The 143,568-nt window shown below is 46.8% G+C and overlaps 2 protein-coding genes across 7 annotated transcripts; one reads left to right on the top strand and one right to left on the bottom strand.

Moving 5' to 3' along the window:
* POLR3A (RNA polymerase III subunit A) lies at positions 32,001–76,395 on the bottom strand. Its single transcript, XM_005699247.3, has 31 exons — positions 76,216–76,395; positions 72,789–72,924; positions 72,381–72,518; positions 71,680–71,851; positions 71,392–71,546; positions 65,312–65,551; positions 65,035–65,197; positions 64,721–64,857; positions 63,190–63,293; positions 62,241–62,382; positions 60,150–60,290; positions 59,099–59,168; positions 58,607–58,734; positions 58,300–58,438; positions 56,281–56,445; positions 53,125–53,297; positions 50,798–50,909; positions 49,638–49,756; positions 47,906–48,043; positions 45,924–46,094; positions 44,913–45,026; positions 40,532–40,618; positions 40,365–40,447; positions 39,026–39,196; positions 37,851–37,944; positions 37,565–37,657; positions 36,746–36,910; positions 36,100–36,264; positions 35,763–35,894; positions 34,426–34,558; positions 32,001–32,660 (listed from the first exon to the last, which is right to left on the bottom strand). The coding sequence occupies exons 1-31, from the start codon at positions 76,257–76,259 to the stop codon at positions 32,512–32,514; spliced, it is 4,173 nt and encodes a 1,390-aa protein (XP_005699304.2). The 5' UTR covers positions 76,260–76,395; the 3' UTR covers positions 32,001–32,511.
* On the top strand, positions 77,828–83,186 carry RPS24 (ribosomal protein S24). 6 transcript variants are annotated; one of them, XM_005699249.3, is made up of 8 exons: positions 77,830–77,923; positions 79,355–79,420; positions 79,509–79,718; positions 80,398–80,508; positions 80,631–80,633; positions 81,129–81,146; positions 82,709–82,730; positions 83,086–83,184. In XM_005699249.3, the coding sequence occupies exons 1-6, from the start codon at positions 77,921–77,923 to the stop codon at positions 81,132–81,134; spliced, it is 399 nt and encodes a 132-aa protein (XP_005699306.2). In that variant the 5' UTR covers positions 77,830–77,920; the 3' UTR covers positions 81,135–81,146; positions 82,709–82,730; positions 83,086–83,184. The 6 variants fall into 6 exon arrangements, 5 of the variants coding, with proteins under 5 accessions (XP_005699306.2, XP_005699308.2, XP_005699305.2 ...); XR_311186.3 differs by having other exon boundaries at positions 77,828–77,923; positions 80,631–81,146; XM_005699251.3 differs by lacking the exon at positions 80,631–80,633.

The raw sequence follows: 143,568 nt of genomic DNA, 5'->3' as shown, positions 1-143,568 counted from the left end.
GCCTTGCAACGCAGGGGCCATGGGTTTGATCCCTGGTCAGGGAACTAAGATCCCACATGGTGCAGAGCAATGAAGCCCATGCACCACACTCCCGTCAATGTGTCACAATGAAAGATCCCACGTGACACAGCAGAGCTCCCCCGACTAAGGCCCGACACAGTCAAATAAATATTTTTTAAATGACATTATATTGGATTGTTGTTTAGGCACTCAGTCGTGTCCAACTCTTTTGTGACCCCATAGACTGTAGCCCACCAGGCTCCTCTGTCCCTGGGATTTCCCAAGTAAGAATACAGGAGTGGGCGGCTCGATTAGGGGGCCCTAATCCAGAGTCTAATGTTCTTAGAGAAGAGGGAAATTTGGGCACAGACGCACACAAGACCATGTGAAGACAGAGGCAGAGGTTGGAGTGCTATATCTACACGGCAAGAAACGCCAAGGATTGCCAGCAATCTCCAGAAGCTGCGGAAAGAGGCCTGAAATAGACTCTCCTGCAGAACTTCCCAGTAGGAACCAATTCTGCCAGCACCCCTATTTCTGACCTTCAGCTTCCAGAACTGTGAGCTAGTAAGCATCTGTCATTTTAAGCTCCCCCGACAGTTTGTGGTAACCCACTCCAGTATTCTTGCCTGGAGAATCCCACTGACAGAGGAGCCTGGTGGGTCCATGGGGTAGAACAGAGTCAAGCACGACTGAGCGACTGAACAACCACAACAGTTTGTGGTAACCTCGTACAGCAGTCCCAGGAAGCTAACACAGTCTCGTTACAGTGGACAAAGACGGCTGTCCCCGTTTTCCACATCTCCTGGTCTCCTCACTGTTCTTCTGCCTAAGAATTTCTCTATGGATTTGCAGACCTTTCCTCCTTCTGATCTTAGAGGAAGAGGGCCGCTCCTCCTTGACAACAGCCCTCCAGACTCTGGAGAGAATCTTTGCACGCCCTCCCTGCACACAGACACACACACAAATGGCCTCCCTTTCCCTTTGTCAACAAACAGGCCTGGGTCTCCCCATTCTCAAAGGGGCCCTTCCCTCTCTTGTGTCCTCAGGAAAGAACCAGTACCTGACAACAGAACCTCCACATGCTCATGGACCTCATATCCCTCGGTTGGCGCTTTGCAAACTGACTGCTGAGAATAATTCCCCCTAGAGAACTGCTCCCCCCACTTAGGTCTCCTGACACCACCCCAAGGCCTTTCCTTCACTCTGGAGCAGGACAGACTTGAACTCAGATCCCAGCGCTGACACTCACTCCCTAGATAACCCTGGGCTAGTTAACATTTCTGAGCCTCCATTTCTGCCTCTCAGCCTTGGGACTGAACATTCCCCTTTGGTGGAGTTACTAGGAGTATTCAGTGATAGGACTTATAAGAAGCCCTCAGTATGTAGCAGGCATATGAACCGCGTAACGCAGTGCTTGATCAGGCAACTACAGCAGTGAGCCTGCCTGATTTATTTACTTTTTAAATATTTACTTGGCTGCACCAGGTTTTAGCTGTGGCATGCAAATTCTTAGTTGTGGTATGTGGGATCTAGTTCCCTGACCAGGGATCAAACCTGGGCCCTCTGCATTGGGAACATGGAGTCTTAGGCATTGGGCCACCAGGGAAGTCCCTGCCTTGTAGAATGGCTTTGCACCTTGTTAGCTGGGTGGTTGTTGTTTAGTTACTAAGTCATGTCTGAGTCTTTTGAGAACCCTGTAGCCTGCCAGGCTTTTTTGTCAATGGAATTTCCCAGGTAAGAATACTGGAATGGGCTGCCATTTCCTCCTCCAGGCGAATCTTCCCAACCCAGGGATCGAACCTGGGTCTCCTGCATTGCTGATAGAGTCTTTACCACCGAGCCACCTGGGAATCCTATCAGCTGGATGACACTGGATAAACCTCTTTGTGCCTCAATCTCTTCATCGATTGATGAGGGATAGTGTCAAGCATTATATCAAAGGAGTTAATGCTCAATCAATAGCAGGCTTCCACCATCTCATCTGTCTGTCTGAAAGGAAAGGCTCCCTGTAGCAAGTAGCAACAGGTTTTCAGCAGTTGTTTTTAGGCTTCTGAAAGCATGGTGTGGGCTCCAGCAGAAAGACGTCTATTTCACTTCTAGTCAGAGGACAGGTGAGGACAGGGGCCCTTTCTCTGCTGTTCTCTGCTGTACCTGCCTCCCATAACGCCTGGCATGTGGTGGTGGGTGCTCAGCTGATACTTTTTAATTAACAAGTGAACAGAATGAATGAATGAATGAATGAAAGAGTTGTGCACTAAGGCCCTGCTTCAAAAAATTATATGTGCTTCAAAAAAATGGAAAGATGAGGAAAGAGAGCCTCTGAAAAAGGAGCAGCATCAGAAACATCGTAAGAGAGGTTGTATTCTTGCTTGGAAGTTTCCACAGGCAGAGGAGCCTGGCAGGCTATAGAAGGTGGGGCCGCAAAGAGTTGGACATGACTGAGTGACTGAGCACTGAGAGGGAGCCACATCTGCAGGCAGGGGGCAGGCTGGGGGCTCCAGGCAGAGTCACCACCCCTGGAGGGCTAAGCGCCAGGACCCCATCCTCTCCTGCACTGTCCTGCCCTGTCCTGCATACATCCTTGGCTCACAAGACCCCACTAAAGATGCATCTCCACAGAAATCCATTCCCCAGCTTAGTGTAAGCCCTGAGGGTGGGCATGGCCCACTCCAGGTTTCTGCAAGCAGACTCTTACTGAGAATTTTAACCCTTTGATTCAGAGTTGATTCTTCACATTTCAACTTAGATGTTACCAGCTTTAGGAAGGTAGCATGCTTTACGTGCCTTCCTGACTTCCTCTAGAAAGGGCTAGATGTTTCTGCTTCTAGCTAGACTGCAACTTTTTACCTCCCCTTTATTAACATTTATCAACACTCATCCTAAAAATTGCTTCCCAGATGACTCAGTGGTAAAGAATCTGCCTGCCAGTGCAGAAGATACAGGTTCAAGCCCTGGATCAGGCAGATCCCCTGGAGGAGGAAATGGAAACCCACTCCAGTATTCCTGCCTGGGCAATCGCATGGACAGAGGAGCCTGGCAGGCTACAGTCCATGGGGTCACAAAGAGTCAGACGTGACTAAGTGCGCAAGCATGTTTGTGCATCCTCAGAACTGCCCGTTTACTTCTCTCTATCCCCTTGGTACACAGAATGCACCCTCACAAAGATGTCCATGCCCTAGTTCTCAGAGCCTCTAAATATGAAATATATTATGTTCCACAACTGAAGGGACTGAGCAGGTGTGACTAAAATGACAAACTTTGAAAGCGAGAGCACAGCCTAAATTATCCAGGTGGGCCCGATCTAATCAAAGCAGGGGATTTTCTCAGGCTGGAGCCAATAGAAGGGGAAATTGGAGAGATTCCAAGCATAAGAAGGATGTGACATGCCTTTGCCAGCTGAGCTATAGGAGTCCACACACAAAGGGGGCAGAGAGAGGGTCTAGGAAAGAAAGGTGGTCCCCAGCTGGCAAAATAATAGGGATAGCAGTCTTGCGACAGCAAGAACCTAGGTTCTGCCCACAATCGGAATGAGCCTGGAAGTGGATTCTTCCCATGACCGACCAATTAGAGCCCACCTGGACAGCACCTTGGCTTTTACCCTGGCGAGACCCTGGGTGGAGAAAACCAGCCCAGCTGTCTGGACCTTGGACCCACAAAGCTGTGAGATCTTAGATGTAGGTTGTTGTAAAGTCTGTAGCGATGTTGTTATGGCAACAGAAGACTAATGATCCTCAGACTGTGAGCTCTTCTGGGACAGAAACAACATCCACTGGAGAATCCCCAGTCGCTGCCAGAGTGCCTGCCCCCTGGTAGGCCCTCAAAAAACAGTTATATGTACCAACGGCAACCTGCTCCTCCACCAGGACTTACTTTGGGGGTAATTTTTTATGGTGTCTTTGGAAAACAGAACCCAGTCCTCCAACAGCTATTGGTGGGGAAGTTTTCAAAGGAAGATCCCTAGAAACCGGGCCTTCTCTGCAGGCTGAGTGAGCTGGAGCCCCAGGGGCCTCTTGACCCTGGACTTTCCCAGTGGGTGAAAGACAGCTGTTCCCTGGAGAAGAAACAGATCCTCGTGTCTGCTCCCTGGATGCAGCCCCCTCAGAGGTAAGCAAGGCTGCCTTCGAGAGGGAGTATGTGCGCGTGTGCGCACATGCACAAGAGGAAGGGCGTTGTGGGCAGGAATGGGGCTGTTCCAGTGTGAGTGTGGTATGAGCGGAGAAGCAAGACTTCCCAGGATCCTTTTATCGTTATACCCTGGAAAATGCAGGTGGCGCAACATCTGAGATATGACATTTCAAAGGATTTCCTTGAGGAATTCCTTAAAAGAATGAACTCTCCTGGGATGCCAAAAGTGGAATTCTATTTATGAAAACACCACGTTTCACATAGCTCTTTAGGAATGCTATGATGATGAAGTGAACTACACCTGTTCAGGAAAACACTGGCTTCAGCTTGGCTCTTGGTAGCATCTCAGATTGTGGAGACATTTTTCTTCCAGACTGTTTTTGCTCTTAGTTCAGGAAAACTCCGAGGCAAATGCTCTAAGATTTTAAAACAAGTAATCAGAGAGTGGCTCATACCTAGTGATGAAGCTTGCCTGGAGTGCAAGGACAGGGTGAAATTCTGAGTGAGATCAGAGATTCAAAGCACTTAAGAACCTTAGAAAGGAGCCCACCTGCTCCTGGTGCCCATCACCATGCTCAGGAATGCCCTAATGGAGCACTTCCATCTTTCTGGTCTAAGCCAAGGACTGACGCTAGTCTGAGAGGTCCACTGTCTCAAAGAGCAAAGGATGACAGTTCTCCTTTCCTGAGTGCTAAGTACACACTGGGCACTGTACCAAAGGCTTTCCCTACCGTCCAAATTCATCTCCCTTCACCCACGGGCCATAAAAACTACGATCAGCTCCATGTCACAGAGGAGGGACCCAAGGCCGCTCCCAGCCCTCCTAGCTGTGTCTCCCATCTTGCAGGAGAGAGAAAATCCCTACGGTAAGAGAGTGGCTGAGAACCCTCAGGAGAGCTTTTTTTAAAAATAATCATTTCTTTATTTTTGGCTACACTGGGTCTTGGTTGCGGTGTGCAGGCTTTCTCTAGCTGCGTGAGTGGGAGCCACTCTTCATTGTGGCGCGTGGCTTTCTCATGGTGGTGGCTTCTCTTGCTGCAGGGCACAGACTCTGGGTAACACACAGGTTCAGAGTCGCAGCGGGCAGGCTCCAGAGCCCGGGCTCAGTAGCTGGGGGCGTGTGGGCTTTAGTGGCTCCGCGGTGTGTGGAGTCTTCCTGGACCAGGGATTGAACCCATGCCCCCTGCATCGGTAGGCAGATTCGTATCCCCTGCACCACTGGGGAAGCCCTCAGAAGAGCTTTGGACAGTGCGTCAGTACTACCCCTGCCAGAATGTATAATAAACTGGCATAGCCACTATGGAAAATAACATGGAGTTTCCTCAAAAAACTGAAAACACAGTTGCCATATGATCCTACAGTCCCGCTCCTGGGCATATACCCAGACAAAACTACAATTCAAAGAGACATGCGCACCTGTATGTTCATTGCAGCGCTATTTGCAATAACCAAGACACGGAAGCAACCTGAGTGTTCATCGGCAGATGAGAGGATAAAGAAGGTGTGATACACGTACACAATGGAATACCACTCATCCCTAAAAAAGAATGAAGTAATGCCATGGGCAGCGACTCGGATTGCTGGAGATTAGCATACTAAGTGAAGTAAGTCCGAAAGACAAGTACCGTATGATATCATTTGCATATGGAATATGAAATACCAGACAAATGAACATATCTACGGAACACAAATAGTCACAGACATAGGAAACAGGCCTGTGGTTGCCAAGCGGAGGGAAGGATTGGGAGTCTGACATTAGCAGATCCAAACTATTACATACAGGATGAATAAATAACAGAGTCCTAATGTATAGCATTCTATAGGAACTCTATTTAATGTCCTGTGGTAAGCCATAATGGAGGAGAAGATATATAATTGAATCACTTTACTGTACAGCAGAAATTAAACACAACACTGTAAATAAACCATACTTCAATTAATTAAAAAAAAAAAAAAAAACTACTCTTGCTTTCAGAGGAATGGAATCCAGCCACTACAAAACAAGCTAGAAATCAATAGCTGTCCTGTCTGCAGACACATGTAAATCAGATGCAAATGGACCCAAGACCTAGTAAGACTCTTGGAGGTGGTGAGAATGAACCCGAGTCAGAAACAGCGTGTTAGAAGGGATGGAACACTGGCTTTCAGTTGCCAGCCGGGAACCGCCAGCGCTGTGCCGTTTTACTGGAGTTGTTCCTGGGTGGGAAAGCCCCTCTGTGGGAGTCCTTGTTTAGGCAAGCACAGACACACAAGGTGTTCCTGCATCAGTGGCCACAGGTGACGGCACAGGTAGTGGCTTCAGTGGAAGGCCGTGGAGACCTCTGAGAGACTGAATGTGCGAATGGACGATGGCCAGACCACATACAAAAATAGAACTCTGACCCACAGTCTGAAGCAACCAGTTTAGAAAACCAGCTGATCTGTCTGCAGAAACCAAACAACCCCGCTAGCAATCAGCCTCAAAGAGCCAGGATTTAATAACTGACTACTTCCCTAATTTTGTATCTTCTTATAACTTCGCACCAACAAGAGAAAGCCAAATATGCTCCCCTAACCAATTACATAGGATGTGTGTGTGTGTGAAGTCACTTCAGTTGTGTCCAACCCTTTGCCACCCTATGGGCCATAGCCCGTCAGGCTCCTCTGTCCATGGGACTTTCCAGGCAAGAATACTGGAGTGGGTTGCCATGTCCTCCTCCGGGGGATCTTCCCGACCCAGGAACTGAACCCGCATCTCTTACAGCTCCTGCATTGGCGGGCAGGTTCTTTACCTCTAGTAAAGAAGAAGCCCTACACAGGCTGTCTACTAGTTAATGCACCCCATGCCAACAGCCTCCAATCAGAGGATACCTGAAGTCTTCCCCTTTTTCCACGAAAAAACTTTATCCCTTCTCTGCATACCAAAAGCAAGCGATGTTGGCTGACTCACTTGCTATAGCAAACTCAGAGTATATAGCCTTTGCTTATTCTCATCTGAGTTATCTTTGTGTCTTTCCACACTTCCTAATTGTTGAATTTCTTAGTGACTCTGTTTTCTTACTTGTAAACCTAGGATACTAGTTTGGGGCATGAATCTTGGGGGATGAAACTGCCTAGATTGTTGGGGAGCCTCCTGATAAGCCCCCTACTCCTTGGGTCACCTCTGGTCTCCATGCAGCAGCCACATACCCCACTCCCTTCTTGTTCTCTGCACATGGAGGTGCATCCACACGTCCAGTTCCTTCACTGTTCTCAAGGGAAGAGCCCGAAACCCAGGTGCGAAAGCTGCCTGCTTACCCAAGCTCCTCTCCTCTGGAGGTCTCTGAGAAACCAGTCCTCGGTCTTCAGTTTCTCCCCTCTGACTCCCAGACTCTGAAAGCAAGCACGGGAGCCCTTTTAGGAGTTCCACAGGTGTCAGCTTATGCCTCTGGTGAAACTGAAGCTGACAAAAGAGGGCAAAAGTCCACGCAGCACCGAGCTGCCGGGAGCCATAGGAACTTCCCAACCAGGGAAGGCCAGTCATGGCCTGTACACAGCGCTCTGCTCTCTGGAGGGAGTTTTCCTCTGGTTTCAGGGTGCCCCACCCAGCTTCTCTGAGTCTCTTTTATTCGGGGAGGCCAGTTGACTCCTGAGGAATTCCTTCTTTCCTGAGGTTGGCTCCACCCAAGGCTGGCCCCACCTTCTCACCGCAAGACAAAAGCCAGAAAAACACAATAGTAACAGTTACCATTCTTGTTAGCATGGTGCCATGTGTGGACTGTGTTCATCCTCAGAAAAACCCTGTGAAGTAGATACTATAAATGGAGTCACAGAGAAGTCAAAGGATGTGCTCAAGGTCACACAGTAAGTAGGAGAAGAGCAATGAGGGCCCAGGTCTGGAGGTAAATCCTGCGCCCCTTCACTTGACTGCTCCTGGATGTCTTCAAATGAACCCAGGTGCTAAGAGAAGAATCTTTAGGGTGCTCTAAAGTCGGGAGCAAGATTTATTTACGTTTCAAAGAAAGGCTAGTTTCTCTCTTGTTTACTAATGTTGGTTCCACAAACATTTGTCAACCCAAGAGAAATACCAAGAGAACTGAAATGAAGACCTTCTCCACCTCACTTTTCTAAGAATGAGGAGGTCTCCCTGCTAATCCCCCACCAGTCACTTCATGGCCTCCCAAAGAGGGAAACACATCATCCCTTCCAAAGAGGGAAGAATGTACATCTCACCAGACAATACATGTGACACCAGAGCGGTGATTTGACATCCAGGTTCCTGGGCCCCAGCCCAGAACCCGCAAAGCCAGATCCTCCAGGGCAGAGGCCTAAGGACCTGAGTTTTTAACCAGCACCCCAGGTGAATCCCGTCTATAGTCTAGGAAACAGTGAACCCAAAGCTGGGCCTCTCTGAACTCCCTTCCTACTTGACACAGCTTGTGTTTTAGCCTGAAGAGCTTCATGCTAACTTGCATACCCACCCTACCAACATCCCCTGAGCACTGTGCTAGGCGGGTGGAGAGACTGCAGAGATGCAGGCAGGGCACCCGCCCCCTCCACGCACACACACCCTCCTCTGCTCCAGTGCTGCCATTTTTATCAGAACCCAGGCCCTGGAGGCACAGGACCAAATGAGACCGCATTGTTGGGGATCTGTCTTTCTCCCTGATGAGGTTCTACGCTATGGGAGGAAAGAAGCCCGGTTCCCTCATTTTTATTGGTTAACTCCCTCCTGTCACCCCCTCCCTCTGGCTGACACTTTGGAGACTTTCAGTAATTGTCAGCTGAATGAATAAATTGATGACAAAGGGAGACAGACGTGTTAACAGCTAACAGTAATTTGAGCAGAATGGCGTAAGTGCTAAATGGTGGTGGAATGAGTCATTATTGCTGACGGGGAAGGAAGAGGGGGAGAGATATTCATACTCTCTCCCCTGTACTGTCAAAACAGAATCTTAACTCTTCCTCCCTTCCCGTCTCTCCTGCACAGAGAAGACAGCAGAATGCGCACGTGTATGGTTTAACTGATTCCAAAGCACACACCAGCATCGTCACCCCCTCTCCAGCTCCCCAGACTAATTATGAAATAGAACCTTGCTAGAATCCCAGAAGTTTGAATGCAGAAGCTTGAGCTCCTGTGTTCCTCTCATGGCAGCCCATCACCCCTCTCTCTTCCCCCTCATCCAAACTCTGTCCTGAATCTGGTGTGAACCATTTTCTTGCTTTTATCATTGAACTGTGAATGCATATACATGCCCACTCAGTTGCTAAGGCATGCCCAACTCTTTGGGATCCCATGGACTGTGGCCCGCCAGGTTCCTCTTGTCCAAGGCATTCTCTGGGCAAGAATACTAGAGTGAGTTGCCACGTTCTCCTCCAGGGGATCTTCCCAACCCAGGGATTGAACCCGTGTCTCCTGCATTGGCAGGCAGATTCTTTACCGCTGAGGCACCTGGGAAGCCCATATGAATGCATATACCACTAGACCACACACTGTCTAGAGTTACCTGGCTTTCAGTGTTCCACACTGGCACATTTTCTTTTGTGGCGTGCCCATTTTCTGCAGTTTTGCCCACGCCATCACGGTTCATTCCTTCCCTCTGCTGTGTGGTCCATTTTATTGTATAAACACAGCCCCCTGTTTCCTTGGCTTTCTTCTAGTGATGGTCACTAGGACTGTGTCAAGTCTTTGGTGATGCTAGCAATGCTGGTGTATGCAACTCCTATGGTATCAAGGCACATGCGCCCATCTCTTCTATATTTACGAGGAATTGCTGAGCCATGGGGTATGCAATGTTTAACTTTACCAGGTGATGCCTGTTTTCTGAAGTGGTTGCAGCCAAAAAAAGGTGCATTCTTTTCCCACATAAATGAAGACAGTAAGTCAGCTGGTTTGGTACCCCATGGTATAGGATCCTTCCACTGGGCTTCATTCTCCTCTGCACAGGGCTTGAGCTGCTTAAACTCCCAGAAGACTGCTTGAGCTCCAGCCATTACATCTAAATTCCAGCCAACAAAAAGGAGGAAGAAAAAAGTTTCACCCTTTTTGTTTGAATATACTTTCAGAAATTCACGCAAGCCACTTCTTCTTATTTCCCAGTGGCCAGACTTAATCTTATGGACACAATAAACTGCAAGTGATTGATTGTAGGAAATGTAGTCTTTATTCTCGGTACCAACACGCCCAGCTAAAAGTTGAGAGTTCCATCATTAAGGAAGAAGAGAGAATAGATTTGTAGGACAATGAACAATGTCTGCCATAGACTGGCCTAGCCCAGAAGAGTACTTGTAAGCAGATCTGCCTAATTGCTTCCCCGGGTAAACATACACGCTGACATATCCCACGACACAAAATACTGGAGGGTAAAATACGTCTTTAACAAGGTGACATTCTTAAGAGTTGCAAGTTATACTATCTGTTCGCCTAGAAACCTAGGTAGTGCCCACATGGTCAATTTTACAGTAAATGTTTTTCTTTCGGCTATAGTGTTGCCATCCTTCTCTCTGGGTCCTCTACTCCTGATTTTCTAAAGTTAGGGCTTTTCTCCCAGACCTCTCCTAATTAACTGGTATTTAATGTCCCTTTGAAACATGAACACTGCATTGAAACCAAATGGGATGGACCCAGAAGCCCATCCATCCAGCCTAGGTAAAGAAGGTAAACATATAAAATTAACTGCATGTAAATACATTTTTAACAACCCAGAAATTCTCCATATCAAAAGTCTTCCAAGGCTTCTGGCTAGAAAAATATGACCAAACTTTTGGCTCCCCAGGCCCTTTGTAATCTGACCCTGACCTATCTTTTTAGCTTTAACTTACCACTGTCCAAATGGGCTTCCCAGGTGGCACAGTGGTAAAGAATCTGCCTGCCAATTCAGGAGACACAAGAGCCACAGGTTTGATCCCTGGGTAGGGAAGATCCCCTGGAGAAGAGAATGACTACCTCCTCCAGTGTTCTTGCCTGTAAAATTCCATGGACAGAGGAGCCTGACGGGCTAGAGTCTATGGGGTCGCAGAGTCGGACACGACTGAGCAACTGAGCACACACCCATTGTCAAAAATGGGCCAAAATATAATAATGACAATGATGACGATGATGATGATAACAATAGCAACGATACTGGAAGTTACCATTAAACAAGTGTGTATTATGCGCCAGTTAGTCTTAGCCTATTGACATACATTTCCTCATTTAATCTATGGTGTTGGTATTTTTGCTTTTTTACATATGAGGAAACTGAGGCTCAAAGGGAGTTTCCCCAAAGTCCTAAAACTGATGTGGTAACCAGAATTCTCTGGTTTGGTCAAACCCACTGTTTGAGAATATGGCTCAGATGACCTTTTCTCCATAACCCACCCCTCTTCACCCCTGAGCAAAATGCCTCTGTGCATCCCTGTAACAGCTCCCTTCTTGTTTGTAGTCCTCTCCACCAAGTGTTCAACAAATCGTCACTGGGCACCTATTATATGTCAGGTGTTGTGTTGTGTGGCCATCCTCCTGTCTCTCTGCCCAGCTAGATCTGGGAATGTTGGTGGAGGAATTGTGTCTCTTCTAAATAAATAAAAGTCAAATTATGATTATTATAATTACGCTTAAAATATCTGTAACAAAAATTATCATCTGAATCATTTTAAAAAGCATGCATTTATTTACTTTTGACGGTGTTGGGTCTTCGTTGCTCTGCACAGGCTTCAGCTGGTTGCAGTGAGTGGGGGCTACTCTTCCTCGTGGTGCGTGGACTTCTCACTGCAGTGGCGTCTCAGGGCTTCAGCAGCTGTGGCACTTAGTTGCACCGTGGCAGGTGCAGTCTTGCTGGACCAGGGATGGAACCCATGTCCCTTGCATTGACAGGTAGATTCTTATATCTAGTGCGCCACTAGGGAAGTGGGAAGTCCCTTCTTAATCACTTCTAAGTATACAGGTCAGTAGTGTTAAGTATATTCACACTGGTGTGCAAGCGATCTCCAGAACTTTTTTCATCTTGCAAAACTGAAACTCTATATGCATTAGAGAACAGCTTCCTAATCCCCTCTTCCCTCTGCCCTTGGCAACCCCCATTCTACTTTCTGTGTCTGTGACTCTGACTACTCTAGGTATATGACATCATATAGGTGGAATCATACAATATTTGTCCCCTTGTAACTGGCCTGTTCTACTTAGCATAAGGTCCCCATGGTTCATCCATGTTGTAGCATGTGACAGGATTGCCTTTCTTTATAACCCAGGATAATATTCTGCTGCATGTATTTACCACATTTTGTTTATCCAGTCATCTATTCACTGACACTTGGGTTGCTTCCACCTCTTGATTATTGCAAATAATGTTGCTATGAACATGGGCGTACAAATACTTCCATGAGATACCACTTTCAATCCTTTCGGATGTATACCCAGAAGCAGAATTGCTGGATCAATATGGTAATTCTCTGTGTAATATTTTCAGGAACCATGATACTGTTTTCCACAGTGACTACATCATTTTCCATTCCCACCATCAGTGAAAAAGGGATCCCCTATTTGCACATCCTCACCACTGCTTGTTATTTTCTGGGTTTTTCTTTTTATACTTTCTTATTGAAGCGAAGTGACCCATGAACAAGGCAGGATTAATCCTTGTATAATTTATAGTCAGCTCTCCATACCTTCGGTTCCTCCGAATCCTTAGATTCATCCAACCATGGACCGTGATAGTAACTGTAGTATTTACTATTGAAAAGTTTTGTGTCTAAGTGGACCTGTGCAGTTCAAATCCATGTTGTTCAAGGGTCAATTGTATAGTTGACATGCTTTTTGAGTAGTAGCTATCCTAATGGGTGTGAGGTGGTTTTGTTTTTAAATTCTCGCTAAATAATCCCTGATTTTGGCATACAGAATGTTTGTGGAGTGACTGAATGATTTCACCACAAACGGATGGGATAGTTGTGTTTCCCAGGGTTTTTTCCATGAAGAAATAGTCAAGAACCTGAATTGAATTAACCGTGAGACCGCACACCCTCTACAGAACAGTGGCTTTCTTCTGAGCCCCAAGGGGTTTATCCTTGCCTATCAGATGCCAACAACCCACCCTCAGTCCCCTTGGTGGGCAGCTCCTTAGGGGTAAGCAAGAGGTGGCCAGTCCCTAGGGCGACCTCTCCAACCTGGCCTCACTCTGCATAAAGCAAGCAAATCTAGGAGAAAGAAACTCACAGGCAATGCCAAGTCCAAGGACTCCCAAGCCCATCCCTGCCTCCCACTCTCCCCTGCTGGTCCCACCAGAGATGCTCTGGGAGTGGAGGAGGGGAGCAGGAGCCCAGCCAACTTTCCCCTCCACCCTCTGTGCTCAGTGGAGCAGAGCGAGTCACATTTCAGCAACGCTCCCAGGCCAACTTGAAAGCCGAAACAAGCGGCCACACTGCCTTGTGAGAGCTCCTCCGGATGCCTGCAGGCTTATGCTGGGCTGAGTCACTTCCTCACCTTAATTCTCCCCTAATTCCTTCCCTTTCTCTGCAGCTTCACTCCCGGCACCACTGTCTGGGTGTGGAATGTCTGGGGAAGCTGCACAGGTGGGTCGGCTGGGCTGTCTGCCTAGATACTGCAAACATGACCATGACTGGGGATAGAGGACGTGGGGGGGCAGGAGTGGGGTGCAAATCCAAGCCAGGTTTGTCTGCTGGCTCTGAGGAGCATCCTAATCCCTGAAGCCAATTTGATCTCTGCAAGTCTGAGCGCAGAGTTGTCACCTCCTGGCAGGATTCCTGAGGGGCCCTGAGCAGGGGCTGCTGGAGGAATGGGCAGACGATGGAGGGGAGCCGAGGAAAGGGTCGGGAGTCGTGACTGCTTTTGCATTCCAGGGACCTCCATCCCACAGTGCCTGCCCTGGAGAACAGGGCTGCCTCCTGGAAGGTCAAGTTCAAAGGTGATCTTCTATGTGCCAGTTTCCTGGAGGTCACAATAGTCAGCTTGGGCCAGCCTGTTTCTGGAAGCGCAGCTGCTCCTCTTACCGTGCGTGTACTGTTTCTTCCCCTGTCCACAACGAGAGCTTCCTTTTTGGATCCTGGATTCTATGTCTGTATCTCTTTTGCACTGTTTCCTGTGTCTGCCTGCCTCAGCTTGTATATCCTAAGATAGAAATCAGAGCATAGTTTTAATTTTCATTAAAGTTATTCATTCACATTGCTCCAAGAGGCAAATAGTGGTGCAGAACTTATGAAAAAGCTCTCTCCCTCCTGAGAGCTCTCCTTCAATTTCTATGACTCATTCTTTAGGCATTTGCCATAATTTCCTAACTAATATTGTTTTATTACTACTTCAGTGATTTTTTCAGCTTTAGGCACTACTTATTATTGTCTTCTCCATTCCAACAACCCACTATCCCTTCCTGGCCTCCATCCTCCCAATATAACCGTATATTGATTTGACTAGAACAACAGTTGGTGTTTATATTATTACCATTTGGTGAACACTATTCCCATGTGTTTATGCTAAAAGCCATGGCATGGATTATGATTACCTCTCTTTTCATGCATAAGCTTTTATTTTCCCTGCAGTTACTAATCATCCCCCTGACCCCGATTCACTTAGTTTTCTTTGTACTCAATGTCAAACTCTTCCAGTTACTGAAATCTCCCCTCATTACCTTTAGATGATGTTCTATCAGGTTCATTTTCTTGAAGCAATCTCTCCTGGAGCTTCCTGACCTAATCAGATTTAGGCTAGGTGTTGCCTGGGCCTGCTGTACTATTTTTATCTAGCGATCTTTCTTCACTAACATCTTCTGAGTTAGATTCCTGCTGTCTTTTTATTGCTTTACAAACTTATTTTGGTGAAACATATCTTCCAATAGCCTCTTGAATACATGAAAAAAAATTTTTTTTCTAATCATTTAACAGCATTTCAATCACAGGAAATGTCCTTTTTTTTTTTTAATTTCAAACTTGATCGATAGTTTGGTTGGATATAAAATTTTAAGTTGTGGGTAATTTTCCTGGAGACTTTTGAAAGCATTGCTAAGGGGTCTTCTCACTTTGGGTGCTTCTGTTGAGACTCTTCCAGCCATTCCAATTTCTGACCTGATCTTCCGTTCCTTTGGAGAGATCTCTTTGCTTTCTGTGTTCTGAATTATAATAATTTGTCTTGGTATGGGTTGTCTATTTTCATTCATTACATCAGGTACTCAATGGGCCCTTTTAATCTGGAAATGCATGTCCTTCAGTTTGGGGAAAAAAAAGTTTAAAAATATTTATTTACGTGTTTATTTTTGGCTGTGTGGGGCTTTAGCTGCAGCGCACAGGATCTTTCGTTGTGCTTCTCAGACTTAGGTGCTCTGTGGCGTGTAGGATCTTAGTTCCCTGACCAGGGACTGATCCACATCTCCTGCATTGGAAGGTGGTTTTTAATCACTGGGCCACTAGCGAAGTCCCTGGAAAATTTTCTTCAAGGATTTCTTTGATCATTTTCTCCACTCCATTTTCTCTGTTGTTGTTGTTTTTGCTAGAACTTGGCTTTCTCGTTTACAAAACAGCAAGAGTAATACCAGCCTCAGAGGATCGTTGTAAGCATCAACAGTCACAGCATTGAGTAGGTTTAGCAGGGTGCTGCGTACATGGCAAAACTACAGAAAATGGAGACTGCTGATCATTATTTTTATGGACATGATGCTTTGTACACTGTTAAGTACTTGGTGGGCATCACCTTTTCAACAGTCCAGCATCTAAATCCCCCCTTTCTCCATTGAGTGAGGGCCTCCCATTGACTCCCATTCCCCAGGACAGAAATGACAGCCCCTCACTACCTCTGTCCCCTGGTCCCTGCTGGCATCATGACCGATTGCATGCTCCTGTAAAGAGAACGGAGAGCCTTATTTTGGCAGCAGGGACTAAGGCAGCACCAGGCCCACTGGCACAGTGCCTCGGGTCCCTACCAGATCCAGCTGCTTCTCTGTCACCATTCACCCTTGGGTTTTGCCCATTTTCTCATTGTGGGTTTCCAGTCTTCACAATGATTCTCGAAGCTGCCTGATAAGTTTCCAAAGACAAAACAAGACTTTTCCACGTCATTGGCAGGATTTGGTTTCTGTTTCTTGTTACCAGGAACTCTGGTTACAAAGGCAAAGGAAATTATCAAAACTAGGGCAATGATGTTTGAAACACCAATGGGGCTAGGAAAAAAGTGCTCCCACCTGCTCTCCTGGATAATCCTGTGTCATTAAGAACAGGCAGCTTGTGAAAAATGAAAACAAATGGTCAATAAAAAGTTGAGTCTTGGGAGAAGACAAAGAAATCCCAATTAAAATAGACACCATTTTCTACTGTCCTATTAGCAAATGCACCCATACGTGTGTGTGTGTATGTGTGTAATTAAAGTATAATCACTGGTGTGGGCAAAGCGTCTCACCCATGTCATAGAGTGCTCAGCCTGCCAGTCCCAAGGAAGTCTAAACAAGTGTTGTGACCTCACCAGTGTGGAAACAGTTTAAAGATCACTTCCCACTGCCTTGAACAGTTTTGCTATAGGACAAGGTGGCGAACAGTAATTATTGCCACATGCATGGATTTGTTGGGAAGTATGACTTGGCTATAGTTTCAAAAAACTTGTGATAAAATATACATAACATAAATTTACCATTTTAAAGGGTATAGTTCAGTGGCATCCAGTACATTCTCTTTGTTGAACAGTCGATCTCCACGACTTTTTCATCTTGCAAAACTGCAACTGCATCCTTAGACAATAACTCCTCCTTCCCGCCTCTCCTCAAGCCCTGACAACCACATCCGCTATCTCTGAATTTGACTGCTCTAAGTACATCCTGTAAGCGAAAATCGTATAGTGTTGTCTTATTGCTACGACTCTTTTCACTTAGCATAATCTTCTCAATGTTCACCCCTGTTGTAGAATATGTCAAAATTTCCTTCCTTTTTTCTTTCTTTTTTTCCTTCCCACTTTATTGATTTAATTGACATACAGCACTGTTTAAGTTCAAGGTGGACAGAATAATGATTTGACTTGAAATGATGAAATGATTACCTCTATAAGTTTAGTAAACATCCTTCATCTCATACGGACATAGCACTAAAGAAATAGAAAGTTTTTGCCTTGGGATGAGAACTCAGGATTTACTCTTAATAACTTTCGTATACAGCATACAGCAGTGTTGATTAGAGTTATGTTGTACATTACATCCCTAATACTTATTTATCTGATAACTAGAAGTTTGTATCTTTTGATCACCAAGTCCCTCTCCTCCTACCTTCTGTCTATGATAACCACAAATCCGATCTCGTTCTCTATGAGTTTGTTTGTTTTTGAATATAATTGACCTACAATGCTGTTAGTTCCTGGTACACAAAATAGTGATTCCAGATTTCTATACATTTCAAAATGATCACCATGATAAGTCTAATTGTCCTCTGTTGCCATACAAAGTGATAACATTGTTATTGACTGTATTTTCTATTCTGTACACTTCATACTCATGACTCATGTATTTTGTAACTAAGAATTTCTGTCTCTTCATTTTCCTCACCTATTTCTCTCCTGCATCCCTTCTCCTCTGGCAGCCACCTATTGGTTCTCTGTATCTGTGATTCCATTTCTGTTTGGTTACACTTGTTCATTTGTTTCTGTTTTTAGATTCTATTTATACGTGAAATCATACAGTATTTGTCTTTTTATTTATTTTGGGCTGTGTTGAAATCATATAATATCTGTCTTTCTCTCTTTTTGTTTGTTTATTCCTGGCTGTGCCGGGTCTTTGTTGCTGCGTGCGGGCTTTCTCTAGTTGCAGGGAGCAGGGAATACTCTTTGTTGTGGAGAACGGGCTAGAAGGGCACAGGCTTCAGTAGTTGGGACTCTCAGCCTCTAGAGTGCAGCCTCAGTAGTTGAGGCACTGAGCCCAGCTGCCCTGCAGCATGTGGGATCTTCCCGGACTGGGATTGAACCTGTGTCCCCTGCGTTGGCAGGTGGATTCTTAACCAGTGGACCACCAGGGAAGACCAGTATTTGTCTTTCTTTGTCTGACTTATTTTACTTAGCATAATACGCTCTAGGTTCTTCCATGTTCTTGCAATGGCAAGATTTCATTCTTTTTAGAGATGAGTAGTATTGCATTGTATAGAAACACATCTTCATCCGTTCATCCATCAGTGGGCTCTTGGGTTCCTTCCGCTTAGTAATGGGAATAAAGCTGCTATGAATGTGAGCATTCAAATCGTACAGATATCTGTTCATTCATAGCCTGGGTGTTAACTCAGGTCATCTTCCTTTGAGTCAAATAAAATCAGCTTGAGGTATGCCTACAGCCCCCATCCCTAAAAGTAAAAAATGGAAGCCTTCCTTGATGTCGTCACAGTAGCTGGAGCCCCCTCCTGCCTTCCAGAGACCACAGTGACACTGCTTCTGCAGCGCTAGGTGCTGTCCTAGGTGCTCCACTTCTTTTCCCCCTTTTAATCCTGATGGCAGCCCCAGGAGGTGAGCCAGGACCATTGCTGACCCATTTGGGTCTTTTTAAAAAGTAGGATGAGATGCTCATTCCTCCTGGCAGATCCATAACTTGGCAAGCAGAGCAGGGTCTGGATGGGAGTGTCCACTTGGGCCTTTGGCACAGCCCCCCTGTGCAAGCCACAGAGAGTTATATACATACAACACAATAATATATGAGGGCCCTTAGGCAGGCTCAGCAGATAATTGGGTAACCGGGTTTATGGATGAAGAAAGTGAAGCATGGAGGTGAAGGAGTTTGCCTGAGGTCATAAGCAGCCAAGGCAAGCTTAGAGCAGAATGAAGCCTGCTTTATTTTATTTTTAAAATGTTGAGGTCTGCTTTAAAAATTGTAGACCTTATTTAGATATGATGAGGCCAGCAGATCAGGAGATGATCATCATTGAGAAGATAGTATGTGTACAGCATGTTGACTACTCTTAATACTGCACTGCGTATTTAAAAATTTAAAAATTGCTAAGAGGGAATTCCCTGGTGGTCCAGTGGTTAGTACTCCATGCTTCTTCCACTGCTGGGGGCCCAGGGTCCCATCCCTGGTGAAGGAATTAAGATCTCACAAGCCGTGGGGTTCAGCAAAAAAAAAAAAAAAGTTGCTAAGAAAATAGACCCTAAAAATCCTCATCACACACACAAAAAAATCCTCATCACAAGAAAAAACATTTTTTTGGTATGGTGACACACATTAACTAGACTTATTGTGGTGATCATTTTGCAGTCGTAGTCACCTGTTGGTATTTTCTCTGGATTGGCTCCAGGACCTCTGAGAATATCTGGGTCAAGTCCCTTATATAAAATGGTGTAGTATTAGCATATAACATATGCACATCCTCCCATATACTTTAAATCATCTCCAGATTATTTATAATATCTAATTCAGTGTAAATACCATGTAAATAGTTATAAATATAATGTAAATAATTGTTGGTTCAACAAATTCAAGTTCTGCTTTCCAGACCTTTCTAGAATTGTGTGTGTGTGTGTATGTTTGAATATTTTTGTCCATGGTTGGTTGAATCCATGGATGCTGAACCCTTAGATATAGGGGGCAGACTGTATGCAAATACTGAATCACTATGTTATACAACTGAAATTAATATAATGTTATATGTGTGAGAGTTGGACTGTGAAGAAGGCTGAGCGCTGAAGAATTGATGCTTTTGAACTGTGGTGTTGGAGAAGACTCTTGAGAGTCCCTTGGACTGCAAGGAGATCCAACCAGTCCATTCTTAAGGAGATCAGCCCTGGGATTTCTTTGGAAGGACTGATGCTAAAGCTGAAACTCCAGTACTTTGGCCACCTCATGAGAAGAGTTGACTCATTGGAAAAGACTCTGATGCTGGGAGGGACTGGGGGCAGGAGGAGAAGGGGATGACAAAGGATGAGATGGCTGGATGGCATCATGGACTCAATGGACGTGAGTCTGAGTGAACTCCAGGAGTTGGTGATGGACAGGGAGGCCTGGCGTGCTGCGATTCATGGGGTCGCAAAGAGTCGGACATGACTGAGCGACTGAACTAAAATGATGTTAGTTCAACCTCACTTTAAAACAAGGAAAGAAAGAAAAGATAGTATTTTACTCACCATGCAGGGTTGCACCAGCAAGCACTGGGGTCAGTCAGGAGGCAGAAGGGGAGAGAGAACATGAGCAAGAGCCTTTACTGTGGTTTCCACAGGAGCACAGGGGAGACAAGAAAGCAGGCATAAGACTGACTAGTTTGAAAACTTTCAGTGGGCTCTGGGGCATAGGGCCCTCCACTTGTCTGATCCTGGGCTCTGGACTGATTAGGGCAGGGAAATAGCTGCCTAGACTGAGAGAGCTTTGTAAGGACTTGATGAAGAGAATGCTTGGGGTATGGGATCTGAATTGATTGGTTTGTGTGTAAAAGCTGTGCTCACTGGAGAGCCCTTGACTACCTGTGCAAACTGGCTAATTCTGGGAGGCACAGTCTCTCCAGGGTCAGCAAGGCTCCAAGATGTCAAAGCATCAGAATCAGAAGAGATGCTTCTTACAAGGCCCATGCTCAGGTTCTTAATCACTTTGCTTTCCTCCTTAAAAATACTGTCTCTGGTCTATGGCTTTCAAACTTTTTTCTTTCTTTTTGGCGGTGGAACTCTTTCTCCAAATGAGATCTTGAGGCTGCCCAGTTTACTAAAGAATGCTGCTCTGATGCTAACAGATGATAATTAGATTTATTGTGATAGTTTCATGATACATAATATATAAAATATTGACTCACTAGGTTGTACACCTGAAATGAATACATTGTAAGTCAAATATATATATTTCAATTAAAGAAAAAAAGAATGCTGCTGTGGCTGGGGGCAGGGGGTGGGGGGTCACAATCTGAAGCCCTCAGTAGTTTGCACCTGCTTATTTTGGAAGCAGACATAGAGGCCCTTCTGGACACCCTTATAGAGCACAGGAAGAGTGGGAGGAGGCTGCCTGGGAGGTAGGTCTTAGCTCCCTGGCTGCTAAGGCTGTGTAACCTTGAGCAAGTACATTCCCTCTCACTCCCTATCCCTTTTTGTTTGCTTGTTTTTGGCTGCACCACATAGCTTATGAGATCTTAGTTTCCTGGCCAGGTCCTTGGCAGTGAGAGCTCAGAATCCCAACAACTGGATCTCCGGGGAATTCCCTCACTCTTTTAAAAATAGCTTTATTGAGATATCATTCACACACCATACAATTTAGCCATTTAAAGTAAACAGTTTAGTGGCTTTTAGAAGGCAGTGCCAGTGGTAAAGAATCCACCTGCCAATGCAGGAGCTATGAGACAAGGGTTCGTTCCCTGGGTCAAGAAGGTCCCTTGGAGGAAAGCATGGCAACCCACTCCAGTATTCTTGCCATGATAATCCCATGGGCAGGGGAGCCTGGTAAGCTACAGTTCATAGAGTTATATGACAAAGAGTCAGACATGACTGAAGCAACTGAGCATGCACGCAGAATATTTAAAGTTGTGCCTCAGTCACCACAATCGATTTTAGAACATTTACCCCCAAAAGAAACCTCATACTCATTAACAGTCACCATCCAATCTTCCTGTCCACCCAGGCCCAGGCAACTACTGATGTCTTTTCTGTCTTCATAGATTTTCCTGTTCTAAACATTTATTGGTCATGTGTGGTCCCTTGTCAGAGGCTTCTTTCATGAAGTAGAGTTCTAAACATTTATTGGTCATGTGTGGTCCCTTGTCAGAGGCTTCTTTCATGAAGTAGAGTGCTTTTGAGGATCATCCCCATTGTAGCATGTGTCAGTACTTCTTTCATTTTTGTGGCTGAATATATCGTTTTTATGATATACTCATCGTATTTCACATTTTGTTTATCTGTTCATCCACTGATGGGGATCTGGGTTGCTTCCACTTCTTGCCTATTATGGATAATGCTGCCGTGAGCATTCGTGCACAAGCTTTCGTGTTACAATGTTTTGCATTCTCTTGGGGACGTACCTAGGAGTGGCATTGCTGCATCACGTGGTAAACCTATGTTTAACCTTTTGTGCAACTACCAGACTGTTTTCCCAAAGTAGCTTGTTACAGACTAAGTGTTTGCCTGCCCCGCTCGCTTTAATTCATACGTGAAGCCTTAACCTCCAATGTAATGGCATGAGAAGGTAGGGCTTTGGGGACATAAATAGGTTTAGATGAGGTCATGAGGGTGGAGGCCACATGATGGGATTAGTGTCCTTTTAAGAAGAATAGACACCAGAGCTTTCTCTCTCCACCCTGGATCCAGCAAGAAACTAGCTATCTGCACATCAGCAAGACGACCCTCATGAGGAACCGAGCAGGCTAGGACCTTGATCTAGGACTCCAATTCAGTTGCTCAGTCGAGTCTGACTGTGCAATCCCATGGACTGCAGCATGCCAGGCTTCCCTGTCCATCACCAACTCCCAGAGCTTGCTCAAACTCACGTCCATCACGTCAGTGATGCCATCCAACCATCTCATCCTTTGTCATCCCCTTCTCCTCTTGCCTTCAATCTTTCCCAGCATCTGGATCTTTTCCAATGAGTCAGTTCTTCATATCAGGTGGCCAAAGTATTGGAGTTTCAGCTTCAGCATCAGTCCTTCCAATGAATATTCAGGACTGATTTCCTTTAGGATTGGCTGGTTTGATCTCCTTGCAGTCCAGGGACTCTCAAGAGTCTTCTCCAACACCACAGTTCAAAAGCATCAATTCTGGGACTTTCCTGGTGGTTGAGTAGTTAAGACTCCCTGCTTCCCCTGCAGGAGGCATGGGTTCCATTCCTGGTCAGGGAACTAAGATCCCACATACCATGCTGTGTGGCCAATAAATAAATAATGTAACATTAACAAATAAAAATACATAAAAAAAAATTTTTAAAGCATCAATTCTTTGGTGCTCAGCTTTCTTTATGGTCCAAATCTCACATACATACATACATACATACATGACTACTGTAAAAACCATAGCTTTGACTAGACGGACCTTAGTCGGCAAAGTGATGTCTCTGCTTTTTAATATGCTGTCTAGATTGGTCATAGTTTCTTCAAGGAGCAAGCATCTTTTAATTTCATGGCTGCAGTCACCATCTGCAGTGATTTTGGAGCCCAAGAAAATAAAGTCTGTCACTGTCCAAAACTGAGAGATGACTGTCTGTAGCTTAAGCCACACAGTCTGTGGGGTTTTGCTGTGGCAGCTCAGACACAGCTGAACCATTTTACAGCTGTGTATGAAGTTTCTGATTTCCCCACCAGCAGTGCATGAATGTCTCAGCTTCGCAAACACTTGTTACCGTTTGTCTTTTTAGATTGTAGCCATCTTAATGGGTGTGTGGAGGGATCTTAGGGTTTCCCTGGTGGCTTACCTTTCATCCTGTCCAAAGTGCCAAGCTATTTTATAGGTGAGGAAATTGAGCTCCAGGGGCCAAGGTCACCTAAAGTGCTCAGTGTGGCACTGGCAGATCAGAGGATCCAGACTCGCTTAGGGGTGCTGGAGAAACTTGGGTTTGATTCCCACTCATCTGTGTGGCTGTGGGCCTTTCTGAACCACCATTTCCCCATCTCTGTAACAGACATAATACCTACCTTATGGTGCTGCTCTGAGGATGTAAAACATCTAAGGTAGTAAATGCTTTGTAAATAACTTTTAAAATTTTGGAATATTTAATACCTACATACCTCTGATAAAAGAAATTAAAATAGTACACAAAGGACCATATGGTGAAAAATCTCTCTCCTCTTCTCCCTTCTGGAGGGCCACCAATTTTACCAGTCTCCTGTCTTTTCCTTCAGATATATTCTGTGCACACAACAGAAGTTATTTATCACATGGGCCCCTAGACTTGGTGGAGATCATTAACTTGCCTGCCTTTTTAAGCTGGTCTTTCCCATTCTGCCCCTTCACCCCCTCCGCCTGCCAGCACACAGAACCGTGGGGCTCCCTTCTTTGTCCAGCTCCCCCTTCCCAAGCCCCATCCACCTGGTAATGATTTCCTAGAGAGTCTCCCAGGGGTCTCCATGGGGACGTTTCCTGCTCCGATCTCCATGGCAACTCTCCAGGTTGCCATGGTGACACTTAAGTGATTATTTGGAGACCCTTAAATAAATCACCCACGGTGGTATATGCTAGAAGCATTTGGCTCTGGCTCTTATGTTTGGGGCCAGGGTTGGGGCCCGAGCCTGTAGGCAGAAGTGGGAGGAGGGGAGGCGGCAGTGGTCGGGGCCCCTCACCCTTGGTTCTAGCCCTGCAAGGGGGCCTCTCTGGGCAAAGGTGGAATTGAGCCTTTGGGAAGCGATGTGAGGACAAGCAGCAGTCAGGCTCCTGCAGTCCTTGATCAGATCCAGCAGTCAGCAGGAGACCCTCCACGGAGTTGGGGCTCAGGACTAGGGGTGGCTAGCTGCGAGGAAGCTGGAAAGCGATGGGGCAGGGATTCAAATCCACGCCTCCGAGGCTCCAAGGCCCTCACTCCTAGATTCCAGCTGCTGAGAGGGGGTTCCAGGCAGAATCCACTCCTTCACTCGAGATAATATTTTTAAAGTCTTTAGTACATACCGTGCTAAGCACTGAGGTTACAGCAGAGAGAAGAACAAATACCTGTCTCTCTGGAACTTAAATTCTGCTGGGGGAGATAAAAGAATGAACTCTGTAGGCTAAAGGGTGGTTTAAGTACAGTATTAGGGAAGGGGGCTCAGGAGTGCCAGGATAAGCAGTGGCATACGCTGCCACAAAGGGCCAGGACCCCTGGGACTCAGCTTCTGGGACAGTGGTCTTGGGACCATTCCCCCAAGGGACGAGAGTGAGGCATGAGAACTGGTGGAGATTGGAGGCTCCATCAGCAGTGACTGGTTCCTTTCAATGCTCTGGCAGCATGGCTAAGGCTTTAGTCTTCCAGCTTCCTGGATGCCTCATAAGAAGCATTATAGCAGACATGCATGGCTGAGGGTTTAATCTGTACCGACTGGGAAACTGAGACCAAAAGCAGGAGGCGGTGTGCGTGAGGCAGTGCTGCTAATGGCAGGCAGAGTGAGGACGACAGTTTGAGTCTTGGAAAGTCCAGGGCCGTTTCTGCTGGACCCATGGATTTATCAGCAAATCTGCAAATTTGTGCCCACACTGAGCACTATTTTACAAAAGGCTGAAGATACTGCTTGTCTTGAGTACCTGGGAGACTGCTGGAGTCGATCCAGGGAGTCTGGTTTTGTTTACTTCTGTCAAGCTCCGGTGTATGACGGCCTGTGCTCTGGTGGTGGTGCAGAGGAAGGGCATGGCGGGGTGATTCTTCTAATTCCTGGCTTCCCCTGGATGCGATCTCCCTTCCAGGAAATGCAGAAGTTTGGAAGCCCAGGTCCAAGTGCACACAGTGTATACAAAGTGTGTACTCTGTGCCAGAGAGCTTCCTGAGGCAGCAAGAACGAGGCTTTCAGTGCTAGGCTCTGACTTCCGAGTATAGGTTGCTGCTGCTGCTGCTGCTGCTAAGTTGCTTCAGTTGTGTCCGACTCTGTGCAACCCCATAGACGGCAGCCCACCAGGCTCCCCTGTCCCTGGGATTCTCCAGGCAAGAAGACTGGAGTGGGTTACCATGTCCTTATCCACCTTTAAACAGGTCTTGGGTTTGGGGCCAGGTTCAGAGGCAACAGAAAATTATTTGGGGCCAGTTTAAGCCTTGAGAGATGTTCACTGATAGTTCCTTGGACAGTGAATGGAGGAGCTGAGTGGGCAGCTTCAGGATGGACAGGAGACTGTGGGCATTCTTGGGGGCCCGGCCTCGGCTCACTCCGAGGTCAGATCTCTAGTAGAGCATGGGGCTGGTCTCCCGCCAGCAGCCCTCCGGGGACCAGCTCCCTCCTCCCATAAGCCTTCTTGCCTGGCGGACCCTTCCGCTTGCTCTGCTCATCCTTCAGGCACCAGCTCGGGCCCTGCTTGCAGCGGCTGCCCCTTCCTCCTCACTGCAGCTGTCTCCTGATTCTTAGTGCCATTCGTAATTGTCCATTTGTTTGCTGCCTCTTTCAGACTATGCTTTTCTTTCTTCTTCTTTTTAAAAAATTTTTGGCTGTGTGGCTTGTGAGATCTTAGTTCCCCGACCAGGGTTTGAACCTGGCTCCTCAGCAGTGAAAGTGCAGAGTCCTAACCACTGGACTCCCCCACACCCAGGGAAGTCCCCAGACTGTGTTTTTTGGACTGAATATAGTATATCCTAGCCACATCTGGCTGCTGAGAACCTGAAACTTGTTGTACTCTTAAAACATGCACTGGATTTTGAAAACTTAGTATATGGAGTGTAAAATATCTCATCCATGATTTTTATATTGGTTACATATTGGTATATTGTAGATATGTTGTTAATTAAAATAGATTACTAAAATTAAGTTCACTATTTTAAAAAATGCAGATACTAGAAAATGGGAACTTACATATATTGTTTGTATTATATTTCTGTGGATAGTGCTGTGACTACATTAATTTGCTAAAAAGAGGGGTCACGGAAATTCTGTTCACCACTCAATACCTGGCACTGGGGTTGGGACATAGTAGGTGAGCAATGAACAGTGTTATTTATGGAATGAATGTTTGACAGCTACATTTTCCATAAGCCCAGAAACGTTTTGAACATCTTGCTAAGGAAATGAGATCTAATTTAAATGTCAGGTTAGTAAACAACAACAAAAACTCAGGCATGAAATCTGCAAGAAAGGGAAAAGAAGGAGGAGAGTGAAGGGCTTGGGGGTCGGGGAGGGGGCGCTCTTAATCCTTCTGAAGAGGAAGAGGTCCCATGGTTGTACCCACCCCAGAAATATTCCAGTCCCAAGAGGCTTAGGGGAATTTTCTGAACTTTATCAAGAAACCCCCCGCCCCCGCCAAAACAAACAAACAAAACCCCACAACGCATCCTTATACGCTGCAGGCGGACATGGTCATAGCCCACTTCTGTACCTTCCCGTGCTGTTTACTAACAGAAGCCCCTTCACGGCCACCTGGAACCCAGATGGCATCCTCCAGCCTCCTTTGGAATTGTGTTTGGCTAATTCTGGCTGAGGGGATGTGAACAGAGATGCCAAGTTAGCTTTTGGGAACTCTCCTTAAAGCGAAGTGCTGTGGCTCTTTCTTCATTTCTTCTGGCTGTAAGGCCCGGAGTTCAAGTAGCCGCCTTGGACCATGAGGAACGAGGGCTGGGCCACATGCTAGGGTGGAAAGGGAGGTTGGGAGAAGCCTGGTTCTCCCACAACTTTGTGAAACTGCTGTTATTAATCCTGCAATACCATCTATGGTCTTTTTAAGTAAGAACAAAAAACCACCTTAGGTATTTAAGGCTATTAACTTAGATTTTTTGTTAACTTATGCTGATAAGTGTCCTGCTCCCTGAATATTTGGTGCCTACTTGTTTTGTTTATGTAACTGGAAATGACCACTCTACTATGTTCAGGGCAGAACACTCAGCACTTTCCAGAGCAGTTTGGTCCAAGATGATGTGATTTCTTTACCATCAGACTTTAAAAAAAAAAGGGCAATACCTTCAGAAGGTACAACATAACAGAGTGGGAAGTAAGGTGGCTAAGATTACCAATTTCTTATTGGTAATATTTTTTGCTGATGATTTTCCAATGGCAACCTCTCTGAGTGGGACGTGTGTGCGTGCTACGTCACTGCAGTTGTGTCCGACTCTTTGTGACCCTATGGACTGTAGCCCGCCAGGCTCCTCTGTCCATGGCATTCTCCAGGAAAGAATGATAGAGTGGGTGGCCATGCCCTCCTCCAGGGGATCTTCACAACCCAGGGATGGAACCCGCGTCTCCTGCACTACAGGCGGATTCTTTACTGCTGAGCCACCAGGGAAGCCTGAAGAGAGGAACACCCTATCATAAACACATCTATATAAATAAGTGTATTAATACCTACATCTCTCCGTAAAGAGCCTCTGAGTTAGCTGGTATTACTACCCACAATTCTTAAAACGAGATCACATTTACTTTATGGCCTAAATGAAAATGTTCAAGCTCTGATCCACACAACTGCTAAGTGTCAGTCCCCGTCCTGAGCCTTCTTTGTCCCTGGTGCGAAGTACTTCCTGGGATCTACTGACTGAGCAGAGAGGGAGGCAGGAGTTATATCCAGGGAGGCCCGATTTCCAAAGCCACAGATAGGTCCATCCGAGTGAATTAAAAAGCGTCAAAGGATTGGGTTTTCCTTGTGAATTCACAGAGCATGTTTTTCAGTCAAAATAGTGATAGTCATCACAACTGCAACGTAATGAGCACATACTCTGTGTGCCAAGCTGTACTAAGACCTTATATGCACAATCATGTTGAAACTCACAATGGCCCTATGACTTAGATACCAATAAATGGCATTTCTATCTTACAAATGAGTAGAGGCAGAAAGGCTAGGTCATTAGGTCAAGGGCACCAGATAAAAAGGGGAAACTGGGATTTGAATTTGGACAGCCTGATCACAGAACCCAGGCTCTTAACCATAAGATGACCCCAAACAGATGGTAAACCCCATGCAAGCAGGGACTTCCTCTGAGGGTCCAGCACACCACCTGGGCCAGAACAAAAGCGTAATACTGCTTATTAACACTGCATGTTGATGGTGGGGAAAGGAGACAGCATCCCTCCCCACTGACCAAAGGCAGGTGTCCTCTGCCCAGGGCACATCCTCCAGAACTCAAGTCCAGGAGGAGGAGGCCCTGTAAGGCTGGAACCTGGGGAGTGTGCTGGCTCAGAGCGACCTTCCTCTTCTGATGAGGCCTCATGTGCTGAGCCTGCCCACAGGAGCCAGGCCCTCAATTCTGAAGCTTCAACCCTAGACTGTGTTGGACACATTTTTGCCGCCCCACCCACTTCTGCCAAAGAATTGTTTCTAGATGCGTTAGTATCTGGTTCACCTGTTTGGTTTACTGTTGTACTTTCAGTACCTAGAACAGGACTTTGGACACAGCAGGTCTTTACTAATTGAATGAATGAAGTCAAGCTAAATACCTGATCTTGGCCAGGCGGCACCTCCAGAGGATGGGCGTGGGGGACGCTGCCCCACAACTCACTGGATTTGAATTAGCCATATGGGGTGGGAGGGGGCTGGACGCTTACCTTTAGAGGTGGGCCTACAGCAGGAACGTTCATCATTTTAGGAGTTGAAGCCCACCCGTAACCCAATTACCCTGTTTCACAACCCTCAGGGCTGAACCGCTACACTTTTTTGTATAGCACGTTTCCTTCTTTTGAGTTTTGATAGAAAAATGAATTCTGCCAAGAGACAACAAAAATTTAAGAGAAAATCACCACCACATAGTGTCAGATTGAATCAGACATTCATCAGTGTGAACACATGTGGACAGACCCTGAAGTAGAAACGTACCTCTGTGTTTAACTCTGATCTGACACAGACCCTGAAAAACTCCAGAATGTCTCTCCCGCCCCCAAAGTGATGAACAAAGTGGGGCTGGGCTATAACTGAGTCAGTCACTATTTTGATCCCTGTGTACAAAGGAGGGTAAAAGGGTCAAGGACTGGACAGATCACCAGTCAGAAATACGTGTCTAATTGATGAGGCAGAATTTAAACATTTTCCTTATTTCCTCCAAATAGGCCAGAATAACATCCTAACCTGTTGAGCTTGCCTTCTGTATACACCGCTATTTGAGTGTTGTGTTTGTGTGTTGAGTTGTGTTTGCACAAAGCCCGAGGCCAGGGCAGATGATCAGATTAGGGGGAATTTTAATTCCCACCCCTGGGATGTGCAGTGGGGAGCCCCGAGTAGGGTTTACCAGTCAACACCGCCTATGGAGGCAGGGCTGGTGGTGAGGGTACCTCACTGTCGCTGGGGGTGTGCCCCTTCCCAGAACCACGTGCTGGTCTGAATCCAACCCAGAACCTGTGTCCACTGCAGCCACGCCTCACCCAGGGAGTCAGAGTGCCCGCCAGAGACCAGGCCAGGCTCCGAGAGGTGCCACCTGTCACTCACAGCAGCTGTGGCCATGGCCTCTCCGCTTCTGTGTTACAGAGCGAGGTGGGCACTGTGGTCCCTTCCATCACCCAATTCCACCCTCCTTGGCCCTCACGTGTAGTCCAGCAGTCCTGGATCTGATCAGGCCCACAAGTTACTTCTCAGATTTTACGAGGCCAGTCTTGTGGCTCCTGGAAGGTTGGGGGAGTGAAGCAGAGTCCACGGTGAGGCTTCATGGGGCAAACCTGCATAAGCATTATTAACAGACTCAACCATTTGTCTTAAACTAGGCCAGATCAGTTCAAAGGTAAAGGGGGAGCTGGATGTGAAAAACGGCATTTTTTTTTTCATATCACTGGCACCCTAAGAGAAGTTTGTAAGTTAACCTCATAGGTGTGGGGCCAAACTAATTTTACGCTCAGTTGCGTTCGACTCTCTGTGACCCTACAGGCTGTAGCCTGCCAGGCTTCTCTGTCCATGGAATTCTCCAGGCAAGAATACTGGAGTCGGTTGCCATGACCTCCAGGGTATCTTCCTGACCCAGGGATCAAACACCCGTCTCTTGTGTCTCCTGCACTGACAGGCAGATTCTTTACCACTGTGCCACCTGGGAAGCCCGGACTCACTTTGGTAGAATTGAAACCTGAGCATTGACAAAAAATAACTCAGGTCAAAAATTCCTAACTTACGGCAGTATGGGGATAAAAGCACTCGTTCCAAACACGCATCCAAGAACCTAGGGCTTTGCAGAGTACCTTAGCAGCATTAACTCGGAAGGTGGGAAATCAACTAGGGAATGACCAAAGAATGTAATTCTATAAAATACCGGTTGAATTCTTTGAGCCTCCCATTTTTCTTTTATCACACCCTCTTTAATCATCCAAACCATCTTCTCACTCAAAAAGAGATGCTCATCTCATTTGGCCTGCACTATTGCGTCTTCCAGTAGCTTAATACACCGAGATGCACCAGTTATCATTTCTGAGGTTGACCTTCTTCCCAAGAGCAGGGTGCCAGAAAATAGGGTCAAAGCTCCACTTTTCCTATCATCTCACTTCTGACCAAGCAGCCTAGGTTTTCCAAGGCCCCCAGGGAGGGAAGGACAGGCTCCAAGGAACATTCTTGGAGGAGAGCTGTGGCCACCACAGTTCCTTCTCTGTGGCCTCAGGCCAATCCCAAGGAGCAAATTCGGCACAAAGAACCACCATCTCTGTGAGCAAACCCTTGTGCTTGCTAGAAGACAAGCTATGTACGTTTCTTTCTGGTGTTTCACAAAACCCCCTTGTAAGCCTCGAAAACCCCACCAGTGATGGATGGCACAGTCACTGGCAGAAGCCCAAGCAGGCAGTGAAACACGGGTCTTCCTGGGACACCCTTCCAGGTCCTTCCTCACAGCCTCAAGTGTGTTATCATCACAGATGTCCTCTGAGAAACCTGCTGCAGCCATCTGGGGAACGTCAACTCCAGTGGGTGCCCACCTCCGTGTGGGCCCCACCCTTCCTGTCTGGGTGGCCACTTCACCCCTGAGCGCTGGCGCCTGCCTGCACCCAGAGGGCCCTCTCACACCACCCAGAGGGCCCTCTCACACGAGGCCCCGGGGCACTCGCGAGGCCTCCAGCTCTGCAGCTGCCTCGTGTGCTCCCTGGCTGCGGGAGGCGGGCACCCGTGTGGATTCCTCAGGAGGAGTGTGGATGCCCCCAGGCAGGGCAGGGGGTCTGGGCCAGCCCCACTCCTCATCTACATGTACACCGGGGGTCCCCACCCCAGCCGGCTCTAAACTCTGGAGAGGCTTCTACAGGCCACAAAGATTGAGTTTGACTCATGTGCCCCCATGGGCATTGGAAACAGACAAAAAGGGGGTGGCAGGGGAGTCTGCAAAAGGTGTTTCAGAGCAGCTTGGCTTCATGACAGTTTCAACGCAGTTTCAAATCCTAGACAGCCCCATTTGCTTAACTAGTTTTTCCAGTGATGCTTCAAAGCTGGCTCTCTTGGTTTCCACAGCTTCTTGGTTTCAACAGGAAAACTAAAATAACAATAAAAACTCCAAATTCTTCAGTGAACAAATAAATACTACGAACAATATTTACATTAGTATGTCACATTGGGAGATTCCAGCGTGACCAGGGAACGGAAGAACTGAGGATGTGCCCTGGCTTTGGGGCTCAGAACTGGCTCCTGGTCAGCCTGGGACCCCTGTGAGCGGATGGAGGGACAGGGGAGGTCGAAATGAGCAGAGATGCTTGGCTCTCCTCACAAGTCCAGGGAGGTGGTGTGGGCAGGAGGTGCAGAGCTGTCCCCAGATTAAGCAGGTTTCAAACAGACAGAAAAATCCTGGTTTACCCCACCAAGCACTGTGCTATGGCTGGGGTCATGGGATGAGCAGCTCCCAGGACTCCGGGAACCTTCTCCAACAGCCAGCATGGTGGGGGCAGCAGGGCCTCGGTCCTGGAGAGCACAAAGCTCATGAGTTGGCTGCTGGCCTCCAGCCCTTTTCCAGGTGACAAGGAGCCAAGGTCAGGAACAGCCCCCTCTTCCTTGGACTAGGTGACAAGGGGGATGTGGAATTCGTTTGTGTCGAAGATGAGGGGCCTCCTGGGAGGGCTGGGGTCCCTGTGGGCCTTGTGGAGCAGCTTGAAGAGTCCAGTTCCAATGTTCATGGGGATCCCCATGATGATGCATTCAGACACCCCTGAAACCAACCAGAAAGGAGGTGAGAGAGCTTCTCCACGCTTGGGAAAGTCTTCAAGCAGGAAAGAAAGACTGCTGACTTGGAGCCCCAGCCCCAACGTGCTGGACCTGGGCTGCTCACTTTACTCCTCATCTGTGGATGCTGAAGGCATGGCCTGGTGCTCCTGGGCAGGCTAGGGGAGTTCCTGCATCTGGTTGAAGGGAAGTGCTTGCTCACAGCCCCGCTGCTGGCTCAGCAGCCTTTCTGCCTGAGCTAAAGCATTGTGTGGCCTCACCTTTGAGCACTAAACTCAAACAGCAAGGATACACTGAATGATGCTCAGGAAACCCCAAGTCTGCCACCCAGCATGTCCTTAGCTTAGGGCCCAGGGAACAAGCAAATGGGACCGCAGTGAGCAGATGCCAATCCCCATGGAAACAGCAGCACAGATTTGTTCTGTGCCCAGGGGTCAGGGGTGGGCCAGGGTTAACAGCACCCCAACCTCGGAGTCCACAGCTTGAATCAGAAACACTAAGAAGGCAGGGCCCCTCATGGAGTGACAGGAGTCAGGCGACAGTATAGATTCTTTCTCCAAGCTCCCTTTCAGCTTTCTAAGATCTAAATGTTGGGCTCTGCGTGAGGCCTCTGGTTCTATAACAAGCAAGTGTCCATCTGCTATGTTCTGGGCTTTGTGCTATCAGGGGCCAGAGAGGCAATCAAACTAAAGCCCAGCACAGAGTGAGGGCTGACACCGGGTTGCAACATGCAGAGGACCAGGAGACTTTAGAGCTGGGGCAGGGCGACCACGCCAGGCCTCTAAGGTGGAGCGGGGTGCTGGGTCTCAGGCCTGCAAGCAGGCTTGCTCTCTTTCGGCTGGGCCTTGCCCTTCTCCTGCCCCCATCTCTGCCTTTTCTTTCCTTTCACCCTTCGTTATAGTAAAGAACCGTGTAATTTCTCTTTCCCTCTATTTGCAACCTGTGACCCTAATCTTGGAAGCAAAATCTAGGCATACACTGCCTGGTCCCATCCGACCATCACCTTGGGTGGTGAGTCCACAAAGGAGGTGAGAGGGGAAATGGCCACTAGGAAGCAGAGCTCTGGTGGCAGCGTCAGGGGCCAGGCGTGGCGTCGCTGTTGGAACCCCAGACCAACTCCCACCTCAGGCCACAGGGTCTTGCTGAGGCATGAGAAAGGCTGGAGCAAAGCAGGCACTCTGGGGCAGGGGGAGCCGAGCTCCGCTATGACAGCCATCCCTCTCCCCTAGGCCCGCCAGACAGGCTCTGTGTGGGGAGAGCAGGCCCACGCAGGGCGAGACTCTGATAACGAGTTAGTGCCCTTGGTCTTCTCCCTGTGAAAGGGCTGATATCCATGCCTCAGCAATGTGCTGAGATGGCATACGAGGCACCTGGCGGAAGCGTGCCAGCTGCCTTGTTTAGGGAGTTGGGACAGCAGGAGCGCCTGGGGCAGGACCAGAGTGGCTGACTCTCATTCTGAGGGCTAGAAAATTCCTACCTGCCCAGGGGTGACCTTTCCTCTGTCCTGACTGAGCAGGCTGCTAAAGGATGGGGGGATACAGGCCGCCATGGTCAGGCTTTGGAGACAAAAGATCGTTAGCTCCAATTCTGTGAGCTGCGGCTTTACTCTTAAACAAGGCAAAGCTCTGCATGCTCAGTTTCTCCACCTCTTGAGAAGCCCTGGCCATGGTTTAAAATGTAAAAAACAAAACAAAAAACCAGCAAAAACCCACAAAGGCCTCTGGCGAGGCTGCTGGAAGCACCAAACCTACCACACACAGAGTCCTTCTGGCCAAAGTAGGCAGCGTCAAAGAGGTGGTCGGCCGTCTTCTCAAACGAGGCCAGCATCAGCACGCTCTCCTTCATCTTGGCCAGGCCAAACCTTGTGATGCCCAGGACTTCACCCTGTGCCGAGGGAGAGAGCCAGAGTGGGGACTCCTGCCAGGTACAGAACGCACCCCTGCGCCCCTCAACAGAAGAAGCAAAAAGCAGCCAGGCTGCTGTTCAAGTCACAATCCAGGTTTGAGAAGGACCCCAGTGACCATCTGTCCCACCTGTGGCCCTCTGAGGTCACTGGCACGGACAGCACAGATCCTGACACTCACAGCCAGGGGCCACTGGAACAAAGAATTGAGAACTGGAAACTACAGTGTGGATATGTGTGTATGCGTAACTGATTCACTTTGCTGTACAACAGAAACTAACACAACATTGTAAAGCAACTATACGCCAATGAAAATGAACTAAACAAAAGCTGAAAAGCAGCGAATTCTCTACTGGTCCAGTGATTAGGACCCTGCACTTTCACTGCTGAGGGTCTGGGTTCAAATCCTGGTCGGGGAACTAAACTGCACCCCTCCCCCCAAAAAGAAAAAAAAATACTTCTGAAGAGGTTTCTTATGGCTCAAAGAAATAAAAACCCAAATAATTTAAAAACCTCAAAGTAGGGAAACAAGTAAATTTAGGTACTTTCATTCAAAGGAATATTAAACCATCATTAAAAATGTATCTTTATAAAACTACATAGCAATGTGGAAAATGACATGCTAATTTTTACTGTTAACCTGTAGTAATCTAATATATGTGTATAGAACAAAAATGGAAAGGAAGACTTTACAATGACTGTCTTTACTACCGGGTGGCAGGAAATGGGTCACTTCTCCCACCCAGTTTCTGAATTTGCTGCAATACAGCACAAGTTTGTCTGTGGAGGCATCGTGCCTTATGGCACTGAAGAGGAAAGATTTTTGGTACAAGAGACAAAAACAAAAACCAACCAACCAACCAAACTCAGTGCCCTACTCAGACTTTCACCTAGAAACGGCTATAGACGTATGAGAAATGGGTTCGACAGGATATAAACCTCAGTCTGTCACGGAATCCTTAGGCTTCTGGCAATGGCTAATTTTCTTTTAGGACAGAAACCATGCCCTGCCTCCTGCCATGCGGCTGCAATTCCCACACTGGAATTTTACCAGCACGCCCAGCTGGACCCCTGTACTCTGGGTCTGGGGTCACGGTGGCCGTCACAGCCAGGCACTGTGTGCGTCCTCCAGGTCTCGTGCCCTGAGGTCGGGTGTGCGATGGCAGCCGCGAGGCCCCCGCGCACCTTGTAGGTCATGAGGTCGGAGAGCAGCATCACGTGCCGCCGGTCGATGCTCATGCCGTGGTTGACCATCGTATACTGGATCTCGTTGATGATAGTTGTCCGGGCAGCTTCGATGCCCAGGGTCTTCTCCACCTGCGGAGGGCAGGGATGAAGGGAGGCAGCTGCGTCCAGGGCTCCCCAGCCTCCCCTCCTATCCTCCTCTGCCCTGCAGGTTCCCAGCACCGTGTCCCTCCCCAGAGAGGCAGTGTGGGGTAGTCTTCGGTGCAGAGCCGCAGTGAACGGCAGGGTCAGAGGAACGTGCTGGGACGACTGCAGGAGCCCCGTCCGTGAGCGCTACCTCGTACGTGTTGTTGGAGGTGGTCCGGGTGCCCTTCACGCCGTGGGTGGCCATGACGGCCCGCAGGTTATCCCCCTCCACCAGGAGCTTGTACTTCTCCTTCCCGCTCTGCTCGTCGATGTGGATGACGGCTCGGGACACCTCCGGGATGCCCTGCACCACCACCTGCACTCAGAGACACGGAGGGCTCGAGACCCCGCAGTGCGTGCGGCCCCACCCACCCAGCAGCCTGGGAAACCACCGCGGCTGCGAGAACTGGGGGTGCCACAGCCTGAGTCTGCGGTGTTGATCACCCCATCTCAGGGATGACTGCCAGGGACGCGCCAAAGTGGGGAGCGCCTGCGTGCTGCCTGAGCCGCTGGGGGGTGGGGAGGCGGGGAAGCAGAAGCTCAGGGGGTCGTGCCCTCTTCCACCACCCATTTCATGAGAGAAGAGGGAAAAGCTGAATAGGCAGAATGGTGAGGCAGTGCCAAGAAGGCAACCTGAACCTGCCCGACTCCTCAGGGATGTGGCAAAGAAACGAAGGAACAGGGCGCCACCCGCAGTCTCAGCAGCCCTTACGCGCCCGATGCCTGGCTCTGCAGCTTAGAGATAGCGTGCTCCCCGCGTTAGGCCTGACCACCTGGGGAGGTGGCCTGCCACTCACCTTGGGGAGATCCTCCTTCAGGAACTGCAGCACGTAGTACATGGAGCTCTTGCTATTCTCTCGGGGGGTGACACACAGCACTGCCTCGCCATGCACGGCCACGTCGCCAGGTTTCACACGCAGCCTGGACATGCAGATGGAGTATCTCACCGTCTCCGCGTTCACCTGTGAGGGGTCGCATGCCCAGGAGGTTACCGGCAGGGTTTGGAGGCTGTGGTTTCTGTTTCTTGGCCTTTCAGCATCCTGCCCCTCTAAGGAGCCTTTTAAATTATTCCCCCCTCACCAGTCTCTCTCCTCGTCATGTCTTTTTTGGTACTGTGATATCTTAATACCACAGATGTATGTATATATATGTACTGTATATACACCTCTGCTTTCTTCACTAAAAAAGTAGATCCCACCACCCGCCCCTCCTAAATCCATTTTGCCACCGTTACCCGTTTATAAATGCCAATAAGAAGAAGCCAGGTCAACCCACATATCCTGAGCCAGCCGTTGCTGCGCTGGGCGCCCACGGGTGGGTAAGACACGGCTGGCACTATGGCCCTTCCGACTGCTGGCATGCTGTGCCACAGCAAAAGGGCACTGTGGTCTGCACACCACCTCCACTAATTTCCTGTGTGCCTCTAGGTGGTCATATCTGTGCAGGGGTCAGGGGTAGACAGAACGTGAAGGTACAACAGATCCAGAGGGCAGACACCAAGTGGAAGCCTCTCCGGGGCTTCCTGTGCTACGCGTAGCTCTTGCCCTAGTTCATCAGCACCTGTCCTGGGACTGAAAGGGGATGACTTCCTTCACGCCTTTAATTACGGGACTCACCTCCAGCCTCAGAAGTCTGATCCGTTCTAGGGAGAGCTTGACGAGAATGAAGCAATCATCAGGAAGAAACACTTCTTCAATATACTCTGAAATCTGCGGTGTCAAAAGATCAGAACATCCGTCAGTCACTTCCCCGTCCTTCAGAGCATACGAGGCTCCCTCTCAGCTTTAAGGACACAGAGCAGCGTGGACACCCGGATTGGTAAACCCACTGCAGGCGGTTCTCCCACGTTCTGGTGAAGCTGCTGGCTTAGTTCTCTTATTGTTGAGAGGGATTCCTTCTCACCTCTCCCAGGAGGGTTTTCTCAATCCTCCCTTTCACCAGACGAGCATAGTCGGCATCGTCGTCCTTGTCCAGCTGTGCTGTGATGATGGGAGTGCTGTGGGGAGGGAGGGCAAAGGATTACGAGGCTGCTTGAAGGCCACACTGCGTTAAGCCCGGGTGAGTTTGGAACCTTAACAGCAAGTGCAATTTACTGTACTGAGCATTCACTCGAGTCAGGCGCGGTCCTGAGGGCTGCACACACCCGTGCTCAGGAGGCAAGCCACTCCATCAGTGAGTGAGTGGCTTTCGGAACAGTCTCCCTGGCCACGCAATCCTGCCTGCTCCTCTTTGGTCCTAATACGTAGTTACTTCAGTTCTGCTCCCTGAGTAAACTGACCCTTTGTGTACTACAGGTTTGTATACTATGGCGTGCACAGTGACAAGATCAAGTCTCTTACAGCTTACCCCACTGCACCCCCACAACCTCCCCTCCAGGACACCTCTGGCTCCTCCAACTACTAGCTAGTTGCTTCCACCCTTGCCATCCTGGATGGCATCCCCTGAACGCACACTCCTGGGTGATCTGACTGACCTAGAGGTGGGCAGAGCTCCTGCCACCCGGGACACGGACAGCTGCTGTTCCAGAACCAAGTACAGCGCTCTCTCCTTTAATGCTATGTTGTCATTTCGTCACACTCAGATCATAGGTAAGACATGACTTTGTCACTGAACGTGCTATAAAGTATTTCTGTCTTTCCCAGTTTCAGAACACCTACAAATTCTACCATGAAATCACCAGGGGGTGGGATTTGGGCTGGGGGAGTGTTGTCACAGAATACAGCCCCAAATCGAGTCGCAGACACATCATCAGTGAAGCTGGGAATAACAACATCAAATGGATGAAGTCTACAATGACACATGGTTCCAATTTTTTCCAGGCATTTTTTAGGTTTCTCTCTTTCATGGACTTGTGGTCACAAAGAACCGTTGCTTCAGTTCTGACTCTCTCCAGTTTGGACATTTTGTCTTGGATTTTTTGTAAGAGCCACAATATGATTAACACCAGCACGGGTCACTCCAGAGTCTGAGATACTGTCCTAGCATTTATCAGACACCCCCCTCATGACAAGAGAAACGCTGTTTCTCCAGGACATGACAGACGAGTGTGAGAACAAGAGGGAAATGGATGAGGGCACCTGATGGCCTTGGAGGCGTTGATGATCTCTTTGATGCGGGGCACGCCCAGGGTGATGTTCATGGAGGCCACGCCCGCAAAGTGGAAAGTCTTCAGGGTCATCTGGGTGCCCGGCTCGCCAATGCTCTGGGCACAGAGCGCGCCCACCGCGGAACCTGGCTCCATCTGTGCCCTGAAAAGACAAGACAGGATGAAATGTACAGCCTGGGGACTACAGTTAATGATGATGCAACATCTTTGCACGGCGGCAGATGGTAACCAGATGTATCGTGGTGATCTTTTTGCAATTACAGAAATATTGAATTGCTGTGTTTGCACCTGAAACTTGCATAATGTTGTAGGTCAACTATCTGTTGTTTGTTTAGTTGGCCAAGTTGTGTCCGACTCTGTGATCCCACGGACTGCAGCACACCAGGCTCCTCTTTCCATGGAATTTTCCCAAGCAGGAATACTGGAATGGGTGGCCATTTCCTTCTCTATGGGGATCTTCTTGACCCAGGGATTGAACCCGAGTCTCCTGGTTAGCAGGAGGATTCTTTACGACTAAGCCACCTGGGAAGCCCCTACTCCATTAATACAATTAAACAAAAGAGATGCAACAATCTTATATAAAGCCCATTTAAATATACCCATTTTATATACTTTTACATATAGGTCAACTATACCTCAATTAAAAGACAAAACCAGGGAATTCCCTGGCATTCCAGTGATTAGGACTTTGTACTTTCACTGCCAGGGACCAGGTTCAACCCCCAGGGACTAAGATCCTGCAAGCTTTGTGCCATGGCCAAAAAAAAAGAGACAAAACTAAACCCCCCGAACTGCTGGGGAGGTTTCTGATTATCTTTCAACAGAAAAAATACATATGCCGTCAGGGTCAGGAAGGAATTGGCAAGGACCCAGGTTGGGCTTGTGACAGAGGAAAACCGGACACAGATCAGTTACAGGTACAGATGAGGGGGAGTAATGCTCGGAGGGGTCCAACGATGACAGTGAGCAGTGTGTGGCTACTTGCGGTCAGCGTGGGATGACTGCAGAAGACCTAAGAGCTCTGCTCACACATGGTACTGCAGGCGGACAAAGCAGCCAGCCCTTGCCCAATATGTTGGTAGTTTCCCTATGAAAAGACGATGCTCGGAAACTTCTCTGCACTTCCTACCACATGTTGGAGCACTCGGCCTGTCTACCCACTGGAGCCCCTAGAGAGGAGGCGACAGAACCTGCTTGAGGCTGGCAGTTGGTAAGTGATGTGGGCACAGGATTCTGTTTCCTGGGGAAATAGGAAAGACGCAAGGGACCCACTGGACTGCCCGACCGCCTGAGACAATTAGCACCCTCACCTCATGTACTTGTCCCTACACGTCTCCAGAAACTTCTCTATTTGGGTGGGGGTGATCCGGTCCAACTGGTACAGCACACGGGGCTAGAGGAACAAAAGCCGAGTGCAGGGTCAGGGCCGGCAGTGGGAAACCCCCTGCACTGCCTGGCCCCTGGGGAGGGCCACTACCTCCGTCGTGCCATTGTCGTTGATGCCGTATTTGTCTCTGGTCTTCTTGATCTTCTCAGAGACCTCCTGGATGAACTTTTTCATCTCCTGAAAGAGTACACAACAGACATCAGATCTATGTTTCTCAGTGATCTGCACGACCTGATTCATTTTTAAGTAAACTTAGTCATGTGATGAATCCTTCCTACTTTAGTGGTAGCTAAATAAGACACTGTAAGGGATATGACACGGATACGGGTTCTATTACAACATGCTTTTCTAAGGAGCACACCACATTACCCATACCCTGGACACGTCCATCCGTGCAGCGCTTCTCAGGTCTTTTTACTGTGATGACGCTTCCTATGGAGTGGTAGTGCTAACCCAGCATGTGAGAGTGACAGAGGATGACCCTTTCCACCTGCCGCCTTCTCCCCTGCCCTCCTGGAACACCTCGCTGCCACGCTCATGCGGCCCAGAGGAAGTACTGTTGCACCACTTGTACTTCTAAGCCTTTAGACTGATACATTTTTGAGGGTTTCTTCTGCAATTGTTCTGCTCAACTTAAATACTACAGAGCTTAGCTTTGTAGATGCTATGCACATTTCAAGCACATGCCTTCAGCTTGCCTTCATTTCAAAGGAAACACGCCCAGGTCCCAGCTCTATCTCTGACCCTCACCTCTGCCTTGCTCCCCTGTCTCATGCTCAGAACTTTGTAAGGCCTCCAGGAAATCACCCTCAAAGCTGGAAATGAAACATCAGCCTATCTGTAGCTCCCGCTGTATTTTAAGAATAGGGCTCTAAGCCCCGGGATGATGACAAAATGGAGCAAGAAAGAAGGTGAAGAGAATTTACATTGTATGGAAGATCCATAGGGCATGGCTAGAAATGACAGGCCTAGGTTTTCTGGTAACTATTCCAAGGGAAGCCCCATATGCTTTATACTTTGGTATGTGTCTGTGAAATAGGCTTGCGGTTGCTCCTAGAACCAGGAGCAGCCAGGATCTCCTTTTGAGGAGTTTTCACAGGGGGTGTGGTGTGTTTAACGGGCCACACACATCTGTGCCCTGTTGCCAGCACACACCACGCACCGTGGGACTGACTCCTAGAGCACCTTGCAGGTGCGCTGAGGACACATGCAATCCAGCAGCTGCATCCTTCAGAGAAAGCACAGCAGCCACTCTGGTTTGATCCTGGGGTGTTTCTGACAGTAAGGGAAAAGGTGGATAGACTGTGGTTCCTCTCAGCGACCCTCAGGGAAATATGATTTCCCTCAATGATTCTGGACAAATTGGGGGTTGAGGGGCACTCTGGCCAAGTGCAGGCATCCAGCTGCTTTGTGCGGCTGGCTGAGGTCAGATCCACATATGTGGACAAATCCCTGGGCAGGCCTGAGGGTGGACAACTGTTCTGATGGCTGCAAAGCCTCACTAGGTCTTGTTTCTCAATTGAGGATAACTGTAGGAGAAGACCAGCATGCCTGCCCCGTGTCTACTCAATCTGTATCACAGCTGAAAGTATCTAAAGTTTCGTCTGAAATAAATGTTTCCAAGGGCAGACTGGACCAAAACTTTCGCAAAAACAGAATTCTATAAGGCACTTCCAGACAGCTTGAGACTTAACTAGCTGGGTACTGTCCTAACACTGCAAAAACAAATCTCTCTAGCCTCCCACAGACTAATGAGCAATTTCTAGTTACTATCTTTTCTGAAAGCAAAAAACTCAAACTTCTGGGGTCCACAGGGTCTGTGACCACAAACTCCTCTTAGTCACTTGCTGTCCAGCGTGGTGCGCTCTCCCTGTGGGGTGGCAGGATACTGGCTCCATCACTCTAAAGCGGAGGCCATTTGGGCTGAATAAGGTCAGGGCTTGGCCAAGTGAACAGGCCCCTCTACAAAGTCAAATGTTTCTGCACAGTCTATACTCAGGGGAGGGGTTTTCTGCAAAGCTGTCTTGGCCTGCTGGACACTTCAGACTGGCTCTCAGGAGCCCAGGTGATTGGGAGGCTATAAGGGTGGACTCCATCACAGCTGGGCTGTCCGCTGTTCATGAACACAGACTTCTCACGACTGTCCTTGTTGATCAACTCCCCTCACTGACAAAGAGTGGAAAGTTACCATGCCACTCGGCCATCATTCTATGCAGAAAGACTTCTATTTAAGAAAGAACTTAAACTAATTTAAAAGAACTTGAAAATTCTCAAGAGACTCTTTTTAAAGAGAGACTCGACAGGCTTACTTGTTAATTACAGGTTCGAGGCCACATTTTTCAGATATAGTTAGTTGTTACAAATCAGAGGTAGAACTTAGCTGGAGAAGGTGGTGGGACAATCTCCCTTGAGGAGGCTCTGCCTTCAAGTGGGATCCTCATCAGCAATAAAAGCCGCAGCCACCTAGTGTCTCCTCTGTATCATTCAGTATTGAGAGCTTCCTCCAATGGGTGACTTCCTCCCTGAGCCTACTTATCTAGCTGTGGTCATGTCCTTTAGGGAGAGCCTCTGAAAGCCCTCCTGACCCAGATGTTGCCATTTGCCTGCTAGGTGTTCAAGGCTGCCCCACCTGTTGGCACAGGGAAACCGGGGCCAGAACCCAAGGCCAAGCCGATCCAGGGGTTTTTCATCTGTTGAGGAAGTCGGTACATATGAGCAGTCAAGCGCACACACCTCACACCATTCCCCTGTTCTGGTGCAAAGGACAGCGTTCAGCTGCCACCCACGTGGACATGCTTCTGGGAGCGGCTTTGCTAAAAGGAATGAGCTCCCTCACCCACGAGTTATGGCAGGTATTTTGGAAGTTAGGTTAAAAGGAAAAAAGCTCCCTTTTTGGAAGGGGAAACTGAGATAAGATACTAAGAACTCAGCAGGATCAACCCATGCATACCAAGGGCACTCAGAACACGGCAACTGGCAGGCTGTTAATCACACGGCTGACCAGCAGCTACTGCTCGCACTCAGCCCGCAGCGTGTGTGTGAACCTGGCTCTCGGCTTCTGGCAGGGCTAGGGCTCAGCGCCACCCGGGAGTTCTCTCTGCCTCCCCAGCTCTGACACCACAGCAGGACAAGGTTTTCTCGGCTCAGATGAATCTGTTCTGGTCAGTGAATTTTGGAATCCCTCAGCAAACCTGATCTCAGACTGACTGACTGGAGGGTGAGGACGTGTTCCGCCACCTCTGGGGCCCTGGATCTGTGGGGCATGTGACAGACGGGGACGGGATGCATGAACAAGTGCTCACTGAACCCACAAGGGCTGCTGGTCAGGGGACCACTGTCAAACCACATCTAAGACAAGAAAGGGCCTGGGCCAAGTGACGAAGGGGAAGCCCTGCTAGTCGGACTGGACAGCGCCCTGCAGCGCCTGGGGCTGGCAGACTGCACAGCACAGCCATGCCCCCTGCTCGGTAGCCACAGCACGGAAGCACGTTACCTCGTTGTATTTCTCATAGCCTGTCTCAGTTAAGGTCTTTGAGGAGAAACAGAAACATAAATAAGTGAATACAGTCATGGAGAAAAACCAAATCATATCTCTCATTTGTTACTTAAAAAAAAAAAAAAATTGTGAAGCAGAAAAAAAAATGAAGGCACTCAGCTTAGCCAGGCTCTTAATTTTAAATGTGTTAAAATCTGGAAGAATCTCTTTTTCACCTTTTCTATCTTACCAAGTCAAAGAGTGAAGAGCTTTTACCTAAAATATCTTTATTTAACTATCTTACTCTTTATCTTTTATATACTTCAAGGGATATATTTTGTGCTATATCTGAATCATAATCAGTGCACACAGGGAACCATGTATTCCTGCATTCCTTTGCTTTTGATCATAAACATGATTATCAACAGAAAGGAGGAGGTCTGTGAAATAAAAACAAACTAAAAAACCAACAGGATGTCAAGGTAACAGGTCCCTGGAAGAAAAAGGAAGGATGACTGTACATTTCTAACCCATATTGTGGCAAGAAAAAAAGCAATTTAAAATAATGATGGTATTAAAAAAACCCCACTGCATCATTTACTGTATAAAACACAATAAATGGCATTAAAACAATGCTCTTACTATTACAAATTACTGGGTTTCAAAACCACGGAGGGAGGAGTTGGCCTACAGAATGCGAGACTGGGTGGCAGGGGGTGATAGGGACAGGGTTAAAAAAAAAAAAATCAGTTCTCGTAACTAGGGCACTTGTCTTCTACCAGAGAAACACTTGTGCAAAAGACAAACTAAAAAAGACATGAGATAAATTCTTTATGCTGACTGCTGAGATTCTACTGCCTGGGCCGCTCTTAAATCTTCTAACAAGAAACACTCTTACATAAACACCCCCAGCTTATACACTACTTCACTGTCGGCACCTGGAGAATGATTCCTTGGTGACGGCCAAGCTGGGTGCGCAGCCCCCGCAGAGCTCACCTGCAGGAAGCTGTCCTGGCAGCAGAGAAACTCGTTCTTCTTCATGATGGACTCGGCCCTCAGGAGCAGCTCGTTCTTACTGAGAGCAGGCTCGCTCGGGCATGGGAAGACTGCCTCGAATATCAAAAGAAAACAGTGTGATTTGGAGGCGGGCAGGGGGCAGTATTCAGTGAAGGAGTTTATAAGAGACAATACAACCTCACCCAGAGCTTTCAGCAACCTGTGATGTTTTTGTCTTTCAAAACACATACCTTTAATACAAAGGTGAAAACAGCATAAACTGATACTCCACCTTACCTAACAGCTTGTGGGCTATTCAGTGGGTATTGTGTCATTCCTTCCCAACCTTCACCCCGCCCCAGATTTGCACTAAAACCATAAACTGCTGTTATGAAAAAAGAAAAAAAAATTTCAAGTGTGAAAATACCTCTCCGCCCCCAAGCTCATAGGTTTTCCCTCAAAGTTTTAATGGTTACACTGCAGCCTAACATGTGGACAGACCATTCCATGTTTGACCTGTCCTCCACAGATGGCCTGTATCTGCTATAAACAATGCTGGAAGAACATTCTTGGCACATTTAGATCATTTCTGTAGGGCGAATTCCTATAAGTGAAATTTAAGTATAGCTCAAGGGCACCCAGACTTAAATTCAGATCAACACTGTCCAGCTACCTCTCAGAAAGCTTATATCCCGTTAAAACTATGAGAAACAGGCCTGCTTCTCCCCACCCACGACTTTTACATGGTCTCTATAGCACTCGACTAGACACTGGCAAGAAGACCAAGGCCTCTTCCACTGGCACTGGTTCACTACCAAGAACTTGACTTTGAACTTGAGAAACTCTCTTTCCTTAATACCTGGGGAAAATTATGCAAAGCGAATAAAAAAGACTAACACCATCGCAGTGGTTGGGTAGATATGACAGCGTTAGCTGTATGCTATGCCAAAGGCACACCCACTCGAAGGAAACGTCCTTGAAAACGCTCACAGATATGATGCTCAACCTTACTTTGATGTTGTCCAGAACCCTTTTAAACTCTAAGGGCTCATCTTTTCCCTCCATGGCTGCAGGATCTAAGCCGTCTCCCCCGTAAATGAACTGGATGATATCGCCCGTAGAGCTGCGGACTGTCAGGTCATACTGTGAACAAAGATCTTCCAGGGACTTGACGAGCCTTCTCTAAGGAAGAGAAGGAGAGGAGATAAAAGTTCAGGTGCTTTGAGAGCACTAGTCACGTGCATGAAGGTTGATATTTGCAAGTGAGTTTCAAGGCTACCAGTGCTTTTAATCACATAAAAACATTTTATTAGAAATCCCTTAAAAGAGTTCCTGACCTCAAGAATAGCCCCACAAGTGCCTCACTAGCCTGTGCAGTGGGATTTAGAATATGCTCCACGCTCCAGTATGTTTTAGAATACATGCAATTTAAACCCCATCAGCCCTGAAGGACTCTGCAAACACTGTTTTCCTAGGCTGCTTTGCCTTCCCTCTCTGTCTCCCTAAGGTTTAAACTAATGCAATTGCTTTGCATTTCTAAACACAACTTAATCTGGGACCCCTGTGGACTTCAATATGAATTACAGAGGATCCGGTGCAGGCCCTCTTCTGGGACTGATGGGTAAGAAGAGAGAATAGGAGTAGTGTGTTTGAACCAGCAGGCAGCAGGCATTTCTCAAACCTGCTTAGGGAGAACCTTGCACCAGCAGAACCCTCCAGCCAGCGGGGTGAAGGGGTTCAATGAGTTAAAGGGAAAGATATCTTCCTCCAGGCAACTTCAAAACAAAAATCCCTCATGCCAGAAGTAATTTGTTCCAGGTTAACAAGCCACTCTGGGAAAGTCATACTCTCGACTTCAGAAAGGTACAGGACAAAAAATAAAGTCAACAGACATTCAGGCAAGAGTGTTAAAAGCATTTCAGAGTCTGTTAGGTTTCTGACAAAAGCACACTCTGAAGCTAAAGGGCGATTTCCCGTTAAAAGATGATTAAGAGGGAAGCACTCCCAGCAATGCTGCACAGGGGACATGAGAGGGTGTGGAAATAGGTCCATTCTGCGCTCATCAACCTTGTGTATTCTGGCTTACTCATTCACTCATTACTCATCTCTGGTTTATCAGTCCTCATTTCCCTGCTTGTCCAGGGCTGCGCTTCTCAGTCCATGGTGGGGAGAAAAGGGACACAAAACCACAGCAGTTCATGGCCTAGCAACTTGGAGTGTTAACCTCAGCATGTACTGTAAGCAGATAAAATCATCAAAAACACAAACCAAAACCAAAACCAACCGCAAACCGAAAAACAAAATGTAGGTTATGGAGTACAAGGTAGAAATGAGAATTAGAGACTGGAGAGAGATCCTTCGCTTGTGGTCTTATGGAAGCACAAAGCAGGATGTGTTCTCACCTCTCTGCTGTCTAGGATGTACCTTTGTGGCAGTCTCAGAAACACAGGCATAAAAAGCATGTAGCTCAGCCCTATCCCCGAAGACTACTCTCTTACAGCTGTACACACAATGGAGAACGAGTCAGCCCTCCAAGTGCCCACGCCCTCCTGCGGGCAGTGGAACAGGTTCTCTGAGTCCCTTAGAGTGACATTAATGACAGATTCCATAGACCGCTGCACAGTGAGCACAGGCCTCTCAGTGTGGAATCGGGAGGTGGGTACTGTCAGCCTATCTCCGTGTGCTAGCAAGTAGTGGCTCAGTGAGATGGCGTGCCGGGGGACTTCTGGCCCATGTTCTCCTCCAGCGGGGCTTTGGTACACGTGCTTCCAGCCTGGTTTGCACCATTCGAAGGAGACACTGATTCTGAACTTTTTTAATATCTTACTTTTTTGTGTTGTTTATTTTTAGGGCATCTACATCTCTCAGTTATTCCTTTTAAATGCCAAGACTTAATAAATCAGAAGTCAGGTAGAAAAGAAGCAAACACTCAGCAGTCAAGATCCGCAGACCTGTCCGGCTCCACTGCTAATGGGCTACATTTCTCAGGTTACCTGCATATATCCTGTTTCAGCTGTCTTCACGGCTGTGTCGACCAGACCTTCCCGGCCAGCCATCGTGTGGAAGAAAAACTCGGTTGGTGTCAAACCAGAATAAAAGCTATTAGCCACAAAGCCTTTGGCAGCTGGGAGCTAAAGAGAGGTAGGAAAAAAGAGAAAAATCTAACAAATAAAAGTTTAAGGTCCCCAATTCCAAGACCCATTCAAATCAGGAAATACCTCACCTTTAGACTATAAATACCTGGCCAATGCACTGCCATGTTTTAGGCCCTTTCCTAAAGAAGAAATAATTTAGTTCAAACCATCCTTCCCAGAGAAAAGGAGAGGGAGTCCCCAGCCAGGAGGCTCAGGACAGGGACACCGAAGCTTGGGCTGCTACTCCTAGAGCAGGCAGGCAGTCATGGATCCCAGTTTAGGGGGCACCCTGGCCTTCTCCCAGGAAACGACTATTCCCAGGATACCTGCCAGCAGGCCGGACCTGTCCACTTCCAAAACATAGCCGTGTGCTGCTACAGTTTATGGGGATTCATTTTTGGGCTGTTGAAAATATCCTAAGATTTAGATTATGATGATGATCACACAACTCTGTGAACACACGAAGGTGGTGGAATTCTACACTTTAAATGGGTGAATATTAAGATAAAGAAAAAAAAAACCTGTAAAAAACCAAAAAACCCACATATAAAAAACACCCTATGAAATGCCCAATGGCCTTTGATCTGGACAGGTTCGTGTTCCTTGGAGAACAACTCAGATGAATAGGCTAAAATCCTTTTGCCCCATTTCACTTAAGGGGCAACTGGCATACTCAAAAGCACTTCTAGGCAAGTACCATCCTCCCCAAAGTCTGGCACTAGATGTCCTTGGCATTTCTTCTAAATTGGTCAGGCTTTGACTCCGACCCATAGAAGCACAGTCAGGTACCACTCCAGTGACTTGCTGGCTGCCTGACCTCTAGTAAATTCTGATCTTGGGCAGGGAGCCCAGGTTGTTCCTGGGGCCACCTGATACAGACAGTGTCTGTCAATTTCAGTACAGCAGGCTCCTCTCCCCAGGAGGGGCTGGCCATAAGTCCTACAGCTCCTCAGGCCAGGAGCAGCTGGGGCATCTGTGTTTTAGTGTGAATAACAGTTGACTCCATCCAGAATTACTAAGTGACCAAATCAGCTCTAAGTTCCTCAACTGTTCATTTAATAGCTATCTACCCCAGAATCTCAGAAAACCCCAATACAGGCCTGTCTGTCTCACTCTGCTGACAGTAGTGCCCAGACCACGAGGGCCAACAGAACTCGGAAGTCATTTACAGGCAGTTTAGGAATTCCAGAGAGAGCCTGGAATTTCCTGGTTGTTTCACTGTGGTTCACATGTTCACTGTTTAAAGATCTTTATACTTTTACGTAAAATAAGTATACAGGTTGAATGCACACAAATGGTAACAACACATTCAGATTACTTAGGATAAAGTTGGGTAGGAAACTGACATCCTCCCCCTTAAAAGGGAAAGGGCACAAAAGGGCACTGGCCCAAGTCTTACAGCTCCGGGTTTCATGAGGCTCCTTCCACAGGACTCAATCAAGTTTGGGCTGCAGAGGGAATAACCCTGAGTGGTCCTCACCCTCTATACCAGCTTCAGGAGTCACCTAATTTGCAGCCCCAGAGCTTCAGTCATTCTTTTGTGCTGCTGAAGCTTGTCCTTCAAAGTTGTATTTGATCCACTCCTGCTTACCTTTGAGTGTTTTTCAAAGTGAGGCAGGGACCTGTTTTCAAAGCCATCTGGCACTCGAGAGCCACTGATAGCTTGCTGTCCCACACAGGCAATCATCTGTGATATGTTAATGAAGGAACCTGGGGAAGCAGGTCAGAAATGGAACATTCATTTACCAAAATCACAGTAACTGAAGTACAAGCAGATCTGTTGGTACGACAGGAATACAACACGGCACAGCCCCCATCCTCAACAAGTTCATACTCCAGGGACAGTAAAGGACAGAACCGGGACAGCAAGGACAGAACCAGAACAGCAAGGACAGAACCAGAACAGCAAGGACAGAGCTGTCAGTAACACAAGGAAGGCCAGGCAGGGCTGGAGCTCAGGGGCGGATGAGCACTCTGGAGCTGGAGGAGAGACTTCCAGGGGAGTATTCGAGAAGGCAGCATTAACCAGCTGGACTCTTGGAGAAGATTATGACTTCCACATAGAGGACACGGGGGAGGAGTTCCAAAGTGGGTCAGAGAGCAGGAAGCAGAGACACAGGACAGGAGTGTGGGGTATGCACCAGGGGCAGGGAGGAGACTATGGGGTGAAGGACAGCAAGGCTAAAGAGACTGGACTTTATTCTGTCGAAAATTTGTTAAAACAGGAAGTTTGCAAAGCTCGGGGTTCTGAATTTGAGTGCAGTATCATGAAACCTAACACTTTCAGGTCCTGGCTAACTATAAAATTTAAGTGTATTTAATTATCATCTAACATAATCCCTGGCTCTTCTTTCTTTCTTCAAAAAAAATGAGACCAAGTTTACTCAAAGCACCCTCAAACTCAGAAATCCACACACATGATAAACAAGTTTCTCCAAAGGAGTTAGACTTTTTAAAAATGCCAAGAACCATCTCCTTCTCTAAGCATTATTTGAAAAGATACACCCTTATAAACAAAAGGCCTGAAGCTCTTTTTTTAGGGGGGTGCTGGAGGGGGGTTGCCAGCTTGTGGGATCTTAGTTCCCTGACCAGGGATTGAACCTGGGCCTGGGCAGTGAAAGCACTGAGTCCTAACCACTGGACAAACGACCAGGGAATTCTAGGCCTGAAGATCGGATGCACATTTTCCAGAGCACACCCAGCCAGCCTGCACGGAAGGCAGAGGCAGCAGTGGCCAGAGGAGGTGCTCACCTTTGGAGCCACACAGAGCCATGGTGAGGGGGCTGTTGCTCTTATCCAGCTCCCGGAGGCAGGCACTACCTGCGTGGTCACGGATCACAGACAGCTCCTTCAGGATCAAAGCCTGGCGGGAGAGAGAGAGATGCATGGTGCCTATGTGATTACGGACGCTCAACGTGACATTTAAGAGAATGTGAGGAATTCGAGCGAGATGTCAGAATTCCAGCAGATAAAAGGTTTCAGACCTTAGAAGACCAAGATGTCCTATCTCTGCAGACTGACATTTTCAACGTGCTAAGTCACTTCAGTTGTGTCCTACTCTTACCAGCCCTATGGACTGTAGCCTGCCAGGTTCCTCTGGCCATGGGATTCTCCAGGCAAGAATACTGGAGGGGGTTGCCATGGCTTTCTCCAGGGGATCTTCCTGACCCAGGGATAGAACTCATGTCTCTTATGTCTCCTGCATTGGCAGGCAGATTCTTTACCACTAGCGCCCCCTGGGAAGTCCCACGGGTTTCATAATCAGTGTGTAAGGAAAAAATGCTGCTGCTAAGTCGCTTCAGTCGTGTCCAACTCTATGCGACCCCACTGACGGCAGCCAACCAGGCTCCCCAGTTCCTGGGATTCTCCAGGAAAGAACACTGGAGTGGGTTGCCATTTCCTTTGCCAATGAGTGAAAGTGAAAAGTGAAAGGGAAATTGCTCAGTCGTGTCTGACTCTTAGCGACCCCATGAACTGCAGCCCACCAAGCTCCTCTGTCCGTGGGATTTTCCAGGCAAGAGTACTGGAGTGGGGTGCCATTGCCTTCTCCGTGTAAGGAAAAAATGGTTATTAACAAAACCTCAGAAAAACATTTAAATGGCAAATGAGGTAGAATATACGCAGCTTTGTGTATATACCCTACATAGCGGGGTCTCTGTATGTATATTATATATATTACTGTATATACCTATGCTTGTGTATACTGTATACACATGTATAACATTTTGTACCTTATATGACATTATGTAATACATACTAAAAGAGGGTGGCATGTACTGTTTCTAAAATTTGTCTCTGCCAAGCACACACTTGAATTCCCACCACCTGGGCATGTGATTAGGGGACTCAGTAGAAATACTCTAGTCCATGGGCTCATCTAGATTGCCATCCCTCAACCCACAACCTATGATGCTCAGTCAGCTGGGAATCACGCTTCCACTAAAGAGGGGTGCAGCTGAGGCCTCAAGTGATCGTCTAGGTGAGAAACACTCGATTTCTCTCTCTTTCTGTTTTTCTTCAAGACTTACATTAAGAATGAGCTAACTGTGAATGCCTCACACAACTCTGCTTTCTTTTTGCTTTAAAAAGTTCATCAGAAAATTTCTTATTGGGTTTTCCCTGGTGGCTCAGTAGTAAAGCATCTGCCTGCCAATGCAGAAAGACACGGGTTTGGTCCCTGGTCTGGGAAGATCCCACATGCCTGGGAACAACTAAGCCCGTGTCCCCCACTATTGGGCCCGTGCTCTCGAGCCCAGGAGCCACAACTCCTGAGTCCACGTGCTACAGTTACTGAAGCCCGCGTGCCCTGGAGCCCTGTGCTCTGCGACGAGAAGCCACTGCAGTGAGAAGCTCGTGCACCACAGTGAAGAGCAGCCCTTGCTCACTGCAACTAGAGAAAGCCCACACGCAACCACCAAGGACCAGCGCAGCCAAGAGATACACAAATAAAATTAGAACAAATTTTTTTTATTGTTCAAAAATCCTTTCTTCCTTGCTTAGTTGAGTTGAAGCCCTGAGCGCCAGGCTACTGGGAGGCAGAAGAGAGTCAAACAGGGCCCTGGTGCAGTCAGACTGCTAAGGCAGGCTGCTTTAGGGAAAACGCGGGACTCTCAGGCGGTTCTGACTCTGACCCCTGCAGATCCAGCTCTCAGCTAACTTAGCTCCAGACTGGAACGTGACTGGACTGTGCAACAGACTGGACTGTGACTCTCAAACGCGACTTAACCACGTCTCTTTCAAAGACCATCCTTTCACAGCTGTGGTGTCAGTCTGGTCACAGGATGCTGGTAATAGGGCAAAAGCATTGAAGTACTAGCGACAGAAGGGGCCCAAGTGTGACGACGGAACAAGAGCAGCCCCATGTGGCCAAATGGACAGATAGCTGTTCACCGCCTGGAACACGAAAGCTGGAAGGGATGAACAGATTTGATGGAGGCCCCCCATCATTAGAACACACACGAGCTGCGCAGTTCAGAGACGGGCTGAAGCCACTGCCTTTCCTCTCCACTCACCTGTCGCTTCTCTTCAGGGCCTACAGTGCCACTGGCTGCTAACCTGACCCAGAGAGCCAGACTCACCTCCAGAGTCTCCTCGGCGGTGCAGCCGGGCTGCTGCTGCAGCTTGCCTGTGTTCAGGGCTTCGATGTACTCATCGCATTTTTTGTAGCCAGCGTTCAGTAACTCATGCTTGGCCTTCAGCAGCCCTTGGCCAGGTGTGACGTCACCAATCCCGATTGAGAATCCACGGTTAGCTGCAGAAGGGTTGGCAGGGAGAGCCGGAAGAGAGAACCATTGATGTTAGTCAACCTGTTATGCAGAAACAAGTTTATACCTTCAGAGAACTTGCTGCAGGCCAGTTAAACAAAAACTTACTGTACCAGTCCCTGGGTTGTTACACAAAGATGACCAAGACTCACTAACTCCTCTCAGAGAGCTCACAACCTGGTATGGGGCACAGGGATGTCCCAACTATGTTATAAAGCAGACAGCCACTGAACAGGAAACAGAGACTGAGAGAGCCAGTTGTAGGAAGTGGGCTACCGGACGGATGGCACTCAGCATCCCAGACACCTCTCTGCTCCAATTCTTTTTCAGAAATCATTCCAAAATAGAGGAAAAGAAGCAAATGTGAACTCTACCTTTGATGGAACTATATACCATCAATAATCCTAACCCTAACACCTGTAGCAAGTGGGCAGGTGAGGAGCAACTGGATTAACAGGGTGGGGAAGGGGATGCTGGTAAGTGGCAGTGGAATGGAGGGACACCGAGTCTGAAAGTCTCAGAAACAAATCTTCATTTTCTGCTGGAGGTAATGTACAAGCTGCAAATGGAGAAAGCCGGGTGGAAAGTTTGTATAGGTACACCTTTTTTTACTGTGCTTCACAGATAGTGTATTTTTTTAAAATCAGAAGGTTTGTGGCAACCTTCTATTTGAACAAGTCTAAAAGCACAATTTTTCCAATGGTATTTGCTCACTTTGTGTCTCTATATTGAATTTCAGTAATTCTCACAATATTTTAAACACTTTCATTATTATATTTTTATGATGCTCTGGGCTGTTGTTATTATGATTCACTGAAGGCTCAAACGATTAGCATTTTTCAGCAATAAAGTCTTTTTTTTATTAAGGTGTGTACATGTAAGACACTAAGATCATTGCATCTGATCCCATCACTTCATGGCAAATAGATGGGGAAAAGTGAAAACAGTGACAGATTTTATTTTCTTGGATCCAAAATCACTGTGGATGGCGACTGTAGCCATGAAATTAAGACACCTGCTCCTTGCAAGAAAAGCTATGACAAACCTAGACAACATATTAAAAAGCAAAGACATCACTTTGCTGACAAATGTCTGTATAATCAAAATGATGGATTTTCTAGTAGTCATGTATGGATGTGAGTGTTGGATCATAAAGAAGGCTGAGCACTGTAGAACTGATGCCTTCAAACTGGTGTTGGAGAAGACTCTTCAGAGTCCGGTGGACTGCAAGGAGATCAAACGAGTCAGGCCTAAGGGAAATCAATCCTGACCATTCACTGGAAGGATTGATACTAAAGCTGAAGCTCCAATACTTTGGTCACCTGATATGAAGAGCCGACTCATTGGAAGAGACCCTGATGTTGGGAAAAACTGAAGGCAAAAGAAGAAGAGGGTGGCAGAGGATGAGATAGTTAGTATCACCGATTCAATAGACAAGAATCTGAGTAAACTCTGGGAAACACAGGGAAGCCTGGCGTGCCACAGTCCACGAGTCACAAAGAGCCAGACACAGCTTAGCGGCTGAACAACAACATGTTAACACACAATTCTATTGCACACTTAATAAGACTATAGTGCAAACAAGTTTTTATGCACTGGGAAGCCAACACATTCATCAGTTGCTTGATTATCTGTTATATATGCTTCATCACGGTGGTCTAAAACCAAACCTGCAATGTCTCTGAGGTCTGTCTACAAAAAAAGAGGCCTGAAGCCCTTGCCCCTATGGGAAACAGAGTGCTGTACAAGAGCTATTTGAGCATCAAGAATGGGAAGTCTTAAAAAGAGAAGAAAGAAAAGAAGGAAACAGAGAGAAAAGAACTATGGCTGGAAATTAAATATATGATACTGAAAAATTGAAAAAAAAAAAAAACAAAAAAAACAAAAACAACAACAACAACAAAAAAGAAACAGAGACTGTTAAGAAGAAAACTGAATCCAGAAACAAATACATGGACAACAGGGAAAAAGAGGAAATTAGAGAATCACTCCAAGAACCCTACCAGACGATTAACAGAAATTCCAAAAAGCAAGAACAGAGAAAGTAAAAGAGAGGCTATGATCAGAAAAAGTACAAGAAAATTTCCAGAACCGAAGGACACGTGTTGCAGACAGAGAGAGCCTGCAGAGCGCTCAGCACAATGAACGATAAACATTCCAAGGCTGCATCACTGTGAACTTCCAGAACGCCAGAAACAAAGACGATTCTCAAAGCTTCCAGAATAAAAAGACAATTCAGGATAAACAAGGTCCTAAAGTACAGCTCAGGGACTTATATTCAATATCCTGTAAAAAAACCACAATGGAAAAGAATATTTTAAAAAAAGAATGCATACATGTATATAACTAGGTAAACTAAACTGGATTACCCAAAAACTGGATACTGCAATTAAAAAAAAGACAATTCAAATATAAAAAGTTGGGAATAAGAAGGGAAATACATTTTACAGCAACCCTGAAAGAACAAAGTAGAGTAATATCTTCAAAATTCTCAGGGAAATAATATTCAGTATAGAATTCTACACTCAGCCAAAGAGTCAAGTACAAGAGTAGACTAAAGATATTCTGGGGCATGCAAAGAAAATCTCCTGGCCTAGTGTACAAGGACAGTAGGGAATTACTGAGTCAGCTGGTAGGGCTGAACTGTGGAAGAACCAGAGGGTGACAGTTCTGCACAGCCTACCTTGGAAGCAGCCCATGAAGGCCCTTTATGTAACAACCCATGTATGCCATGGGCATTAGGGAGCTACTGTAGCTTTTGAGAAGAGAACTGAAAAGCAAATTCGAATCTGCAGTCACTCTTGTCAGCATCAGGTTGATTTCATTAAGAAAAGCATAAATGGTTTAGCCTGGAACAAGTATCCTTTTCTTTGCATTTCTATGTGTTTGGGGAAGAGGGATGAAATAGAAAAGAACCCCCTAAAACATCAATAACCTACAGCAATAAAACAAGGACGCTAAGACACTCACACAAGTAGACAGGAGCCAGCCTGGCAAGCCGTGACATCGCATCGGCAGCTTCATTCTGCCCCCAGTCTCGAAGCAAAATGTAAAAAATGTTGTTCTTGGATCCTGATCCCAGCGTTCCTTTGTCCATGCTGCCACTCATCAGCTCGCTGTTCTGGATTGTGACGTCTGGAAGGAAAAGATTATGGACTCACACAATTGATTATCTGTTACTTTGTTTCATTCCAAAATGAACTTAAGGCAGTCGAGAAAATTTGCTTTTTTTTTAAGGTTGCTGCTACTGCTAAGTCACTTGAGTCGTGTCCGACTCTGTGCGACCCCATAGACGGCAGCCCACCAGGCTCCCCCCGTCCCTGGGATTCTCCAGGCAAGAACACTGGAGTGTTTTTTTTTTAAGGTTAGAGCAGAGCAAAATAGAAATGCTCTCTAAAAAATTTCTTTTTGATGGGGGAAAAGGAGAAATCTAGGAACTTTTGAAAAGCAGGAAAGATCTAGTTCGTTACCCTATAGTCCTGACTCTGAAAGGTATTAGTTGACTCTCATCATCTTTATCTGTGATCTGTGGATGACAGTATCAAGCTCTTGCCATCTTTATGTCATGGCGACGTTTTGAGCACCAATTCAATCATGTACAACAAAGTGTTGTTTATAAAGCACTTTGTTATTCACTAAGACATTGAAAACTAGCAGTGGCACCATTGTGAAAAGCCTCAACAACAAAATGAAATTTGTATCTAGAAACAAAAACACAATATAAAACAAGAACCCAAAATACAGTAAAGACCAGGGAGTACATTTATGAAAGAATGGTTGTAAACCTGGGGTGGGGGGTGAAGAAAAAAAATCAGTGCTCTTCAAAATATTTATTCATCATGAGACAGCAAAGAATCCTTGACCTTCAGAGAGTCTTTGCGGTTCAGTCATCAGTATAGAGGCCTGCAGATCCACCTCTCATCACAAAGCCTTGCTAGCAAAGGCCGTTTTAAATCAGTGTTACTCAAAGCAGTCTGCTGGGGAACCGTCTGTTAGCAGCCTGAGACCCAGAAAGTAAATGCTGCCTGAATGGCATAGGTCTGGGGAACACACTCTTGGGCTCATCAGTCTAGGGGACTCAGAGACTCATATTTAAATGTTCTCACTGTTACACCTGGGGCTTCCCAGGTGGCGTTAGTGGTAAAGAGCTTGCCTGCCAATGCAGGCGGCTAGAGCCACAGGTTCGGTCCCTGGGTCAGGAAGACTCCTTGGAGAAGGAAATGTATTCTTGCCAGGAGAATCCCATGGACAGGGGAGCCTGATGGGCTATAGTCCACAGGGTCACAAAGTCAGACATGACTGAATGACTTAGCACAACACAGCACTCTTACACCTGATCTACATGTGACCAAAACACCCACTGACCAGGTGAGGCAGGTAAAAACATTAGCCTTTTCAGTATACTTTATAGCCATGGATGTGTGCTCCGTCGCTCACGTGTGTTCGACTCCAGGCGACCCAATGAACCAAGCCCACCAGGCTCCTCTGGCCATGGGATTTTCCAGGCAAGAATACTGAGTGGGTTGCCATTTCTTCCTCCTGGAGATCTTTCTGACCCAGAAATTCAACCTGTTTCCTGTGTCTCCTGAATTGGCAAGCAGATTCTTTACTACTGAGCCACTTGGGAAACCCACTTACTTATACTTTTAGTCATACTTTTAGACAATGAACACATTTTGGGACATAAAATAATAAATAATAAGCCTTAAGTAATGAGACCCTTGTATAGCAAAACACACACACACACAAACCAGTAACAGAAAAAGAAAAGAATTTGCATTAATTGGTAGAAACAAGTCACCTGAGAAAACATGTGGAGAACACTCTAACTGCTGGGCTGGTCATGTCTCCACATGACCTCTACCTTTAGGAGAAACACCAGCTGCATTTCCCTGAAGAACAAGCTTCCTGCCTAAGGCCTTAGAGAAACATGGGAGTTACTGGCAAAGTGAAGGGAGCTGCTGGCCCCAACCTGCCGCTCTCACTCACAGGAGTCATTGACGCAGAGGTCCTCTCCTCTGCCACAGTACTGCTTGCCCTTGGTTCGGAGGTTGGCCCTCACTGGATTGTCATCGCTGGGTCTGAGGATGACACTGAAGATCTGCTTTCCCGTCCACAGGGTGACAGGCTGGAGGAGGAGAGAAGCCAGAGCATCAGGCGGCCCAGCCTGGTCTCACCTGCCCTTCCCACCAATGAGGCAAGATGGTACAGCGGTCACAAGCCTACTCGGGGCCAGCGGGTGTACACCAGACCACCGGTGCATCCACACAGACACAGCCACAGCTCCTGCACAAACCTTTAGTATTGTAGGGGGTGGGAGACGAACTTTAATTTTCTCATCCTTGCCCACCAGTATTGAAGCGATGATCTGACAAGCTTTGGCTCGGTCAAAGAAAGTGTCCTTAAGAGTGAGGAGATAGGCACCTGAGGATGTTAAGAAAGAACACAAAACGAAGGAAAGGAATGAAATTGTGAGAAAAATCACGAGGTTTCAACTTTAAAAATACAGATGGACTATCACTAAAAGAGTGAGGTAAAACACAGCTGCTTCTTGGTTTTCTCTTCCAACGAGAATCCATGCTCCACAAGGAAAGGGACTTTGTTTTACTTGTTGCCATGTCCCAAGCACTTAGAAAAGTAAAAAATATCTCGTGTGTGGTTCATTAACTTAATCCCACTCAGTAAACAAACAACAGAATCACACAGCTTTTCAAGTGGTCATGTGAACATGTGAAAGAGAATCCTCATGTTCCAAAGTCTCTTTTCAAGTAAATTCCACAAAACCCACCTGTCAGAAAATCCTGAATAGCAGCAATTAGCGGTTCTCCATTTCTTGGTGTAACAAGGTTTGCTTTAGTCTGCAGGAAAAAGGAACACAGTGAGTTAGCCATGCCTGGATGCATGATGCGGCCCCAAGATTCTTCACCGCAAACACTCTTAATGGTTATGGATAAATGCAGAGCAGCAGGAAGGCGAGGCTGTGAACTGGAAGCTGGGGTTCTTAACTGCAGCTTTGTCACTAACATCTAGCGCCTTCATCCGTCAAAGGGAGAGGAAAAAAAAACCAGCAAGACTGACCTCAGAGGTCCCTATGTTTAAATACTGTGTGGAGCTGTTCTGCATTCTTATAAAGAACTCTTTGGGCAAAAGATGTTAGTGTAATTATAATGCTTTCCTCCAAAGAAAATTTCCTTCTATGAATGATGAGTAGCACAGTGTTATCTTTGAAGTCTATCAATTCCACACTAGTTACAATAATGGCAGGATGGTCAAGTTTCTCTTGGTTGAGACACTAAGTTCGAACAACAGCATTTATTAATCATCAAAATGTAATGAGTGCCTACACTGGCAAAAACAGGCGCTGGTTGTTCACTGCATAAGCACTCAATTTAAAGAAGGTTCTGTACATCAAGGTGCATTTGCTCGGGAACTCCCTAGTGGTCCAGTGGTTAGCACTCTGTGCTTTCACTGCTGAGGGTGTGGGTTCAATCCCTGGTCGGGGAACTAAGATCCTGTAAGCAGCTGCTTGGCACAGCCAAAAGGGGGAAAAAAAAGGTGCATCTGCTCGAATCCTTTATCTGAAGTATAATGGACCATGATATCCAACAGTCAAGCTTCTGACACACCCGTCTTAGCTTTTCATAACTAGTGCTCATGTGTATATATTCTCCTAGGAACCGACATTACAGGTCAGCAGATACCCAGTCCATTCAACTCCCCACCTATGAGAGAAAATAACTCCCTTATATACCATGGGGTGCTTTCAAACAAGACTTGTTTCCCTTCTCCTCCTTTTAAGGAGCTTTTTCTCAGGAGCTGGGCTGCACCACCCTACTTACCCCCATGAGAACAAGGGCTTCTGCTTTAGCTTCTTCTGTTTGAGGAAGATGAAGGTTCATTTCATCTCCATCAAAATCCGCATTGTAGGGTGTACAGACACACTCATTAAATCTGAAAGTCCGGTGGGGCTTGACCCTGGCCTGTGGAATACAAAACAAAGCAAATCAGGAAAAGGACATAAGTCATTTATTCAAAAGCTTCTGAGTCGCATTATTTTTAAAAAAAGGCTTCCTGCAGAACTGGACACTTTACATTAAGGAAGAAAATTCCTAGTATGTTCTGGTATGGATGAGGTCATTAGTTCAGTTCAGTTCAGTTGCTCAGTTGTGTCCGACTCTTTGCAACCCCATGGACTATAGCATGTCAGGCTTCCCTGTCCATCACCAACTCCTAGAGCTTGCTCAAACTCATGTCCATTGAATCAGTGATAGCATCCAACCATCTCATCCTCTTCTGCCTTTAATCTTTCCCAGCATCAGGGTCTTTTCCAATGAGTTAGTTCTTCGCATCAGGTAGCCAAAGTATTGCATCAGTTCCTCCAATAAATATTCAGGACTGATTTCTTTTAGGATTGACTGGTTTGACCTCTTTGCAGTCCCAGGGATTATCAAGAGTCTTTGATAAGGAACTTTGCAAGGAAGGCACCACGCCGAGGCATCTGACTCCCTCACCTTCTTCACATGGCTAAGACAGCCAGCCAGCCAGCCAGCGTATACCTCCTGAAATACGGCAAGAGGAAGTAGCCAGCACTACCTATGAGTTATCATTGCCAAAGAAGTTCTATTTGAGTCTGATTATGCTGTGAGAGTTTATTTTTAGTGTACAGGAAAACAATGAAGCATGAAGGAACCCTTACTGCCACACAGAGGCAGACAAATAACGAATGTGCAGCGTCCTTTAGGACTAATGACCTGTTTTTTCAAACATGACACGGAAATTAAGAGGAGGAGGGAGGACAACACTAGATTAATAGGGGCTTAAGACAGGGATCAATTAAATGTGTAGATTTTAGATCTCACTTTGAACAAACTAGCTGCAAAAAGATTTTTGAGACACATGGGGCAATCTGACTATGGCCGGGTACTAGACAACACCAGGGAATGACTTCATTTTGATGAGCTGTGATAATGGCAGTGTAGCTATGTGTGTTTTGCAGAAGTAGGCTGAATATACATGGAAAAAAAGACATGGCATCTGGTTTCATCAAAGGAAAAAGGGAGAGAGAAAACCAGGGTGGCAAAATCTTGAAAATTACTGAATATAAAGGATGGGAATATGTGAGTTCATCACAGTACTCTTTCTACTTTTGTACATAATTGAAAGTTTTCAAATAAAAATATTTCTATGTTAAATGGGCCAAGTTTCCAGAAAGGGAAGGCTCTTTGTTCACCTCCTAGAGCTCCATAATCATAAAATGTATCTTTGGTATTTCTGCCATTGAGCAAAAAGATTGATGTAATGTTTCCATAAACTACTGGAAAAAAAAAAAAATCAACCTAGAAAAACACTACCTTAGGAGCCTGTTTGCAAATGCTCAGGGATTTAATGGTTTTTTCATATAGGAGAATTTATGAATATTTAACAAATTGAAGTTGCATCTTGTTTCCATTTGAAATCTCCAGAAAAGGAAACTGCTGCTGTTGCAAAGTAAACTGCTCCAAAAAATATGCATTCAGGTCTTAGCTGGAGGACGACTGCAAAGGAAAATCCTGTAAGCATTTTCGTTTCGTAGTGAATATGCTGCTTCAAATTAAGTCAATTTTGTGCCATGTCTATTTTGCATAATTTTGTGCACACAGATATGCATCTACGTTGTTTGCAAGTGAAATCACAGTAATCACTTTCATACTAATTTCCAATTAGTTCCCGTTTCACTGTTGTGTGAACAGTATGTTATAAATATTAAAAACATTGAAGGGAAGCTTGAAATTGAAGAGTTTCACTCAAACTAAAACGGAAGAGAAAAGGAGAACCAAAAGTTGTAAAAATTTGAGACTGCTGGCAATTTAAATTTTAGATGTCTGGAGTTTCAGCCTGGCACACACAGCAAAGTCCCGCCCAGCAGATATGAGCGCCTGTCCCCTGCTCACCAGGTGTGCCATGATGCTCAATTTGTGCAGTGAGGGCTGCCGGTTGAATAGGACCACGTCTCCATCAATGAGGTGCCTCTCCACAATGTCCCCGAACTTGAGCTCCTGGGCCATCTTTTCTCTGTTTCCGTATTTCAGAAACCTTTACATACAATAATGGACATAACCTGTGAGAACAAAGTTTCCTCAGCAAGTTTCTCCCTCTTCATAGCAAGATCTGGTCTCTAAAACGACCATGTTTCACTGAATTTAAGGTGCCTCCCTCCACTGTCGATTAAACTACCGTAACAACAACAAAATTGTTTTTGTAACTTTATTTTTTGGCCATGCCAAGTGGCCTGTGGGATCCTAGTTCCCCAAACAGGAATTAAACCCCGGCCCCCGGGAGTGAAAGGGCCAAGCCCTAAGCAATGGACCACCAGGGAAGTCCGTAAACTATAACAAATTGATTGTATGATACCTCTTAATTTTAGAAATGTCCAACTATGATAAAAGTATGTCTCAGAGTCACAGAAACCAAGTAATAAACTAGCTTCTCGCACAGGGCCCTGGTGATGTTTGAATTTCACGAGACGAAAAGCACTGGTGATCAGCTCATGTCACTGCGAAAAGCCAGAACCGGCAAGATGTGCTCCTCCGGGGTCATGAGTGCACTGAGGCAACCCCGGAGCATCCAGGTGACCCAGAAAATGATCTGCTTTCACATCCCAATGCGTTATGTCTACCTAAACATTAAATGCTATAGAATAAATGAACACTGTGCACACATTCAAAGAACCAGCAGAGGAAACAAAATGTACATCGGCTAACTGCAATTGAAACAGGTGTTTTCCACATGTTAAAATATCACGATAATCGTACTTTGGACTGCCTTCTGTGGCTGAGTATGGCGACAGTGAACTTGGTCACGAGGAGATAATTACATCCAACCACACGGGGAAAGCATTACCTTTTCATCTGTGTGTGTCTCTGCTGAATGAAATTGGCTCCTGGGTGAACTTCAGGGCCATTTCGAACCAGTTTCCTCAAAAAGTTGATGTTTGCTTTGTTCACCTGGAGGACCACAACATAAAACAGAATGAGGCACTGTTAGGTCTCGATGCGCCAGCATGCTACACTGAACTGAGTCTCAGTCTCTACTTTCTTTAAGTGATTCCAGGGGATTTTCCTGGTGGTCCGTTGCATAGGACTCTGCAACTTCCACTGCGAGGGGAATGGGTTTGATCGCTGGTCAGGGAACGAAGATCCCACATGCCACTTGTGGGGACCAGGAGAAAAAAAAGCATAACTGAACCCCCTGTGCAATTCTAGAAGAGAGGTACCTGCAGCGCGCTGCTGCCAAGGTCTTCACTGTAAGGACAACGGCTCACGTCTGAGTTTGGCCACTCACTTGCTGGGTGACAGGGCCAGGTCCGTGACTGACCTTTGGTTTCTCTACTGATAAAACGACTGGGCTGGACTGATCTGCGGGGACCTTTCAGCATATTCTGTGATCCTAAACACAGGTGGCAGCTTCACCTGCAGTGACTGACTGGGGGTTCTATGGCTGAAAAGCTGTTAACGGCAGAACAGCAGGTCCTGCACTGCTCCGCTGTGCCCTGCGGCCTCCTTGACAACAATCTTGCGGGGCACCGTCTCAGAGAAGGAACTTGAACTCATCCAAGGACACTATTTTTTTTTTTTTTTAAATTCTGACTGCACTGGGTCTCTGCTGCAGCTCTTCCTTGAGGGGTGTGCAAGGTTAGCTGCCTTGCAGCATGTAGGATCTTAGCTGCCTGACCAGGAACTGAACCTGTGTCCCCTGCATTAGAAGGCAGATTCTTAACCAATGGACCACCAGGGAAGTCCCAACCAAGGATACTTTTTATACAAGCTTTACCAGAAGCACCTAATTATGGGCTGATTATGAATTTCAAGAGCAAAGTCAAAGCCAATCAATATCTTCCTGTTATCATGCCTTTCAATATCTACACCTCAGTTAACAAAATACTATAAATACCAGCTTACACTCACGACGAGTATGAACTCAGTGTAAAGTGGTACCGCCTTTCTGGTTATATATCAACAGCTTTTTAATATTCAGAGTCTTTGAGTCAGTGATTCTAATATTTTAAAAATTCTAATGTTTAAACTCATCCCAAGAAAATCAATTGGGTGTGGATGTTTATCATTTAGATATTTAAGGCATGAGGTATGAACTAGCACAGAAAAATATCAAAGATGGAAAAAAAGGAGGCATGAATGTTTAATGTGCATCTGAGTATTTAAGTATAAAGGCAGACACAACTGTGCTGATGCTGCAGATGTTATGCATGGTGACACACGTGTGAATCAAACTGGAAAAACACACACACACACACGCCACACTGTGGGCTGGGTGGGTTACTGGGGGCTTCCCACTGTTCAGACTGTTTGGAATCTCAGAACGTAACATAAAACACTGGATTCAGACAAAATACTGAGCAACTCAATGTACTTACCTTCTCAGGAAATGTTAGAATTTTGGCCACGTGAACTGGCACAGCTACCTCATCAATTCGGAGGTTGGGGTCAGGTGAGATGACTGTTCTACCAGAAAAATCCACCCTCTTTCCTGAGAGATTGCCTCTGAATCGACCTAAATAAATAAAAATATATCGTAAGTCTCCAGGGCACAACGTGTGTTGTTTGGGAGCAATGCGATCAGAAAGGCCAAGGAAAGACTGTGATCTCCAACGAGATAAGCTGGACATACATTCCCCCAAATGAACCAAAGGCAGCAGACTGCCTCCTGCACAGGTAGGTGGACACGTACCCTGCTTTCCCTTCAGGCGCTGGACGAAGCCTCTGGTCCACTTCTTGGGAGCCATGTTGAGGGGAATGCCTGAGAGCTCGCTGTTGATGTAGAGGGCGCACTGCAGCTGCAGGAAGTCCCAGTCCTCCATGATCATCTGGGTCTTAGCTCCGGATATCCGATGCTAAGAATGAGCAGAGGCAAGCCTGGTCAATTTGACTTTCTCCATCAGACGCTTCTGTTTGCATGGATATACTCCAAAACCTGGAGTCTGGAAACGCTAACGGGAAGTGCTGACCTTTTTAATGACGTCATTTAGGAAAATGATCTCTGTCAACTTCATCGTCAGATCGTCTTCATTGGTGCCAGACTTCAAATCGCTCACGACAGAGGGTCTGATACACAAAGGGGGGACTAAGAGGCGTGTGAGAATCAAATCGGAGGGCTTTCCAGCTTCCGGATTCATCAGAAGTAGAGGGATGTCTTCAGCTGGGATTCGTTTAAATAAATTCAAAACTACTAAGGGATTCAAGTTCTCCTATGGAAAGGAGGGAAGAGCAGAGAGAGAGCTTAGCTTTTTTTCCACAGCTTAGGCAAAGGTTTACTTCATGCCCCCTTACCCAGTAGTACCCAGTCTTGGCACCAGGAACTGATTTTGTGGAAGATAACCTTTCCACGGCAGGGGGAAGGGGGAGATGGTTCAGGCAGTATCGCCAGTGAAGCGGAGCAGCAGATGAAGCTTCACTTGCCTGCCGCTCACCTCTCACGCGCCCGGTTCCTGACAGGCCTCTGACCAGTACTGGCCCATGGCCCAGGAGTTGGGGAGCCCTGCTCTAACCGCTTAACTGACCATATGTACAAGTGATGACAACGGCTTCTGATAATTTGCTAAACTGCAAGAGCCCTAAAAATGTGCGTGACTTTTATTCCAATAATTTAAGCCAATAATTCCACTTAATTTTTCCAAAGCGTATGATTTTAGAAATTAACACAAAGATTTAGCTATAAGGATATTCACTAAAGCAGATCTTAATTGTAAAAGCTGCTAACAACCTGAAAGGTTACTGGCCAGATAAAATCATGGTACATTCATATGTAGAAAACTATGAAGCCATTTAAAGAAAAAAAAAAATGAAGACACAAAAATGTGGCTTATGCCATGAAAGGTGCTCATAAAATATTGATAAACGAGATAGGTATGTTTATAATGTGATCTAATTTGGGCAAAGATGTACATATACAGAAAAGAGGAGATGGAAGAGTTTACCAAGGTGTGAACAGGGCCATCTTCAGCTGAGCTGGATTACCATTTTGCTTCTTTTTCTACATTTCACCTTTCTGTAATGAACTTTTTTTTGTATTAACTTCACATAACAGAGGCGCCACAGTGTAAAAATGCTGGTTATTAAATTTTCTTGAAAGACTGTGACTGAGACTATACGTTGTCAGCACAACTTTCCGCACAGGACTTAATGAAACGGGGAACAAAGCCAAGAAAAATGATCAGCTCCTAGAACACTACCAAAGGAAAAGTTTCTACGGTCCTGCCCTGGAGGAGATGGCAGTGTGGCTGGGCAGAAGGAAGGAATCTCACCAGAGGCTTTCAAGTCCGGGCCCCTGTCCAGAGAACAATGCATGTCCTTGGCTCCCATCTCCCAGCAATGGGCACCTCACTGCCATCAGAAACAGTCAGGGAGGAGGAAGTTTAAATCTAACAAAATTCTAGAACGGGATGAAGGCGAGACATTGCCTGTAGTACCACAGTCAGTCCTGGACAAGAACATTATGGAGCTGAAGGCTGTCCAGGAGGGCAGGAAGACTGGCAATGGTCTGGAAACCAGTTCTCAGCAAGAGTGGTAAGAACAACTGCATCCCCAGAGGCATGAGGAAGAGGCCGCTGACTTACTGTTAAACACCAGGAACCAGATGTCAGGGACTGATGGGCAGCAGAGCAGGGCCCAGATGTGCATAAGGCAGAACACCCTACCAGCCCGAGCTCTCTAGCCACGGGGCGCGGCTGCCTCAGGTGGTGGCGGGCCGGCACAGCTGGGGACTGGCACTCAGTCTGCAGGGATGACGTCATTAATGGAGACAGCTCATCTGCAGGTCTACCAGTCCCTGGATTTGTACTAAAACAGGAGCGGATACACATCAGCCCTCTGGGAGTAGAGTCCAGAGTTTCTGTCCAATTCCTAAAGGCGTCTCTGACCCACGACAGGTCAGGAACCACTGCTCTAAGGTCTCTTCCACTGCAATCATGTTGCGCCTCCTGTAAAGGCACGGGGCTCCACATCCCTGAAAATTCAATGGGCGGGTACACACGTCAGTAAGTGAAAGTCGCTCAGTCATATCTGACTCTTTGTACCCCCATGGACTGTCGCCCGCTAGGCTCCTCTGTCCATGGGATTTCCCAGGCAAGAATTCTGGAGCAGGGTGCCATTCCTTTCTCCAGGGGATCTTCTAGACCCAGGGATCAAGGCCGGGCCTCCCACGCTGCAGGCAGACTCTTTACTGTGGGGGTCACCAGGGAAGCACCATGTCAGGACATGGGCCATCCTGAGGTTAATGAGACACCTTTCTGCTGCCTGTCTTTATAAAAGGCAAACGTAACTCGATAATTCTTTGCTTACTTTGGTGACTGAGTGGCTCCCTCTGAGGAGGGGTTGCTTGGAATTAGGCAAATGGTGGACTCATGCTTTGCTCTCACCCGTGGCACAAGAAAACCCAGGACAAACTGAGAATCTTGGAGGACCCGCCACTACTCCAAGCACTGTGACTGGCATCACACAGGACCTCAGAAAAAGGGATCTTGTGAGGGCCTCAACTTAAGTGGAAGAAACTAGCAGAAATATAAGACGGAACACAAGAGGTGTATGGGGCAAAGCAAACGTACATGTGGTTGACGGACGGTGAAGACTGGGGTGGGGGTGTGTTGCAGAGAGCAGAGGAGGCTGCATGGAGGCCCAGGGATGGGGGATTCGGGAGAGAGGGAGGGCGCAGAGGCTCTCTTGAGCTGAAGGGACACACAAATAAGAAACGGAAGAAGCCTTACCTCTCCATCATTATTTCTGTTAATACAGGAACATCAGGAATAAGAAAACCACAGTAACTGGGTCACAGGCTTGAAGCATCTGCTATTTGCTAAGCATCTGATCTGGAATCCATCTTTTACTCCTCATAATGGCCCTAAAGCAGACACTCTTGTAATCCCTGTTTCATAGTTGTGGAAACTCAACTCCAGGTTGGGTCACGCGTCTAAGATCATAGAGTAAGTGAGCGGCAGTGTGCGTGTGTGCTAAGTCACTTCAGTCACGTCTGACTCTTTGTAACCTTATGGATTGTAGCCCACCAGGTTCCTCTGTCCTTGGGATTTTCCCAGCATGAATACTGGAGTGGGTTGCCATTTCTTCCTCCAGGGGATCTTCCTGATCCAGGGATCAAACATGAGTCTCCTGCATTGGCAGGCAGATTCTTTACCACTGAGCCATCTGGGACGCCCCAAAGCTCTCAGCCATCACCACCCTAAATCACATCGAGGGTGTCAGCTGGGTCACGTGGGCTGGGGTGGACAGGGAGGTGGCGCCAGTGGGGGACACAGAGAGGCAAGATGGACATGCTAGACGGGTGGCTCCTGAGTGGGAGGAGGTTACCTCCTGGGCCCAGTCACTCAGGACAGTGGGCCCCAACCTCCTGACACCAGGGACTGATTTCATGGAAGACAGCTTTCTCATGGGCCTGGGCTGAAGGGGATGGTTTGGGGATGATTCAAGCACGCTACACTCACTGTGTGCTTTACTTCTCATCTAACGCCACTGCTGATCTGGAAGGAGGTACTGCTCCCTGGCCTGGAAGTTGGGGACCTCTGACTTAAGAGACTTTTCCAAACAAGATGCCTCCTAGGCCTTAGACAATTCTACTGCAGAGGGTGCGGGAGCAGAGGAGACTTGGTCCTCTGCACGTAAGGACAGTGGCCTCAGGGGCCCAGGCGGAAGTGGGCAGGGGAAAGTGGCGACAGGCATCAGGGAGGCTGATCTGGGGGCAGCAGAGGGAACACACAGGAGCCTGCAGCTAAGGCCACACTCAGGAGAGCTGGGCAGCCCTCAGACTCACTGAACGCTTTCTGCACAGTTGTCAGCCTGGAGGGTAGAATTCCTCCACACTCACGCTGGGAGGAGGACGAGAGTCTGCTTTCTCAGCTGCACCTTCACTTCCTCTGCAGGAGCCTGAAGACATCTCCACTAGGATGCATGGCTGATGCCGTCCCCCATCACGGTACTCCATGTTTCCAGACGCCGGCACGTGGACTCTGGCTCGCCTCTGACCGCCTCCTCTCCCACCCGTTGCCACAGCGGCTGGTCATCAGTTACCTGCACACTCTGACCTCTGGCTTCACTATCACTGCCCAGGGTCACAACCTGCTTCCTTTTTACATCTCTCTCCCTAATATATAATAGTAAACTGCACAAATCTTAAAGAGATGGCTAAAGTTTTACACAAGTACACATACACCACCATTCAAATCAGGAGAAAGAACATGTGCCCCTCTCCAGAAAATGCCGATACCCCTTTCTCAGTACTAAGCCCTCGCCCCAGTTCAGTCCGGCCTGTTCTTGGACTTGACCTAAATGCAATCACATGCTTCGGACTCGCGTATAAGGCTGCCTGCTCTCAGCAGGACTCTGCGATTCAGCCAGGCTATGTGTGCCAGCATGACTCTTCACTCCAGGACAGTACTCCACCGCGTGGACCTACGACAATCTGCACACTCTCCTGCTGACAGGCATCTGGGATGCTTCTAATTCTGGCTTTTATTAATGAAGCTGCAACGAACATACTTGCACAGATATTTCTGTGGACGTATGCACTTGTCTCTCTTGGGTACATGCCCGAGAATAAGGCTGCTAACCATATGCTAAGCGTAGGTCTTACTTTGTAAGGAATTTCAGAGTGGAGGAAACATTTTACAAGGTTATCGGCACAGGAGTGCCAGCTGCATCAGATCCTTTCCAGCACTTGGTTTTCAGTTGTTTTACATTTAATTTTTCTAAGAGGGGGTGTGTTTTAATTAGTATTTCCCTGATAACTAATAATGTGGAACAACTTTTCATCTACTGATTGGCTGTTTGAACATATCCTTTTGTGAAGTGCCTATTCAAGTCTTGCTTCTGCTTTTAAAAATCAGGACTTTATATTCTAGACATGACAGTCCTTTGTCAGACATAGGAAAGGTGAGTATTTGCTCCCAGCTTGCGACCTGGTTTTTCATTTTTGTTACAGAGTCTTTTGAGCAGTCAGGCTGTTCTAAAACGTCATTATTTATGTCCCTCCCTTGCTTAAAACCTGAATGGCTTCACATTCTTCAGAGCGGGAGGACCTCGACAAAGTGCGTTCAGCTGTCTGTCTTTTCTCCAGCACAAGCCTGCGCCCCAGTGGCCTCAACGAGGATTCCCCCTCCACCACTTACTATTTTCTTGGCTGATGCAGCCTCACAGGGTTGCTGTGAGGATAAAATATGAGGCAATCCATGGAAAGAAGTTGGACCGACCCCGGAAGGTAATAGCAGTCACTAAGTGCAAGGTGCTTTTGTTAGCAAAATGCTGGGACTTTTGAGCAGAACTTGGCTTCAGAAGGAGCCCCAACACAGCCTCCTGGACGTGGCAGGCTCACTGCCCTAGACTCTCTAAACCCTACAGGTTTAAGGACCACAACAAGCCACACCTTTCCTCACAGTCCTCCCCAGCCAAGCCCCGCTGACTCCCCACTCCTCCCATCCTTTCCATTCCTGTGATAGTCAGCACCGTGTCGCGTGGCATTGGCTATGTTCTCACGGGTTAATGTCCTACAACACCTTTAAAACCATGGGATTCCTGGGTGCAGACCCACTGCCTTGTGGTTCCCAATGCTGCCTACAGGTCTGACAGTTTGGTATTCAGTGGCCACTTAATTGTTAGTTTTGTACACTATCAATTCTAGAAGGTACCGTGTGTCTCAAGTACTAATCGAATTCAGAATGAGGCAGAACAAGACACTTCATAAAATCCTACTAATTAATCTGTGCCAAGTAAAGCAATGGAAATTACCTAGAAATTGATTAATGCCGCATCCATATGAGAAACAGGATCCCTCAGTGTATGCTGTACACAGCTATGCTTTTACAATCTTTTACAATGAAAATGTAACACGTGTTACCTATATAATTAAACTTGTTAGTTACTAGGACAGCTCACAATAAACTGAGTGCCAGGCGAATACCTGTGACGTGAAGTATCCCTGGAGATCTAACCCCAGTGGACCTTCTATTCTGGAGGAACAGTGTACCCAGAGGGTGAGGAGACAACGTGTGATGCGGACAGAGGGGGCAGGCAGGGGCGGGCTCACCTGCGCCTTTCCCAGCAGAGGCTCCACTTCTTTGTTATGCTCTATGGCGGTTTCAAAGGACTGGAGGAAACTTGATACGATGGGATCCATCACTTTCTTGTTGGTCTTGTATTTCTCATGGATTATCTTCAGCAACCCGCATTTCTTGACAGTACCTGTGAGAGTTAATTCATTTTATCATGGTTGGAAAAATCAGGTTCTTGGCTAGGCTGGTCTGAGCTCATGATCTAGGAAATGCAGTTGCGGAAACTGCCATCGCGATGAAGACAGGATGTGTATCTGGCTCACCATTGAAGGCGCCACAGTGATGGCACGTGTTCTTTTTCCGGCACTTGTCAGAGATTTTCTTCTTTAGCCCTCGCTTCTGGAGATAGGTCAGGCCGGGCCTCTTCAGATAATCCAGAAACTGCTTCTTCTCCTCCTGGGACAGCATGATGTGGCAGCAGGTTTTACAGATCATCTTTTGAAAATTAAACAAAACAGATAAAAGGATGAGAGGATGAAAAAGTATTTTCTTTTCTTTTTTTTTTAAAAGCTGCATCTACCCCTTGTCCAGGACACTTAATTATATGCACAGATCTATAGGAAGACATGCTTAGAGGCAGCCCATGTTCACCACAATGCTGGCTGTAGCCACAGCCGGCAAGCGGGGTTTTTGTTAGCTTTATTCCCTTTCTTGTGCTTGAATTATCTTGTGCTTGTACTGCTTGAATTATTATTATTTTTTTATAATATATATCTACAACCTACTCAAGAAAAATCAAGGAAAAAGAATCTTTAAGCAATTTAACTTATTGCAGGATGAAATATCATGCCACAAAAACCAAAACAAAACAAAAAACAAACCGCTCAAACAAAACAAACATTACATGTTTAGTATAAAGATGTTCCCTACATGTATCCCCGACCAAGCTCACTCCCATGTCCCTGGATCAGTAACTTTCAGGGAGATGGAGTTACTGCATGGAGATGAACACACACACGCTTACCTGTAAGATGCCTATAACTGCTCGGAAGTACCCCACGTGGAAGCACGGCAGCTCCAAGTCAATGTACCCATAATGGCCCAGACAGTCAGCCAAGTTCTTCCCACAGGTTTCACAAGGGCGGTCCTTCTCACTTGTACCCTGTGAATAAAAGCATGATCAATAATACGTGGAGACCAGTGGAGAGGAAACTGGGACGAGCCCTCACAGGTGGCCAGGGGACCCAGAGTCAAAATCACCTGGGAAGGTGCAGGGTATTCATGTTCACTGGACCAAGGAAGTCTGGAGTCCCTGAGATATGCTGGGGAAGGGGGGAGGTGGAAGGAAGTCCTGGCTTCTTCCTATCTGGTAAGTCACGAGTTTCACCAGCCAGTCAAAACACACGGAGCCATGAAGGGCAGCAGGTCTTACCATCCTGTGGTCCAGCACCCCGTACAGCAGCGGGGCGTGGTTGTTGTCCTGGCTGTACAGGTTCTTACTCACAACCTGGATGTGTGCCTGCTGCCGCATCTCCTCGGCTGACTTCATCCCAAAACAGATGTGGCTTCTGCAATGGAAAGAGACAGGGGAAGAGTTACATCAAAACCACTTACCAGGAAGAGCATTTATGCATGTGACCCACCATAAGCAACCCTATCCTTCCCACACCTGACAGGCTCTGCTCTCTCATCACTAAATGTCCTTCATCCTGCTGACTGTTCTCACCTTCGTTATCTAAGGATGGTGCTCACCAGTTGTACCTACCTCCTTGCTGCTAAATCCAGGAAGAATTTCTCATTTCAACATCTCTCTGTAGCACTGACAGTAACCTCCTCACCCCTTATCTTGCAAATAATTTCTTTCCTTGGCTTTGGTAACACCATCCATGCTTTGAGTGTTTTCCCCTCTCAGGCTGTTACATCTTAAGTTTCTTCTGTGGCCCTTCTACTGCCCTCTCTCAGACGCTGGCTTTTCTCCTTACCTGGGGTTACAACCCCATTCCTCCTTGCATTCTATACCTTCTTCCCGAGTGGTGTCTGTCTAATCTCTATCTGTAGGCCAACTATTCCGACTCATACACACACCTCCTTTGGACAGTTACACAAGTACCTAAACTCGTCACTTTCTCTCCCAAATCTGTTCCTTTGTTCATTTTCCCAACAAACTGGGGTTTTACAATGTGCCAGGCACCGTCCTGAGGGGCTGAGGGTACAGGTTAAGACAAGACAAACTCGCTTCCCACATGGGGCTCAGTTTCAGGGAGGGCAAGACAGAGAATAAACAGATTCACAAAAGTGAATAGATGTAAAGACTGAAAACACTGAAGCCTAGGGGAGAGTTTGACAAGACTATGTGATGTGGTCAGAAAGTCTGGAAAATTGACATTTCAGCTGAATTCAGCTGAATTCTGAATCAGAGGGAGCCAGTCATAAGACGATCAAGAAGTGATGCATAAGAAGTACAGCTTAACTAGGGCAAGGGTTCTAGAGGCAGCTCAAGCCTGGCATTGTCAAGGCACCAAATGAAACCAGCAGTGTAGAGCATAGAAAGCTAACAGTACAAGAAAAAGCCAGTGGGGTTTGCAAAGACCAGCTTTAGGGGGGCTTGGGGACTCTGACAAGCAATTTAAATGTTAGTCCAAGGGAAAGCTGCCTGAAGAGTTCAAACTGAAGTGTCAAGGATCTAATTTGCATTTTAATAGAGTCACTCAGGTGGTCAGAGGAAAACAGATTATATCTACATCTGAATATAGTTGGAGGTTGGGATGGGTTTGGAGGGACCACCAGGGATAATTTATCCAGCAAAGAGGCATGTTTCCCATTCCAGTGAATGGCAACCTCCACAGAGTCACCCAAGCAAGAAATTCTGTGCATCAATTTCATTTCTCCCTTACCCATCCCTACCAAAAGTGTCAATTTCACACCCCTCAACCGAGGGGTAATGATGGCCATCATCAAAAATTCTACAAATAATAAATGCTGGGGAGTGTGTGGAGAAAAAAGAACCCTCATTCACTGTTGGTGGGAATGTAAATTGGTACAACCAGTATAGAGAAAGGTACGGAGGTTCCTTTAAAAACTAAAAAGAGTTACTGTATGATCCAGCAACCCCACTCCTGGGCATATATCTGGAGAAAACTACAGTCTGAAAAGCTACACCTCAATGTTCACTGCAGCTCTACTGACAATAGCCAAGACATGGAAGCAACCCAAAAGTCCATCAACAGATGCATGGATAAGATGTGGTGTGTGTATGTATATACACATAAGCCACACACACACCATAAAAAAGAAACAATGCCATTTTCAGTAACATGGATCGCTCTAGAGATTATCACACTAAGTAAGCTAGACAGAGAAAGACAAATGTCAGGATATTGCTTATATGTGGGGGAGAAAAAGATACAAATGAGCTTATTCACAAACACACAGCAAACAAACTTATAGTTACCAAAGGGGCAGGTGGGGGTGGTGGAGATAAATTAGGAGTTTGACATGAAAATATACACTTACTATATTTAAAATAGATATCCAACAAGAAGCTACTGTATGGCACAGAAATGTATACTTAATATTTTGTATAACCTATAAAAGAATCTAAAAAAATAATACGAATATAATCTAAGAAAGAACGTGTATAAAATAACATATATATATAATAAAAGGTATATTTTTTAGATTCTTTAACAGATATTATACGTATTGTTTCTTATATCTATTATAGGCATATTATGTTATTTTATACAAATATATTCTTTCTTATATTACATATACATATTCTTTTTTAGGTTATTTTCCCTTACAGGTTTTAAAAAAAGAGTATCTGTCTGCATTGCAGGAACTGCAGGAGACGTGGGTTCGATCCCTGGGTCCGGAAGATCCCCTGGAGGAGGGCACACAACCCACTCCAGTATTCCTGCCTACAGAATCCCATGGACAGAGGAGCCTGGTGGGTTACCGTCCAGGCAGTTCGCAAAGAGTATATAACTAACGCAACATTGTAAATCAACTATACCTCAACTGACAAAAAAGCCCCCTCACTGCCTCCAAGATGACTCTGGAACAAAGCTGCAAAATCAGCTTTCTTCTCATCACCATAATGTCTCCCTCCTCTATGCTCCTGGAAGAAGGCTGTTTGGCTTGCTTTCTTCCATCTGAACCCCTTTCCCACTGGTGCCAACCCTTGCCCTTGCACTAACCGTTGACTGGCCTACCTTTTCCAACTAGACTAAGCAGTAAGGTCTTCCTCATGTCATATCTCTTAATGCCTATTACCGGGCCCAGCACACAGTACCTTCCTCAACTAAGTGTCTCCTGCAGGAACGATTGATTTATTTCTTTACTGGAAGTTCTAAGGGCGAGGCTGTGACCTATTAAATTTCACCTCATTTTTGAGACTGCTATCCATGTGCCTGTGACACAGCTTTCTAGCTGGTAACTCCATTCTTTTGGTCAACAAATATTACCTCCGTGTCACGTGTTCTGCAGCAAAATGAGTCCCCGCCCCAGTCTGCTTCCCAAGCTGTAGTGATTGGCAGAAAGGGGTCATCATCTGACCTCAGGAAAACTCTAGTATCGACCCAGGGTGTACGTTATCGGCAGGGTTCCCACATCTCCCATTCTCTGCTGAAACCCAAAGGAACACCCCTGGCCTGCGGTTCCCCAGATGCTGAAATATCCTCTGCCCAATCAATATTCACTAACCTGATACTCCTGAGCTGTGCCCACACCTCCCACTGATTCTTGGTCCTTTCCTTCCAACTGACCCTCAGCTATGACGCTTCGAGACCCAAGACCCTTGGCCTTGGATTCCTTTACCCTAATTTCTCTGCCCTTTGGGGATTTTAGCTCCATCTTACATTTTCTTGGCCACATCTGTCTCCCGGAACTGCTCCTTCACCATGGTGACGGCTGCCGGGGCTCCCTCCTATAAACTCCTGGAGCTGGGTTAGAAACACGATGTTCTCCGTACCACCCGTGGCTGCTTCTTCACCGGTTGCTAACACATCTGCGGCATTCTTTCGGCCACCGTAGCACGCCCCAAGTGCCCGCCCCACTTCCGCTACTCGCTAGCGCGAGTCTGTCAAGAGAGGCTTCAGGCACGCAGCTTCTCGCCTTCTCCCCATACCGCCATCTGGCGGCACCTCGTTGAAACCGCCGCGAAGCCCGAGCTGTATTTTCCAAGTTCAATTTCCAATCTATTTCTGGTTTATTGGTCTGTCTCTCTCTGAACCTGCACTCTTTATTTTATTGCTACACATCTATCTCCCTATAATCAACGGACAAATTTCAAATAGCAAATACTTATTAGAAGCTATAAAGAAAGCTGAGCATCGAAGAATTGGTGCTTTTGAACTGTGGTGTTGGAGAAGACTCTTGAGAGTCCCTTGGACTGCAAGGAGATCCAACCAGTCCATCCTCAAGATCAGTCCTGGGTGTTCATTGGAAAGACTGATGTTGAAGCTGAAACTCCAATACTTTGGCCACCTGATGTGAACAGCTGACTCATTGGAAAAGACCTTGATGCTGGGAAAGATTGAGGGCAGGAGAATGGGACGACAGAGGATGAGATGGTTGGATGGCCTCACTGACTTAATGGACCTGGGTTTGGGTAAACTTTGGGAGTTGGTGATGGACAGGGACACCTGGCGTGCTGTGGTTCATGGGGTCGCAAAGGAGTCGGACACAACTGAGCGACTGGACTGAACTGATTAAAAGCCCACTCCAGTAGTCTTGCCTGGAAAATCCCATGGACAGAGGAGCCTGGTAGGCTACAGTCCATGGGGTTGGATAGAGTCGGATACGACTGAGCGACTTTCACTTTTCACTTTAACCTTGAGTGTTGGGATGGGGAGGAAGGTGGGAGGTGAGGGGTTCAGGATGGGGGACACATGTACACCCATAGCTGATTCATGTGAATGTATGGCAAAAACCACTACAATATTGTAAAGTAATTAGCCTCCAATTAAAATAAATTTACCAAAAAAAAAAAAAAAAAAACCAACCCAACAGCTCACTTTTGTAGGGACTAAGATTTTCATGAAAAGACAAAGTTTTGGGAAAAAAATTTAGACAATCAGATTCTCTAATCTCACAAAAATAACGGTCAGGTCTGAGTACTTGAAATAACAAAAGGTTTTGAGTCAGTTCTGCAGTTTCCCCAGCGGTAACATGAGGAGGCTAGCCGAAGGGACCGCCAAGGATGCCTTCCACCTTTACCAACCGCTAACGCGGGTGGAGGGGATTTAACTTTAATCTGGTTTAATTTAAAGTCCAGACAGTCCAAAATAATGAATCGAAGTGGAACATGTGCTAGCATAAATCTATTCCGTCTAAACTGTGCGCCCTCGGGATTGGCCAGTTCCCGTTTGGCGGGGTGTGGCGAAAGACCACAGAGATCAGATCTTAAGCACTTTCAAACAGGCATTGGCGAGGTCGGCCTCACGGTCCGGCCACGCCCCCACGTCGGCGCCGTCCGGGGACCTTCCGTGAGCGTTGATATGATTGGCCGGCGGAGTTTTAGCCCTCTTTTCCTCTCTGGCTGTTTGAAGATCAGCCGCCATCATGGTGAGTCTCTCCGGACCCGTGCATCCATCCGGCGCGTATCTGCGCCATCCTCCGTCCCCTGGTTCTGACATTGGCGTTACATCCCCCCAAAGCCCAGTTACTCTTTCTTGGCCGAGTCTGATCGGGGAGACCTGTTGCCGAGGGCCTGGGAGCCGCCGGCGAGGAGTCCGGGCTTGTGCTGTCTACCTAGACATGCCGGGCTTTCAAAAGTCCTAGGAGTGGGGGATTGCGGGAGTACCTACTGCGTTTGTCGTCCTCGTGGAGTCTAATGGGTGGGGTGGGGTGAAGAGAGAGACATCCCATTTGCACCCCCATCCTGGGGTAGACGGTTTGCCAGTGAAGGCTGCCCAGGAGGTGAAGAGGGTGCCAGCAGCGCCCGGGCGAGTTGCGGCGAGTGAAACTGTCATGTGTAAGCTACAGTTACTGTCAGCCGAATGCATTCTCTTGTTTCACATGGGGGAAACGGAGGCCTCCGGGTGTGGAGCCACTTTAAGGCTTGCCATGCCTTTACTAGTTCACTCATTTGAAGGTTCACCAGTTTTTAACCCCGCACCATCCTCGACCTATTTTTTCCTTGATCCCGACTTTAAAGAATTGAACTTTGTTGAAGTGGATTTAGTTTGGTGTGGTTTTTTTAAACTGTAGTTGAAATAGCTATCAATTTACTCTGAGAGCTCTTACCGGTTAAGTTTTTGTTCGTAGTGTAAACATGCCGAATGCCCACATTCTTTGCTAGTTACTGTGTACAAGCAGTGGGGCCGTTCAGAAGGGAATACGATTTTTGTGGGATGTAGAGTTGGTCATTCAAGAAGGGTAGTTTACCTGAAGAAAGTGCAATGCTTGTCAGACCTCTGCGGGCTGTTACAAACAGGGTGGTCTGACAATAACATTTGTAGAATCACAGCTTCACCCCAGAGAAGTGGAACTTGGGGTGATTTTTGTCTTTAAGGGTACAATTGGCAGAGTCTGGAGACATTCTTGGTCACAACTAGGAGGTGGGTATGCTACTAGACGTTCTGAAATACACGGGACAGTCCGCACAACAAAGTAGTAGCGGGGGCAAGGCATCTGAGGTTTGAGAAACCTGGAGAGTGATTTCTGTAACAAAACGAAGTAGCCTTTACAGATTCAGTGTGTGGCTGTTGAGCATGTATTCTTGGTACTGTTTTTATGTTGGGGTGACTTGTAAGTTAGGCAGTTTGCTAGTAAGTGTGTTAGGAGGAGATGGGGATTGGTGCCTTTTTTTCCCCTTTTATTCACGGTTTCCTGGCACTAACGTGTATGACTACTTTGTTTTAAATTAACTGTTCACAGATAGTGGCTATTGATGTGGACCTTGCATTTCTAGATCTTGGAAGATCACAGTAGGGTCAGGAAAAGATTGACTAGTTATTACAACTATTATTATTAAAATGAGTGTTATGTTTTCAGAACGACACAGTAACTATCCGGACTAGGAAGTTCATGACCAACCGACTGCTTCAGCGGAAACAAATGGTAAGGAAGGGTACATCAGTGTTTGGTTGCTCAGTTTAGAAGATGTGTTTCCTTATAATATACACTAAACTTGATAATTTCTTTGTAGGTCATCGATGTTCTTCACCCTGGAAAGGCAACAGTACCTAAAACAGAAATTCGGGAAAAACTGGCCAAAATGTACAAGACCACACCAGATGTCATCTTTGTATTTGGATTCAGAACTCATTTTGGTGGTGGCAAGACAACTGGCTTCGGCATGATTTACGATTCCTTGGATTACGCGAAGAAGAATGAGCCCAAACATAGGCTTGCAAGAGTAGGTGTCCTCGTTTGTTCAGTCGCTGCTGGAGACTTTTTTAATGGCATTGTATTGTGGGTGCAGCAGAATGAGCAAGAGCAAGCAGTCTGGAGGGATAACACACTAAACTCTTGAGTGGTTGGCAGAAAAGGTTCTTTGATAAAAAGCACAGATAGAGTGTGGGGTTCAGGTGGTGTCTGCAGGATTTGAGGAGGTGCCTTTTCAGCTGGGTCTGGAAGAGCAGGTGAAGTGCTCCTGGAGGTGGGAACTGGCTGGCAGTAGAGGGATGGGATTAGAAACCATAGGTTGGCCCTACTTGAAGTGAAATCTTTATTCCCAAATGTCTTAGAGTTTGCACTTAGCTTCGTAGCTTAGGTTCATTGAGCAAGGAGCCATGAAAAGTTGCGGGTGATTTCCTGAGTATCAGATGCATAGTGAACTACAGTGGATCCTTGAAGAACACTGGTTTGAACGTCCACTTACATACAGATGTTTTTTTCAGTCGTGAAGTCTATAGTGCAGTGATCTAAGGTTGGTTGAATACATAGTGGCAGAAGAAAGCGGATGTGGCGGGCCAGGCCAGCCATACATTCTGCTGAGCTACTTGACTCTGTCGAGATTTGATGTGCTTATTCCTGGAGTTGGATGAGTTGATGTTTGCAAGTCATATGTTCATATGTACACCCCTTTCCTTCAGCATGGCCTGTATGAGAAGAAAAAGACCTCAAGAAAACAGCGAAAGGAACGCAAGAACAGAATGAAGAAAGTCAGGGGGACTGCAAAGGCCAACGTTGGTGCTGGCAAAAAGGTATAGTCTATCGAGGAAAATACAGAAATGTTTCAGGTTTTTAGTTTGTAGAAAAGTGGGGTTTTGTTTTCTTAATAACCTTTCTTAATGTTTCTTCTTTTCCCACTTCTTCTGGATTACAGAAGGTAACCTGTTTTGAGAAGCCACGTAACGTAGTATCTTAACACCTCAGTAGAGTAGCTTTGCCCACCCCTTAGCTCACAGATTAGCACAGCACAGGGCCACATCGGTTCAGTGATCCTGGTGGGTGCCTTGCAAGTTTTACCAGAAAAGTTCTCACTTTACTGCTAATTGCAAAGGTTTGTAAAGAGGGAGCGGATCTCGGTTCCCAAGAATGACGGCCTTAAAATTGGCAGCTGATTGAGGAAGCAGCTGAATCGATGTGGTCCGTGTTTTCCTGGCACACTGGAGAGGCAGCACGGTTTTCCCTTGCTTTCCTCTCCAGTTAGTCAGGACTTGAGTGATTTTAATTCTCAGCTTTTTACCAGCTTGGCTAGCTAATTGTAAGTAGTTGAATGGAATTAAGGTGTTGGGTTGTCAAATTAACAAATAATTAAGTGTTCTGTGAACTTTTTTTTTTTGCCTTTTCCCTCTACTTTCTTGGAATTCTTGTTCATCAGAAATGAAGTGTCTAGCAGGTACTGAGATTGTGAGCACGGTGTGGGGATGGATGCATCACCTTCACTGAATTTGCTTTGATGCTTTGCATGTTGGCTTCCAGAGGAGAGTTTTGTAGCAGAGTCTGTTATATAACACTACTCCTACGGTTTAAAATAGTATATTGTGAGCAAAGGAGAGAAACTTTAAATCACGTTTATTTTGGAAACTCAGAAATGCATGTTAAGTTGTGAAGTGTCCCAGTGGAGGAAGGTGGCCCCTTTTAATTGGCACTTGCTGTGTTCCAGAGCAGCACATACCCAGGAAATGAATGGCTTTACTTCATTAACAAGGGATTCGGAAGGGTTCTCTGATCCAGTCATGAGCAATGTCTCTCTTGGAGACTGGTTGATTGACTGGCAGCTCGATAAACTGGCCCAGAAAATCTGGCAAAGCCTCTGTCTCAGAGCACCCACTCAAAGCTGCCTTTCACCATCTCTCTACTGTCCCATTGCTTATCAGCTTTCTACCTGATGCCCCCTTTTTTTAACTGAAAAATTTCCAAGATAATGGAGTATTCACATCAAAACCTTTGGTCAGCTTTTCCCATAGACACTTAAATATGTTTGTACCATGAGCAGCCTAAACATGTCACATGAACAGTGGGCTGAGAGTGGACTGGGGCTGCAGGGTTTGAGACAGTGGTGGTCACAGCCCTGTGTGTTTCCCTGTGTGACTCCCTGCAGAGTGGGCAGGACACCTGGTGTGCGCCCTCAGGCTCCGACCACTTCCTGGTGCTGAGGAGCTGTAGTGGACGGACTGCAGAGGAACTGCTTGCTGCTTAGAACTGCTCCCTGTTTGTGAGGCTTACTAAACCTGTTGACAAATTCCAGAAGTTGAAAAGCAGTCAATATTTGTGTACTGATCTAGATCTGAAGAACGTTTTTACGTTTTGTTTTCTTCATTCATTCAGCCACGTGTTAGTGCTCAGTGGTGACAATGTGCAGAAAGTCAGGCATCCTAATTGTTCTTTTTAACTTAATTTTTGTTCACATGTTGGAATTACATCTTTTGGGTGCTGTAGAGTTTTACATTAAAAGGATAGTCTTTTGTTTGAGTAGCGATTGAACTATTTTTACATCAGCTAAATTCTGTCTCTTAAGATACTAATTTGCTACTTTTGTTGATTGTGAATAGTGGCTTTTAAATTACTGAACCTGAGACAGGTCTTAAAGACTTGCTTGATCCTTTAGAGCTCTCCCTTTGGTTAAATTAGACTTTAGTCTGGGATGATTCTCAAGTCTGTTGATGGTGCTAACATGCCCAGCATGGTGTTGCTGAGCAGAGCAGAGGGGCTGAGGCTTCTAAAGTGGGCATTGGTAGCCTAAGAACCATAGAAATCGGGCAGGGTGTTCTCAAAATTGGGGAGAATAAAATCAATTAGTGCATCTTGGGAGTGCTCTATATACAATTGCAAAGAATAAAACAATCATCATTAAGGTACCTGATTGCATGCAGATTATTTAGGAGTTTGCAAAGGGACTATTAACGAAATGTTTCTTTTCCCTCTTCCCTCCTTTCTCCCTCCCCTGCCACTATTCAGTGAGCTGGAGATTGGACAACAGGTATTCAAGCTTTTCGTTTAGATTGTTAGATTTTTTGGTTGACAGCATTAAAGCATGTGAAATGATTTAGAAGCATATTTACAGTTGCTGTCAAGAGTTGTGCCTTTTAAAAACTAGCAGTGTCATGGTTTTGTTTTCAGCACTTGTTTTTTGTCTCATCCCTAACTGGAATGTTTTTTATGTCTTCGTGCTTGCATTGTGTTGAGATTACACAGACTTACTATGGACTAGGTTACTAATGTTCGTTCTGCATGAGTGCCATTAAGTTTGCAGTTTGTTGAAGACTCTGTACTGTTAATTTTTAAAGACTTTTAAAGGTAGTTGCTAACTAATTTCTTTTTTCTTTGATTCACAGAAGGAGTAAAGATTCTGCAGTGACTGTATCTGTGGTGATTGTGCAGATTTTTCATGAAAGAGAAAATAAACTAAGACCTTTTACATGTCTGGCTGTTTGGAGTATATTTGAAGTTTCCTGGGAGTGTTGTAAATTGGTTTGCTATTTAACAGAATTAAACAGCCCAAGATCACATGTTCCATTAAGCATTCAGTGAAAACTTGCCACGATTGGGGTGGTGTGTGTCCTTTCCTTTCCTAGCACAAAGATGTGAGTGTGTAGAGTATCCAGCATGGGGGCGTGTAGGGCCAGTCCAGTGTGCCGTGTTAATACTTGGTGTTGTAGTTGGTCAGTCTCTGAAAGAGACATTTGAAACCTGAATTCCTTTTTGGTCTTACTAAAACCCTACTTAGTTGTTAAGGAGAAAAAAATGTGTTGGCTGTGATAAAAATGAAAGTTACTAGGTTGCATTCTCATTATTTACCCTGGAACAAATAGGATCTGACAAAATCATTAGTCTATCACAGGTTTGTGCTTTATGTGATAAGTGGGTGTTCTGTTGTGGGTGGAGAATTTGGAAAAGGCTCTAAAGTGGTGAATATTTGTGTAGTGTGTAGTTGCTTGGTAAGTCTGATTGTGCATGGGTTTTATGAGATATGGAGGGTTATCTGGTGCTGCTTTTTCTTTGCCAGATGCTGATTCTCAGATTGGCTTTCTCGGGCTGAACTGGCTTACTGGTCAGTTGTGTGGGGGTGGCGGGCTTGAGGGTGCATGAGTTGGGAGAGCTTGAGTGTTCAGTGGGGGCAGAAGAGACGTTAATAGTTTGGGTTTTTCTGTATCATTCATTCTTCCCCGCAGTTCGTGTGATTGGTTTGTGCATGTAGGGGTCAAGCTTATAAATGCCATTAAGAACTATGTCAGTGGATGGAAAGCTCCAGAGAGACTTCAGGAAGCAATAGAGGACTGCTTGGTTGGTTGGTTGGTTTGATGGGTGAGCCAGGAGAACTAAGAATTGACAGCAGAAAGCATCTAAGGGTTGCAGGAAGGAATGATATTTCGAAGAGAGCATGCTGGGAAGCCTTGACTTGAAGGAGCTATATGCAGGGAGGGCAGGGATGTGACCAGGTAAGTGAGGGGCCTGAGGCCTAGGGTACAGAGGGCAGGGTGGGTGTAGTTCGTTTGTAGTTACACTGAGGCTAGATATTTGGGTTTGTGGAATTCATGGCCCTGTGGGTTCCCTTACTAGGAAATCTGCTTTGTGTTCCCTTAATAGGACCAGGAAATAAGATCTGATGGCCTACTTGTAGGAAGAGTAGAGAAATGGGGGATTTAGGCTTTAACCAAAATGGCTAATGGGTGGCGTGGAATCTCGGGGGGATTTGAGGTGGGTGGCAGTTTTCAGTGAGCAGTGCGTGGGGCCCAGAAGAGGTCATCTAAGCCTGGGGAAGGTGCAGTTTTTCCCACTACTGACCTGGGGTGTGGGAACAGACCGATTGGTGAGCAAGATGTAGGCAAGAAGCAGAAGATCCTGGGAGGCTCAGGACCGGGCAGAAGGTAAAGTTGGAAGCAGTGGTGGGCAGGGTTGACAAGGTGGCCCCAAGTTCCTGTCGTCACCAAATTAAGGAACGAGGCTCAAAGCAATGGAGCAAGAACCAAAGGGAAGGAGGTGGTTTTCAGAGTAGGGTACTAGAGGCCGACGTGAAGATAGACACACGGCCGGGAACCTGACCAGGTGACGGTTGGCATGCAAGTCCCAAGATGTGTAGGCTTTTCCATTGGGATATGCTCAGGAAGGGCAGGGTGCAGTCATTCAGCCAGTAGTCTCTTTGAAGGGGGTTATATATGAAAGATCCAGATTTCTAACCTCTTGAGTTAGAGGAGTTAACAGCAGGCCCAGCCTTCTGGACGGTGACAGCTGGCAAAAGTTGGGGGGTGGGCTTTGTGCCTCCGGGGAGATGGCTCTGCTCTTCCTGTGGCCTCTGCTCCTGCAGCTGGCCTCAGCCCACCTGCCCTCTGTTCCCATGTCCCGTCTGCGTGCAGCTTAGCCTTCAAGCTAGTCCAGCTGGGTGGGCAAGTTGCCTGGTCCCCTGATTGGGTTAGCTTCTCTATATTGGGGCCCTCCAAGAGAGCATTAGCTTCTCAGGTGGCACGTGTGATAATGAGTCCACCTGCAAGGCAGGAGACGCCACTTCGATCTCTGGGTCAGGAAGATCCTTTGGAGGAGCAAATAGCAACCCACTTCAGTATTCCTGCTTGGGAAATCCCATGGACAGAGGAGCCTGGTGGGGTAAAGTCCACGAGGCTGCAAAGAGTTGGACACGACTGAGCCTGCACGCAGTGTGTGCTCTGCTGACTTGACACAAGGCCGTTTTGAGTCTCAAAAGCATCTCATATGAGAACAGTTTGGAAACAAGTGCTGAACAACTGCCAGAAAGGACACGCTTTAAGTTGTGCACAATTGTGTGCAATTCGAGGGTTCTTAAGAGACTGAGCTCTTTGTCGGCTCTGATAGCAACCAGATCAAATTCTGCTGTAAACAGGCTTTGAAAGAGCCTCCATGAAAACACAGTCGACTTTACTGATCAGCAGTGAGGGAGGGCACATCCCTTCACTTCGCTTGTCACTTGTGAGGCTTGTGTCATGAGGAGAGCTAGAAAGAGTCTGGTGAGAAGAGCATAGGACCGCACCCTTTCTTTCCACTTGTAGCTGCAGGTGCCCAGGTGGTAGTTCAGTTGCTTAGTCTGTCCGACTCTGCGACCCCATGGTCTTCCCTGTCCTTCACTATCTCCCAGAGCTTGCTCAAACTCAAGTCCATTGAGTTCGTGATGCCATCCAGCCATCTCGTCCTCTGTCGTCCCTTTCTCCTGCCTTCAGTATTTCCCAACATCAAGGTCTTCCAATAAATCGGCTCTGCATCAGGTGGTCAAAGTATTGGAGCTTCAGCATCAGTCCTTCCAATGAATATTCAGGATTGGTTTCCTTTAGGATTGACTGGTTTGATCTTGCAGTCCAAGGGACTCTCAAGAGTCTTCGTCAACACCACAATTCAAAAGTATCAATTCTCATTTGTGCCCAGGTAATCAGCTTCTAACTGCTGTGCGCTCTTCCAAAGAAAAGATCAAATGGCAGGTTGATGATTTTGGGCTCTCCTGAAAGAGCATCTTGACAAACCATACTTTTGGAGCTGAGTTAGGTACTGTATGAACAGTTCTTTAGTCTGTACAATAGCTAGAAGAGGCAGGTCTCACTAGACCCATGTTGGAGAGGGTTTCGAGCGGGTAGGTAGCTTTGAGCTTAGTGATGGGGTGGGATTAGAATGCAGTTGACTGGAGACTTTATTGTGCATTTGTGCGTGTGCGAGCCGTGCTGTGCTCAGTCCCGTGCGACTCTGCAACTCCATGGACTAGCCCACCAGGCTCCCCTGTCCGTGGGATTCTCCAGGCAAGAATGCTGGAGTCGGTTGCCATTTTCTACTGCAGGGGATCTTCCCAACTCAGGGGTCAAACTCATGTCTTCTGCATTGACAGGTGGATTCTTTACAACTGTACCACCTGGGAAGCCCGCAGGACTGCCTATTACGTACTGTATTTGTCTAACTCTTATAGAGTGCCTGTTGCTAGGAGTGTATTGAGCAGTCATTGATGGCCAATCGAGTCTCCCGTTTACTGACCTGCTGTGCAGAGTCCTCCTTGTTCTGGTAGCTGGGGAGATGCTGGAGAAGCTGTCCCTGCCCACAAAGCTCAAAGGGGCTTAAGCCGCTCACCCCAAGGCTCATGGCCAGGTTTCTGTTCCTGGCCGTTGAAGCCGCAGACTAATTAAGTCACGTGATGGGAACCCAAAAAGGCAAGAAGTCTCCCGAGAGTAACAATTAGGGCAAGAGGTGGTGGTCTGGGCGTATGGGAGCAGGTGTCTCACAGGAAGGCTGTGAAAGTGGAGGAGGGTCACACATCAGGGACGAGGCGCAGCAGTCATCTTGCAGAAGAGGGGATGAGACTGGAGAGAGTGGGGGCGCAGTGCAGGCAGGCTTTGTCATCCTCACTGAGATGGCCCTGTGGTGACTGGGGGCTTCCAGCAGGGTGTTGCCCAGTGCATTGCTGGTAGAAATTCTGTTTCAAAAATAGACTTCAGGTTGGCTGACAGAGTACAGAGGTGTGACACTTGATTTATTTATGCTGGTGAAGTAGAGGTGTTCCTGGGTTCTGGAGCGCTATAGTGTGAGCCAAGGGGGTAAACACACCTTACTTTCCTTTGTCCATTCCTTCCCACTCACCCTTGAACTTCCTTTCCTATATGCTAGACTTTGTGGAAGTTGTACCCATAGAACAAGTGTCTGTGGTCTGGTTGAGGATCAGTGCACAAGGGAGCTTCTGGTGGGAAATGAGGTCAGCAGGGAAGAGGTCAGGGAGGAACCTTGTATGCTGGGCTAAGGAGGTCTCATTCAGTATTTTGGTCGAGTTGAAACTAGATGTTCAGCAGTGAATTGATTGCCCTTGTCATGTGCTAAATTCCTCTGCATGGAGGATACCAAAGCCCTTGGACTGCTCATTTACGTAGGAGAGGGAACTTATACAGAAAGTTAGGTGCTGATGAGATGCTGTCCAAGCATCTAGCTTAGTGGGAAAAGGACTAGACTGGAAATCAGGAGACTTAGTTTCTGACGACTACTCAGCCTCCAGCCGCCTGGGGCCCTGGAAAGACAAGAGGCTTCCCTTTCCTAGGTCTCTATTTCCCTGTGTCTAGATAAGATACCAGGGCTTGATGAGTGCTTCCCAACCTGGTACCTGGGGGCTTGTTAAAAAAGCAAATGCCCACGCCTCCTTCCTGTGTCCAGAAGTCTCGGTCACAGTGAAGGACATCTGAAGTTTTAACAGCTTCCAGGTGATGCTGCGGACAAGCTCAGTTAGGGAAACTGGACTCAGAAGGTCTCTAATGTTCCTTCCGCGTCAGAATTCTGTGTCTGTCATTCTGAATTGTCTTATCATTAAGAAGCTGGCAAAGAAACAGTAATACTACTGTTACTGCTGCTAATAAAAGTAAGAGAAGAGCTAACACTTTTGGAGCGCTTCCCAAGTGCTAGTGCTGAACTGATTTCTCTCATTTGCCTTTTATAACCACTCTGTGAGGGACGTATTCATATCCTTGTTTTACAGATGAAGAGGTTGAGGCTCCAAGAGGTGAGCTGTTCTGGTCAAAGTTTCACAGCCATGGGGCCACAAAAAGCCAAGTATGAGCATGCCTACGTGCAGCTTTGACAGCCTATGGTACACCTGTGGGCATTACTGGAGTTTCCCAGTAAGGAGGGATAATTTGCCCTGAGTCTAGAGTGCAGAGAGGTTAGCTAGCAATTCTCCGAAGGCTACCCAGGCAGCTTCTACATCACCCTGCGGCATGTGAGAAATGCAAGTTCTCAGGCCCCAGCTGAGACGCACTGAATCAGACTGTGGGGTCCACCCACCTCTGTTAACAAGTCCTCGAGGAGGTTCTGATGCAGGTTAAGGTTTGAGAGAACCCCTGAGCCAGAGAGCGAGAAGGTCATTCCAGGATTGCAGGCTGGCCCATCACGGGCCTTCTCTTTGGTGGAAGCAAGAAGCGAGAGGTCAGAGGAGCCACAAAGACGCCCGCGAGGGGGCGCTGTGGGCTCAGGCTTGGGTGCTGCTTGCTTTGTTATGGCTGCTACCCTGGTGGAGGCGTGGAAAAAGCCTGGTGTCGCATCAACGGGAGAGGTCATTCTTTCTCCTCAGAAAACTCCTGATGGGGCTGGCAGTCTTGTTTATAGGATTCGGCCCTCGTAGGGAAGCTGAACCTGCAGGGCCTTCTGCCGTTCACGTGTGCGCAGCTGTCTACCCGTGCCGCAGTGTCTGCAGCTCCCGTGCAAATGGCATTCCTCTTGGAGCTGCCCAGCCAAGGGGCTTGTAGTTTCTTTGAGAGAAAAACCGCTTGAACCCCTGCAGCCTGATTCTAGTTCAGTGTTTTGCCTATAGGCGATGCCTCTGTCTAGTTCTTTGACACTTTGGGAGTAGAGTGCAATGCTGGGTCTCAAGACCCATCTTCAGGCCTTAGCTGTACCCCAGCTATATTTCGTGATCTCAGGCAAATACCGCTTTCTTCAGGCTTGAGTTTCTGGTTGTGTTACATAAAGGAGTAGTGTGGAGAAGGTGGCTTCCAGCACCTTTCTCTACATATAAAATGCTGCCCTGGGGAGTTGAGGAGGAGCTAGGCCTGTCTTATTCAAGGAGCTGGCAACGCAGGGCCGCAGCAAGCCCAGCTGCACTACATCCATCTCCTGTATCCGCTTAAGTAAGTCAGGTACTTTGTATAAGGCAGAAAGGTGGAACCTGTCAAATTGGATTTTTTTTTTTAAGTCCAGATCTTTAGGTAAGGATTTGCCTCTTGTAAATTTCTGTTCTGAAGAATGAAAGATTTACACCTTGTTCTCTCAGCTGCAGTGTGTATTTCTTCTGAAAATACTGGGGTTGTGGCAGCGTGGGCGCTTTGACGTTCTCATTAATCTGGGGGTTGGCATTCTACACCTCATGGTGACTGCACACCCAGCTGAGCTTCTCTGCCTGGGCACTTCATTTCTGGAATTGTGGTGTTTTCAGAGAGCTGTAAATGTGCTCATCTCAGAGCCAGAGGGAATTAAAGAGAGGGTCTGGTCTAGCCCTCTGCTGATTGCCCCTGTCTATACACAGTGATGTTCAGAGCATTTGGTTAGAAATTGCCCCACCCAATGGGCAAACGCTGTCAAGCTGCAGCTCTCTTTGGTGGAGGAAGCTCCTTAAACAGGATACCTCTTTCCATCAGGCCTCCTTGGAGAAGGAAAGAAAGCCCTTCAGTTGATCTGGCGCCTCTGTTTTGTGTCCACGTGATTCTGCACTTTTCTCCCGTTTATGGACGAGGCCGCTGAGGCATCATCAGGTCCAGTGGCTTTCCCCAGCCCTGCAGCTCATCAGTAGTGGTGGAGGAGTGCACATCAGGCCTCTTCCCCTTGAGCTGCTCCCCTCCTGATTGCTGCCGAGCCACATGCTATTCAGGTGCCAGTTTCTCCTCCTCTTTTTATTTTTTGAAGTATTCCACCCTTAGTTGTTTCTTAAAAAAAATTTTTTTTCCAGTTTTTGAGATATAATTGACATGTCGCACGATGTGAAAGATCTATATATCGTGAAATCGTGAAATGGTTACCACAGTAAGTCTATTTAGCATCCATCACCTCACATAGTTACAAATTTTCTTTTTTCTTGTGGTGAGGACTTAACAACAGCTCTCAAACATACACCACTATATTTTGTCCCTGTAGTCACCATGCTGTACACCATGTGCCCAGAACTTCGACCTGGAAGTTTGTGCCCTTTGGCCACCTTCCCCCCTTCTCACCCTCCTCCTGCTACTGGCAGCCGCCGCCCTGTTCTCTGTCTGGGTGAGTTTGGTTTGTTTTAGATTCCACATAAAAGTGAGATCATACAGCATTTGTCTTTCTCTCTGACTTATTTCGCTTATCATGTCCCCACGTCCATCTATATTGTCACAAAAGGCAGATTTCCTTTTGAAAGACTGAAGAATACTCTGTGTGTGTGTGTGTGTGTGTGCGTGTGCGTGCGTGTGTGTGTGTGTGCGCGTGCGTGTGTGTGTGTGTGCGCGCGTGTGCGGCGTTGTTATTCATCTAGTCACGGACACTAAGGTTGTCTCTGTCTCTTTACTGCTGTGAACAGCGCTGCATTGAATGTGGGAGGGCAGACACCTCTTGGAGAATGATTTCATTTCCTTTGGATATATACCCAAGTTTGGAATTGCTGGGTCATATTACAGTTCTATTTTTAATTTATTTATTTTAATTGTTTGAGGAAACTCGATACTGTTTTCTGTAGCAGCTGCAGCCATTACGTTCCCACCAACAGTGTACAAGGGTCCGTCTTTCTCCACATTTTTGCCAACACCTGTCTCCTTTGGTCCTTGCCATCTTCAGGGCCTTATGGTTGCCTGCTTCTGCCTGGCAGAGTGAGCAAATAGGCAGAGAGGCGCCCATTCTCCATAAAGGCCTGACCAGAAGCCACCCACAGCTCTCCATTCCTACTCTGCTGGCTGCAGCTTAGCCCTCGGCGCGCCCAACCGCAACGGGGGATGAGGAATGTAGGCAGCTCTATCCCAGGCAGGGGCCAGGAGAGTGGTCTGAGGGGACGTCTGCTAGTCTTTGCCACGGCAAGACGAAGGAAATGGGTGCCCTATGGGGACCCTTTGAACAGAAGCCTTCAAGCAAATGGGATTTATTGGAGAGCTGGAGGTGTCTAACAGCCATAATGCAGACAGCACTGATGGCTTTGCTGGGATTGGGACTAGGAGTTGTTCCAGTAAACATCAGCTCTTCTTCCTTCCCCATCTTTTGAGTCTATTTCACTCCTTTCAGGTTGGCCTTTTCTTGCTCTTCCCCAGGGCTTTCATTTCAGCTTCCCATTCCCTTCCTTTCTAAGCATCCAACAATATTAATTCGAACCTGCCTCCCACTTAACACTTCCCAAGAATGAGACACTGACTGGCCTGGCCCAGGAGTAGGGTCCCTTCCTCATCCTGCCAGCTCGTGGAGCCTACTTTCCTCTTAACCAGGACTGAGGGAGCACTTGCTGAGAGGGAGTGAAAATAGGGGGCTGCTGACGTGTGCACAGTAGCTGCCCTTCGTACTGCTAAGACTTGCCTTCTCTCCTTGTCATTCCCAGACCACCATGTTACCACTTAAACAAGAAAACCAACGCTTTATTTTTAAAAACAAACAAAATAGCTTTATTGAGATACAGTTCACATACCAAAATCCTTTTGAAATGTACATTTCAGTGGGCTTCAGTATTTTTGCAGTTTTATAACTATTATCACCACCCACTTTTTAGACATTTTCATCATGCCAGAAAGGAACCCTGTGCCTGCTAGGAGTCTCCCCCTTTACTCCAGCCTCTACCCTTTGACCCTGGGCCACTGCTAATCTGCTTTCTGTTTCTATGCACACATGCATGCTAAGCTGCTTCAGTCGTGTCCAACTCTGCGACCCTATGGACTGTCCATGGATATTCTGTCCATGGGATTCTCCAGGCAAGAATCCTGCCGTGGGTAGCCATGCCCTTCTCCAGGGGGTCTTCCTGATTCAGGGATTGAACCAGCGCCTCTTAGGCCTCCTACATTGGCAGGCAGGGTCTTTACCACTAGCATAGATTTGCTGACTTTGGACATACTCATTTCATATAAATGGAATTATATGAAATGTGATCTTTTTGTGATTATATTCTTTCACTTAGTATTTTTAAGTTTCATCTATATTTTAGTGTGTATCATTACTTCATTCCTCTAAAAAAATACAGCTTTATTGAGTTATAATTCGCATAGCATGGAGTTCACCGTATATAGCCCTCCATTGTTTTTAATATATTCACAGAGTTGTGCAGCACTCACCACTGCCTAATTTTAGAGCAAAGTTTCATCCGTGTAGTGGCAAGCAGCAGTACAATTAATGCCGTTTAATTGTCAAATAATATTCAATTGTATGGGTATACCATATTTTGTTTATCCATTCATCAGTTGATGGACATTTGAATTTATTTCTGTATTTTTGCTGTTATGAATAACTCTATGAACACTCACGTATGGATTTCTGTATGGACATATCTTAACATCTTGAGGTGCTGCCAAACTATTTTCCACAGACGCAGCACCATTTTTTGTAACTCCCAGCAATATGTGAGGGTCCTGATTTCTTCACATCCTTGCCAACACTTTTTATCCTCTGTACTTTTGATTTTGGCCATCAAGTGAGTATGAAGTGGTTTCTCACTATGGTTTTAAGTTGCATTTGATAATCAGTGTTACTGAGTATATTTTAATGTGCTTGTTGGCTGTTTATGTGTTTTGCTTAGAAAAGCATTTAAGTCTCACTTATTTTAGAATCGGATTATTTGTCTTTTTAAAAAAATTGTAGTATAATTGATTTACAATATTGTGTTAGTTTCAGGTATACAGTCAAGTGATTCAGATATATATATATATCCATTATAGATTATTTTAAAATATCAAATATAGTCCCCTCAGCTTCCCTGGTAGCTCAGCTGTTAAGAATCCGCCTGCAATGCAGGCGACCCTGGTTCAATCCCTGGGTTGGCAAGGTCCTCTGGAGAAGGGATAGACTACCCACTCCAAGATTCTTGGGCTTCCCTGCTGTCTCAGTCGGTAAAGAAACCACCTGCAATGCAGGAGACCTGGGTTTGACCTTTGGGTTGGGAGGAAGATCCCCTGGAGGAGGGCAAAGCAACCCACTCCAGTATTCTTGCTTGGAGAATCCTTATGGACAGAGGACCCTGACGAGTTGCAGTCCATGGGGTTGCAAAGCGTCAGACACGACTGAGTGGCTAAGCATAGCACAGTGCTACACAGTAAATCCCCATTTATCTGTTTTATGTATATCAGTTTGTTAATCTCATAGTCCTAATTTGTCACCCCTCCCCCCCTTTGGTAATGTATTTGTTTCTGTTTTGAATATGGATTCATTTGAGTCCTTTCTTAGGTTGCATATTATCATAATATTTGTCTTTGGTTGTCTTACCTCGCTTGGTACGATATTCTCTAGATCCATCCAAGTTGCTGCAAATGTTGTTGAGTTATAAGTATTCTTCATATATTCTAGATATAAATCTGTTAGATATGTGGTTTGTACGTATTTTTGTCCACTCTTTGGGTTGTGTTTTCACTTTTTTGATTGTGTTCTTTAAAAGGCGAAAAGTTCTGCATTTTGATGAATTCCAGATTCTATGCTTCTGTTGTATGTCTTTGATATTTAGCTAAGAAATCGTTGTCTAACCCAAAGTCGCCAAGTTGACTGGTTTCTTTTGTGAGTTGTATAGTTTTAGTTCTAGCATTTAGGTGTGCGATGCATTTTGAGTTAATTTTTGTAGATGGTGTTAGGATGGGGTCTGGCTTCACTCTTTCCCGTGCGGCTCCTCAGTTGCCCTAGTACCCTGGGTTGAAAAGCCTACTTCCCCATGAACTGTATTGGCATCCTTGTGGGAAACTGGTTTTGTGTGTAGCCACTTACTGGATTTTCTGTCCTTGGAAACTGCTGTCAGGGCCCCCATGAGACTTTGAATATGACGATAATGTCTTTCTTGTATTGAACACCTACCATTTACATTGCTAGGCACATTATATGTATTCTCTTTTGTCCTTGCAGTAATTCTTCAAGGTGAGTATTACTCTCCTCATGTCAGAGATAAGCAAATTGGAATTTAGGGTTTCAGCCCTTTGCTGAGGGTCCTTTCCCATGTGCTGGAGCTGGGCCTTGAACTTCAGTCACTGTGGCTCCCAGGGCAGAGCCTGACCCTGTCTATGGCTCTGTTCCCAGGAGACCCCATCCAATTTAGGTGTCCTTTCTGGGGTTCTTTGAGGCCATGACTAGTCAGGTATATGTATGGCAACATCATGACCTGAAACCTGAACGTAGATTATATGATTTCACAGTGTACTTTGGAATTTTTTTTTAAATTTTTTATTTATTTATTTTTAAATTTTTTATTTTTACTTTATTTTACTTTACAATACTGTATTGGTTTTGCCATACATTGACATGAATCCACCACGGGTGTACATGCATTCCCAAACATGAACCCCTCTCCCACCTCCCTCCCCATAACATCTCTCTGGGTCATCACCGTGCACTAGCCCCAAGCATGCTGTATCCTGCATTGGACATAGACTGGCGATTCGATTCTTACATGGTAGTATACATGTTTCAATGCCATTCTCCCAAGTCATCCCACCCTCTCCCTCTCCCTCTGAGTCCAAAAGTCCGTTATACACATCTGTGTCTTTTTTGGAATTTTTTTTTTTTAAGCAAATTTTTGCCTCCAGCGGCTACTGTAGAAATTGGGCACCTAAAGTGAAGGAATGGTGGGTGGGTCCTATCCTGCCCTGTTGGGCCACTCCTGGGGGTTACGTTATTTTAGAAGCCATGAAGTACATGGCTTTAAGAAAAGAGTATCAAGATGGTGACTTGCCTTCAGATAATGGCCTATGAAGTAAAGGTTGAAGGTATTTAACTTGGAAATGAATGGAGAGAGTTGCTGTCGGCTCGAGGGCTGTCATGTGGGAAAGGGTGCGACTTGTGCCAAGCACGGTGGCGCAGCTGGCTGGACAGGAGGGAGCTTTAAAGCTCAGAACCTATGGGAGCTGGCGGGGCTGCCCTGCGCAGGTGTGGGCTCTTGCCGCTGGTGGTGTACAGGCAGAGCCTAGTGCTCGCCTTGTGGGGTGGTTCTAGAGGCTCTAGGGGACTTCTGTCCGGTGTAGGCCTGTGGGACTTTTTTAAGACTTCTTTTGACCCCCAAAGCTTATGTGTCATGGCTTCTGGTTTTACAGGGACTTCCTGTCTGTGCATCTGGGATTGCTCCCAGCTCAGATCTGTCATGCCTCACTGATCCCGAGGGCTAAATTTGGAATTTAATAACAACACTTTGGATTTATGTAGCCTGTTTCCTTGGAGGCACTTCATCTGTTATCCCATTAATTCTCATAACATCCCTGAGCGGAAAGTGAGGGAGGGCAAGAGAGGAGAAGGAATCTCTCTGACTTCTGCACATCCTGAAGGTGAGAGGAGGTGGTGGGATTAGGAGCTAGCCAGGGGCTGGAGGAGTGGCTTGGAACATGGCCCCGCCAGCTCCCCACCCATCCCCTTACCCTCACACACACAGAAGCAGTTGCCCACTGGATAAAGGGTGTGTCTGCCCAATAGAAAGCTCAGGTCTTGGGCATAGTATGTTGGTGATATGATTCCACAGAAAGTTTAAGACATCTCTGTGATGCACATAGCTCCAGGTCAGCTCTGTCGTGTGTGGGAGTAGATGTGTATGGAGGAGAGCAATGAAATTTGAGCCCCAAGGAGAAGGGAAAGACCAGTGTCCATCGTGTCCACCACTAACTTCTAGTGGCGGGGGTGGTAGGGGGGCCGGGCAGAGGCAGCAGGCGGGCTTCCTGGGGGAGGACATTTGAGCCAAGTTTGAAGAGTCTTGGAGAGAACTTTGGATTTACAGTCTGGAGCTCAGAGTTTGAGTGGTTTTCCTACAACTAGCCATGTAATGTGGGTAAAGTCCTTACCTCGCTGGCGCACTTTCCCAGGGGAGGCCTTGCCTTGGGTGCTCTTTAAGTTTCTGACCCTGTGAGCTGAGTGCTGTTGCAGGGATGGGTAAAGAGTCTGGGCATGCAGAGGAGGACCTGGGGACTAGCTTAGGAGGAGGTGCTGGAACTGCTGTAAATGTTGAGCAGGGATGGAGGGAAGGGGACCCCGGCTAAAGGTGTCTGCTTGGGCAGAGTCCTTTTCACTCCAGACCATGCTGCTTGTCACCCCTGCCTCTGTTCATACTCTCACGGGCATCTGGCTTCTCCATGCCTCCCAAGCTCTTTCCCTTTAAGCCTTGGCATTCTGTTTCAGGCTGGCCCTCAGTAAGTGTCCCAGCCTGCAGTGGGGACACTCCTGGCTGGACTCTGAGTGCTGCTAGTCTTCCCTGGCACCAGGCAGGAGAGGGCATGGAAACCTAAGGCCACAGACTGAAGACTGCTGCAGCTGGAAGGTCCCTTGAAAATCGTCTGGTGCTGTACTCCCCGTCACCTTTTGGTAGATGAGGGAATTGGGGCTTGGAGTTGCAAGCCCTGGGAGAAAGCAGAACAGGTGCCAAGACCCGAGGCAATAGAAAGCAGATGGATTTGTGGAAGGTGAAAGAGTCAGGACTGTGAGTGTTTGAGAAATGAGGCCGAGGGGTGGGCAGGGCCAGGCCACCGCAGGATGATGTTAAGCAGAGGAGCGGTTCCTCTTGCAAAGGGCACTGGCCGGAAACCAAGCCCCGTTTTCCCTGCGTCCCCTGTGCCTTGGTGGCCTTGCCCACCGGTGGCACACCCAAGGCAGGGTCCAACTCCTCTTCTCACCTCACAGTCCAGACTTCAGTGTTTCCTCTCTTGTGAGAACTTGCTCAACAGGCACTTAGTTGAGCAGTTACTGTATGCCAAGCCCTGTGAGAGGTACTGAGGGTCTAAGGATGACTAAAAATGGTACCTGCCCTCAGTGGCCTGGCGTGGCCACTGCAGAAGAGGTTGGGCCCATGATGTCTGGATACTGCCACCCAGGCCCCCAGCACACCCAGAATTCTGTCTAATCTACTTTCCCAAGGAGCAAACCCGGGGGCCAGGAGCCCTCCAGAATCTTCTTTCCTTAATGAAGTCCTAATCTGCCCCTAATGGGCGACAGGTGCTTGCTTGACACTGGTGAGCCATGACGAGTGGGCTGCTGGGGTACCCTTGGCTTCGACTCTCTGAGCCCGTGGGGGCAGCGGGGCCCTGGGCCCAGTACAGTGCAGGGGTGTCCCCATAGGAAAGAATCCTTTGGTGATGAACATTGTGTCTGCAGAAACTAATGGCCCAGCCTCCTATTCAGTTTATGTAAAATAAAACAGGCCATATGCTGCTGCTTTCAGAGTTTGGGTGTTTAAATTAAATGTTGTTTAATGAATATTCAAACCCATTTGCTCCAAAGTTGCGCTCAATGTGGTGGCGGCTTTCATCCCCACTCCTTCCTTGCAGCCGCCTCGCTCCTCCAATACCCAGGGTATTAAACCATTAGAACGGGGTGTGAACATCCAGGCATCTGCCTTCCAACGGAAAGTTGGATATTAAAATGCTGGAGCAGATGACAGTATAAATAAAGACATACAGTGAGAGGCTCGTCTGGTTATTTTTTTGTTTGGTAATTAAGACTGAGGAGGTTTTGACTTAAGTTCTGTCTTACTGAGAAACAGAGCTGGGGGGCCAAGAACTCTCCATGTCTTTCCTTTGCCCATCAGCCCAGAGGGTCTTCCACACTGGCCTCTGTGTAACTGGTTTATTGACGAGTGTCGACTTGGTGGCACAGAGAAGTAAAATGGTTTATTTTCTTCCAGTCACTGCTTTCTGTTGAACTCTGTCAAATGACCCTTAACATCTGCTGGAGTGGAGTCCTTAGTTTTATGGTCAGTTATAGTCCAGGCTCTGGGTCGGGAATAGCCCCTGGAAGAGGGCATGGCAACCCACTACAGTATTCTTGCCTGGAGAATCCCAGGGACAGAGGAGCCTGGCGGGCTGCAGTGCATAAGGTCACAAAGAGTTGAACACGACCGAAGCAACTTAGCACACACAGTCCAGGCTAGTTCACTCCTGGCTCACCTCTGGATAGAACCTCTCCTCTTGGCCTGCACACCAGACCCAACTCGGATGATTGAAGTGAGGAGGGGGTAGTATTTGCTCTCACTATTCCTCCAGCTCTAGAGCCTTGGGTCTCACTCCTTCAAATTCAAGGGCAGGGACCATGTGCTGCGGAGGCAGGGTGTCCTAGGGGAGCAGTGCCCAGGGTGGTGGGAGGTATCTACTTTGGCTTGCTGCTGTGGCTGACCTGGTGGTCTCTGTGTCAGTGGGGAGCTGGAGTCCCTGGGGGCAGAGTCTGTCTCATTCAAGCACCATCCATCACTGAAGATGCCCTTAGGAGATGCCCTCCTCTGAGGCCATGACATCCTGTTGCACACATTTAGAGTGAGGGTTTGTGTATGACTGGAAACATTTTCAGAGCATCATGAGGGTTCCCATCCTTCTCTCCTACACTGCAAGACACCCCCCAGCCTGGAGAGCTCCAATGCCTCTGATTATCACCTCCACATGGAGACCTCCAAGCCTCTGTCAGCAGCCCTGAGCTCTCTCTGTGGCTCTTTACACTGGGACATCCCACTAAATTTCATATGCTCATTTTCAACTTCCTCATCTCTTCTCACCTCCACAGTCCAAACCAGTGTTTTCTCTGTTGTGAGAGCTTCCTCAACAGGCACTTAGTTGAGCAGCTACTGTATGCCAAGCCCTGTGATAGGTACTGAGGATCCAAGGATGGCTAAAAATGCTCCCTGCCCTCAAGGAGCTCTTGGCTCAGTGGGGTCCATGGACCTAAGGGAGAGACGCTCAATATGAAAAGGTAAGAGCTAAGGGGTGGAGGTGGAGAGCTCTTAGAGGTATTTCACTAACCTCTAAGCATATGGGCACTCAGGCTTTCTGGAGGGGATGACCTTTAAGCTCAGTCTTGAATTGTAATAACTAGCAGGGTAGGAAATGTAAGAAGACATCCCGAGGAAAGGAAATAGCAAGAAGAAAGAGATGGAGACATGGAAGAGCTGTTCTGTGTTCCTGGCGTCTAATACGCAGGGTAGGGAATGGTAAGAGGTGGCTGTTTCCTGTGTCTGTTTCTGGCCTATTTCTCCTCCCAGTCCTCCTCCTACTAAGGGTTGTGGCTGACACCTCTTCAGCAAGCCTTCGGCCCTGCAGCCTGTCTCACCACAGGGTGAGTGAGGGAGTGAAGTGGCTGATCACATCCTGCTTTGGTGCCATGCCACCAGTAGGTAAGTATGGTGCTGTCTCTCCTGGGGGAGGTGGCCTGGTGGAACCATTTGAAGGTGGGAAGCTATCCTCGGGCCAGACCTGCTCCTTCACCCTGGCCTTCCTTTGGGCTCAGCTCCTGGTCTGAATTCTGACTCTCCTTCATTCATGACTTCATTTGCATTCTTTTTAGTCTCTGACTTTCTTTTAGAATCTGCTTCCCAGATTTGATCTGATCTCTTAGAGTAGGCAAGCTAGGTAGATCCACCTCTCTTGGTATCGCACATGCCCAGACCTCAGAGGAAAGGACCCACCTGTGGACCCCAAGGTATTCTTACAGATTCCCGTCTGACCCGGATCCCACAGCTCCTGATGTCTAGGAGGACTGGCATCTTCTAGGTGAGGTCAGCCTGGAAAGACTTCCTTCCCTGCCCTGATTGTGTGTGCCTGTGCATATAAATGCATGTCTGTGCCTGGCTGTGTTGAGAGGGATTGGCAGGGAGCCAGTGTCCCAGCTGAGAATCTGTTTCTGGAACTCAGAGGAAACTGGGCATCCCTTCCACTGGCCTGGGCTCCCAGTCATCAATAAGTGCGTTATCTGTGATAGGAGTATTGCATTTTGAGGGTGGAAGCCCTAGTCCCAAGCCCATGCCTAGGCCCCCGACTCTCCCAGGTGGCAAGTGTAGACTCCAATGCATTTTCCTGGTAATCAGAGCCAAACAATTCAGGAGCTGAATGTGCTATAAGGAACCTGTTCATTTGTTCCTTCTTGCTTACAATTTGTGTCAGAGCTTGGGCTGGGAATTGGGGGGTAGCAGGACAAATAAGACACGGCTCCTGCTCTCAGGGCTTCATAGCACGGTGCAGGCTGGGGGAGAGCATTCTGCGCTGTGTGTGTTTAGTGGTGCTGGGCATCAGGGATAGCCACCTCCACAGGATGAAGGGGCTGATGTTCGTCAGGCCCTCACCTTGCACCTGCCTCAGGACTGACCTCTCGATTATTTCACTTCATCCTCATAACTGCCTGATGAGATCAGTACTATTCCATCAGAAGAAACAGGCTTAGGGAGGGCAAGCAAAGTGTCTGAGGTCACACAGGGACAGCCTTTGAGGTGGGCAGCCCCCTTCTAGAGATCCCACTCGATTCCTGATGGCTCCCAGTCTCCTTGTGGGGCAAGGTGCTGAACTGCGTTTACCTGATGGAGTTAGTGAAAGTGATTTGCTGTTCCATTGGGCAGAGGCTCCCTGGCCTGGCTTTTGGAGGTCCACAGAGCCCCTCTAAATGCCTAGAGACAAAAAGAAGTAGTTCCAGGGAAGGAATTCCCTGGTGGTCCAGTGGTTAGAACTCTGAGTTTCCACTGCAGGAAGCACGGGTTCAATCCCTCATCAGGAAATTAAGATCCCACATGCCACAGCTCAGCCAAAGAAAGAAAAGCAGCTCCATGTCTTTGTGGACATCCCTATAGTCCTGAATCTGGAAAAGACAGTGCTCAAGACAGGGACAAATGGTCTACCTAAGCTTATTCCGGTTCCCTCTGGGCATGAAGAAGAACCGGCTCACCCTGGCAAGGGATGGGAAAGATAGAGGGGGAGTCAGATGCTTTGTCTGTGAGTTGAGGATAGTAGTTCTGCTCTGTATCCCAGAGTGGTTGTGAGATGGTATTTTAGAAGATCACCTCCTACAAGAATGTAAAACATGACTCACACTGTTACCTGAAATTCTTCCATTTCAGTGGGTTTTTCTCTGTCATTAGTGGACTTCTAAAAACCAATCAACCAAGCAGCTGCCCCTGTCCATCACAATACATTTATTTCATACCTACTTGTTGCCAGTCACGTACAAAGAAAGGCAAGCAGTATTGTGGGCAACCTCCTAGAATATTTTTAATTAGATACCTTATTTTGCTGAATCTTCTCCATACCAGTCAGATGCTATCTCCATAGGAGATGACAAAGTTGAGCAACAGAGAGGCTAAGTTATCTGCTCCCAAGTTGCCGAGGTAGTAAGCAGTGCAGTCAGAATTTGAATCCAAGTTTTTTTACTTCAAGTGGCTTGGCATGCTATTGACGCAGTGGCCTTAAAGGGTCCTATTTTTATTTGGTGGAGGAGACTGTCTTGGTTCCAGAAGACAAACAGTCCATCGTGTGGCTGTACTGCAGGTTCTCAGTGAAGGGCAGTGACTCCAGGGTGGTTTTGTAGATCTGTCCCCTTATCTCTACAGACAGCTGAGCTGCGACACCTGAATTCAGTATGCTGCCGAATCTGCACGCTGCCCAGGACCTTGGGGGTATCTTAACAGGCACATGGGTCTTGGGCCCATGGGAAGGATGGAGAGAACATTCAGACGGGCATAGAGACCAATTCCTCACACCAGGACCCAGAAGCCCCTGAAAGATGCACCCTCGTCCCGCGGTGGATGCCCCTTGGCCTCATTATTAGGTGGGGATCACTGGGTGGCGTGGAATGCAGTCTGTGCGAGCCAGCTTATGCACTGGGGGTCGAGCAGACCACAGTTATTGGAGCAGTAGAGTCCTTAGATGGGAAGTGAGGCCAGGCAGCTCGTGGGGACCAGATCTGGTAGGCCATCAGAGAGTGAGGCAGCTTGCCTCTCTGTCTGGGGTCTCCCGTCTCTTGGGCTGTGTGGTCTTTGCCCTTTGCCTCGCTCTGAGCCTCTGTGCTGTTTTCCTCTCTGCAGGCAGGATTCCTCTGCTTATTTATGGTTCCTCTGCTCAGCACACCTTTCTTCTCCAGTCTTTTTGCTTGGTTTGCTGTAGGGTCATCATAACTCTACACAACCTCAAATGTCCATCACCATCTAACTTGGTCTAAATTCTTGAGAGAAAAAAAATCTGATTGGTCACTGATTAGCAGTGAACTTGATCACTTAGGTCAGGTATCTTATCTGTCTCCCGTCCATTCAGAAGAGAACAAGTGGTAGAGACATGGCCACTTGGGGCTGCCCCTTCAGCCAGGGATGTGGGCAGGGCAGGTACACCTGAGCACATCTGCTGTGGACCAGGGCAAGCTGAAGCCACTTGGCTCACTCATACCTCAGGCAGAGGGCACAACCGGGCTCAGTTTCCTGTGGTCTGCTTTTCTCCAAGTAGGCAGTTGCCTTCCAAAGGCTCTGAGCAGTGGAGGCCCCCAAGAGCACAGTTCACTGGGTTTGTCTCTGGGTTCACATCGTGAGCCCTCCAGGTAGGGAGGACATGGTGAGAGATGTGTGTCCGCGTGACTCAGGGCCCTTCCAGCATGTGAGGACAGAGGGAGAAGCCTGCAGTGGAAGGGGACCTGCGCTGAATGCCGGTACCACAGTCTTGGGCTTCCAGCCTCCAGAGACGTGAGGGATGGATTTCTGGGCTTTATAAGCCTCCCGGTTTGTGGTATGTTGTCACAGTAGCACGAATAGACTCGGACCCTGTTCATGTCTGGAAGCTCTGCTGGCCCAGCTGGCTGCACAGAGCCATGTTTGTCCATGGCTGACTCTGCCAGCCTTTTCTTCCTTGCTCCTGTGGACCTCTCCATGTCAGGGTCATGTCTTCACAGGACAAACAAGCTGTGTGTGTGTGAGAAAGAGAGAGAGAGAGAAGGAGAGGGAGGGAAAGGGTTAGACATCCAGGAAGGCCTTAACATTAGGGCTGTTGATGAGCTAAGTGACCAGCTGTTGATGAGCTAAGTGACCAGGTGACTTCCTAACTGGCTGTCACAACAGCCAGCCAGCTCCTGCCACATTTGTGCAGGACTTCTGCTTGCCTGAGGAGGTGAGGCACAGTCAGGCAGGGCTGGAAACAGGGGACCATCCCCCCTCCACGCCACGACTGTAATCCAGGAGACTTGGCACCCAGCAAGGACTTAACGGCTTGGCCAGCTTTCTGAAAGGGGTGAAGGCCCTTCTCCCTCGGTCTGATTACCTCCATCAGTGCAGAGAGAAGGAGCTTCTGATTGGGAGTCTCTAACTCTGAAGCGACTATAACTGACTTCTTTATGTTGTAACGAGCCCAGAAGCCATCAGGGAGAGGACAGAGGACTGATGAAAGGATGGTCCTATTTTGGATGAGCTGGGAGAAGGAGAGCATACCTTGTGGTCTCTGCTGGCTGAGGAAATGAGACGTGGCTGTGTCAGAGCGCTGACCTGGCAGAAGGGTGTGCTCTGATGTCATGGAAGAGCATGGATATAAGAGTTGGAGGCTTGGAGCCAAGTGCTAAAAAGATAGTGACTGATAATATCATAGTGCTTATTGTGAACTGGGTACTTTTCTAAGCACTTTATGTGTTTTAAATTCATTCGAGGTTCACAACAACATAATGGAATAGGTACATCTTTGTCTGTTTTGTGGTTGATAAAACTGAAGCATGGAGAGGGTGAGTGACTTGCCCAAGGTCGCATCGCCTCTTAGCGGCTACTCAGACCGTCATGAGCTGTGCAAGCCTGCCGCTTGGCCGAGGGCAGGCCGCTGGCCTCTTCACGTGGAGTGGCTGGCGTGGCAGTGCCCTGCCTGTTGTCATCTGCTGTGTTTTGACCCTGCAGTCTGGCCTTGGGACTCTCTGCAGGGTTGAGAGATGGTGAGGGGTGGAGCTTTTCTTCCCAGGGACAAAGGAGCTGTCCAGATGATGTCATCACTGAGCTGTGCAAGCCAGCCTTCCCTGGTTGATCACACTAGTCATTAATCCCCATGTAAAGTGCAGCTCGGGACCAGGCTCCAGACTCCGTAGTCACATGCCTGATAAATGATTCTGTTGGAAGAGGTTTGAAGGGCATCTGTGGAGAGTGGTTCTCAGCAAGATTCTTTAAGACCTTTTTACACATTCCCATCCATTCTGAGGTGGCCCTGGGACTGAGCAATGAGACTGCTTACAGCATTGGGAAGCCAGCTCTGAAGGCCTTTGGCCTGGAGTCAGAATGCTGTGCAGGCTTCTTCCAGGAAATAGGGAGGGAGAGCCTGGGAGGCACCTTAGGCTCTCTCTTCCACTGCACTTCGGGTCCAGGTGGGAGAAGGGAGTATTCCAGGTTGGCCAGTGTTAATCCTTGTGCTGGGGCTCTTAGAACCATGCTTGGCCTTTCTCCTTGCCTCCTAATAATATCTGGAACACTAGCACATTGCATGCATTGTCTCTTATGTAATCACACCAACCCCAGGAGAGGAGTGCTATTAAGCCAATTTTACAGATGAGGAAATTGAGGTCAAACTAGCAGAAGCAAAATTTGGCCGCAAATGCTTCCTTATTATTCCTTCTTGTAGTATTAAGATCCTTTATATTTTCCAGAGCACTTTCTCTTTCATGCACAGGCTGTCTGGTGGCCATAATTTCTGAACTAATAATCTGGATGGTCAATCCAGTATCAGATAGCCCAAGTTCAAATCCCAGCTCCACCATTTACTTTGGCCTTGAGTAAGGCAAACAGTTGTTGAAGCCTCAGTTTCTATTGTAAATTGAGGGTTCAGTTCAGTTCAGTTCAGTCACTCAGTTGTGTCCGACTCTCTGCAACCCCATGAATCTCAGCACACCAGGCCTCCCTGTCCATCACCAACTCCCGGAGTTCACTCAGACTCACGTCCATCGAGTCAGTGATGCCATCCAGCCATCTCATCCTCGGTCGTCCCCTTCTCCTCCTGCCCCCAATCCCTCCCAGCATCAGAGTCTTTTCTAATGAGTCAGCTCTTCACATGAGGTGGCCAAAATACTGGAGTTTCAGCTTGAGCATCATTTCTTCCAAAGAAATCCCGGAGCTGATCTCCTTCAGAATGGACTGGTTGGATCTCCTTGCAGTCCAAGGGACTCTCAAGAGTCTTCTCCAACACCACAGTTCAAAACCATCAATTCTTCGGCGCTCAGCCTTCTTCACAGTCCAACTCTCACATCCATACATGACCACAGGAAAAACCATAGCCTTGACTAGACGGACCTTAGTCGGCAAAGTAATGTCTCTGCTTTTGAATATGCTATCTATGTTGGTCATAACTTTTCTTCCAAGGAGTAAGTGTCTTTTAACTTCATGGCTGCAGTCACCATCTGCAGTGATTTTGGAGCCCCCCAAAATAAAGTCTGATGCTGTTTCCATTGTTTCCCCATCTATTTCCCATGAAGTGATGGGACCGGATGCCATGATCTTCGTTTTCTGAATGTTGAGCTTTAAGCCAACTTATTCACTCTCCTCTTTCAATCAAGAGGCTTTAGAGTTCCTCTTCACTTTCTGCCATAAGGGTGGTGTCATGTGCATATCTGAGGTTATTGATATTTCTCCCGGCAATCTTGATAATGTCTAAATCACAGAGCAATTTTTAGGATGAAATGAGACAGCCCTTGGGTGGCACTTATGATTCCAAATATGTAAGTGGTAGCCACTAAATCATTATTATTGATTAGAAATGCCAATATTTGATATTGAGTCTTGTCCTGGAAATCTAGAATTAAGTTTATTGTGACCATATGCTAAAGCTTTTGGCCAATTTCTAAAGAAGGAATGGCTATTATGATTTATTTTATTAAGTCTGTGATAGGCTGAATAAAGGGTCTCCCAAAATGTCTACATCCTAAATCTGGACTCTAGAAACTTCATGCTGCTGCTGCTAAGTCGCTCCAGTCGTGTCCGACTCTGTGCGACCCCATAGACGGCAGCCAACCAGGCTCCCCTGTCCCTGGGAGTCTCCAGGCAAGAACACTGGAGTGGGTTGCTATTTCCTTCTCCAGTGCATGAAAGTGAAAAGTGAAAGTGAAGTTGCTCAGTCGTGCCTGACTCTTAACGACCCCATGGACTGCAGCCTACCAGGCTCCTTCGTCCATGGGATTTTCCAGGCAAGAGTACTGGAGTGGGGTGCCATTGCCTTCTCCAAGAAACTTCATAGAAGTAATTAAATTAAGGATCTTGAGACGGGGTGATTATCTAGATTATCTGGGTGGGCCAAGGCCAGCAGAGGGTCCTTACAGGAAGGACAGAGTTAGAGAAGCAGATAGGATAATGTAAGCAAAGTTCAGAGACAGAGAGATTTGGAGATGATTTGCTGCTAGCTCTGAAGATGAAGAACGGGGCCATGAGATAAGGAATGTGGATGCCTCTAGAAGCCAGGGAATGGCCAGGAAACAGATTCTCCTCTGGGGCCTCCACAAGGAATGCAGCCCAGTCTGGACCTGTGACCTGTAGAACCGTAAGGTGATAAACTGGTCTTGTTTTAAGCCACTAAATTTGTGGTAATTTGTTAGGCCACAGTAGGAAATCAATGTAAGATCCTTACCAAAAAGGCTGAATCCAGGTGATACCGCAGCAGAAAGATCATTTAGGAGACTTGGTTGGGTCTAGCTTATACTTCTTTTGTCAAATCTTATGCTACCTTTGTTTGAAATAGACTATTTGACTTTCACTGGGATCCTGAGTGTCAATGAGTAAATGATATTCTAGTTTTTCTGAATAATGATAGTTCAGTTTTTCCACACACAAAAAATTACAGAATCCTTATTTAATGTCTTCCATTCAGATTTTACAGGTAATGATAAGCACCTCCTCCACAGACCAGGCTCTGTGCAAGGTACTTCCACCTCCGTGCATGTCTATAGGCAGGGTGATGAGTGCATTTGGAATCTGTGGGCTTTGATGTAGAAGATGCGAGCAGGAATACCAGTCTTACTGCTCATGAGCAATGTGACCTTGGGCCAGTCTTCTGACCTCTCTGAGCCTTAGTTTACAAATCTGTTAAGGAGGGTTCAGCACATGAGAAATACTTAACATGGGCCCAGCACTCAGTAGATCCTGACCCAGTTAATGTTGTTGCTTGCCTCTCTCAGCCGTGGGTGCTCTGTGTCGCTCCCCAGGAGAGCACTCTTGTCCGGTGAGTGCCGGCACTAGGCGTCGGGCGCATGAGGTTCAGTGCCTCCTGCTGAAGAGAGGTGGCCTGGCCCGTGGACAGGGCCAGAGAACTCACCTGCAGCCAGAGCTTTCCAGAGGTGGAACCAGCTCCCTGTTACCTTCCTTGTTTTCAGGGGGACCCGGGTGTTATGACTTTCTGTCCCACAGGGGCCTGGGAAGGACATTGGCTCAGTCCAGACGGTGAAGATGTGGACGTTGGGTGTCATCCCCTCCTGGGGTCACATATACGGTCACAGAGCCACAGAGCCCACTGTTGGGACCGAAGGAAACAAACATATGCACCATCTTGGAGTCTCGAACGCTATTTCCTTTCTGGTCTTTGCTATCTCTAGTGCTCCATCCTTCTCGAGATTACGGGCTTTATCGAGGTATTGGCACAAAGACATATATCGATCAATGGAACAAAATGGAAACCCCAGAAATAAACTCACACACCTGTGTTCAGTTAATCTACAACAAAGAAGGCAAGAATTATAATGAAGAAAAGCACATGGTGTTGGGGAAGCTGGACATGTAAGTCAGTGAAAGGAGAACACTCCCTCACACCACATAGAGAAATACGGCTCAGAATGGCTGAAAGGCCTAAATATAAGACAGTACCATAAAACTCCTGGGCTTCCCTTGTAACTCAGTTGGTAAAGAATCTGACTGCAATGCAGGAGACTCGGGTTCCAGCCCTGGGTCGGGAAGATCCCCTGGAGAAGGAAATGGCAACCTATGCCAGTATTATTGCCTAGAGAATCTCATGGACAGAGGAGCCTGGCAGGCTACAGTCAGTGGGGTTGCAAGAGTCACCCGGGTTCCAGCCCTGGGTCAGGAAGATCCCCTGGAGAAGGAAATGGCAACCTACACCAGTATTATTGCCTAGAGAATATCATGGACAGAGGAGCCTTGCAGGCTACAGTCAGTGGGGTTGCAAGAGTCGGACACGACTTAGCGACTGAACCACCACCACCACCATAAAACTCCTCGAAGAGAAAGTAAGCAAAACATTTTCAGACAGGAATTGTAGGAGTATTTTCTTTGGTCAATCTTCCAAGCAAAATAAATAAATAAATAAAAGCAAAAATAAACAAATGGGACCTAATCAGACTTAAAAGCTTTTGCACAGCAAAGGAAACCATTAACAAAAAATGATGTAAATGACAAGGGGTTAATATCCAAGGTATACAAATAGCTCAGACAACTCAATATTTAAAAAACTGAACAACCCAATCAAAATAATGGGGAGAAGACCTAAATAGACATTTTAACAAAGAAGACATACAGATGGCCAAACAGGCACATGGAAAGATGCTCAACATCAGTAATGATCTGAGAAATGCAAACCCAAAACACAAGAGGCATCTACCTTATACTGATCAAAATACTCATCAAAAAGCCTGTAGGCTTTTGTAAATAATAAATATGGGAGGGACTTCCCTGGCAATCCAGTGGTTAAGACCCCATGGCTTCCATTGCATGGGGCATGGATCCCATCCTTGGTTGGAGAACCAAGATCCTAAATGCTAAATGGGGCACAACCAATCAAAAAAAGAAAAAGAAATGCTGGAGAGGGTATGGAGAAAACAACTCTCTTATTACTGTTGGTGGGAATATAAATTGGTGCAGACACTATGGAAAACAGTATGGAAGTTCTTTAAAAAACTAAAAATAGAGCTACATATGATCCAGCAATCTCACTGCTGAGTATATACCCAGAAAAGATGGAAACTTTAATTTGAAAAAAAAAAAATCCATGAATCCCAGCGCTCATCACACTACTTAAAATAGTCAAAACACGGAAGCAACCTAAGTGTCCATCAACAGATGAAGGGATAAAGAAGATGTATGTGTACACACGCACACACACACACAATGTGATATTACTCAGCTACAAAAAGGAATGAAATATTGCCCTTTACAGCAACCTGGATGGACCTAGAGAATATGCTAAGTGAAGTAAGTCAGAGAAAGACAAATATATAACACTGAAATGTGGAATCTAAAAAATACAACAAATGAACCTATATACGAAACAGAAAGAGGCTCACAGACATAGAAAACAAGCTTATGGTTACCAAAGGTGGGGAGGGATCACTCAGGAGTATGGGATTAACAGATACAAATGCCTGTAAATAAAATAGATAACCAATGAAGATTTACTATATAGCACAGGGAACTGTATTCAGTATCTTGTCGTAACCTACAATGGAAAATAATCTGAAAAATATATAGCTGAATCACTTTGTTGTAAACCTGAAACTAACACAATATTGTAAATCGACCATACTTCAGTAAAAAGAATACAGGCTTCCTCTTTTGACTGGCAATCACACTGCATTGCATTTTGTTTGGACTGGTGGGTGAAAACAATATTTTGGTAAATGTACACATTAAAAATTCCTCTCCCCGCCTCGGCCCCCCGCTTTTAAAATTCTGGCCCTGGCAATTCTTTATTTTTCACTCAGAGCTTCAAGGAATGGAATTAGCCTAACTTGAACTTAACTTCATGAAGCCTTTGCCTCCAGCCAGTATCTGCAAAAGAAGGAAAAAATACAAAAATTACCCAAATCTGCAGTATTTGAATAGAGTCTTCCTCCTTTGAAGCCCTATCCCATTCATTATCTCCTGTAATGCTTTCAACAACCCTCTGAGGAAGGTATTCTTATCCTGCTGATCCAGTGCTCAACCGGGGTTAACAGGTGAGGGCAGGGGGCACGTAGACCACACCACCGTGCCCACAGCTCTGGTCCTTTCCTGCCAGCATCCGTTCTGATTGGTGATAGCCCGTGCTGCACTGATGTTTACTTGTTTGAATAGTACCCCTGATTTTCCCCACTTCACAGGTAAAAACTCAGATAGGTGAAGGACGTAAGCCAGGCCGCACAGCTGAACCTGGGGCCCCTGATACGGAGAACCTGTGAGCTTTCCCTGCTTCAAGCTGCCCCTCTTTGTGGCAGGTTAGATCATACCAGCTTTAAAGACCCCATTACAATACCTTGGTTTCTTTCTTTTTACCACCTCGGAAGCAGCAGTAAAAATATTAAAACCAATTGCCGTCATCGTTCAGACCGCTGCGTTTAGGAGAGGTAGCCTTCAAATGAACGAAAATAACCACAGACTCCCTCCCCGTTCCATTCTATGAGGACATTTCAGATTTATACAATATTTCTGAAAGCTGTTATAATAGAGCACATGCACTCAGGGCATTAATGAAGTCGGCTCAGTGCTGGCTGGTCTCATTCCACGGAGCTAATTGTTAAGTGTTTTGCATACTTACAATTGAACTAAATTATTCCAAGCTCGCTGGTTTCAGGAAGTGTTAATTATATTTCAGTAAAGGAAAACCAAGGCTGAAAAATCATCCACTTAGAGCTTATCTATTTATGAACATCTCATTCTGGAGATCTCAAACATATATTTTAACACCATGTGAATATTGAGATTAATATTTCTTCACCAAAGAGAGCTTTATTCCTCCTTTGAAAAGGCCCCTTCTCCCCCCATTCCATCCTTCTAGCTTTATTCAGCAGTCTGGTCTGAAAGTTGAAAGAGGCCTTCTTGTGTATTTCTGGCGCCTTGAATCTTTAAGTTGGGTGCCAAGAGCAGCATTAGCTCCATTCATCTTGAGACCAACTGGCCTTCTATAAATGATATTAATTCATTTAGGGGTCCTGCACAGGCCGTTTTAGACCAAGTGCTCCCTTGCTCCTGGGGTTCTTTCTCGAGTAAGTCGTTTGGACGGGAATTTTCTCCTGGGACATGGGTTGGAGAGGGTGAGTGGACCAGCGTTGTCACTCAGGTCTCAGTACAGCAGGGATGGTAGTGAACAGCTGGAGAGAAGGAGGTCTGAGGGGTCCACAGCGCCTGCATTGTCCTTTCACACTGCTCTTTCTGCCCACTGGGTGAGAAGAACTGAGTGGATGCCTAACAAGAAGCTCTCTCAGCTTCTTTTCCACTTGTTCTTAACTTTTTGTTCATTCACTCCCGGCATGCATTCATTTATTTATTCAGTGCACACGTATAAAGCTGCGGAAGGCCCATCACTCAGGAGCAGTGGACCAGGGGCTGGGCGTGGAGAGCTGAGGATGGCAGAGCCCCTGCCTTCAGGAGTGCTCATAATAGGTAAATAGACCAGAGCCTCCTGGAGGGCTTGTTAAAACACAGATGACTGGGCCCCACTGCAGAGCTTTTGATTGAGCAGGTCTAAGGGGAGCTGATAACTGGCGTATCTAACAGGTTCCCAGGTGATGCTGATGCTCTGGTCCAGGAATTACTCTCTGAGAACCACTGCAGGAGACTCATGGGATGTAGGAGACTACATCCTGAGGCCATCTTAGTTTGTGTGTATAGAACTCTGGTATAACTTTTTTTGGCTGGTAGATGTGAGTGGCATTTTTTCATGAATAAAGACTTTTTCCTTTAAAAAATTACTTTATCTTATAAATGACAGAGAATAACCAATACGTGTTGAGAAATGAGCATCAAGTGTCTAAGTCGGGCTTCTGAAGCAGCTGCACAGCTCCTCCTGCCCACTAGCCTTCCAGAAGGAGATCCAAACACACGCTTGTGCAAAATGACAAACACTGCTTTGTAGAGGCCTCCAGAAATGCTTGCATGTTCGTGGGACCTTGAGAGGAATTAATATTTAAATAGCAGTGGTATGGACAGCATCTCAGTGTTAAATCCCCACAGGTCCAGGTCTACCCAAAGCTTATGTAGGCCTGGGCTTGGGATCTGGGCACTGAAGAGGACATGGGTAAGCTGGAGAGAGAAGAACAGGGTCATGGCAGCACAGGAAGCTGGTGAGGGGATGGTGCACTTGGGGCTTTGAGGGATGAATAGGAGTTTACTAGCACTGGAGTGAGCGCAGGGTAGAGAACCACTTTGGGCTGAGGGGACAGTCTTTGCAAGGCACAGAGGTGAGAAAGGCAAGGCTTGTTCAAAGAACATTGTGCAGGCACTGCTGTGTGGAAGCAGGAGGAAGAGTGGACGATGAAGCAGGATGACAAAAACTGACTGTTAGGCTGAAAAGCTAGACTTTGTCCTGAAATACAGATGAGAGAGGGTCACTTGGTGCTTTACAGTCGGGAGAATGACTCAAGACTGCTGTGGTGAGGGCTTAGGAAAGAAGTCTGGCAGGACTGAGAGACGAGCTGGGAGGCAGACTTCAGTCTCATAAAAGCTTCAGTCCCTCAGCTGTAGTAGCCATGTTTCCAGGACTTCTTTGCCACATGAAGCTAGTGGCTGCCATTGACCAGTGCCTATAGGACAGCCCTGCGGAATGTTCTACTGGACAGTGCTAGTCTGGACAGGAAGCCTGAGGTCTAGGTAGTTACATCTCCTTGGGTCCGTGGACTCCTCACCGCAGGGAGAGAGGGGTGTGATGCAGGAGGGCCAGAGTGGAGCCCTCTCAAAGTGCCAGTTTCCAAGTTCAAGGGTAGCACTTGGGTGGAGTGGGAGCCATGCCCAGAGGGTGCTAGCAGAGTATAAGCAATGGGAGTGGCTGGAGAGGGATGGTCAAGGGTCAGAGGAAAGATGACTCAAGCTCAGTCCTAGAGGCCAAGAAGGACGGTTTCAAGAAGTGAAAGCGATTGGTGAGCCTAGGAAGAGCAGAGATGTTCAGGAGACTCCACCTCGGCCAGTCAGTCCTTTCTCCTGGAAGTCTGGGTTGAGACACAGCGACTGAGCCCATTAACTGCAGGAGCTGAGTTGGAGGGTCATTAGCTTGGGGGACAGAGCTGAGACTGCCATGTTTGGGAGGCTGCAAGGAAGATGGTGTGCCGGAAGAGGAGAAGCCAGTGTGTGGAGGGAGAGGAGAAGAGCAGGTGTGGAGAGAGAAAGGGAGCAGCCACTCCCTGGAAGGAATGGGCTGAGAGTCTGGCTCTGAGCCCCTGCCACTTCCCAGGAGACCCTGTCCCCTCTCTGCGCCTTCACAGCAAGACTGCCTCCACTCCTAACCAACGGAGTTTCATTGGGTTTCTCTTACAACCCAGCCATCTCTAAGCGTGTCCTACTGCCTAGCCCAGGAAGTGACACACACCAGGTGCCCAATCAAAGCCTTTGCCTTTATTTATGAATTTATTTTTAAAATTGGAGTTTAATTGCTTTACAGTGTTTTGTTACAATTTCTGCTACACAATGACAGATGAATGATTAAAGATGCAGTACATATATACACAATGGAATATGATTCAGCCACGAAAAGGGACGAAATCAGGTCATTCGTATAGATGTGGATGGACCTAGAGTCTGTCATACAGAGCGAAGTGGGTCAGAAATAAGAAAACAGATATATTAATGCACATATATGGACTCTCGAAAGATGGTACTGAGGAACTTATTTGCAAGGCAGGAAGAGAGATGCAATCAAAGCTTTTAAGGTGTTGAATCAGTGCGAGATTTGAACCATGGACAACAGAGATTCAGAGGCAAAGAAGAGGCCATGGATTGCCTGTTCATCCTTCCTCCCACCGCCTTGAATGCAGATGGAAATACCGTGGGCAACTGAAAGATGGCCCCTTCTTCCTCACCCCTTTGGCATGTGGGATGTGGCGCCCCGTCCTTCCTTCTTCCAGAAACTACACCTATGGTTGGCGCTGCTTCTGATGTCTTTCCTTGCATCACAACACTCTTGCATCAATCTAGGTGGTGGTTTAGAGCCAATTAAAGTGTGTAAGCCACAGGTAGTGAGTGAAATCCCTAGGATTAATTTGCTCAGTGGAGTATTAATCTGTGTAATGTCACAGGTGCTCCTTCAGCAAACGTGGCAAGATGGAGATGGAGGTACATCCCCTCCCAGTGTTTTACCGTAAATGCTCTAATTGGCCCCGCTGGGCTGGGGCTGGGGCTGGGGTGTGGCTCCACCTCCTCTGAGCCCGTGAAAGGGCAGAGTCAGCTGTTTGGGCCCCCAGCCGAGCTGCCAAGCATCCAGGCCCCCTCCTCTGTGCCAGCTGGCCCCCACACCCTCGCCCTGTGCCACCTTTCCACACTGCCCCTGGGGCAAAGCAAGAGAAGGAGCTTAGCGGGCTGATCCTACCAGCTCCCAGGACTCTCCACATTGCAAGCTTTGTAATTAGAATCCTTCTCAATTAGGAGGTGGAGGGAATCAGCATCCAAGTTAACAATATGACCACACCCATCTGTCTGACCGGCTACCTTGCCTTTAAGACAGCCCTAAGAGCAGGAGAGGATTTTTTAGCGCTGAGGCTGCAGAATCAGTGCTGCACTGTTGAGGGGATGTGAACCTGTCTAGTAAGCTTGGGCGCCGCGGTTCAGGACATCTGGCTTCTAAGGAAATGTCTTCCCTCACCAGAGCTTGATTCACGAGAACCTAGTCTTAAGGGCACTGGGTTTCCTCCTGGAGAGTCTAAACTTCACTGTTGCAGTGACCGTAGCTGGTGACCTTGGAATCTGGAGGCGCTTAGGTGGCTTGTCCAGAGACAGTGGCAGGACAGTGGGAAGCCTTTCAACACAATGGCCAAGAGTTCTGGCTTTGGAGCCAGACAGATCTGGATTCAAGTCCAGCTTCTATGCTTAGCAGTTGGAGGCCCTTAGGCAGATAACCTAACTTCGCTGGGCTTATTTTCTTAATACCAGAATGTGTATCATAGTATCTGCCTTACAGGGTCTCATGATGTGTAGGAAGTGTTTAGCACAGAGCTTGCTCAGTCAATGCTCTTAAAAGTGGCAGTTTTTATTTTTATTGTTAATAGTAGTGATAATGGAATAAAATGCCCTCAGGTGCCCTGAGGTCGCTATGTTCTCCTATCCTTTGTCCCCCTTCTGCCTCCCCTGTCAATAACAAAGACCTGCCATGTCTGCCTCGACCTGTGCGTCGTGATAGTGAGGCAGGATAGTGGAGGCGACAGCTCTGAAGAGGACATAATTGGTGCTTAAGCATAGAGATGATTATGGCCAATAAGCTCAGCTGAAGCCCTAGAATCCTCCAGAGCTGGTCAGCTCGTCTGATGACATGGGGACAGAAGTTCCTCTCAGCTTCAGAGGATTCTGATGTTGGGGTGAACATTGCCAAGTTCACTGCCACCAGCAACGGACATGGACTCTGGCTGGTTTAAGTAGGAAAGGACTTTCTTGAAAGAGTATGGTGTCTCAGAGAAAGCTGGGAACCCAGGGTAAGGGAGGTGGGGTGTAGAGCTGTGCTGCCTCTGACCTCACTGTGCCTGGGGTCACACACGGACACCCTGGGGACACAGGAGCTGCCTCACCTCTGGAATCTGTTCTCTCCTGACCCTGCCTCTCTGTGCCTCTTGCACGTCCTGAATATCTGATCCTTTCTTCCTGGGTGACATACTGGATTGCAGCTGCACAGACGAGTGGGGGAATACTAAACGCCTGTCAGGCCTGCCTTGTTTTCTGAATTGGGAGGAGGGCTGTGCCTCTCCAAGAGTCACACAGGTGTTTATTACATAGTAAGAACACTTGGTCATGGGGCAGCCACTGGTGTATGTCAATGGAAAATCCTAGAGGCCTTCAAAGTCCCCATCCCATGGACTGTGACGCTGCTGAAACCTTCCCTGGCACATTTCCAGCATATTTCTGCATTGATAGCTGCTTCTGTCCTCCTGTCCTGTAGGGAAAGGGGCTTAGACTCCTGGAAGTCCAGGCCCAGATCTTCAGATGACAGGATGCTTGGGATCTCTGGGAGTGGGGGTGGGGGCAGCTGGTCCACAAGTTCAGGCCGCGAGCAGAGTCTCTCCGGAGCAGCAGTGAGTCAGAGCCCAGGTTGCAGGGTGGCAGGAGAACCGGAGGCGCAGCCATGGCAGGGGGCTGCCACGCTGCCTTTCCAGGGACACACCAGGTACGACACCCCTCCTTACCAGGCCCCACTCCGCACGATGTGTGTGGGGAGGAGACTGGCTGAAAAGGCCCCTGTCCTGCCTTGACAGGATCGTTCGTGTCCTGGGCTTCACCCGCATCCCCTGTCCCCCCCTGCAGTGGGCGACCACCATGCTCCGGGGAATGGAAGGTAGCTTCCTGTCACCAGACGAGAAGGCGTCTCCATGAGAGATTCCAGTTGTTCCCACAAAACAGTGTTCAAACAGTCAAACACCAATTTTTAAAAACGCCAATCTTATCCACAGCACAAAACATTACCATTGCTCTGTTAAAACCCTGGGTGAGTGGAGGGCTGGGTGTGGGGTCAGAACTCACACAGCCTCCCCTGTGTCGCCTGAAACAACACCTGGCCTTAGGACAGTGGTTCTTACAGTGTGGTCAGCAGCTTCAACGGCGCCCGGAGACGTTAAAGACAGCTTCTCAGACCCCATGCCAGCCTCGTGGAATCAGGAACTCTGGGAGTGGGGCCCAGCACTGCTCTGGCAAGCCCTTCAGGGAATGCTGATATTTGAGGACCACAGCCTTAGGTTTGAGGAGGTATATTCTCCTTCCATGGAGAAGGAAATGGCAATCCACTCCAGTATTCTTGCCTGGAGAATCCCATGGATGGAGGGGCTTGGTGGGCTACAGTCCATGGGTTGCAAAGAGTCGGACACGACTGAGTGACTTCATTTTCACTTTCATTCTCCTTCCTGAAGGCCCTCCGTTTCCCTATCAGTAAGGTGAAGAATTTGGATGGGGACTTCCCTGTGGTCCTGTGGCTAAGACTTTGTGCTCCTAATGCAGGGGCCCGGGTCTGACCCCCGGTCGGGGAACTAGATTCCACATGCCACAACTGAGAGATCTGGTGGGCCACAACGGGGACCCAGCACAGCCAAATAATTGCATAATTATTGTTTTTTAAATTATTTGGATGATTTTTTAAACTGCAAATTCAAATAATTCCTGGAGTGGGTGTCTCACTTTGTTATCAGTCAGCTGAAGGTCACTGGGTAAGTCACAAAACCTGGGCATAGTTTCCTTATCCATCAAATGAAAGATATTTGATGGCTTCATGGAGGAGGCAGGACCTGGGAAATGGACTGTATAGATGACTTCTGCAGGCTGACTGTGGACCTGGAGTGTGCCATGATGTGTTTGCAGTGGGGGTTTCCTGCAGCTCTGATTTTTTAAAAAAATTATTTATCTTTTATTGAAGGATAATTGCTTTACAGAATTTTGCTGTTTTCTGTCAAACCTCAACATGAATAAGCCATAGGTAGACATATATCCCCTTCCATCTCCCTCCCCATCCCACCCCTCTAGGTTGATACAGAGCCCCTGTTTGAGTTTCCTGAGCCAAAGAGGAAATTCCTTTGGCTATCTATTTTACATATAGTAATGTAAGTTTCCACGTTACTCTTTCCATACATCTCACCCTCTCCTCCCCGCTCCCCATGTCCATAAGTCTGTTCTCTATGTCTGTTTCTCCATTGCTGCCCTGTAAGTAAATTCTTCAGGACCATTTTTCTAGATTCCATATGTATGCATTAGAATATGGTATTTATCTTTCTCTTTCTGACTCACTTCACTCTGTATAATAGGTTCTAGGTTCATCCACCTCCTCAGAACTGACTCAAATGCATTCCTTTCTATGGCTGAGTAATATTCCACTGTGTATATGTACCACAGCTTCTTTATCCATTCATCTGTCGATGGACATCTAGGTTGCTTCCATTTTCCGGCTATTGTAAATACTGCTGCGATGAACAATGGGATACGTGTGTCTTTTCAATTTTGGTTCCCTCAGGGAATATGCTTAGGAGTGGGATTGCTGGGTCATATGGTGGTTTTATTCGTAGTTTTTAAAGGAATCTCCATACCATCCTCCATGGTGGCTGTATCCCTTTACATTCCCACCAACAGTGCAAGAGCGTTCCCTTTTCTCCACACCCTCTCCAGCATTTATTGTTTGTGGATTTTTTGATGATGGTCATTCTGACCAGTGTGAGGTGATATCTCTTTGTAGTTTTGATTTGCATTTCTCTAATAATGAGAGATGTTGAGCATCTTTTCATGTGTTTGTTAGCCATCTGTATGTCTTCTTTGGAGAAATGTCTGTTTAGGTCTCTTTCCCACTTTTTGATTGGGTTGTTTGTTCTTCTGGTATTGAGTAGTATGAGCTGCTTATATATTTTGGAAATTAATCCTTTGTCAGTTGTTTCATTTGCTATTATTTTCTCCCATTCTGGGGTGCAGCTCTGATTTTTTAAGCACCAGGCTGGCCAAAGTATCGGAGCTTCAACTTTAGCATTAGTGTTTCCAATGAATATTCAGGAGTGTAGAACTGCCTAAAACATGTATAGGAACTAATAGGAAAACAGAGATCTTCTCTTTTTACTGGAATGGTGATATTCTGCAGTTGGAGTATAGAGACAGAATAGGAAACATATAAGGATTGTGTGTTGGTGGATTCATGGACTAAAGCATAACTTCATGCCTTCATGAAAACCGAGACTAAGAAAAATAGGGAAGATTGAGGCCAGAGGAATGGATAGGGCTTAAGGAAAGGTTGAAGCTCAGCAAGAGATAAAGATTGAGGTAAAGTTCAAAATTAGTTAAGTGCTCAGAGATGTAGTGAACTATTGGAATAATGATCAGGGATATGTGTCTGCTATCTTGGTATTGATGTGCTATTGTGATGAGTTCATATCAAAACTGCTGCCTCCAAACATGCATTGGGATGTTCTTTTAGTCAAGAAATATCAGTGCTGAGGTATAGGACCGTGTTGGGACCAGAGAGGATTTTCTGCATAGAATCAAGATTCAATATGAATTTTCTGTGGGAAAAAGATACATCAGTTACCCAAGAAATCTGGCAAAAGAAACAATTTAGCATTTGTACTCAAGTCCAGGTGGTGCTAGTGATAAAGCTACCAATGCAGGAGACGTAAGAGACACAGGTTCCATACTTGGGTCAGGAAGATCCCCTGGAGGAGGGCATGGCAATCCACTTCAGTATTCTTGCCTGGAGAATCCCATGGACAGAGGAGCCTGGCGTGTCCATAGGGTCACAAAGAGACACGACTGAAGTGACTTAGCACACAGACTGGAAGCAGCTATAGATCCACAAATAGATGCGTCCATGCAATCAAATATCCTGCACTGTCAAAAAGAATCCCTGGAGAAGGGAATGACTACCCACTCCAGTATTCTTGCCTGGAGAATTCCATGGACAGAGGAGCCTGGCAGGCTACAGTCCATGGGGCTGCAAAGAGTTGGACACGACTGAGAAATGAGGAGAATGTGCATGTACTGATTTGGGCGAATCTATCAGATACGGTAAGTGAAACAAACAAGGTAGAAAACTGCATATAATGTGTTAAAATTTGTATGAAGGAGATATCGACATGTTTGAATATATGTAAGATGTCTCTGGCTATAGGACGTGCCCCTGGACAGGGCATCTCAGGGACGGGTGTTGAAGGTGGGTGGGAGTGAGACTTACTGGTTACCATATCCCCTTTGGTACTATTTGAGTTTTTAAAGCATATACATGTACTACTCAGAAAATGAAAACATAACAGAAAGCAGCAAAAACAGAGGGCCACAGGCTGGCCTGGCCCTCTGGTGGTCTGGTCCTTGAGAACTGGCAAGTCAAGGCTGCACGCCAGAGATGAGCAAGGCTCCTGTGGTGGCCTGAAAGACAGGAGGCAGCAGGTGCGGGCCGAGTTCGCTGTTAACATGCTCACAGACAGCCAAGCTCTCCAGGCCTCTGTCTGCACCCTGCAAAGGAGGGGGAGGTGTGGAGGCCCAGAGGGCCCCCGCTTATAGGCTGTGCAGTGAGCTGAGCAGGGGAGCTCTGGAGAGCAGAGGTGTGCTTGCCAGGCAGTCAGGGCACCGGTCTCACTGTGGACTCCAGCTGGGCACGTCCCTGCCGGCTCCCAGGACCACAGAGGTGCTGGGGGCGTGAGGCTGTGCTGGAGCCCAGGGCTTTGCATTTCTAGCGCCCTTCTCCATGTCATCTGCACGCCTGTGATGGGGGAGTGTTGCTAACCCCTTTCTGCACATGAAGAATCGGAGGCTTATTTGTTCCAAGGACCTGTCCAAGGTCACCTCACTGGTACATGGCTGAGCTGGGGTTGGAACTCAGTCCATGTCCGATGCAGTGAATGGTAGGAAGAGGTTGCTGACGACTTGGGCAGGAAATGGGCATCACCCGCTTCTGGCCCAGGCTGAGAGAGCTCAGGGTCCCAGGTTTGAGAAGCAGGTTTGGTAAAGCAGACAATTCAGCAGCAGCTGCTGACCTTGAGGAACTTCCTTGAACTAGAACCACCACTGCTTCCACATAGGGAAGAGGAAGGTGACTGTGGGACCCTGTGAGAGGTTCTGCCACGGCCTAGTCCCATTTCCCTCTTCTCGTTGGCAAGTGCCAATCAGGCTAGATAAGTGGATAAAATGAACATTCGCTGCCTATTGGGAAATCCTATTATTTCTCCAAGGTCTGGCCCAAATGCCGATCCTCCACAGAGATTCTTGGATCACTCCCAGGGCACTGGATCTCTTTATTCTAGCAGAGCAGGTTCACACGCAGTTCCCTGCTCAGGGTGGGTCCTTGAGATTGCCCACGCTGTGGCCAACTTTGGGTTCACAGGAAGGTTTTGTGAAGGCTGAAAGGTGTCCTGGCCTCATCTCTCCTCTCCAAAGACAGAAGTCATTTACAATAATGACTCTCATATGGCTAGGACAGAGGGTGTTTAGCAGTGAGTGACTCAGAGTTGGGGCTGGCTGTGAAGGCTGCAGGGAGATTTTCTCCTGGAAGCCCGAGGACCTGCACAGATGCTGAATTAACCTGTGTGGTCTCTGGCAGTGGTAAGGTGGGAAGCCTAGGGATACGGGGAGAGGCTGCATGTGGACGATCAGGCCACTCAGTGGGCCTGGGATGTGGGATAGGTCTGAACAAGGCAGCTGGGGAGGGGCAGCCAGAGCTGGAATCAGCAGTTAGTGTGAAAGAGAATGAGGAGGAGAAAGAGGAGGGGAAAGGAAGGGCAGGAGCGGACCTGTATTGTCTGGTGGCTTCTGATGGGCCAGGCAGTGGATAAGACATAATTTTAGTAAAAAGGAGGGGTCAAAGGAAGTCTCAAAAACCCAGGGAGCATCCTTTTAAAAAGAAGGCGTGATGCCAACTTCACAGCCTTCAGAGGAGGTCAGTCTGTGCAGGGCTCGGGGAGGTGGCTGGCAGGGGCTGTTAGGAGGTCACGCAGCCCGGACTGATGGCTCTCCGGGCATGATGGTGGAGACACTGGATGGCAGTGTGAGGTGAGCAGCGAGGCATCGCTTGTGGGTTGGGAATGGGCCCAGCACAGGCTCACTGCATGATTGATTCTGCTGCTTGAACCAAATAGCTGGCAATGTAAACACTGCCCAATCCCGGCACAGCTCTTGGCCTTGCTAATTAGCCCTGAGATTATTCCTTGCAAGGGAGCAACTACATCACACCTCAGTTACGGCTGAACTACCGGAGAGGGAGGCAGGTCTGCTCATTGGCTGCCTCTGCCCCAGTCCTCCCTAAGAAATGCTCCAGACAGTCATCTGGCCCCTGCCTCCCGGTTCTGCCTTCTTCCCAAGGTGCCACTGCTTAGGTGTTATTACTTAGGAGAGGGACTAGTTTGTGTAAGGGAAAAGTCACAGGGAGAGACTGTGGTGTAAATGTTAATCGTTTTTTTAACTCCGCATTATGTGATCCGTTAACATTAATATTTAATTTAATGCAGTCAAAAGATTAATGCTTGTGTTTATTTCTAAAAAAGGCAAGAATGCTTCAGGCTGCTTTTCAGCTTGGTTGAGCTTTGGGGGTAAAAAAAAAGAAAAAAAAAACCCACCCAGAACAGAAGAAATGTATTCATGCTGTAATAACACAAATACCCCCTCTCCCTCCCGTTCTCCCTCCTCAATTCCTAAAAATAAGCCACGGGGTTCTAATGGGGACACTGATTAAATATTCGGCTCTGTAATTTATGCCCAAGTGAATCCCAACAGGAACCAGGGGCTCTGGAAATCTGTTGTGAAATAATTATCCTGAATGACATTGTCGAGATGGTCTGCAAGGGTGCTGTCAATAATGCATTAGCCCAAATCTGTTTGAAATACAGCAAGGAAATTACACTATATTCATGGGAACCTGAAAGAATTATCAGTAAACAAATTTAATCAACTTGATGTTATGCATACCACTCAACCTCTTATTATCTGATCATCTAGGTTTAGAACACGCAGGGGAATTGAATGACGTGGGATGCGAGGCTGTGTGTGCGTGTGCGTGTGTGCCTGCGTGTGTGTGTGTGTGTGTGTGTGTGTGTGTGTGTGTGTGTGTGTGTGTGTGTGTGTGTGTGTGTACTTGGTGGAACCAGCCTCAGGTTTCTACATTCCTCCTCCGTGGCTGCATTTCATTTGCATTTCTCTCTAGGGCTGATTGTTGGCTGTCAGCTCTCATATCAGCCTGCTCCTTGAACACTCACTTTCCACCCCCCACCGTGTCAGATCCCTGCTTAGAAAATCAGCTTACTGTCCCCCTGTCCTTCAGATACCTCTTGCTCCCCTTCTACCTTCCAAAGGAGTGGTACTCGCCCCTGCTTTCAGCTCAGAAGTAAAGAGACAGTGAATGCTGTTATCTGGGAGATACTTCCTGGCGTAGCAGAAAAGAGTCCTGAGAGAGGGTCTGCCACTGATTTGCTGGTCTGATCTTACCTCAGTCCCTTGCCATCTCGGGGCCTTACTTTTCCCATCTGAAAAGTGGGTCTTGGGCTGAGCTTCTTGGCAGCAGCTCAGCAGAGTCTCATTTGACTGGCTTCTTCTTTGTGTCCTCTTGAAGCTGATGGGGACCCCAGAAGAAAGGGGGATTTCTCAAAATTACACGGGAAGTTGGAGGCAGAGTCAAGACGAGACCTTTCAGACCCACTTCTCATGACCCCTCTCTCCTAAGCCAGAATGTTTTATCTTTGCCTGCACTACCATCCACGAGGAGCATTTCTGAGTCTTTAATTCCCATCCGAGCTCTCACTCCTGGGTCAGGGGACTTGGGTTGCCTCCTGGGATGTGTATTCCTTTCTATTTCCAAGTCTCAGCTTCCCTACCTACACAACAGAGCAGCTGGGTGAGGTGACATTCAGAAGCCACTTATTTTAATTAAAAAAAATGTATTTGGCTGTGTTGAGGCCTAGTTACAGTGCATGGGCTCTGTCTTTGTGGCACATGGGCTTAGTGTCTCCAAGACAAGTGGGATCTTAGTTCCCTGACCAGGGATTGGACCCGAGTCCCCTGCATTGCAGGCTGGCTCTTAACCAGGGAGCCTCCAGCAAAGTCCCAGATGCCACTTATTTCATGACATTCCTCATTGTCGTCTAATTTCTAAGTTCCTCAGTTGGCTGTGGCTTCGTGCGTTGAGGAAGAGGGTCTAACTTCCATATCCAGACTGTCTAACTTCTCTGCGAAATGAAAGTGTGCTCTTGGTGAGCATCTGCTGTGGCCAGTGTCCAGGCCCAAGCCCTGGGTACGTGTGAGGTGGGTGATGCTCACTGAGGCCTACTTTGTGATTGGCCCTGAGCCTCATATCGGTGTAACTTGATGGAAGTTGAGAAGTTCTATTTGGAGATTAAGTAAAAGCTAATTCATTCATCAGCTGCTTTTTGGGGCACCTGCTGGGTGTCCATCCCTACACTTGGCATTGTGTGGGATAACAGTAACATATGAATACAGACTATGTACTCAGTACTTTACATGTTTGAGGGCATGATGAATTGCCTGAGAATGGGCCATCATGAGGGCTTCCCTGGTGGCTCAGCAGTAAAGAATCGGCCTAGAATGCAGGAGAAGTGGGTTCGATCCCTGGGTGGGGAAAATCCCCTGGAGGAGGGCATGGGAACCCACTCCAGTATTCCTGCCAGGAAAATCCCATGGACAGAGGAGCCTGGTGGACTACAGTCCATGGGGTCGCAAAGAGTCAGACACGACTGAAGTGACTGAGCAAGCACGCATGGGCCATCACGAAATAAAGTTAGGGGTAAGAGGCAGAAAACACCTGTATTACAAAGAACAGCCAAAGCAGAGAGGTATAGACCCCACAGCACCCCCCACCCATCCAGAAGCTACTGAATGGGCCCTTCTCCCTCCGCGCATCACTGTAGCCTGGCTCCTGGGCCCTGCATTGTCCCAGCCTATACAAATGGAAGTCTAGATCTGGTGCTGCTCAATATGGTAGCCACTCACCCCAGGTGGCTATTCAGTCCAGACTGAGGAGGGCTGTAAGTGTATACAACACACTGGATTGCAACAATAAGTACAATTAAAGGATGTCAAGTATTTCATTAATAATTTTTATATGACTAGATGTTGAAATGGGCTTCCCTGGCAGCTCAGACAGTAAACGGTCAGCCTGCAATTTGGAAGACACGGGTTTGATCCCTGCGTTGGGAAGATCTTGACTTTTTGGGGGAAGGAAACCCACTCCAGTATTCTTGCCTGAAAAATCTCATGGACAGAGAAGCTTGGCCGGCTACAATCCATGGGGTTGAAAACAGCTGGACACGACTGAGTGACTAACACTAATAGATGTTGAAATATTCTTTTGGATAAATTGAGTGAAATGAAGTATTATATTAAAATTAAATTCACCTGTTTCTTTTCCCTTATTTTAATGTGCCTAGTAGGAAATCTAACATGATATATGTCTTATATTTTATTTCTATTGGAAATAGAAATATTTAAACATGGAAATAATTTATCTCTTTGGAATGAGGAGTACCAGGATGGTGGTGCTGTGACTTTCCCCTCCCATTTCTCACAGGGGAGACTAGAGGGGAGTTTGTCCCTACCCATGTAAGGGGTTCTAAGAGAATCACTCATAGCAATGGAGGAGTGCTGGATGAAGGAAGACTGGCATCTTATCTATTGGCTTAATTGATCAGAATTGTTGACCTGCTCCCTCTGCTGGTCTGAACAGGGGGAAAAGATAATCAGGGAGTGTGGTAGATGGAAAAATCCACACCCCCCTCACTCCAAAGATGCCTATGTCTTCCTTCCAGCAACCTGTACATATGTTACCTTACATGGCAAAAGGGACATTGCAGATATGATTAAGGTTAAAGACCTTTCAATATGATTATCCTGGATTATCCATCTGGGCCTAATCTAATCACAAGAGTCCTTGAAAGTGGAGAACCTTTCCTGGCTGTCCTCAGAGAGAGCTGGGATGACAGGGATGATGGAAGAAGAGGCAGGAGAAATCAGAGTATGAAAGGGAACTGACTTGCCATTGCTGGCTTTAAAGTTGGAGGAAGAATGTCGTGACCCAAGCAAAGCAGATGGCCTCTAGAAGTTGGGTACACAGGGAAACATGCTCCCCTAGAGCCTCCAGAAATGACGCAGCCCCGCTGACACCTGTGTTCTGGCCCAGTGAGATCTGGGTTGGACTTCTGACCTACAGAACTGGGAGGTCTTTGTGTTAAGTCACAGTTTGTAGGTATTTGTTATGACAGCAATAGGAAGTGAATACAGAGAAAGACATGAGGTTGGAGAGAGGGTACAGCGTTTGGTCCAGTAAAATTGCATGAGTTGCTCATGCGTTGAGTGGGCATCCTGGAATACAGCCAGGCTTGAACCATTCTGCCAAGACATACCCAAGAGCCTAGATGCAGGGGAAAGGAGCTTAGCAGTAAGAGGCTTTGGGGTGGACCACCAAGAGTGACAGCTGAGAAAGATCAAATGAGATTAGGTTGGAGCAGATGTGGGGGCTGTGTAATGGAGAGTCCTCCTTCCTGTAGGGTCTCCTGAAGAGCTCATGCATGTGTTCCAGGATCAGTTGGGGACCTGTCACACAGAGATTATTACCAGAGACTGTGACGATTGGGCCACGGAACAGCTATTTCTATCAGTTAGTTAGACTAGGCTGATGCTAAGTAACAAATGGTCCACAAATATTGTCACTTTGTAACAATGGAGATAATCCCCGTGCCTTCTCCATGTCCATCTCTACCCATCCTTCTGGGATCCATGCTAACATGTCCTCTGCTAAAGCATGCCACATGGCTCTACCTAATTTCAAGGGGAAAGGAAAGTGTAATCTTACTATATGCCTGGGGCTATAATTGGGGATAGTTAACCTTCAGAATAAAAGTTATGACCAACATAGATAGCATATTCAAAAGCAGAGACATTACTTTGTCGACTAAGGTCTGTCTAGTCAAGGCTATGGTTTTTCCAGTGGTCATGTATGGATGTGAGAGTTGGACTGTGAAGAAGGCTGAGCGCCAAAGAATTGATGCTTTTGAACTGTGGTGTTGGAGAAGACTCTTGAGAGTCCCTTGGACTGCAAGGAGATCCAACCAGTCCATTCTGAAGGAGATCAACCCTGGGATTTCTTTGGAAGAAATGATGCTAAAGCTGAAACTCCAGTACTTTGGCCACCTCATGTGAAGAGTTGACTCATTGGAAAAGACTCTGATGCTGGGAGGGATTGGGGGCAGGAGGAGAAGGAGATGACCGAGGATGAGATGGCTGGATGGCATCACTGACTCAATGGACTTGAGTCTGAGTGAACTCCGGGAGATGGTGATGGACAGGGAGGCCTGGCGTGCTGCGATTCATGGAGTTGCAAAGAGTCGGACACGACTGAGCGACTGAACTGAACTGAACCACCAGAATCAATGCCCACCAATCCTCTTTTCCTTTCTATTCTTTCCAGGCCCAAAAGCTCCTGAGGAGAAAGGACCCCAGGAGAGGAAGGAGAGGAGGGAGAAAGAGCAGAGCATGTAGCCTCCCTCATGGCGTGACTCTCAGATTGATGCCTGACTAGTACGGGAGGAAGGGTAGCTTGTGACAAATGAATTAGGTATCCAACTGAGATTTTAAGCCAGACTGGGCTTTTCATTTAGATTTTGAAAGGATATGGGAGGTTCTTCCTGTGATACCATTACAAAACAAGAAACTGAGATTCATCAGGGCATGGATGAAGGCAGTACTTAGAAAATAAAGTTATTTCTTTAATTTGGCCCACTAATTTCAGACTCTGTAAACCAACTACCCATGCATTTAATCCTCAAAATAATCCTTTGAAGTAGTCACTATTATTACCTTTATTTTATATATTACCAAACTCAGGCTCAGAGAGGTAAAGTAACATGTCCAGTGGTACACAGCTCTAGCAGTGAGCCAAAACTCAAACTCAGATTTGTCTGCAAGTACACTTCTGGGCATCTCCAATGGCTCGGTGGTAAAGATTCCACCTGTGATGCAAGAGACATGGGTTTGATTCCTGGTTGGGAAAGATCCCCTGGAGGAGGGCATGGCAACCCACTCCAGTATTCTTGCCTGGAGAATCCCATGGACGGAGGAGCCTGGTGGGCTATAGTCCATAGGGTTGCAAAGAGGCAGCCACAACTGAAGTGACTGAGCTTGCACAAGCATGCAAGTATACTTTTAAAAGTCACACTCGCTTCCCTGTGCCATAGTACTCTGATATAAGTGACCCTTCTAAAGGAGACAAGAAGAGACTCACTTACACTGAGAGTTATCCCTTTGAGGGTAGGAGGGTAAATTTAGAAAGATCTTCAGGATGTAGCAAAAGGGAACCCACATTTCTGGGACACCTGCTATGTGCTCACCACATACTTGGCATGTATTATCTCATGTACCTTCTGGGCAACCCTATAAGATAAGGAATTCCATTCCAGTTTTGCAGGTGCGTCAAATGGAGGCATCAAGAGGTAATGTGACTTGCCCTAGGTCAAGTAACTAACCAAGATTTAAATCCAGTTCTGTCTGTTTTGCAAAGCTCTCTCCACCCATCAGCAATTCCCAGTGAATGGATTTTGGAGGAGTTAGAGCTGAAGGGGGTGGTCTTGGTGGAACTGTTGAGAAGGGCTTCCAGAATGAGAGGGTGTGATAAAACAAGAAAGGTTGCAAGGGAAGGTGCAGAGATGAGAGTTTGGGGGCTCGGAGTAGACAGATCTGGTTGTCACCTGGAGTGTGTAAAAACAGTGGAGGTGAGAAAAAAGGCAATGTGGAGCCAGATGGGGTCTTCTTTGGGATGTTGGGATGAAGAGTTGGGCTTTGTTCCTGCAGGTCTTGGGAGACCATTTGCAATGAAGTCTAGCAAGCTGCTGGGGAGGACTAGGAAGCCCCAGGCCTTAGCGCAGGGGCTTTCTGCACACAGAGGCATGGTCCTCTGGACAGGTGGAAAACAGGAAGGGATACTTTAGGCAGAAAGGACTACCTCAGAACAAGGCATGGCCAGGGTTGGGAGAGATGGTGGGAGAAGATTCCAGACACAGAAGGACAGACAATGGAAGGCCCCAAAGCAGGCAGGATGCCTAAGGCAGCAGAAAGAACGTGTCTTTGGTGCATGACAGGCCTCTTTCTGGTCTCGGCTGTGTCTTTTAGTGTCTTTGCAACACGGGGCACATAATTCTGCTTTTATGACACTTAAATCCAGTGATATCTGTGTGGTAGAAGCTGTATTTTACTGTACTTGACTTGCTCAAAAAGGTAGCCTCTTTGATTTACCTGACCTTCTTGCTGAGCTCCTCTTCTGCAGGAGAATAGGAAGCCCACCATGCCAGCTACAGCCTCTGCCAGTCTGTTCAGCCTCTCCTCAGTGCAGATGTCCCCATTCATCATTTTGTTTTGTTCTCAGAGCTGATTTAATGGTCCCTCTTGGGACCTCCCTGGTGGTCCAGTGGACAGGACTTCAGCTTCCACTGCAGAGGGCATGGGTTTGCTCCCTGGTTGGGGAACTAGGATCTCACATGTTGTGTGGTACAGCCAGAGAAGAAAAATGTTAAAAAAAAAAAAAGTCCCTCCTGAATAGCTCTTCAAGTCAATGCTCGGTCTTTCAGCTTCTTTCCTTCTCTTGCTTTTCTCTAGGATGGCACACAGGTATTTGAGGATTTTACTGCACTCCCGGGGCAGTGAGGACAGTTGTCCTCCGTGCCCAAGAGCTGGTCTGCTCTGCCCCTGGACTGCTGGCCACTAGGTGTGACTGATCTCTTCCAGACTTCTAGATGATGTTCTGGTGATGTCTCTGGTTTTGGCCGTTTGTCCTTGGGTCGCACAATTCCTGTCCACAGTGGCCTCTTTCTCTGGATCCTGGTGGGCCTCCTGGGGGCCTCTGCCCTTTCAGTACCTCTGCGTGCCCTCTTTGGATCCCACTGTTGGTCAGGGGTGCTGCCTCAGGCTCAGTCCTCTGGCCATTTCCTGCAGACCCTGCTCAGCCATCACCCTTTGCTGTGCTGGAATTCTCTCATGAGGGGCTTTTCCTGGAGGCTTACGGACTCCTGCCAGTAGACGCAGGGAATGAGTCTTCAGTTCTTTGAATGGTCTTGACTTTCCTCTTGACCCATCTAATTTATCACTTCAAAGTGAGATTAAAGTTAGAGGGGAAAGGTAGAACATGATAGCCAGCTTCCTGTCAATTCCTCTCTCCCTTCCTCCATCCTTTTCTTTCTCATCACTTCTTGAATGTGAAGGGATGAACACCTTGGCTTTTACTCTGGGGAAATACAGCACCCTAGACCATGTGTTTTGGGGTGTGACTCCATGCCTAAACCCTAAGGATGGACAGATCTCTTAGGCCTGGACGACCAGGTTAGTCCCTTCCCCTGGCCAGGCATATGTTCAGGGATAAACATGTGACCACATTTGTGTAATGAGATACAGCTCTGGGAACTAATTAAAATAGAGAGGCTCTCTTTTAAATTTTGTAATTTTGAGATATAATTTATGTAGAGTGAAAGGTACAGATCTTCAGTATTTGGTTTGAAGAGTTTTGACAAATGTTCAGTTGACCCTGGAAAGACATGGGTTTGAACTGCACAGGTCTTCTTACTAATGGAATTTTTTCGATAAAAAATACATCCTGTAGTACTATAAGTTCCACAGTTGACTCTGTGGATGTGGCATTGTGAATACAGAGGGCCGACTGTAGGGTTATGGAGGATTTTTACTGTGTGGGTGACCCTTGCCCCCGGGGTTGTTTAAGGCTCAACTATATACACATTTAGGAAACTAACACCCAAATCAAGGTACAGATCATTTCCATCACCTAAGAGGGTCCCTCTGGCTCTTTTCCAGTCAATCCCAGAAAGTGTCCACTTGCCCCTTCTCGGTCAGTGCCACTCTCTCCCCAGCGTACAAAGCAGAGGCAATCATGAGTCTGACTTTTTATCACCATAACTTACTTTTCCTGTTCTAGAACTTTACACTGTGTTCCACTCCTCTGTCTTTCCTTTATCCGATATCACGCTGCCTTGATATACTGCCTTGAAGTTGCTGCTGCTGCTGCTGCTGCTAAGTCGCTTCAGTTGTGTCCAACTCTGTGCGACCTCATAGATGGCAGCCCACCAGGCTCCCCCATCCCTGGGATTCTCCAGGCAAGAACACTGGAGTGGGTTGCCATTTCCTTCTCCAATTCATGAAAGTGAAAAGCGAAAGTGAAGTCGCTCAGTAGTGTCCGACTCTTCATGACCCCATGGATTGCAGCCTACCAGGCGCCTCCGTCCATGGGATTTTCCAGGCAAGAGTACTGGAGTGGGGTGCTATTGCCTTCTCCGGCCTTGAAGTTGGGCAGTATGAGTTTTCTAATTTTGTTCTTTTTCAAGGTTTTTTAAATGTTTAGGTCCTTTGAATTTTCATATCAATTTTTATTTATCTTATTATTTAAAAAATATTTATTTATTTATTTGGCTGCATAGGGTCTTAGTTGCAGCATGTGGTATCTCGTTTCCTAACCAGGAATCAAACCTGGGCCCCCTGCATTGGGACCATGGAGTCATAGCTACTGAACCACCAGGGAATTCCCCTCATATCAATTTTAGAAACAACACTTTCAATTCTTCAAAAAACAACATGATGGGATTTTGATTGGGACCTCATTAAATGTACAGATCCATTTAGAAAAAGTTGACATCTTATCCGTATTGAATTCTGCCATCCATGAATGTATTTCTTTCCATTTTTAAAGTTCTTCTTTCATTTCTTTCAGCAATATTATGTCATTCCCAGTATAGAGTCTTTCATTATGTTCATTCCCAAGTATTTTATATTGTGTTGCTATTGTAAACAGTTTTAAAAATTTCATTTCCAACTGTTTGTTGCTCCTGCAGAGATTCTCTTTTCAGTGTTTGCTAAGCTGGGTGGGAGGTAAGCCATGCAGAGGTTACCATGGGGAGATGGTCTCCCTGAGAGTAAATTCAAAAGAGGGGGAGCATGGGACTTCCCTTGTGGTCCAGTGGTTAAGACTGTGTGTCCACTACAGGGGACAGGGGTTCCATCCCTGGTTAGTGAGCAAAGGTCCCACGTGCCTCATGGTGTGGCCAAAAGATAATATAAATTGTCTATAAAAAGAGGGGAGCAGAGATGAAAACTGAAGAGAGATAAGGAAAGAGAGGAAGAGAGAAAGAGAAATAAAAAGAGAGAGAGATCCTGGACGTCACTGGAAACAATATGTATGTTTGTTTTTGGTTAAGCCATTTTGAGCTGGATCCCTATAGTTTGCAGCTGAGAGTCTTGACTAATCCAGTGCAGACTCCTGTGTGTGTGAGAGTATGAGTTCCATGCCTATGAAGAAAAGAAAAACAAACAAAAAAGAGAAGAAACACATGGGCAACCAATTCTTACTCCGTCTTCCTGCGAGTGAGCGCTGCAGGGGCGGTAGTTTCCTCACTAGGCGGCCTAACGTTGAGGAAGCCCATTGCTTAACTCTTCTCTCCCCTTCCTCCTCTTCTCTCCCCTCCGCTACTATTAAGCTTGTAGAATAGAACTATAGACTATCCTGGCTTCACAACACATGAAAATGCCAGTGAATATTGCGGGGTGGTGTTTGAATAATGTAACATCGGGATGTCCTAATAAGGCTGATAGCACTAAGTTCTCGTCTTTCAAAACTTGTTATTTCTTGGAACACCACTCACAGGATTTATGTAAAGTATACTATGCATATGGACTTATTAATATTTATTTTATTTGCAAGAACAACTCATCCTTATTAGCAAAAAGAGCCTCAAACACACAGAGACAACACGGCAACAGCTATGGGCAAGACTGACTCATGTCAACTGTGACCTTCAACCCTACATGTCCGTGTTGTCTGTTCTTGGTTGTGACTTGAGATTGCTGTGTTCCTTCAATCCAGAAATGTCGCTATATTGATATGCTTTAATTTGCACAGGAGAATTATGTTATATTTTCTTGTTTCCTTGCATGATTTTTCTTGGGAATTGGGATTGGTTAACCCTGAAATCAGATTGATTATATTTTTTGCAGCTAAAGATGGAGAAATTCTATACAGTCAGCAAAAACAAGAACAGGAGCTGACTGTGGCCCAGACCATGAACTCCTTATTGCCAAATTCAGACTTAATTTGAAGAAAGTAGGGAAAACCACTAGATCATTCAGGTATGACCTAAATCAAATCCCTTATGATTATACAGTGAACATGACAAATAGATTCAAGGGGTTAGATCTGATAGATAGAGTGCCTGAAGAACTATGGAATGAGGTTTGTGACATTGTACAGGAGGCAGGGATCAAGACCATCCCCAAGGAAAAGAAATGCAAAAAGGCATAGTTGTCTGAAGAAGCATTACAAATAGCTGTGAATAGAAGAGAAGCGAAAGGCAAGGAGAAAAGGAAAGGTATAAGCATTTGAATGCAGAATTCCAAAGAATAGCAAGGAGAGATAAGAAAGCCTTCCTCAGTGATCAGTGCAAAGAAATAGTGGAAAACAACAGAATGGGAAAGACTAGAGATCTCTTCAAGAAAATTAGAGATACCAAGGGAACATTTAATGCAAAGATGGGCACAATAAACGACAGAAATGGTCTGGACCTAACAGAAGCAGAAGATATTAAGAAGAGGTGGCAAGAATACACAGAAGAACTATACAAAAAAGTGACCCAGATAATCATGATGGTGTGATCACTCGTCTAGAGCCAGACATCCTGGAATGCAAAGTTGAGTGGGCCTTAGGAAGCATCACTACGAACAAAGCTAGTGGAGGTGATGGAATTCCAGTTGAGCTATTTCAAATCCTTGAAGATGATGCTGTGAAAGAGCCACACTCAATATGCCAGCAAATTTGGAAAACTCAGCAATGGCCACATGACTGGAAAAGCTCAGTTTTCATTCCAATCCCAAAGAAAGGCAATGTCACCGAATGCTCAAATTCCACACAATTGCACTCATCTCACACACTAGCAAAGTAGTGCTTAAAATTCTCCAAGCCAGCCTTCTACAGTACTTGAACTATGAATTTCCAGATGCTCAAGCTGGATTTAGGAAAGGCAGAGGAACCAGAGATCAAATTGCCAACATCTGCTGGATCTTCGAAAAAGCAAGAGAGTTCCAGAAAAACATCTGCTTTATTGACTATGCCAAAGCCTTTGACTGTGTGGGCCACAAAGAGTGTGGTAAAGAGTTGGACACGACTGAGCGACTGAACTGAACTGAACTGAGTTTCAGAAAGAACATTTAAATTCCCTGAGAAGTAACAGATAGCCCAGTCTTGAGGGAAGTGCAGATGTAAGCTAGAGGATCTGGGTAAGGTAAATATGACGAGTAGCTGTTGAACTCCCACTAGACTACCTATAGGAGTTACCGTGTGAGCTGGGCTGTGAATGGTACCCAGGATTTAGAGACAAGAGGTGGAGGTAAGAGTCAGCAGGAAGACATTCCAGGTAGAAGGCACAGCTTTTGCAAAGAGAGACTGAGAAGTTGAAATTTGGGGATACACCAGGAAGTTAGGTTCACCTTGAACAGAGTTTATGAAGGGGGTGATTGACAATATGATTGGAAGGGGCTAACTCCTTGTGGAACAAGGTGGGGTTCCTATACCATTTGCATCTCCCCACCCTCCCCACACTAGCATTGTTTGTTTCCACGTTCTGATGAGGAACCTGAGACATATGAATTAAGGGATTTGCTTAAAGTCACACAGGTAATAAACAGCAGAAGTTGGGGAACATGAGCCCCCAGAGCCTGAAGTCTAATGTGTTGCCCATCACAGGAGATGCTGGGAGTTTATGGAAGTGAAAGAGTGACTGGGGCTTTCTTTTTAAAAAAAAAAATCTTTATTTATTTGGCTGCGTTGGGTCTTAGTTGCAGCACGTGGGATCTTCGACCTTTGCTCCCTGCATTGGGAGTGTGGAGTCTTAGCCACTGGACCACCAGGGGTAGGCCCTACTGGGGCCTTCTTAAATGTCTGTTGAGTTGAACTGATATGTAGAAATTAGAGAGAAATCAGATTTTGGTTCAGTATGAACAAACACTTTCAGGAAAAATAGGCTTCTATAACAAATTGTTTTAGCAATCAATTTTGGGGATCTCTCTCTCTCTCTCTCACTGATGTTGTGAATTTGTAACTGATAATGGTTCCTTCTTCCTTTTAGCTATAAGGAAGCTTAATGTAAAATCTGTAGCTCTATAGAATGGCTGGTCTGCTTTTCTGCATGCTAATCTTACTCCTTGTTTTATTTTTTCCTGCCCTTTTGTCCCTTTGCTGTTAATTTTATCCCTTTGTGTTGGACATATCCATTCAAGCTGCCTCAAATTTGCATATAATTAACTAATTAATGGGGGCACAGATTGAGAAATTGTAACAAATATGCTGCCTTGTGAGGTCATGAGCTCACTGCCATCAGAGATATGTAAGAAGAGATTGGAGGACCTTTTGGCTCAAAGATCAGTTCCAAGAGTTTTTGATTATAAGAGTCAGAAATAGGTCATTCTTTGACTGCACCCACACCCATTCCCCTAACAAGCTGCACCCCAGTGCCCATAATAAAGTCTTCATCCTCTCTCAAACCTGAGGTCCTCTGGCTTCACCGGCTAATGAGACTCTGGGGGCCGGGCACACAGGCTGCCTGGTACTGGGGCAGCAGGGCAGATGACATTAATGGCATGTGACTACATGGACTGATTGAGTAAGCAGATGTTAAGGTCTGGGCTGATAATGACTCATTACTATTTGGGAAAAACCTGATAGGGACGCTCTCACTCTAAGAATTAAGTAGTTTATGCTTCATCAGTTGTATTGAGCAGAGTGTAAATGGCCCTTCTGGGTACAGAACTCTCCAGTTAGGACAATTAGCATCCCTTCTCCCCAGCAAGACATGGAAACAGGAAGTTTCCTTCCACTGAAGAGCAGGCAAGAAGGGCAGGGGAAGAACCTGAAGACAGAGGTGTGCATATTAATATTTGCGTTACCAGCATCCACCCCCCCACCCCCCCATCCTCCCCTGCTTTGTCATTTGGAGATGTGCCTCTTTGCTACTCTCAGTTCAGGCAAGGGTGGGGCTCCTCTCCCACTCAAGTTGGGAGGGAGAGCAGGTAGCCCAAAGCTGGGCCAATCAGTGCATTGCATTGCTTGGGCCACAGTGATTGGTACAGGGAGGTACACTTGTGACCCAATCAGACTCCATGAGACTTGAGACATCTGCTGGGAATCTATGGAAAGCCCTTCTCTTACTCTTCCCAGAGGATGCGAAATAGGGGCTGCAGCAGCCGTTTTGTGATTTGAACTCCCAAGCCTCTGAGTCACTTCAGCATCTGAGTCTCCCCAGATGGTGCTATAAGGAGCAGAGACTACTGTCCCCACTGAGACCTGTCAAATGACAGATTTGCCAGCAAATATGAGATTGCTATTGTTTTAAGCCACTGAGTTTGAGGCTATTTGTTAGACAACAGTTGATATCGAGGACAGTTCATCTCTCATATCTTGCACTCTGGGCTAATCTTTTCTTATTTGCAAACCTGATCATCTTGCCTCTGTTTAAAAAGACCTCAAGAGCCTGCAAGTTAAAGACCAAACTTCTTCATGTGTTATTCAAGGACTTTCAGGCTCTACCTCTGAGATCTTATCCCCCTGTCTTTCCTCTTGGATATTCTGTCCTTCAGTCACACAGAGCTGCTCATAGCTCCATAAATAGCCCCTACTCCCAGCTCGTACTCCGTGTCTTATATAGGCTGTTCCCTGTGCCTGGAATGCCTGTCGGGTCCCTAGCAGAAGACTCCTCTGTGCAGAGGTCTTTCTACTCTTTTCTCTTTCTCAAACTCCTGTTGGTCAAATTAATCTAAATTAATCCAACATTTGGATTAATTAATTAGATTAATCACTATATTCCCTCTATTTCTATACATATTCTCTGTTTTCCTATATGGAGACTGCCTTGATTTTATCTTTCAACCCTTCCTATGGAAAATTCCTATGGAGAGTAAAAAAGTTGGCTTAAAGCTCAACATTCAGAAAACTAAGATCATGGCATCTGGTCCCATCACTTTATGGCAAATAGATGGGGTAACAGTGGAAACAGTGGCAGACTTACTTTTCTTGGGCCCCCAAAACACTGCAGATGGTGACTGCAGCCATGAAATTAAAAGATGTTTACTCCTTGGAAGAGAAGTTATGACCAAGCTAGACAGCATATTAAAAAGCAGAGATATTACTTTGCCAACAAAGGTCCATCTAGTCAAGGCTATGGTTTTTTCAGTAGTCATGTATGGATGTGAGGGTTGGACTATAAAGAAAGCTGAGCACTGAAGAATTGATGCCTTTGACCTGTGGTGTTGGAGAAGACTCTTGAGAGTCCCTTGGGCTGGAAGGAGATCCAACCAGTCCATCCTAAAGGAAATCAGTCCTGAATAATCATTGGAAGGACTGATGCTGAAGTTGAAACTCCAATACTTTGGCCACCTGATGCGAACAGCTGACTCAGTTGAAAAGACCCTGATGCTGAGAAAGATTGAAGGTGGGAGGAGAAGGGGACGACAGAGGATGAGATGGTTGGATGTCATCACTGACTCAAGGGACATGGGTTTGGGTGGACTCCAAGTTGGTGATGGACAGGGAGGCCTGGTGTGCTGCAGTCCATGGGGTCGCAAAGGGTTGGACATGACTGAGTGACTGAACTGACTGATGGAAAATTCTATTTTATCTCATTTTGAATTTCCAACAGCCCTTTTTAAAAATTCTGTTTTCACTGTATCTTGTATTGCTTCATGTTTTACGTTTCTTGCTTCATGAATGAAGTAGCTTCTTAAATCTTTCTGCTCTTCTTTACTCCGAATTATCATAGCTTCCTTGTAGGTCTGTTTTTTTATATTTCTTGATTTCTTGCTTTCTTACTGGTGACCCCATGGACTGTAGCCCACCAGGCTCCTCTGTTCATGGGATTCTTCAGGCAAGAATACAGGAGTGGGTTGCCATTCCCTTCTCCAAAGGATCTTCCTGACCCAGGGATTGAACCCAGGTCTCTTGCATTCCAGGTAGATTCTTTACCACCTGAGCCTTCAGGGAAGCCCTTTTCTTGTTGGCAACTTGCCTCAAATGTTTGACAATTCTTGAGTTGTCCATTCATGTTTAAGAAAGAGCAGCTTGGGAGCTCTGAGGACATAGGGCTTGAAGCATTCCCCTGTGATGGGTGAACAGGAAGCTATTTCCCTGGCAAAACTCAAGTGCCATAGATGTAGGCTGCCATACCCCACCCTCCTGAGCTATCTTTGGTTGTCCCAGACAGTTCATTCTAACTCATGGGAGTATACTCTTCCTTGTCACTGAGGGATGCATACTTTGATATAGAGCCCACTGTACATGGGGTGGCGTAGGAGGAGTAATGAGCCTTGTAAAGACTAACCCTCTCTATTCATCCCCAGATCTACCTTCTGATCCTCATTCTTACTTGGTAACTTCGAATCACAAACCTCCCTGTACCTGGACACGGCAGGATAGCCTCCTCCTCACCTATAACCTCATTCTCAGGTGTTTTAGACTGCCTCTTCTTCCATCCAGCTGCATCCATATCTGGGCAGTTTCTATATTCTGCTGCTGCTGCTGCTAAGTCGCTTCAGTCGTGTCTGTCTCTGTGCGACCCAATAGACAGCAGCCCACCAGGCTCCCCCGTCCCTGGGATTCTCCAGGCAAGAACACTGGAGTGGGTTGCCATTTCCTTCTCCAATGCATGAAAGTGAAAAGTGAAAGGTGAAAGTGAAAGTGAAGTTGCTCAGTCATGTCCGGCTCTTAGCGACCCTATGGGCTGCAGCCTACCAGGCTCCTCCATCCGTGGGATTTTCTAGGCAAGAATACTGGAGTGGGGTGTCATCGCCTTCTATATTATATAAATATATTAAAATTCCCTTTCCACTGATGTCTTACCCCTGTTCTCTTTGTCATATTGGGTTTATGCCTTTTAAATTCTCTCCCTGTCATCTTATAGGGATCTCATCAGGGTGAGAGAGAGAGATGCCCAGTCCACAGGCTGTGTGCTTCTGCCTTTCTGCCCTGGGAAGGACTTCAGAGACCACAGACTCAATTTGAAATGAAGAAACCAAATTTAGAATGGATATAGCAACTGGCTAAGGAAGAGTGGCCAAGTAGGGAAAGAATAGAGTATATTAGTTTAGAGCATGGACTCTGAGACCAGCTGAGTTTGAACCCTGGCTCCATCACTTAGTAGCCATGGGAACTTGAGAAAGAATTTTAACTTCACTGTGTCTGTTTTCTCATCTATAAAATGGGGATAAAAATACTGACCTTTCAGAGTTGTGAGATAAGTGAGTTACTATATATGAGGGGCTTAGAAAAGGGTCCATCATGAAGAGTTATGTAGTAGCGGAGAAACTTAGTAAGTTTCAGATCTTGGCCAAACTCAGGCCCTGCACCAGTATGTCGTATGAGCTTCTATCATATGAAGTTTCTAAATAAATAGAAGCACAGCCATTGCTAAATTAACTACAGAGTCATTCATCATCCTGGTACCTCAGACCCTCTGCCTTTTAAAGACTAACCCTCTCTATTCATCCCCAGATCTATATCTCTGCCCCCAACTCCCACCTGGTTTGTCCACCTGTTGCCTCAGACCCCTTCCCCTCTTGCCCTATCCAAGCCATGCAGTCTACACCAGTCCCCCCGGTCCTAATTCTTTATGGCTGATTGGAACAGCTTTTAAATGTAGTCCCTAGGGCCCACCACTGATAACTGTGTTAAGCAAATGGCACCCTCAAGCACCTGGAGAATCCCTCTCTTGTCTCTTTTGCTGTTGCCTTTGCTGAGCTTTAAATCTGTTTAACAAAATAGACTTCTGTCCTATTTGTGTCTCGGCTCTCATCAGAATTTCCTTGAAGGTAAGGACTGTGGCTAAGTCATCTTAGTTTCCTCCAGAAGGTTGGCGGGTGTAGTACTTCACATCTGCTAATAAGCTTGATGGAACGACTTGGAGATGGGTAGATCTGACTGAGGTCTCAGCTGCGCCAGTCAATAGCTGTGCATCCTCAGAAAACTAAATTATCTTCTCTGTCCACCACTACCTTATGTGCATTTTGAGACTCAAATAAGATGATAAACCTTTTACAAACCTAATAAACTGCGAGGGGAAGATTTCATTGTTGTTGTTAGTTGCTAAGTTGTGTCCGACTCTTTTGTGACTGCATGGACTGTAGCCTACCAGGCTCCTCTGTCCATGAGATTTCCCAGGCAAGAATATTGGAGTGGGTTGCCATTTCCTTCTCCAAGGGATCTTCCTGACCCAGGAACTGAACCACGTCTCCTGCACTGCAGGTGGATTCATTACCGCTGAGCCAAACCTAAGGAACTGTGAGAGGAAGATTTCATTGAGGACATGCTTATGAAGAAAGAAGCTGAGCAGTGATGACAAGGACTCCCTGCAGGTAGGATGGGTTAAGGGAGATGAAACCCCAAGGATCTATCAGGGAAGACTTGGTAGAGGCATGTAGTGGTGGCCAGGGGCAACTGGCACCTATGAAAAGTGGGAGGTAGGTGATCAAGAGAACAGGGATGTTAAGTGTAGCCGATTGGAGGATGATGTGATGACCGGGATGGAGAATTTGGCAGGAGAGCAAGTTTGGTGCCCAGATGAGGTGTTAGGTTTGGGAAATGTAGGGTTTGAGGTGAGGATTCCATAGAGAAGCTCTGTCAGGAAATTGAACACATGAAGTTCCTACCTGGGGGGAAATCTTGGATGTCTCTGTAACTGAGCTGAACGTTGGTACCATGGAGAGGACGAGTGCGTAAGGGAATGTGGAGATAGATCAGAGAGCTGAGGACAGGATTTTTGGGAAGAAAAGCATCTTTTGAAGTTTTAGGCTAGAATTGTAGTCCATGGAAAGAGGAAAGTGCTCTGTGACACAGCAGGGGACCAGGAGAGCACTGGTCTCAAAGATGAGAGTTTAAAGAATGAATGCTGATTACTGATTGGCTGTTTGTTGATATTAAGAAACTATGTGATGTGTTTAGATATGATAATGGTGTTGTGTTTATGTTTTTTAAAAAAGTCTTAATCTTTTAGACACGTATTCTTCATCTGAATGATTTACAGATAAAATGATATGGTGTTTGGTACCTGCGTTCAAATAAACTGGTGGGATAGCTAAAAGGGACACACTTAGATTCAAGATTCAAATAGGATGAACGTTAAGGATGGAAAAGATATACCACGCAAACAGTAACCAAAAAGAGAGCTGGGGTGGCTATAGTATCATCAGACAAAATGGACTCCAAGACTGAAGTTATTATTAATGACTAAGGAGGATATTTCACAATGACAAAAGGGCAATCCATCAGGAAAACATAAAAATTATGAAAATCTATGCACCTAACAAGCAGGATACAGTCCATGGGTTCGCAAAGAATCAGACATGACTGAGTGACTAAAGAGAGGAGGATGCGTCTAACAACAGGTCCTCGAAAACATCAAGAAAAAAAAAACCCTGCTAGAAGTGGAATGAGAAATAGATAATTCAGCAGTAACAGTTGGGGCCTTCAGTACTCCACTTTCAATAATGGATAAAATAAAGAAGATCAACAAGAGAAGTAAATTTGAACAACACTCTAAAACCATAGACCAAACAGATACCTATAGAGCATTCTAGCCAACAAAAACGAAATACATGTTCTTTCCAAGTGCACACAGAACATCTTGGGAATTTGGTTGGGACTTGAAAGGGTTTTCTGAGCCTGGCATAATTTGAGGCCGATTTTCCTGAATGAATCAGCCACTGAAATCCCTCCTGATTAAGGATAGGATAGGACAGAGTGTTTGGGCTCAGAGCCTGCTGCATTGGTTAGAGTTCTTAATTATACTTACAGAAGTGGGTAGCTTTGTGCTTAAGAAGATGGGATCAGGGCAGTGGTCTGGATCCGATTCCTGGGTCTGCCATTTACTGGGTCTCTGAACGTAAGCAAATTGCTTAATCTCTTTGTGCCTTGATTTTTTTGCCTGAGGAATAAAAAATGATATTGATATCTTAATATTTGTTAATAGTTGTTAGGATTAAATTTAAAAATCTATGTCAAGCATATACAAACATGCATGGAACCTAGTAAACATTAAACAAGTGTTATTATTATGTGTTAGTATTACTATGAATGACTGGGTTACAGGTAACAGAAATTCAACACAACTAGATTAGGGAAGAGGGAGGGATTTATTGACTCTTGTAACTGACAGTATAAGAAAGCAAGCATTTATAAATCAGCTTATTATCAGGAATATCTCGAGGCTTCACCTTCTTCTGTGTTGGTTCACTTCTCAGGCAGGTTTTCCACAAGGTGGCCACCTGCTTCTCTGTGCTCACATGCTAATTTCTGAGCAATGCCAGCAGAAGGCAGAGCTCCTTTTATCTTGAAGCTCCAGCAAAGGCTTTGGAGTTGACTTTTACTGGCCTGGCTGGTGTTCCCAGCCCATCAGTGATCTGATTACTGTGGCCAGGGGAACTCAGTGCTGTCATTGGCCAGTCCCGAGTCACATGTAACCTTTACAGCTGAACCACATGATCTGAGGTTGGGTGGGGGGATAGTCCCAAAAAAGAATGAGGTATTTTATCAGAAGAAGAATAAGGGTGCTGGGCAAGTAGAAAGTCATTTCTATGATACCCACAGAAGGGGCAAAGTGGAGAGGACTGTGGAAGAAGAGAGGCGCCTGTGCCAGGCGGCGAGCCTACTAGCAGCAGGAGGGCGTGTCACATAAGCTGGTAAGATAGTTCTCGAAGTGAGTTCCACTGAGTGCCAGTTCAAACAAGCATTAATAGACATTCCTGTGAGACAGGTTCTGTGGAGGAGGAAGTTTGGGAAATGTCAGGTGTCTTTACTACAAAATGCTCCCTGCTTTTAACACACCTCTGTATTTGATGACTTTGCAGGATTGAGATACAGATCTGAGATTCCCACACATATGGGACCACGGAACCCGTATTCATGAAGCATTTTGTAGGATCACAATCTGTGGAACGTGATTTGGGAAGCGTGGTAGACTAGGATGCTGATGAGGTTGGGCAATGGCAGGAGCAGGAAACTCCCCTGAATGTTCGCAGGGGGACAATGGTCTGCGCGTGACTGTGGGTAGTGAGGGGTGAGCCTCTCCTCTTCAAGCCTGGAGTCAGAAACTTCTGTCTTAGTCCAAAGGGGAAACCAAGATCACATCGTTTTGCCTCTAACCAAGTTGGCCCTCACCCAGAGAACACACCCTCCCTACGTGTCAGGAAACAAATGCAGAGGACTGAGGCAGGTTCTCACCCCTTTAGATTCAGCTGAGAACAATGAGGAGGAGCCTCATTCCTGGGGAGAGCAGAGTTACCAGACCTACTCCTCCAGGCAGGGTGCGGTGCACAGGGATGATGGGGCCTGATCAGTACATCGTGAGAAACGCTGGGCTGGAAGAAACACAAGCTGGAATCAAGATTGCCGGGAGAAATATCAATAACCTCAGATATGCAGATGACACCACCCTTATTGCAGAAAGTGAAGAGGAGCTAAAAAGCCTCTTGATGAAAGTGAAAGACGAGAGGGAAAAAGTTGGCCTAAAGCTCAACATTCAGAAAACGAAGATCATGGCATCCGGTCCCATCACTTCATGGGAAATGGATGGGGCAACAGTGGAAACAGTGTCAGACTTTATTTTTTTGGGCTCCAGAATCACTGCAGATGGTGATTGCAGCCATGAAATTAAAAGATGCTTACTCCTTGGAAGAAAAGTTATGACCAACCTAGATAGTATGTTCAAAAGCAGAGACATTACTTTGCCGACTAAGGTCTGTCTAGTCAAGGCTATGGTTTTTCCTGTGCTCATGTATGGATGTGAGAGTTGGACTGTGAAGAAGGCTGAGCGCCGAAGAATTGATGGTTTTGAACTGTGGTGTTGGAGAAGACTCTTGAGAGTCCCTTGGACTGCAAGGAGAGCCAACCAATCCATTCTGAAGGAGATCAACCCTGGGATTTCTTTGGAAGAAATGATGCTAAAGCTGAAACTCCAGTACTTTGGCCACCTCATGCCAAGAGTTGACTCACTGGAAAAGACTCTAATGCTGGGAGGGATTGGGGGCAGGAGGAGAAGGGGACGATCGAGGATGAGATGGCTGGATGGCA

This window comes from Capra hircus, chromosome 28 (assembly GCF_001704415.2).
Source record: "Capra hircus breed San Clemente chromosome 28, ASM170441v1, whole genome shotgun sequence".
NCBI lineage: Eukaryota > Metazoa > Chordata > Mammalia > Artiodactyla > Bovidae > Capra > Capra hircus.
The sequence above is the reverse complement of the archived record's forward strand: the minus strand, read 5'-3'. Positions and strand labels throughout refer to the sequence as shown.

Excerpts from the sequence above, each read along its gene's own strand:
- POLR3A (XM_005699247.3), bottom strand. The coding sequence starts at position 76,259 with ATGGTGAAGGAGCAGTTCCGGGAGACAGATGTGGCCAAGAAAAT. Across the intron at positions 58,439-58,606 it reads CACCCCCTACAATACTAAAG|CCTGTCACCCTGTGGACGGG; the intron begins GTTTGTGCAGGA and ends CTCCTCCTCCAG. Across the intron at positions 50,910-53,124 it reads CCGCCGAGGAGACTCTGGAG|GCTTTGATCCTGAAGGAGCT; the intron begins GTGAGTCTGGCT and ends CTCTCCCGCCAG.
- RPS24 (XM_005699248.3), top strand. Across the intron at positions 79,421-79,508 it reads TGCTTCAGCGGAAACAAATG|GTCATCGATGTTCTTCACCC; the intron begins GTAAGGAAGGGT and ends ATTTCTTTGTAG. Across the intron at positions 79,719-80,397 it reads CCAAACATAGGCTTGCAAGA|CATGGCCTGTATGAGAAGAA; the intron begins GTAGGTGTCCTC and ends CCTTTCCTTCAG.